We start from the raw sequence: 131,746 nt of genomic DNA, 5'->3' as shown, positions 1-131,746 counted from the left end.
ACTGGAACCAGAACTTGTGACTTCTTGTAGGCCACGTTTATTTCTTGACATTTCTCCAGTTTTTACATTTAGGGCATGTCATGGGTTAGAGGGGGACTGGGCTATGAGTGAGCTCACAGGAAATCTTAGGTTTGAAACATGAAATTCATAAGGTGCTAGCTCTCTACATCATTAGTTTATGAACATTAAAGTTTAATTAACTTCTTTCTTACTTTGAAAGGATTTGATAGTCCAGGAGTCTGTTTTCCAGAGCTGGAATAAAACCAAAACCCCGTGGTCTATAATCTATTAGGAAATGTATTATTAGGAAGGGTCAAAGCCCCAAGCTTAAATCCAGGAAATTTCAGTTATTTGAACTACATTTCTTGTCTATAATAACCCAGTTCTTTGCAACCTTAAAAAAACACAGTGCTGGCCAAAGTATATATACTATATGCACAGAAACCATTTTACTAACTGTAAAATTTCAATATTGCACAAATACAAAAAAGTACAAGAGCTTCAAGTATAAATCAGGTTTCCCTGCCATGTTTTTGCAGGGATCATAGAATCATGCCTCTGGTAATCATCCTCTCGGTCCTGAGGACCAGGTAAAATCACACTCTAAACATCCATCAAAGCAAAGAGGCTTTAGTGCAGAGCTGCAGGCGCCTGCAGCACTTCACCGCATGTATGTTACTCTTTTACTTGAAAGACAGAAATGTGCCACCCGAGGGTTTCACAGCATGTGCCAGCATCAGACAGAGATCTGTGAGCTTTTATGCTTCTGGCGTGGCTCAAACTGGTTACAGAATAGCACCAAATATTAGAGATACTTAGTCAGAAGCCCAGGCGGATTGCATGGTTTGCATTTGGTAAAGCCAAGAAATCTGTACCACAACTGGGAGCAGAACACAGGTGCTTGTACAAGCAAATCCCTTTTGCTTGTATCACTAATGAAAGTTTGAAACTCATTGTCTTCTGGGATAGAAATGGCATGGCAGAGAAAAGCTTTGATGAGATTGAAACTATTTTTAAGCTGCTGAAATGAAGTTCATTTGTTTGGGAAATGCTGCTGAAATGCAAGTTTGGTTTAGCACAGGTTTAACAGCAGTCCTGAGGTTGACAGAAATAAACTGAAACTCTGTAAATGAACAGTTCATTGAAAAAAACCACTTGGTGTAAAAAATGCAAGTTCAATATAGAGATCTCAGAATGTAGCAAAATGTTTATCTGCTTGCGTTAATGAACATTATTTTGACTTCCGTATCAGTTGCAAGTCATGTTGGAGTGTTTCTGGCAAAGCTGCAGACCATGACTTTATAACAATTGAACTGGATGTAACAAAGCTCCAAGAAGCTGAACAGCAGTTATTCTGTGGCATATTTTGCAAGTGATAAAAATCCATTTAAATAACAGTTGCATGTTCATAATCATGATCATCGAAGGGGAGCTGCACATCCAGCATACCTTGGAGATGTCTCACCAGCGCACAAATAGGGATCTTAATCAACATCTCCAGAAAAAAAAACCTGTGGAGTCAGGTGCGAGGGTGAAGGTGGGGGCAGTTTAGTTGATGCCAAGAAGTAAAATGTCACTTTGATTCTTCATTTGCTATCATGGTTACAAAAAATAACCTAGGCAGCAGCAGCCCCCATTAGCACTTTGAAAAACGAGCTTTCGCTTGTTTGGGATTCAAGGTGAAAACTGCTTTTTGGATTTTTAAGTGGCAGGTTCTGCTCGCATTTCTGGGCTGCTTCACATTGTGGGGAGGTTCAGCTGGTTGCTCTCTGCTACCAGCATGTAGTTAAGTATTCTATTCTTCCCTTAGGATTTAAATACCGGGAGTGTAAATGATCCTTCTTGCAAGTTAAATAGCTTGACACCAGAACACCCCTTATTTTTTTGTCTTCCTATTTTGCTTTAACATCAGAAATGTTTAGAAATAAAATACATTGAATCATAGCTGTTTCAGGGATGCTCAAGCATAAACACACACTCACGCTGGTGAATAACAGCAGCAGCAGGGGAGGAAAGAGGAAATCTTATCCAGGAGGAGCTGGCACATGGCTGGTACTGTGTGTCTGTCAGGCCCTTCAGGGAGCAGATAGTTATCTACAGGAGCACACACTGCAAGGAAATAAAGGCTGCATAAGATCTTTCATGATCAAATCCCGTGGCTTCAGGAGCCCTCATACTGTCAGGGTGATAAATAGAGCTTGCTTATTACAGATTTTTACCTTGCAAAAAAAAGCAGCATCCACAGCAAAATCCCTGTGGAAAATGCCTCTGAAGCCTACTGTAAAACTGGGGGAAAGATGACTTTAACTGAGATGTTTTGGAGGGATATCCTGTACTTGAAAAATATTGTTGAGCAAGCATTGTAATCGAGTCAAGGCAAAGCAAGCTGATGCTGTGGCACCTTACACGGAGACATGGGCTAAGAAGGTATCTGTGAGAGAGCTCTTCCCAAGAGCTCTCCCAGTGATTGTACACAGAGAAGCAAGGTCTGACAAAGCTGGGCTTGGTTTAGGCTACCTTGGTGATCTACCAAAGAGCTTGGCATGCCAAATTACCAGGGAGAGAGAGTCCTTAGCTAGACCGTTTAATGAATCAAACCAGGACAGATGGAAAAATGCTGTTCACAGGAGGAAATGTCCATATGCCCTTCTGTATGCAAAGAGGTGAGTAGTAATGTTAGTGTTTCCCAGCAACATCAAAGTAGAATATTTCTTTTGCAAGGGCAGAAATAGCTCAAATTAGTCAAATGGTAATGATTCCATAAGCCATAGGAAAGTTTTGCGCTGTAAGTGCAGTCCATGCACCCTCCCATTTCCACTGCTGCATACAGAAAGGGGCTTCCAAATCTGATCTCACTCACCCAAATCTGATCTTACTCTCAAGAACAGTTAATTCCAGCCTTTCCATCTGTACAAGAGGCTCTAAAGGCGTGACAAAAAGTAGTTGCTAAGTATTTGATCTCTGCACCAGGGTGCTGCTAACAACTCCAGCGCCCTGCAGAGCAGCTGAGTCCAAAAGGAAACCCTTCTTGTGGGAATTGCAGCAAGTAGGTCGGTTGCTGTGGCTGTCACATTCCTTCAGAAGAAAAGACAGTACCCTGAGTGGGAAAAATAGAGCAAAGTGCCCTTCCTTCTCTACTGAGGAGGTGCACTCAATTATTGTTAGACTAGAAGGGCTCCGCTATGCCAGCTACATGCTTCCAAGTACCTGTAGCAAAACCTGTACCTTGTTTGTGTGAAGGATTCTTCCCTGCCTATATTTTATTTCTAAGGTTTCATTTGAAAATAGAGGATTGTACAGTAATTTCACGAATACAAGCCGCACCAATTTGACCAAAAGTTTGGTGGAAACCCGGAAGTGCGGCCAATATTCCGGGGCGGCTAATACATGAACAATATTCTAAAAGCTACCAACATGGAAGTGAGAGCCCGCGGCAGCCCCAAGCCAAGCTGGAGCCCGGCCGGCCCCGGCAGAGGTGGGAAAGCCTGGCAGAGGCGGGGCCAGCAGTGTGGGGGGCGGGCGGCAGAGCCTGAGCCAGCAGGGTGGGGCAGGGGGGCGGCAGAGCCCAGGCCAGCAGGGCGGGGGAGCCTGGGAGAACTGGGGCTAGCAGTGCAGGGGAGCATGGCAGAAGCAGGAAGGCCGGCGGGTGGGGCTGCCTGGCAGCGGGGGAAGCCCAGCAGAATCGGGGCCAGCAGCGTGGGGGAGCCCGGCGGTGCGGGGGCCTGCAGTGCCGGCCAGGGCGAGCGAACGCGGCGCGGCGCGGCCGGCGAGCCCGGTGGCGGCGGCGGCAGCCCGCCGGCAGGGCTAGCGAACGCGGCAGCGGGGCGGTGCTGACGGGAGAGGGGGGCCAGCAAGCCCGGCGGCGGCGGCAGCACCACCTGGCCAGCCCCGCCGAGCCGTGGCGCTGAGCTGGACCACCCGGCCCCGTTGGCAACCATGAGTGGGCCGAGCCTTCCTGGCCCCGCCCCGAGCCAGTAAAGCCCGCTATGCCGCGATCCTGTTACTAATTGGCCAATTTGTGAAAGCTGCGCACGGATTCTCGCGACGAACGAAAGTGCGGCTAATATTCGGGGTGCGGCTTATCTATTGACAAAGACAGCAACATTGTCGAGGCACCGGAAGTGCGGCTTATAATCCGTGCGGCTTGTATTCGTGAAACTACTGTAATTTATTTACAGAGAAGAAAGAAATCAACATGCAAAACTCATATTTCAAATTATTACTGATTTTACTGCCGAAAGTCAGCTGTTCAGACAGTTGAAAATAATTGTCTTTAACATGTGTTGGGAAGGAACTAAATATGTGTAGAGAGATGCATGTCCAGGCATTTTTCTTGAACAACCATTTCCTTTTCCCCTGCATTTCAATCTATTTCTACCTGTTGTCTTAAAAGCCCTGTGACTGGATTTTGAGTGAGATCATGAACCTCTTTCCGTTGAGCAGAGCTACAGGCCTTCTAAGGGAAGGTGCTTTTATGTACTTTCCCTTTGCACGGATTTTCCCATCTGTAAGGCAAGGATGACAGCTCTGACCTCATCTTTTGAGTTCTGCAGGCTGACAGACAGGAGCCAAATCACCTCCTAAGAAGAAATAGTAACGTGTTTACTTTATGATGTAATGCAAAGAGCTGTGGTTAGAGACTCAAATGAAGAGCTTTGTGGGCTCAAGTAAAGAGTGAGAAAGAGCTTTTATAGGGGAGGGGGAAAAAGAACGTTCAGTTCTTTCAACCTTCCTAACTTCTAATCCATGGCAACCTGCTGCTGAGGACAACTGAGGGAGATGCACTGAATCAGCACATCTCTCAGCTGCCTTGGACACTCACTCTCCTTGCCCACTCTTTGGGCTTTCCTGGCTGTTGCTGGGTCTGTATTTATACCATGCTCCTCAGATACTACAGTGGTGGCTGTGGTATAAATACTGCCAGACAGCTGTCTGTCACTCCTGCCATTGACAGGCCCCAGGATGGCACAGATTTTAGATAGCAATGGGTTTCTGTGGTGGGAGAATTTTGAGCTGCTTTCTGACACCTTGAATTCCTCCACCTTGGGACTCAATGCCTGCATGTACATTGAGGGAAGCTGGGATGAACTTGGGACAAACCTCTTCTGTTGCTGACAGCATTGTTTTGAGCTGTGCCATGATAGACACGACCTGTAAGGTTTGCTGCTCCCATAGCATTGAAGGAGAGTATAAATCTTAATGTGCCTGCCAATGTACTGTTAATTTTGGGCAGAACTGGCTCTCCTCCAAGTGGTACAGAGAACAGGTTTGAGGCAATCATGCTTCACACGCCTTTTGCAAACAGACATCTGAGCAGGGAAATCAGTCACAGTCATCCCTGGAGAATGGTCACAGGATTCTGGAGGGGTGATGGTGGCAGTGGTGGTGATGGTCAGGAGCTCTCTGAGCTCCTTTGTGGGGAGCATTAATCAGAAAGGTAAATGCTGTGTGCATGAATGAAGGCCCTTGCTATTTTGTGAGTAATCCTGAATATAATTTCAATATATTCATGTGAAATAAAGTGTAAAAGGAGTGGACAGAGAGTAGAGACAGCAATGACAGTTTATAATTTCTGAGGGGTATGAGCATCCTGATATTTTTGGAGGCAATACCTAAGGACTCATCAGTCACTACTGATTGCTCTGAACCCCTACCCTTCCACTTGGGACTGTGTTTCAACTGTTCAGCTAAGCCACAAAGGTGGCCTGTCACCTAAATTTAAAGACCAGATTTAAATTTCTGCAACTGGAGTTAGCACGTCTGAAGCCAAGGGAGTGGAAAAAATAGAATTTTCCTTCTTGGTGAGACTTTGTTTGACAGCTACAGAGTTGCCCAATATTTCTCATCACCTATTCAGGATAGTTCATTTGTTTTATGTTTTAATCAGGAGACAAACAGGATTTCAGGTAGATGTTTTGCTCTTTGTGTAGCTGTCATATCACAGCATCTCTGCCTCATCCCAGCTGGAACAGAAGATTAAGGATGCACACAGCAGACCAAAAAAATGTAACATGGCTGATGCTGTTCTTGGCCTTGCACCTAGCCTTCCAGGCTGCCTTGCTTTGGGCCATGGGAGGTGAGTGGAAAGAATGAGAGGCTCAGAGGGTCACATCCATGTCTTGGTGATCAGGAACTTCTGGTTTGCCTTTTTAAGGGTGAGCAGTCCTGTTTGAACCCTACCTTCCCACTGAAGACAGAATAAAAAATGCCTTTCAAGTCAAGCCACCATTAAGCCATTCATCAAAATCAAAGCCTCTGAGCATTTCTGTGGCACTAGGAAAAGAATAAAACCATGAGAGGAAGTAAAGGAGTGCAGAAGTTACGAGGGAGAAAACAGTCTTCCTATCACGTTCCTTTTTCCTACCTTTTTAACTTGATAACCCACAAGTTCACGGTATTTTAAGTGCTTTTGCCATTTACACTAAAGCAGCAGTGAAAGAGAAAAAATTGTTACCATAAGAAAAATGTAGGCAATGTCATACCTTTTATAAAACTAAGCATCAGGACAATATTTTGTTCCTAGTTACTTTAGAGTAGATAAAATACATCTAATTCTGAACTATTGGGTAGGAAGATTATGTGTATTGGATATATGCTTTGAGATATCACTGGGGAAAAAATCCTTTGAGATACCACATGGAGAAAGAGCCTTTAAATCACTGAAGCTTTCTGTGTTGAGGGGTGGAAATGATGCTCTGGACAAGTGTTTCCGTAATGCCAGCAGAGGAAAAACAGATGAGACTAGCCCCAGGCATGGAAGCAGCATAATAACACCCCTGGGGGGCTTGGGTGCTGAAAGCAATTTGTGAACTCTTGGGAAACATCAGAGCAAAGGAAAGCTCAGATGTTTTCTTCCAGTACAGGACATGCACAATCAAACTTGCAGGCAAATGGTCAGGGAGCCAGACAAGCTATCAAAAGAGTAATGACAGGGTAGACACGAACTAGAAGTAACAAAGAAGGAAAGATGGAAGAAAGAAACATCCTGGAGTGGAGAGGCAGATAATAAAAGGGAAAGCCCAGAGCCTCATTGCTGGTTGTAGTTGTAGTCATAGCAATTACTTTTTGAAGACTATATTTAAATAGCTTTCAATACATGTGGGTCATGGCATAAACAGCTGCTCCTCCTCAAAGCTAACGTCATTGAGGAGGAATAAAAAAGTGAATTTGTAAATGTGTCAGTCTGAGGAATCCTAATGCAACCTATGGGTTAAGAATATTTGATGAAGTTGCTCTTGGGTTTAAGTAGGGAATAGTATTACACTTTCAATAATGGTGGTAGGGAATATCTATTTTCATTAGAATGAGAATTAAAATCGTAATCTTTGGCGTAACTAAAATTATACAGCTCTTTAACCTTAACACTAAGTGTCTCTGGATCATATACAATCTGTGATAGAGAAACTGAGGTTCCATTGCAATTTGTAGCTCCCAAAATGATGTAGTATAACGAGGAAGTCCCTATGACACATTAATGTGTATGTGTACCCAGGAGGAGGGAAACACCAGCAGGCAGGAGCTGGAGAAAGCTGTCTGAGGAAGAAGCAGGTAAACCAGCCTACCTGTAAAGTGCCTGGGTGCTGGGCAGATGGTAAGCTAGTGGATATTTGGAACAGGAGAATTTGCTGGTTTTATAGTTTTGTGTCCAAGATGCACTGTGCTTTGGAAAACACAGGGACTATACACTGCTTGCACTGTTGGGAAGCAGGACAGGGATGGCACTCACTGAGCACAGTGCCCACCATTCTCCGTATCATGATGCAGAAGGGCCTGTTTGGGAGAACATCACTTTTCACAGAGGGAAGTGGACATCTTGCTTTTCTCAGTGCTAAAGCACTAATAGCTTATCCCTGCTGTTTTAGGGGCTGGACTAAGAGTATAAGGGATTTCAGAAATGTGAGACTCCATCAGAAGCAGAGTCAGGAGGCCACTGACAGCCGTGAAATGACAGAGACAAAGGTAGAAGACAAGAGGCGTATGATGGCAGGGGTCAAGCTGGGGAGACCTGCTCAGCGCTACTTATCCTGAGAATCGCCCGTGCTGGAGAATTTAATCCCAGGGGATGCAATGATGCACAGCAGCACCTCGTCCTTGTCTTCAAGGAGAAAGAAAGGCTTGGTGTCTTGAGGAGCTGGCTCTCTCTGCAGGTCTTTTCATGCCAGTAACTGTCAGATCTGTATGCCTATCCTCCTGGATGCCACAGCTGCTGGGCTCCCCAGAGATGTGGTCCATGTGGTATTTAGAGAGCAGTGCAGTGCCTTTCTTCAGAGCTTGGTCTGACAAGGCATAAGAGGAGTGGAGCAATGTCAGCCTCCAAGGCCTGTCTGCCCTGTGGCATTATTTCTGTTTGGATGAACTGATGTACAGAAGGGTAATATTAAATGTTGGCATATAAACAAGCATATAAAAATATTAGGGGAAAATTAAAGTCAGAACAGCCTGTGGAGATCATCCAGTCTGACTTCCATCCATAAGTCTGTTGCTCAATCTCTGTGCACCTATCAAGGGCATTTTCATGAGTTTTTAAAAACAACTTTTGTCAGTGCAGTAATTGCATCATAATTACCTCATTATGTAGCCATAAAAAGTGAGGATGATGATAAAAATTCAGAGGAAAAAGAAGACAAAATTACATCAGAGCTCTTAACTCTTAATCTTCCAGCATTAACATTGGAGTTAAACCACAACTATGAATCCCAAATGTTATCCACTGATATGTGTGGGTTAGCATCTGGTCTTTTGGTTAAGTATTTAAAATAAGTTACGTATTCAAAATTATTTGTGTGGTCAGAAAACATATGGCCTTACTAAATTATGTTTGGGTTTGCTGACCTAATTTCCAAAAAAGTGAAGATAATGTAGAAAAAATGCTAATTTTTGGTGACAATAGTAGAATTTCACAATTTCACAATTTCAGAATCTTGCCCCATGAATGATATGGTTATTTTCAGAAAGAGATGAGGGTCAAACAGCCTTTTATGACTGGAAATGTGAGACAATAGATAATCAGCACTGTAAGGAGGTTTTTCAGAAAGTTCTTTCTTTTGACAAAACCCTCCTAATTTGTATACAAGTAGATTCACATATCCTTTTCTGAGACTCGTGTCTGCTCTGTAGCACAAGCTTTGTTGATGATATAGCAGTTGTTTGAGGGGTTTTTATTATTCAAAGAAGTGTGGGATAATTTTTATGGTTAAAAAGACATACGTGTGGGATAGAAGGGTGTTGAGGAGTAGAGGGCTGCAACCCTGCTCCTCGTAGTCTCTCTTCCCTGCCCAACACCTCCATCCCAGGGAGTATTTTACTTTCTGAGAAAGCAGGTAGTTTGAGACATAAGTCAAAGCTTTGATACTTTGCTGTGTGGCAAGGAAAAACATAACCTTGGATTTGGGTAGCTGGCCATTTAAAAAAGCACCGTAGTAAACTCTGTGATGGTATCAGCAGGTAGCTCTTATTGATGTGTGACATAACTGGTTGTGGTTTCTTCCTGGACAGATATCTGCACCTAAAAATAAACGTGACACAGTTTGTGTTTTTAGCAAGATGGCACAAATACTTTTCAAATTACTCTGTTGACTAGAAAACAATTGCACTTCATCCTCTGATGAGTGCTGGCACCTGCTGCCTCCTGAAGTTTATTTGCGGCATGAATCATCAGCGGGGCCTTGAAGTGTCATCAGTCCATTTTAGGCTCTGCAGACCTGGAATGCACGAAGACCTGGCCTTTTATGGACTCCACCTGGAAACCCATCTTCTGCTGTAGCATTTGAATCTTTGTTTTGTTCCTTGTCTCGTGTCCCTCCTGTGGTAAGGGCCTGTAACCTGCATATCCAAATGATGGAGTTCATGCTGCTGGAGTGGGAGCTCCCTTTGGCTCCACCACTCCAAGTGCTGAGGACTTCAGTTTCCAGATTGTCATCTCACTGTGCAGAAGCCAAGCACCAATCTTGCCACCCGGTGGCCTGTAAAGGAAATTAATGGAATGCGATCATATCCGTAAACTATTAGAGCAGTGAAAAGGATATTTCTGTACAAAGACTTATTATAAGCTTTTCTCACAAAAAATGTGGTCAAAGCTGGTTTGTCCTGTTATTTTCAGAGAAAACTTGTATGTGTTACATTCTTTCCCAAACTGCTAGTGGCTTTATAGCCATAATATCTTTAATTATTTCTGCACACATTTCACCATATTCAGAAATTATTTACAACCTAGAGATATAAGGATCATACATGTCTCTACTCAGAGCTGCAGAAACTCAATACTTTAAATGCCCTTGGATACAAACAGTGGTCTACAGTGGGCACTAGTGTTATTATAGTAGCATTTACTAAGCTAGGGTGCCCTGCTGAATGCTGAGGGGCATGTTAAGAAATATACTGGCTCCTTAAAAAAGGAGGTGGAAGGTAAGTCATGATGTGGCATGGTTTCCCAGGGAGAAAAGCTCCATGAAGTCCATATCTCTGTGAGCCTGGCTGAGGTTGTTTGCGCTGGCAGTAAATTCAGAGTTTCCAGTGAGTGAAGAGCACACATGCAAGGCAACAGGGTGTCAAGGTGCCAAAGTTAACATCAGGTGAGCTGGCTCTGGAGTCAGCAGCAATGTAGGCACCACAGCCAAGCACTGTGCAGGAGGAAACTGCCTTGGCTGAATGCAAGCGGTCACAGTAGGATACAGTCCTTGCCCCTGCTGCACAGCAAGGTGTAGGAATGTGTGAGGATGGGGGACACATCATCCTGCACCGCCCTGCACGGAGTGGGCACGTTCTGGGTGTCCTAGTGTACCTCTTGCCATGCACACTGTCCCTGCGCCCAAAGCCAGAGCCTCTCAAATAGCTCTTGAGAGCTGCACAGCCACCCCCGCGCTCCTGCACTAAGACAAGACAGCTGCAACTGATCCCTCTTCCCCTTTGCCACCTACTTCAGCCAGGCACGGCTGGCAAGGGTTTAGCTTTCCTTAAAATTCCCAAATGTCTTCTGCCTTGAGTGAACATGACCCATGCAGAGCTTGATTAGATAGTCCACCGCCCACAGCATTTCAATATGATTGACTTAGACCCTGAGGGCTTCAAACCTGCTCTTCCTGACCTGGATTAGCGCTGCTAAAATATGGGCACAGCAGATGTCTCTTCTGTCCCACAGGTGCCAATCCGCCCCTTAGGTGCCCCTAAATGCATATCTCTTAATGCTGCTTAGCAGGGGACTCTGCAAGGTTCCTGCAGACACTGGCCCCATCCAGGAGAGTGCCAGGTGTTAGCTTGTTTAAAATGTGGTTGCATCATACAGTATTGCAATAATTCACCTGTAAGAGGCAAACATCTAAACTGAACATAAGCCATAAATTACAGCTGAGAAACAAGCAGGTTTTGGAGAAATCCACAACAACCTGAATTTTTCCGGGACTTTCCATGAGACTGCCAGATCAGCCTGAAAAAGTTCAAATAAAGCAAGTTCCCATCCTTACCCTGCAAAAGCAAAAGCAGCTCAACTTTGCCTCTTTCTAGGCAAAAGTAGTCAAGCATTTTGGGCAGAAGTAACTTCTAATCCCTCTGTGGGAAACCGTCCCATCCGTCTCTTTGTACCATTTGGAATGTTTTAAGACAACAAGCTCTGTAATTTAGGCCCAGCACAGCAGAAGAATAGTGATCACCTGATGAAGGCTACTGAAGCCTCACTGGGACCTTCTGAACAGAAACTCTTCATCTGCCTCTGCTCTGTGCCACTGCACAAGCAGACCACACCAAGGACCTAAGCACTGCCTTGTTCTGGGCTGCCTTCAAGTGCAGGAGGTGAATTTTATCAGGATGCCAGTAAAGTCAGCCACTTCTGTCTCAGGGCTCTGTGAATGTCTAATGAAGGTCAGAACATTCTCCCTGATGGTTATCTGTGCTGCTGTCAGATGTAACGAGAGATGTGTGAAAGCACAGGCTCTGTTCTGCTCAACAGGCTAAACTGAGATCAGGGAAGGTATTGTAGCAGATATTTCCTCCCATCTGGCAGCTCTGAGAGCTCACTCTATGGAGAGCTCACTTTCCATATGGAAAGGTCAAATGAACTTCGCACTTACTAAATTTTATTAGCCAATTTTTGACATCCTTCCTGATGGCTCTACCACATGGCTCGCTTGAGCTCTTCATCCTTCATTAACAGTGATAATGATGATCATTTTTACACTTAGCTCCCAGTCCCTTGACCATGTACATGCCTGAGGGCTGCTCAGCCTTGCACTGGCTCTGCTTTTGTGCAGACATGGTGCAATTACTTACCCTGCAAATTAAAACACTCCAAAATAATTTACTGCTTAGACAGCTCACCCTGCAAGAGTCTTTAGCACTAAACAAGACTGGGTAAAATAAACCCAAAGGGAAAGAGGTTTTCAAAGAGAAGACCAATAACTGTGCATTTGTACTGACCTAGCTGAAACTTGCCTTGGAAGCATTCTGCAGTCTGTCACCAAAATGTGCTGTATTTTGAAAGGGATACTTCGTACCTAGTGTATGATTTTAGCCAAAGCCCACAGCTGTACTGCAATGTTGCCATGGTGTGGTAGAATTTGTATTGTGTTCTGGTGTGTAGGTTGGTTTTCAGCATCAGGTCTCATGAAAACATTACCTGTGATTTAATAGAAGAATTTGACAATGACCACTGACTGCTCCAGACGAGTAAGTCTATCTACACTGTTTTCAAAAAATCAGATTCATTTTCAATTTTAAATATTTGGGATTGGCAACAAAGTTAACTTCTAATCAAGAGGCAGAAAGTTAACATGTACCTTGTCTAAGGTGTTGCTGTGATTATTGCCAGCATCACAAACTTTGGCTTGCTTTTTCCACACTTCCATGTTTTAAACCAATATTAATCAAAATTGAAGTAGCCCCCAACAGTCAGACTACATCAGCAACTAGCCTAACAACTGGTGAATCCTCTAGAAAACATCAACAATTCAGGGCTTTTATAGTGAATTTCTGAATTACATTTTTTTTTCTAATGCTCTGAACTTCACAAGTAACCTTTGAAGTACAGGGTTGTGCTGAAAATATCTGTTGATCTTTATACAGTGCCTCTATAAATAGCTAGTGCAGCTATTGCATCCCTGCCTCAACACTTAGGTGACAAAACCACATTAATGTGACCAAAAAAAATTGTCTGTGGACAGTATCTGGTTCTAAAGGCAAAAAAATTTAGTAAGTCTCACATATTATTATTCCTGTGTTCTCCTGAGATATACTTTGGTCCTGTCCAGCACAAAGGAGATAATGGGGATTCTTGCTATGGTACCCTAATTTAAAATTAGGCTGAGGAGACCTGCTAAAATGCTGTCTGATCAATACAAATCCAACACGATACAATGGGATGCTCTTTTGTCTAGAAACTTGGGTCAGGTAATGTCCAGGTGGGCGGACTTTTCTGGTGCCTGGTGGAAGTGCTGGAGCAGCCAGTGCTGCAGGTTATTCAACAGGTGGAACGAGCATTCAGTTGTGCTTTCATGCTGGTGTAAATCTGGAGATGTGCTGTAAAACCAACAGAACAGCTATTCTTTGGGTCAAAATGGGAGAAGGTTCACATTCAGGAGCACCTGATCAATGGAAAGTACCCAGATATGAACTCAGGACATGGTTTTATTTCTCTAGTTTGCAAATACCAAGTATCAGATAAACTTTTTTGTTAAAAGGAAGTTGTGTTTTTCTTCTGTAAATGATACTCATTTGCAGGGAAACACTCTGCACAAAAAGAACAGCAAGGTTATACAATTGCAGAAAACTTTGGACTTGATGAGCCTTGTGGGTTCCTTCCAACTCAGAATTTTCCATGAATATGTGAATCAAAGCATTATAAGGGATACTGATGGCTCTGCTGACTTTCCTGATTGCTAGTGGAGGAGGTGAATGGTGTCCTCCCAAGATAAAGTCACAGTTTTTGGCTTCAGTCACAGGTCATATCATCCTCTGACAAGCACAATAGAAAAAGCTATTTCTTGAACTTAGAGTTGTATCCTTTTTGAGATATTCTTTAAACACAGGTGCATTTTTAATATGTTCTTATGGAGTATTTTTCTCACTACTTCTAGTACTTAACTTTATAAACATGACATCTGAAAATAACATCTGGGCAGAACGTGATAAAGGACAAGCATGTCCTCTTGCAGCAGCATACTGTGACAGTGCTGAATATTCAGCTCCCCAACCATTTCCTGAGTAACCAAGCTTGTGGACCAAACTACTTTGTTAAAAACAAGAATGTCATTATTTTCTTCCACACTGGTACCCAGAGAGCTCTCTGTGAAAGCCCAGTGTGATTCGTCTTCAGCAGGCATTAATGTATGTGGGGGCAGAAAGGTTTTGTACATGTGTTTCTGCCTTGTCTGCTTGACTTTTGTGCCAGCTGCACAACCGTGTGCTGTGGAGTGGCAAAGCTGCCTAACAGACGAAGGCAGCTGCCAGGAGAGCTGCTGCTGATCTCCCAGCTGCTTCTCCCGTAACCTTGGATGACCATAGTTTCTGGGTAAGGGGAGAGAACATGAACCTGTGGGTTGGGATCTGATAAATCGTGCCTTTCCCCCAAACATATGTGATTAGTTCTATCACGATGGCCTAAATCATGTAACTTGAGAGCCTAGCCATGTACAGTAGAGACCAGCTTTGGTCTGCTCAGCTCAGTCTATGGGCTGTACTCTCTCCACCACTGCACAGCTCTTCTCAGGTTGCCATCATATCTCTGTAACTGCTTTTGGCTGTATCTGAGCACTAAAACAACTGGACAGCCACAACAGGATACACGTTGAGTAAAGCTTTATTGTCAAGTGATGCTGGATTTTTGCCCAACCACTTTAAGTGCCCATCCACTTCAGCATATTCGCAGGAGGAGGTATGGGGGTTTCAGCTGAGAGAGTGATTTGTCCAAAAAGATTAACATGTGCTTCCTTTTATCAGCCAGGGTTAAAAAATCATTATGCTGTGTTCTCTGCTTGCTTTATGTATTCAATTCATGTGACTTACATCATGGAAAGTTAAGTGGCTTGAACTGCTGGTGCACCAGAACAAGACCTTAATGGACTCCTCTTTTTCCAGCATAGAGTGGAACATGCCCTAGTTGAATGCATTTGAACCAGGGCTCCGGAGTTCATTCAAGCTAAATATATCCCTGCAGTGCTGTCAAGGTATCAGGCACTAAGCTTATATATAACTACATTTTTTCTATACAAACCCACTCATGTGGTTTTATACCAATCAATATAACAGCCGAAAGCACAAAGTAGATTTCATTTGCTTTCCTTTTAACCACATAGGCTCAGCCAGATTACTGATCCTAGCTCAGACAGAGCTACACATCTGAGAAATCTTTTTATTGAGACCCCACCACATACATAATTATGTGTACAATATATGCCTTTATGCACCAAAGTGATTAATCTGAGATAAAAAACCAATTACTGTCTACTAATGAAAGACAAGCTGGGGCTTTAGGTGGGTTGAACTCTCCCTTTGCTGATTGTCCTTTAAGTTTTGGTGAAAAGCTATACTCTAGAAGCATTTTCTCCTTTCTGGGATTAGTCTTGGCAGGGTTAGGACATAGGAATGGAAATATGTAAAGTAAAGGGATAAAACTCAACTTAAGTTCTAGTTTTCCTGTCATCTAAAGTACAGCGTAGCAGGTGTGAAATAGCTCTTGTGGGGAAAAAAATCTAGGCTCTCTCTTTTTTAAAAATTATTTTTAATCTTTTTCCCTTCACAAATGCTTAAACAAACAAAATCTCTCTGACAAGGAGCACATCGTCAGGTTTGGCCCTTGAAGGGTCTTCACTGTTGCAGAAGGTGTGTTGTGATGACGAGGAAAAACTGCTCACATTAGGATATCCAAAGATGAGGTACCCCAACTTAACTGCTCTGCTTTTTCAGGTGAATAAATGGCTAGCACCCCAGCCAGCTACTTTAAAACTGTCTCAGGAATCTGTGTGCTACATGCTGACCTGCAGCCAGCAGCTAATACAGTTGTTACTCATGTCACTGGGTAGCAATCTTTTGTGCCATCTAGGTAGTAAAAGATAACAATTACTAGAGTGTGGCCAAATGCAATTTCCCACTGGTCACTTTAGTGACTGACAACTTCAGACCTGTCTGTTCATTTGGGTTAATTTCAGCAAATGGTTCAGAGAAAGAGTTGTTAAGTGTTCAAATTTTCTGAAACAGGGGTTTTGCTTTCTTTTTCCAAACTTGATGGACAGAGAGAAACCATTCAGAGACGGGAAGGGGAAGGTTTTCTTTCTTATTTCCCTCAGCCTTGAGAGTTATCCAAAGCAGAATATGACACATGCTCAGTTCCATGATCCCCTGGCCATGGTGTACTGGTGCAGGTGGAGGGATAAGAAGCCATCCAGCAACTGCAAGAGCCTCTAAGCAGGAGAGGCTTCTTTGGAGGAGGGACACGGCTCCATGGGGGTTGGTTTGGCCCTGGGCTCTGGGGCTGAGGGAAGAGGAGTGACCTCCAGAATCCCGCTGGGCTCTAGGGAGCCCATTGCCTCAGAGGGTTTGCACTCATTGCCGAGCAGCTACAGACTTTAGTAACAAAGTGGACAAATGCTTCAGTATTTTGGCAGAATTAACTTCACAGCAGCCAGTATTTGCCCAAAATTCTCCCTGCCTCTTTACCAGGATGATCAATTTATTAATGGAAAGCCTCCACAAAGGCAACCCTTGAGGACGAGGTTGGTGCATGCTGCAGAGAGGAGGATTCCCAGGAGGGTGTCAGGGGAATTGTGGTCAGTGTCTGCCCGGCCTGGGCATGTAAGTCACAGGGATTTCAGAGAGCTCATCGCTTCCTGGGAAGCACTCAACACCTCACAGGATCAGGCCTGCACACTCTGTGCAGAGCACCCTACTAAACCCCACACCCCTGGGTGCCGAGACACCATTTGTGTTCTCAATATGCTGTGGTAAAGGAAAGTAGCAGACACGGAGATAGAACCTCAGCCTCCTTGCAGAAAAGAGAATACACCATTTTTGTGTTCAAAGTATTCCTATTTTTTCTATTTTTCAAAATATTCCTATTTTTCACTGTTGATTAAAGGAATTGTGGGAAACACAGAAGGGGATAAGAAAATACCTAGCATAGCTATAGATAGATATTGTAAGTTTTGTATAACTATCGACAATATGCTATAGCATATCTATAGCTATGTTTTGATTGAGAGATACTATATGTTTTGAGGCCAAACTTGAAACTGCAGTTTAATGAAAATTGCATTAAGTTTCAGCATGGTAAGAACTGCTCAGCTGATGAAGGATATGTTCAGGTGCTTGCAGTCTTCTAGAGGATGTATTAATTCATTGCACAAGGTAAAAAAAAATAACCTAACAAATCCAGACTTGGTGTTGATACTGCTTTTTGGAGAAACTGTATTAAGATGAGAGAGATTTTTATATTGCAAATGAGAAAGTGCTTTTGCTCTGGTTAGATGCACAAAGACTCATTCTTAGAGTGCACATGCACCTCTGTTAAATGTATATATTTGACTACAAGCTCTTCCAGACAGTTTATCCTCTTGTTCTGTGGAGAAATGCAGTTTCTCTAAGTTAAAACTGTGGTAAAATTCCTGTAGAAACTCTTACTATTTATGATTCTGAGGCTAGTTATTAAGAGTTGACCTTTTATGTATTTTTGCAAAGTATAGGCATTGAAATTTGTATAACTTTCAATAACATATTCTGCAGAAAAATACATAAAACCAAATTTTATCCACCAAAAAGTATTTTGAAGGGTAAAATTACAGAATAATGCCTCACATAAATAACCTTTTCTTACCTCACTTGTCAGTTGAGTGTGGGGAGCTACTTACACATTTTTCATCTCTGTGAGATCTGGAAGGATCAAGGACAAAATAAAAATAAATAAATAATAAAGTAGACCAATTTAAATAAATCCCTTGCTCTAGTATTACTCAGCTTCTGCCAAGCTATCATTTTCCAGCCTTATAAAACCGTCATGTCATTAGTGTTTTGGGATGGTCTCCTTATAAACCTGACCTTTATAATGGATTTTACACATGGATTTAAAAATCTTATTCTTGCTTTGCTCTGCAGTTGCCTTATGTACTGACTCAAAGCTTTTGTCAGATGGAAACTGCTGGTTATATAACTCCTCATTACAGCTTCTCACCTGCAATTCTTTAATTTTAAAGCCAAGCCAGCAAGCAGAGAAGCACACACAAAAGCATGGATGTGACCTTAATTCCGGGCAGGCAGGCCACATGCGGATCATAATGGTGTTTATTGAGCTCCCCTATATATAGCCCCTCCATCCCAAGGGAGCTTCGCTCCGGGGGCTGCTCGGTGCCCTTGTCCCTGCCAGGCAGAGGGAGGGAGGCACTTTAGCTAGATTTTGCTGGGAGCCCAGTGAGAAATGCCTCGGGATGGGGCTGCATGCATCACGCCCTGCTCTGTGCCCAAACATAGTCCCCGTGGCAGGAGCTGGGCACAACCAGCTGGGATCACCTTCCACAGGGCCCTCCCGGCATTATTTATTGAACGTTGGGAGCAAATGAATCCCAATCCGACACTGGCTGCTCTCCAAAGCATGGCAATTTCATGTTACGGTCTCAGAGCAGATCTGCAACTGACGGCTCAAGCACGCTGTAGGAGCTCTTCTTTGTCAGCAAACTGTTGCCTGAGCTCAAAACCCTTCTGCAATGCAGTTGATTGCATAAAGCAACGGTATTATCCCATATAAAATCCAGACTGACTGCTTGCATTTTTAATTCTAAAGTAAGTGAGGAAAAAAAATTGTACTGGTTTATGTTTTCATGTGCTGGCCCCTGGCTAGTTAAAAACTGATTTTTAAAAGTATTAAAATAATAAAACTAGATTTAACAAAACCTAGTAGTAAAAATAAGAAATTAACAAACCATGAGAAAATTAAGAAAAATAAGTATAAATGAGTATAAATAAGATATATTTTTAAATATAACACAAAACATCATAAAAATATAATCCATTTACATTCACAGTACTTCAAGAGATAACTCCTTGTTTTCTCATGTCCAAATACCCTGAACTGTGAAGGCAGGTTTTGAGCCTGAACTTTTCAGCTGAAATCCACCTCTATAATCAGTTTTGTGTAATTTTAGTGAATGGTCATAAATCATCTCTCTTTCACCCCACCAACTTGGCTGATAACAACTCAAGGAAAGGTCATGGTTTCGGGTTTTTTGGCAATCATCTCCACAGTTCCAATAATCAGATACATCTGCAGTTCTCAGGTTACCCAATAATACTGTACAAAGAATAGGGTCACTGAGGAAAGTTCATTTCCAAAGCAGGCCCATGACTGGAGATTTGAACAGACCCAGCCACCTGGAGAGTTGCTCCTGTGGAAGAAGGACTTAGAGACACCTGGGGGAAAGAGCAGCAGAGTGGAAATCAGTCAGTATAACTTCAGTCCTTGGAGAAAAGTGGGCATTAACTTGCACTCTGTAGGCAAAGAGAAAGAAACATAAAGGACAGGTAAATAACAATGTGAGTTTGATGGAATTTGTTCTTGGTGAGTTGTTCTAAAATGGGGCAACAGGCTTTGCACAGAGAGCAGAAATGGTGTTTGCCTTTCACAGGGAGTGATTCTCTTCTGTTAGCCAGGTAGGAAAGAACTTTGCTGGTGAAATTGTGTGGTGAGAAAAGACTGTTTGGATTGTGTTTGAAGGCAAATTACAAATACTGCATGATTTGTGTAGTAGTGAACATGTGGGGCTCAACACCATTGTGTTTGTTCAGTATTTTCATCAGCGCCTGGAGGAAGAATGGAAAACGTGCTCAGAATAGGGCCCAAGCCAAAGGACACAATCATGCCAACATGAAAAAAATGGATGTTACCCAGGGAGGGATGAGCAGTTGCAAAATTATTCCTTCTCTCTTCTCACTGAGGGGGAGGCTCCACCTGGTATCTTGTAGTCACCAATTCTCATGGCACCTAGAGATGGGCTAAAGGACAACTGAGGAGCACTGGTGAGAGATGCAGCTGGTATGTCCCACGGGTAAAGTGAACCTAGGTCTAGTGAAAGCTGGAGATTGAAGGAGATTGGTCACCCTTAGTTATGAAAGAAAACCTCTAGTATAGAGTGGGAATCATCTTCTTCCTCTATCTGTGGCAGAAATAATGGATTTCCAGCAAGGAGAAGCCAGATAGACCTGAGGTACATGAACATATGGACAATCAGGTGCCAGGGAATTGGCCTGTGGAAGCCATGAATCGTCTGCAAGCAGAAGTTTGTCAGTGCAGGCTGGACAGGCACCTGCCAGCATGTCTGTGAAAGCAATAAAATGTTTATAATTAGTCTTATTCAACAGATTCCTGCAGTTTTCATTTGCTATTACTGTCTACATGTAATAGCCACCAGAATATTCTCTTGTATCACTGACGTTGTAGACACAGTTTAATCTGACATGCATGAAATTCAGCAAGTATTTGATTTATTTTGTCTGAGTAGCAGACATCCCATATAAATACACAAACACATATTTAGACTGTATTTGCAGCACAACTGGAAAGTAGGGCCGAAATCTAAACTCGTTCTGGGATTATGTTCCTGCCTGTTTGCTTTGGCATGAGATTTTGGGGTCTGGAAGAGAAGGATGGGTAGCAAGGGGGAGGATCTGTTTTAAAAGCATATGTATCTTCTGCAGCCCTTGTAAGGCATCCATCAGGAGCTGCTTATAGCAAGGGCCAGAGGGAGCTGTGGGGAGGGCAGGGGTTGTTGTTTCACCAGCACTTCAGCCACTGCTGCTCACAGGGGTTCAGTTACACAGGAATGCACTGCAGAGTGTAAGGCAGTGGCCAGAACTTGATCCTATCTCATCCTAGGAGGAAAAGTGGCCTCACATTTGGGGTGCCATGCCAAGGTTTTTGAATCCTGCAAGCTCAAGCATTCAGGTTAGAGTCTTGAAATCCACCCAGCTCTGGAGTTTCTTTTGAAAGGTCTGACTCTCACTGAGAGGGAGAGATCTGCCAGGAAGGAGTGCACATTTGGTTTACATTTGCAGGTTGAGTGTTAAGAAGAGCCTCTCAATCTCTTCAACAGGCTCAGGATGGAAAAGGAAAGAAAAATCCCCTTGACTAGCATAGTCTCTGTGAGAGAAAGGATTGAGCCATCCAGGTGTTGGTTTTCATTTAGTTCTTGCTTTTTCAGTCAGACCTTTGCTACATGCCATGAGAAACACAATTTTAGTGCAAGCTACAAAAATCTCATTTTATTTCTGCTTGGTTTTGTTAGAAAGCTTCCATACCAACACACGTGTGTAGGTATTGTATTTCCTTTCAGGATATCTGGTAGCACTTGGAGATGTATAATGTGTGCTGGGCTTCACTGTTTGTTGCTAAGGCACAGATCCACCTCTTCTATTCCAAACTGATGTTTACTCCCTCCTTCTTGGACACTAGTCCTGAGAGAAAATCATGGTGCTGTTTTCAGTTTTTCCTTCTCCTTAACATACACACACAGAGAGAGAGAGAGAGAGAGAGAGAGAGAGAGAAATCCATCTACATTCCAGTAATGTATTTTTTTTGCTTTGATTTCAAAGATTACCACAGAGCTCACTTTGATAATGTACAATGTTACCACAAAACTACTGAAAAAAACATTCAATTCAATACTACTCAAGAGAATAATCAACCAAAAATTAAAGCTTCTCCCTATGACTCTATCATTCTTCATCTCTCTCTGAACCTATAGTGAGCATCTTTTGCTGTATGCATGGAATTCAGCAGAATCCTTGTGCTGTTTCCTTATTTTTCGTGTAAGACATCACTTTCCATGCAAGAAGCATAACTTCTTCTGCAGACCATCTTATTTACTGGAACAGTGTTTGTCTTCCTCATGAAAATAATATTTTTATTTTTCTTCTGTATGAGTCTGATTTTTATAACTCCTTTGTGATGACTTAACACTGTAAGAACTAAAATATGAAAAGTTGTATTAACGTTTCCTAAGGTTAAATTAACATATTAATATTTTACCTTTCCCTAGTCACAGAAAGCTCAACTAAATACTTCCCCTCTGGTTGTTCACTTTCCTGTCTGTCTCAGTTAAAGGGAAAAAGAACCCTATGCTTTCTTCTGTATGGTCTCCTATGTGACTGTACAGTTACAGTCTCCCTAACCTCACCCTTCATCTCTTGATTCTGCTTTTAAGTGTCTCTTCTCAAACACCTTTTAAATCCCATTTCCCTGTTACTTCCATGAGTAATGTATTTTGTGGTGCAGAGCTAATTCAGCCTTTCTGTATTTTCCACATCACCTTTACCCATCTGAGCTAACCTCTATGAGCAAAGGACAGAATGTGTTTACCAGAAAGCATCTAAAAGTAGAGTACCAGGTATGTTACAAAAGGCATCAAACATACAGGTTTTCTGTGATTGTGAGGACAGCTCCAGTAACACTTCATGATCCATTTAGATGCAGAAATATTAGACTTCGGTACCTTTAGTGAGTGAGAGAGATTTAAAGGTGGAAACCACAAGAGAGTAATTGATGCTAATGCATGCCTCAGCTGAGTATTGCTAGAATTATAAGGATGACATATTAGTTACTTATGTCTCACATCATTAACCAAATCACATTGATCTAATTAACAATCAGTGGAGATGTCATGCCAGCACACAGCAAGAAATTGCTGTTTGTAAGAAGATGTGATGGAGCAGTTTTCCCATGTACTTTTGACTGTGACCAAACAGGTCTATCACTTTGCTTGCTGCAGAGTTTTTCTGGTGACTGTAATAGATACAGAAAAAAGCTCCAAATCATCTACACCTTTGCAACGCTGTTGAAGCACTCTGGTCCCTTGTGAGGCAGTGCCATGGGAGCAGTCCTGGGGAGTCAGCTCCAGGTTCAAGCTGTGCACCCAAGCTTTGGATGTGATGCATGGAGGCTATTAGACACCTCCAAAACAGGATTTACAAAAGCTGACACTATGGCAGCTAGGAGGAAAGGCTGGGGAGAAGGCATTAAGCCTAAACCCCATGGAATTTTACGCTTTGCTCAGGGCCAGACTCGCAGCAAAAGCATCTCTGAGGAGCTGGCACCACATCAGAACAGAAATTTCTGATACAAGAAAAAGAGAGGGGGAAATCCTTCTCACTTCCCCCACTCTTCTAATGCCATACAGTGATTTGAGCACTTAAGCTGGGTGTCAAAGACTCACTTTTTACAAATGACATTCGGATTTGCGTGGCTCTGTACCTTGTAGCAATGTCTTAGTGCCACGGGAAATACCGTAATCTTACAGCCTAAGGCATGCAGGCCTCCAGGACTAGCCATGACTGAAAGTGGAGAAGAACAGGTGTGGATTTTATGTATGTATTTTTATCACCAGGGGCATAAATTTCCTATGCCGGAGACATCGAGTATGTTATAAACATACATGTGTGAGTGCTCCATTGTGGTTTCTGCCTCAGTTGTGAGAGTCATTGCCTGGGTTTGTAAGATTTAGTAGATTAAGTTCAGGATACCACCAAAGGAAAAGAGCAGAAAAAAACATCTTGGGACCATAGCTAGAAACTAGACTGTGAAAATAGATAAATAGTCAAGTTTCGATGCTCATTTTGGTGGGGATCTTGTCTGGCCATCTTGGCAGGAATACATGAACAACTATTGCTCAAAAAACATCATCACTTTTAATTGTGCGGGTTTGGGCAGCAAAGACGTGATTCATTGTGTGGTCTTAATGCAGGAAAACCAAACAGTAGAGGTGGGAGCAAAGTGTGAGAGACTGACACCCAAGACCCTGGTTTGGGGATCAGTGTGGGGGCACTGAGAACTTGGGGTGGAGACCTTGCTTGCGAGGAGGCATCTGGTGGAAGGCAGAGGCAGAGCAGAGGACCAGGCTGCTACAGCTGCCAGCAGTCACCCAAGTACAATGAATGACCAGGGTTTAAAACACATTCCTCGGCATCCCAGGCACTTGGAACGGACTGTATTTGAGGATCTACTCTCAGCCCAGCATCAATTAAAACTAAGATCTCTCTTAATAATGTGCTAAAATATTGTCTTTCTCTAGTTATGTCATGATTTTATTGTGGCTGCTTGAGACAGAGGGGCAAGCCTGTAATACATGTGGATGGGACACAAATCCCAGTGAAGCTGTTCAGGGATGAGGATGCCATTTAGCACAGCTCTGTGGAGAACTGCAGTCGCTCTGTGTACCAGGAGAGTTGAAGCTACATAAAGCTGGGCTAAGATTTAGGCTGAGGGAGCCTGGTACTCATAAAAACTGGTGCCCAGTTTCTCATTAACAGCACACTGGAGGCAGGACGGACTCAGTAAGGATGGAAATCAGTTATCCCTGCTGCCTGGGAAAAGCCTCACTGCATGTCACCTGACTTGCTCCAAACCCTCCAGGTCTGGAGTATGCGTCTTTCTGTTAAAATGTCACATGGTGGTTCAGTAATATTTTCCATCCTGTCAATCTACATGTATCTATGTAAAGTACTAAAAACTGGAGCCACCTCACTTACTTTCCTCCAGACAGCAGAGACCCTTATCTGAAACAGGCTATGAACCTGCCCTTGCTGCAGGGAGCTTCACAAGACTCTGCTTGGGTTCAGTAAAGAAGGCAGTTAATTTTTCCTGGAGGCAGCTGGAAGAGTGCAACCCCATGGGAAGGATGGCAGTAGAGCAGCCTGGCTACAGGGTGGGATGAGGAACTGGGAACACTGGGGAAACCCTTGTTTTGAAATGGACAGTGCTGGGAAGACTTCTGGGATGGCATCAACTTTGCATCTTGGCTCCTCTATTCCTGTGGCATCCCTGTCAGAGCTGCACACCATGCCACTGCATGCAGCTGTATGGTCCTGGATCCTAGGAATCACTTTAGGGATTTCCACAACTCTCCCACACTTCAGTTCAAGTGTTACCAGCCCAGTGCCAGCTTGCTCACCTCAGTGATCAAAAACTGTAAATTTGGAATGTTGTTTTTTAAGCTGTGAATTTAGGACATTATCTGCATTGTATACCTGAGGGCTGCTCCTCAACATGTCTCACTTTCCTTTGTTTCTCCTCCCCAGTGTTTAACTAGCTTGCCTTTTCAAAACTTCCATGGTGTTGGACTGATTTTTGGTTTGCCATCTTGGTGATCACTCAGTAAAGCTCTCGGCCACCAAAGGTCAGGCATGCCATAGAAATGCCTATTAATAGGTCTCAGGTGCTGGTTGTGTCTAAACCGGCATTTCTAGGAAAGAGAAAGATTTCTTGGGAGACTGGTGGCTCTCTGGACCATTGTAAAGGTGCAGGGCCAGGCTGCCATCCATAGGGCGACCCTATGCCACCACACTTCCTTCAAATGGGGACACAGGATGCAAGGGGATGACTCAGGGAAGAAAGTAGCTGTTCAGCGCTGCTACGTGTAGAACGAGTAGAACGAGGGTGCACTTGCTGCTGGCACGCTGCGTGCCCAGCCAGTGCCCTGGAAGGTGTCTCCTGCAGCCGGGGCCGCCGGCTCCCTGGGGAGCCGGGTAGTGGCAGCGTTTTTGTAGGCATGGGCAGCTCTCCCCTTCCAAGGGGTGTCCGGGCGCCTTTATTCCGGCAAACACAGATGTTTAAAATAGGATTTCGTTCAGCCGGCCTAAGTGACGCCGCCGCCCAAGTGAAGACCATCTCGGAAAACCCGTAGGACCTGGGATGTGCAGGGCCAGCTCCCCCGCAGTGGCCGCGCTGCCTGCCCTGTGCCGCGGAGCTCCGCGAGGGGAGCTAAGCCCGGCCCGACCCCTCCGCCCCGCGGCGGCGATGGCCGCCCGGGCCAGGAGCTAGCGCGCCGGGCGGAGGAGGGGACGGGAGGGGACAGGAGGGGAGGGCAGGGAGGGGAGGGCAGGGCGTGGGCGGCCGCTGCCCCCCCGTCCCCCCGGCACGTGCCTGCCCGCCCCCGCGGGCCACTGCCGCGCCCCGACGGCCCCGGCATGGACGCGCCCGGCCAGCGGCCCGCCAGCCCCCGAGCCGGCCCGGAGGGCGCGGCGGCAGAACGGGACCCGAGCCCGCGCCCGAACCCGAACCCCGACCCGGAGGCGCCCATTCAGGAGGAGAAGGAGTCGGCGTACGTGGAGATCCGCGGCTCGCCGCGGGGGCCGGAGGAAAGCTGCCAGAAGCCCGAGCTGGCCCCGGCCGGCGGCGCGGAGGGAGCGGCCGGTCCCACACCGGATAGCGGAGCCGGTGGGACCGGGGATGGCGACTCGGCGAGCGGTGGACCCCTGGGGAAGGAAGCAGGGCCAGCATCCTTGGACCACGGGCGGGATCGCCCTCCTTCCCCGGCAGCGGCGGAATGCGGCGCCGACACCGGCCCCGGCTCCGTGGAAGCGGCGGGGAGCGGCAGGACGCCGGAGGCGGGGGGCTGTCCGGAGTCCTCCTCCTCCTCCTGCCCCTCGCCCGTGACCAAGGCCGACGACTTTCCCGCGATGAGCGACCCGGTGTCGACGGAGGGCAAAACATCATCGTCCTCCTTCGGCTACGAAAGCGAAGTGGAGGATGAGGTCGCGGGGCGCAAGGCGACTCCCCCCGGCGCCCCCCCGGGCACCCCTCCCGGTGGCGGCCGCGACGAGGCGCACTATATCAGCACGCAGGAGATCCAGCTCAGCGAGGTGGACCACGACATGGACTTCGACGCGGGGCTGGCCGCCCGCTGGGACTTCGAGGATAACAACGTGATCTACTCCTTCGTTGACTACGCCTCCTTCGGAAGCGACGAGACCCCGGGGGACACGCTGACGGAGGAGGAGGAGAATAGCTGCTACCTTAGCACGACCACCAGCGACCCCAACAACCAGACGGACAGCATCGACAACACCAGCAGCACCGAGATCGTCAGCCTTACCTCCGAACACGACACCCCCGGCGGGGACAAGCGCGCCAGCTCGGGGGAAAGCCGGTCCAAGCAGCCCGGCCGCCCCGGCGGGAGCCCGGGCGCCCAGCTTCTCCTATCAATCAAAGCCGCTTCCCGGGCTATAAATGAGTCTAGCAACGTGCACGGAAAGCAAAACACTGTTTACGCTGCCAAGCATGAAGGCGACATGAGTCTCCGTGTCGCCGCGGCTCCAGACCGCAGTGCGAGTTTAAAACAGGATGCGGTCCGCGACCACGCGAAAAAGTTCATCGCGGTGCCCGCGCGGCTGCAGACGCGGTGCGGGGCCGCCAGGGCGGGCGAACACTCCAGCGGCGCCTCCAGCGCCGTCAGCGAGCTGGACGATGCCGACAAAGAGGTGCGAAACCTTACGGCCAGGGCTTTCCGCAGCCTGGCGTACCCCTATTTCGACACCTTGCGCCCCGGCTCCCGCGCCTCCTCCGCCTCGCTGTCCGACAATGCCCTGGGCATCAACCGCTGGTCCACCTACCTGGACCTCAAGTGCGGCAGTCTGGGGCCGAGAGCCGAGCCCAGCCTGCTGCGCTCCGGCCGCTCGCAGACCAAAGCCCTTGAGTTCGTGGTCAGCAAGCTCGACGGGGAGATCGCCCACGTCGAAACGCCGCGGCGGCTGCGGGCGGGCTCCCGGGTGGTGACCCTGCTGGACCTCGGCGATGCCGCCGAGGCCGGGGAGCCGCCGGCGGTGGAGGGCGGCGGGAAGGGGTCCAGCAAGAAGTCCAGGTTCGCCTCCAGCCTTCTCAAAAACGTCATCTCCAAGAAGATGCAGCTGGAGCACGAGTTCAAGATGGAGCGGGGCGAGATCACCGACACTTCCTACACCGGGCCGGGCACGGGCCGGGAGCCGGAACCCACCGGCGGCAGCGCCAGCCGGGAGCGGCAGCGAGAGGACGGCGTGCAGCGGCAGAACTCCCGGCACTCGGAGGGCGGCTCGGACTGCGCCGCGGCGCCGGCGGAGGATGCGGGCGAGGGCGGCGGGGGCCGATCTCCGGCCTCCAAGGCGTCGACGCCCCGCGAGGGGAACCGCAGCCTGGACCGGGCGCTCTCGGAGGAGCTGTGCGAGGTGAAACGCAGCGCCTCGGAGGCCATCAAGGCCACCTTCCTCCGCAGCCAGAACAGCGCCTTCAGGTCCTGGAAGGAGCGGGAGGCGGAAAGGAAGGAGGAGAGGGCCCCCGTCGGTAAGCTGAAACTCTCTCCCAAGCACGACTGGCGAGCCGACCTGGGTGAGATCTCTGCCGGCAAGTCCACCAAGATGTCCCGGCTGTTCGTCCCCGCCATTCAGCACACTCCTCGGGAGAAGGAACCTGGCAAGAGGGCGACCAAGTGCTCCGCCGCGGCCGCCGCCGTCTCCTCGCCCGCCGCCGCCGCCTCGCCCCCCGCCGCCAAACCCAAAGCCCCCGAGATCAAGATCAGCCTGGGCAGCGTGCAGCAGCCCCGGGACGCCGCTTTCAGCATCGCCCAGCTGCTGACGCCGCAGATCGCAGGCCGACCGCTGGAGGAGGGCAGGGGACAGCCCCCCAAGCCTCTCAAGGCTGGGGACAGCTCCGACAAAGTGCCGCAGTTCCTGGTGCGCGACGTGAGGGACAGCAAGTACAGAGCCCAGGGGATCCTCCATCAGGTGCGCGACGTGCGGAAGCTCATCAAAAGCTCCTACAGCGCTGACTCGGGAGATAACAGCAGCGACAAGGGCAGCGGCGCCTCCGAGCAAGGCGGGCCGGAGCAGAAGCCCCGGCAGCAGCTGGTCATCGCCGGTGTCCCCCGGTCGCTCTCCCCCGTGGTCATCACCTGCCAGGCTGTCGGCCACACCGGCACCAAGCCCACCGAGGCGGGGGCCAAGGCGCCGGGCAAAGTGCCCGCCTGCCCCCCGGAGGGCACCGTCCTGGTACACCGCACCTCGGGCAGGCTGCCAGTGGCCACCATCGCCCCGAACAAGAGCGATGCTCGCCAGCCGGCTGTGCTCAAGATCGTCTCCAAATCCTCCGCTCCCTGGAGACACCAGCCCCCACTGCCGCCCGCCGAGAGGGGCCGGGGACCGGAGGAGGACCCGCGGGAGGAGAGCAAGGCAGCGCCGGTGCAGAACGCGCTGGAGAAGCTGACGGCGGCGGTGCGGAGCATGGAGGAGCTCTACAGCTTCAACAAGCGCGAGTGGAAGCGCAAGAGCGACCCTCTGCCCATCACCGACAGCCACGTCCTCTCCCTCATCGCCAGCCAGGAGCGGGGCGCCGGGTCCCGACCCGCCGCCGCTGCCGCTCCGCCCCCGCCGCCGCCGGCCGACAAGGCGGAGGAGCCGTCGGGCAAGGGGCCGAGCGGCGAGCGGCTGCCCCGCCGCCCGTCTAACAGCGCCGCCGACAAGGTCTCGGCCAAGGCGGCCGCCTTCGAGAGCCTGGCCCGGCAGCGGCAGCGCGGCCCGCCCGCTCCCCGGGTCGAGCCTGCCGCCGCCCCCCGCGCCCTCCTCACGCTCCGCGGGACGGGCGGAGCCGCAGCCCCCGCGCCGCCCAAGCCCCCCCCCGAGGGCGACCTGCGGGGCCCGGCAGCGCCGCGCTCCCCTCGGCTGCCCGCGGGCGGCGGCGATGCGGAGCGCGGCCCCGACTGCGGGAACTATCTGTCCCTGCCGCTGAAGGCGGCCACCGAACCCGGCTCCCCCCCGTCCCCGGGGACCACGGCGGCGGGCGGCGGCGTCCGCCCCAGCGCGGTGTCGGCGTCAGCGGCGGCGGCCGCGCTGTGCAGCCTGCAGCCCTTCGGCACGGCCAAGCCCCCCGGCAACCCCAGGCCGCCGCCTGGTCCCCCGCCCGCCGAGGAGCCTCCCGCCGCCGCCCCGCCGCCCGCCGAGGGCCCGCCTGCCGCCGTGTACCGCCCGCCGCTGCCCTTCGCCGCCCTGCCCGGCGCCGCCCCGCCGCTGCTCTGCTTCTCGCCCTCCGTGCCCGCCGCGGCCACAACGGCCGAGCCCTTCCCGCAGACGCAGCGCAAGGTGCTGCTGGACGTGAGCACCGGGCAGTACTACCTGGTGGACACGCCGGTGCAGCAGCCCCTCAAGCGGCGCCTCTTCGATCCCGAGACCGGGCAGTACGTGGAGGTGCCAGTGCCGCAGCAGCCGGCCGTCGCTCCCGTCCCGCTGCCGCTCTCGCCCCTCACCCTCAATGCCGGTGCCTACGGCGCCACGTACATGCTCTACCCCGGGCTCCTGCCTGCCGCCACCGTGCTGCCCGCCGGCGCCCTGCAGCGCCCGCTGTCCCACTCGGGCAGCGATGCCAGCGCCCCGGCAGAGCCTGGCAGCCCCGCCGCGCCAGAGGCAGCTTTTGCCGAGAGCCCCTACTACGTGGCTACCAGCAAGGGCCCGCCGCCGCCGCGGCACGGGGCAGCCGAGGCCAAGCCGGTCATCAGCATCACAGCGCCGGCCACCGGCCCTCGGATCGTCGCGCCGCCCTCCTTCGACGGCACCACCATGCGCTTTGTGGTGGAGCACCGGTGAAGAGCGCGGTGAGTGTGTGCTGCCCGTCGGGCACGGCAGTCACCGGTGACGGGTCAGGGCACAACGGGTTAATGGCCAAATGATAGCAGTGCCACAGCTTCTCTTAAGGGGAAAGAGGGTCCGCAGAGGAGCCCTCACCAGAGCGTAAAATACAGAAAGGTTAGGCACACTCTTTGGTGCAGTCACTCTTCCTTGGAGCTTCTCTTTTTTTGCCAGTTTCAGAGAAGCACACCATAGCTGCTCTTCACAGCTATGTATTTGTGCAGCCCCTTGGCTGGGGCACCTCCCATTGCTCCCGGGGATGGCAGTGTGGTTGGGCATCTCTAGATCTATCATCTGGACCCATCTTGCAAGCCATGAAAGAACCCCTTCACCCTGGCATCACATCCTTCTCTTGTCTCACCTCTCACCTCTTCCTCCTGAGGGAAGATGAGCACTTCTCTCTTTCTCCTGAACCTGTTTCTCCCCAAATTCAAGAAGAGTGGGAGAGGGGTCTGATGGAAGCAAACCCATATTTTGGGTCCTTCTTATTTGTGGGTTGAGGAAGCAGGATGCATGGAGCAGTCCCAGGTGTGCTGTCCTGGAACCATGGGGCTGCTGGCAGGGCTAGAGGTGCCCACAGCTGCCTGTGCTGCAGGAGGGCTCCCCGGGGCACTGCTGCACAGCACAGTTTTACACAGCAACTCTGAGCTTGGAGTGCCAGAGTCCTGACAGTGTCCAGCTACCTGGGCTGTAACCCAGCACCAGCCTCCAAATTCAGGGATGGACATGTAGGGGCCCTGAGTACCTGTATAGGAGCAAGGAGGAGGGCACAGGACTTGGCTTACAGCATGCACTGGAACCAGCATGGTGCAGTATGTCCTGTGCAAGAAAACCAAGGAACCATGACATTTCATTTAAAAGACCAGAAATATTACCGAAGTGCCTTCAGGATTGGTGTCACTGCTCCTTCTGCCTCTTGCATTAGAATGCATGGCTCATCTTTATCACGTGCAGTATTAGGCAGAGCTGACAAATCTTCTGTGGCTTACCAAGAACTCATAGAGTTGGTTTTTTGGTGTATATGAAAACGCAAAGAAAAAGAGTGGAAGACTGGCAACAGTCAGAAGTTTGTCACCAGTTTGCACTCAGCTTTGTCCAGTTTCATGCATGAGGTTAAATTTTATCTTCCAGTTCTTGGGTTATTTATTTTGCTTTAATATATGTTTTTAGTTTGCATCATCTACTACATGGTAGATTATTTGTTGAATGAAACCTTATTGATGTGATTCATACACTTACTTCTCTGCTTGTAATTATTTCATCTTGAAAGTCCTATTCTTTTATCCTGGTTGTGGATGAAATTGTTTTCATTGGCCCTTATGGGTCACTCAGGACGGGCAACATGCCAGTTCAACTTGAGCTCTGCTGTGCTACTTGAGTTCATCTTGCCGGTAAAGTCAGAGAACCTAGATGAAATGGCAAAAAGTAGTCCATTATTTTCCATTTCTGGAGGCTGAATTGGGACTGCTAGCAGAAGGAATTTGTTAGATTTCATATTAGAGACTTGGCGTGTTTGAAAAGGTGGGGTATATAGTAGATGCATTTGTAACAGTAGCTATTTAAATGGAAACCTCCAGCTTTTCTTGTGTGACTCTTTAAAAGTGAAAAACATCATATTTCCTGGTGTGCCCTGCTCCTCAGTTCCCAGAGGGTTATCCTGTTATCATGTATTTAGTTTGCTTTCAGTGCCTGGTGAGGCAGGTGCTGCTCTCACCAAATTACTCTTTCTCACTGGTGAAGTTGAAACAGAAGCTCTGCTTTGTTGTGTAGTGTCAGAGCTCTACCACTGAAAAACTGTGTGAAAGCTGCCCCAAAAGCTGGTGATGCAAAAACGTGCACACTCAGTAGAGAAGGTCATTCAGCAGTGTGCAGACTTTGCTTTAATTTTACCATCCTTCCAATCTTTGATCATGCCAAGGCACTTGTTGTCTAATTCAGAGGGTGCCTCCTCTGGGCTGTCTCCGACCTGCTGAGGGAGGTGTCCTGCTGCTGGACAATGGATGCACCTTTTTTCCTTGACCTATTCTGACAGTTCTTAACTGCATGCTGCAGGATGTGTTTAACTTGTCATTAGACATCGGTTATTCTTTTGGTTATTTGGTATTATTATCTCTCAGTGGAAAATTAGGTATATGCCAGAGAGGAATCACATTTGTAGCCTTCTTCTCCCTGTTATTTTCATTCACCTACTAAACTTTCATGCCCCTATGGATGATTTTTTTCTCATTTTCTCTCTTTTATTATCTGCTTTGTCTTTTGTTTTCCATTATTTTCCTCTATCTCTTGTCATTCCATTCCTAATGAAAAGCATTTGTTTGCTCTGCGTGGTGTTTTTCCCCGAACAAGAACAACAGTATAATTTCATGTGAATCTAAGGGTGAATGGTTGTTAACTTTTTAAATTCCAATTAGTTGCTTTCACACCACACCAGGATTTTTTGATTGCAGCAATGCTGTGGAGATCCTAAAATGAATTTTAAACCAGCCAGATTTTATCCTTTGAGTGTGAGAGTTGAATAAAGTACTATCCTTTCAGGTGCCTTTTTTCACTAGGCAAAACGAGTTGAATGAATGTTCTTTTTCTCCACTCCTGAATTCCTTTTTGCCCTGTACATATTATCTTCTCTTCTTTGCTCTATTTTTTTCACATCTTCGTTCACAAACTGTATCACGGTGTTAGGGAGTGCTCCATCTTGGTCTCTGTCATCTGTGGGAGGTCAGTGTGACTTAAGGTTTTGGCAATGGTGTGATGCCCGTGGTGGATTAACACCAAATCCTCTGCACATCCACTGCTCTTCCAGCACTTCCCTTTGTATCTGGGGCTCTTTTCTGCATAATCATTGGGATAAAACGGATCCCTTCAATCTGTGTTCTGACAAAATCCAAACTGCCATTTCTGAACTATTCTTAGGTTTTTGATATGCAGAAAATAGTGGGAAATATGTGCATATTTCTGAGTGGTATCATAAGGTTGCTTCTCTCCCTCCTCTTCTTCACTCACAGTAAATGGGGAGCTTTAGCAACATCGTCCTTGCCTGCTGCACTTCTTCCTTGATGCTAATTTTCAGTTCAAATAAACTTGCATCCAGGCCTAGACAGAAGCGACCTGTAGAGAGTGAACTGCCTTACAGGAGCTCATTCCCAGCATGAGTGAGTGAAAATGTGTTTTTAACTTTTGTATCTATTCCCACATTTTACCCTCTGGAATTGCTGCAATTTGTGTTAGGCAAATAAATGGGAAAAGAACAGGTAGCAAAGTAGAAAGCAATTGTAGTAAATTGCAATGCCAATATTAGAAGGGTATTTTTCATTGTTCTGTTTAAACCATTAGCATAAACACCTTATAGGTACAGGAATATATATGATTATATACTTATTAGTTGTGTTTTCTTCCTAACTGCTATCATATAATGTATACCCGCTTTTAAAAATTAATTTTGTGTGGAGAGCATATAAAAACTATTTTTAGAGGCTCATAAATTGATACTTTAAAACTTTGTTTTAGCTGTTCTCTGTTCAGCAGGATGTATATTCTACACTACCAAGTCAAGAAGTCAACTTACAGTGTAATATGCAGTACACAGGGTTTACTTATGCTGATGCCTTTGCTGAGAATTTAGTAAAGAATTTATCCAGTTTTAGTGGGAAATGCTGGAATATTCCAAGAACCAACAGGCTCTAACATTTGATCTAGTAAATCAGTCTACAAATGGAAATAAGCGTGACCTTGTGTTCAAAACTGTGGCTACTTAGGAGACATTTCAATACTGCTGAGCCTTGGTAAATAAAAGTTCATGGTGGCCTTAATGACTCCTCCTGCCCAGGATGATTTCCTGACCCGGTATTTAAGTGTTAACTCCACAAACCTTAGAGCACATGGATATGGGTTGTTTCCCTTTTCCTGATGCATTCCATGCTGGATGCTGTGTTGGTAAGGAAAGTGCCCAGGTCTTTAACTGAGCAGATGAATCGCTTTAAATCCCACATAGGTCACACCGCCCTCTTTCCACCTGTGGCCATGGGGCTCCCCAGGACTGGTCTCCTGGGAGCTGTGAGGCTGTAAGGCACACCGTGTTCCACACCTTGAGCAGCAAGGATGGGTTCTGCTCAAAAAACCCAACAATTGACTCCATTAAAAAGTAGGATGTCCTTGTCTGATTGTTGGCACTAACTAAGGAAATGAGGAGCAAGAATAGTGTGATGACAAAGGAGGTGTTTATGCACTTCTCTAGAGGAGTAAAGATTGTTCAGATTGCTGTGGCAGCTCTCTAACAATCTATATTAATTATGCTTTTCTGGTTTTGTTTGTTTGTTTTTTTCCACAGGATAAAGAAGAAGAATTATGCTTCTTTAATTTGAAATAGACTTGGTAACTCTTCAGCATTAATCCTAAAAACTGTTTCTACAGTTTTCTCAATTTTTTTTCTTCATCATACAAAACAAACATGTAAGTTTCTTGTTTTCTCCTAAATGCCACCCTGTTTTGGAGTATGCCTACATTTAATTATGTGAGCAACACTAAATGACTGCATTATTTTGTGCAAAGTTCTTTTTGTTCTGAAGCTGATCTGCAAGCTTTAGGCATTGCCTCTGTTCTGGTAGCTAATGGTAGCGATGCTGTTTGTAAGATGCAGGGTGTGAATGCAGCAGTGTTTCAGTGTGGATCACCACATAGCTTCATTCGGGTCCCTGGAATGTGTTGTGATGAGCCCTGCAGCTCTTCAAAAGTAAAATAAAGCCCTCAGCTCTCTCCTATTGCAGTAAATGAGGGTCTTCCAGATAGGTTTTAGCCACAATTTGCAATCAGATGGTTTTTTGTACTTTCTACTTCCCACTTGGAATTGCAAATGAAGAGAGCTGTAGTTAGAAATGAATTTAGTGTTTGTTTTTTGGCATGGTTCAAAACAAACTGTGGAAATGTCAGAAAACACATTTGATTGCTTTCATTTTTTGTATGCTCCTCTGTACTGTGTTGAATATCACAAATTGCCTTAATTATGACAGTGTTTAAATACTGGGAAACCAGAAATTGAATGTAATATCTTAAAATCCTGGTTCTAAAGGAGAGAACAGCATTTATTTTTCTTTAAGACTGCAGTCTATTCTTCCTTAAATTGCAACCTCATTGAAAACATCATCCTAGTCACTGCTCTGTGAGAGGAATTTTTAAATGTTACAGCCTCAGTACTATGTAGTTGTTTCTTTAGCTGTTTGACAGGTTTATCTGAGAGCTACAATTACAACTTGCTAAGAAAATATTTACCTTTCAAACAAGAAAATATACAGTAAGATTACTGACAGTGCAGTGATGTTCAACTCTGCTCAAACTGATTGTTTTGTTACCAGCAACTAGTTTGTCTCAGCAAAAGAGAATTGTTATTGTAACAGTAAAACTAAAATTCAGTAGTCTGTTCCCTGCCCAAAATTTTGGTTAAGTTAAGCATTTTGGGAAGCAAATAAATGTAAGAGCAAACCTAAATTACAAAACATAAAGCTTTCTTGAGGTAACAGATTAGAATTTTAAAGTCTAAATGCAAACCCCAGAATTCTTTATTTAAGCATTTGTCCACAGGCAGGATTTTCCTCCACCTGTTCTGGAGGTTTCCTGCAGCTAAGGAAGTTTTGGTGTTTGCAGTTTTTAGAACAAGCCCTGGGTTTTCATTTTCCTGAGTAACTCACAAGGTACAGAAAACTCAGGTAGAACTGTCTTTAACTTTACGTGTGAGATTGTATTTCAATGCAATTTATTTGTTTACAGGCACAAATTGTAATTGCCCTCAGGATGAAATGCACTACAAGTGTGCAGACAGCAGGTGATTTCTCATGTATCTTCTCACTCATTTTCGTCATTGTGGAAATCCAGTGAATATTCTAACCCTTTTTAAAGAGTTTGGTTTGCCTAGCTAGAGCACATAGCATGTAAGGCTAATCCCCGTGCTCTTCAACTGTACAGTCTGCATTACAAGCTTTAACTTCCCACTGGGATTCAGGCTGACTGCCTCATAAAGGAGATGAATGCTTCTCCACCTTTTTCATGACTGATGAGTCCGTAGGTGTTGTGATTAGAGTATTGGTGTTAAACAGAACAGTACTTGGGACTGCAGGACAGTGCAGGTACCAGAGTAGATGGTTTCCTGTGACACACACGTGTGCAGGACATTCAGTATAATACTAGCATCCCTGTTCCAAAATGTTCCTGTCCTACGTTTTCCTATATCGGTGCTCGGAGCAGAGTTTCACATTGCAGTTTACGAGATATAGGTTTGCACACACAGCCTCAGGTTTACAGTTTCACCCGGTGTACTTGAAAGGAAAAAAATGCATAGAAAACAAGTGCCCAGGATTTCAACATGTATTTGTTGGAGGAAAATTTTGCAGGGGTTTTTTTCACTGCCTATGGAGATGAAAGCAATGAAATGAGGGAATATCAACAGCTATTTATTTTCTCAGGGGAGATTACTTCAGTGGAATGTGTCAATCTTAATGTCAAACAGTGTTTACTTGATTTTGTCTATTACTAAAAAGACTTCTTGTTTGCATCAAGGGGTCAGTTTTGCAAGGTGCTTCACTTCGCAAACCCAGCAAAGCCTTCACATGCATATCCAACTTCAGATAACTGAGCAGATTCCTGGGGACTAGTGGAAGGATTTTTTCGTTCATCCATCTATGCAAAGCTTTGCTGAACTCATCCCAGAGTGCTGAGTGCCTTGCAGACCTGAGCACCAGGTTCTTCACTTTACAGAACCCAGGCTCTGGGCTTGAGTCAAGCCGGACCCAGCAGATAAGGCCACAAAAGGTCATCAGAATAAAACTCTGGTAATATGGTGCTCCTCCATGTATACCCAGTGGTGAATTTCTCCAGTGGATGGGGTGATGTGTAGCCACATATCTTGGATTAGAGTCAAGCCCTCCATGTCAGGGCTCACAAGCTGCTAGTATTACATGTTTCACGGTGCAGTCATAGTATGTTATCGCTGAAATTCACCCCCTGTGCAAAGCAGGGCAAAATCCTGTGCAGCACTCAAGTTCCCTCCCAGTCCTGCTGTCAGGGTTTGAGGGCTGCACCAGCCAACTGTCCATGCATTTTAGGTCAGGATCCAATTAAAAGTTTGAGTGGGACTGGAGTGATGGTCCAACCAGAATGTTGTTCTGGTCTTTTGCAACAGGGGTGGTTTCACTCCGTATCAAATTTAGCCCTTTGTGTATCAATTGGTGAATGATTTGAAATGTATTTATGGGTTGTGTGGGGTGTTTTTCCCCCTTGTCTGTATTCAATGCTACCTTTATTCTTTAGTGTTGATGGCCAAAGTGTCATTCCTTATGCTTATATACTGCCATTAACTTGTGGCTATCTGAGAACACATACTTCAAAAATGCTTGTGCTTTTTTTTCCCACTTATTTCTTTTTTTTTTAATTTCTTCTTTCCCTCCTCCCCCCACCCCTTTTTTCTCTCATTTTTAAAGGGGTGGGTTAGTTACCAGTGTAAAGATATTTAAAAGTGCAAATGTGAAGTAAGGATAATGATTGTTAAGAGGATGTGGGTGGTATGTCTGATGAGAGGGGTGGGCTGTAAGGCAAAGGGGAAAATGCCGTGAATGCATTGTGTTGATGATTGCTGCCTGTGGAGGAATAATTAAGAAACAGGAGATGTTTAACTGGAGAGAAATGGACTCTTTGAGCTGCTCTCAATGGAGACAACACTGTGGCAAGTGTGTAGCTGAAACCCGAAGTGGTCCCACTGCAGGGTGACATGGGCATGGGATTGAAGGACGGCGGAGTCACTCTGGGAATTGCACAGTGGGAACACTTCAGTGCATCACAGCCACGTGAGAACAGACTGTCTGAAACTGCCAAGTACCAAAGTTTGTAACTGAATGAGTTGGCATTTGTATTATGTTGGGTGGGGTTTGTTTTGTTGTTTATTTTTGGTTTTTTTTTTCTTGAATGTTATGATAAATAAAATGTATTTTTCAGTAAAAGACACACTGCAAGTAAACCTGCAGTCCTGCTTGGTTGTATATTTGCAAAGTTACCTTGGCTATTGTGCAGAACAAGTGAAAACAGAGGCATTACTTGGTTCAACATGTGAACAGCAACAGAAAGGATTTCACCAGAGAGCAGATCAAAAATTCTGCACTCAGAGTCTCCCTGAGTTTGTCCCAGCATTGAAAGTCTCTTTCTGACCTGATCTCTCTTTATTCTTTCCTCTTAGGACAAAGGGAAGTTGGCATTGCTTTTTTTTTTTACTCAAGTATAATTTAAGAAAGAACTCCCCAGTTTCAGTGAACTAGCTTTGACTGGTGTATGGGTTTGGGGATCCAAAGAACTGCATCTTTGTTGTAATGTATTCAGAGAGAGCAATTGGTGGTGTGAATAACTTTTTTCTGCTCACTTTCTATGTTATTTTCATTGCCTAATATCACAATACGCGCAAAGATAAGCTGAATTTATTAGTGGATAGCTTGACTGCTTGAACTATTACTGGGAAAAATCTTTTGCTGCTTTAGGGTGCTCCTTCTATCTTCATGGAGAAAGAGAAGTTTTCTGTTGTTAAGTCCAAGTATTTAAAAAAACACGAGTCAAACACCAAAAAATTCCAAAATACACTTGAAAACTAAATTTTTACTTTTGCAGTTTATAAAAACACCTTTGCTTTTCAGTTTTCAGTATGTAAGGGGCACATTAAAATGGGCATTCCTTTTAAGCATGTGCCTGAGATACTTAAAGGAAAACTGATCCTACCTCATTATTTATCTACAAGCAGTACAGTATGAAGACATCCACTGTGAATGTGCTTATCATTCCGAGACACCACTACATGACCTTCCCACCTTGCTGGAAGCTTAAGTTCACTGGCAAAATAGTGCTCTGGTGTTTGTGACTTTCTCCCTTCCTCTCTTTCCAGATTCGTTAGAATTTGTACCTTAGCACTGACTCCACAGTAGTTATGATTGGTGGCTTCACTGCTAATGTCTAGGCAGTGATTCCCATACAGAGACACATGTGGCAGCCCCAGAAGACTTCAGATTGGAATGAGAGCAGATGTTGAAAGGAAGAATGGGGAAGAGGGAGGAATGAACTAGGAAGAGCGCAGCCACACCAGCTTAGCTGAACAAGAACAGGTGGGTTACCAGGAGATAAAGGGTGACCAAAACAAACACAAAATAATAGTGGGTGTGTAGAGCTGAGAGAAGGGCCTTGGATCCCTTTGTTAAAATCAGAGAAGTCAGAAATTGCAAAGGGACCTGGGGTTGTGAACCGGAAAATTTGGGAACTCTACTTTTCCTGAAGGAGAGCTCCTGGACCTTGATTTCAGTGGAACTGTGTTAAGATCTTCAAAGCACTGCTGGTTTCTCACAAGAGATGGCAAATTTAAGCTAAAACCTCTACAAAAGAGAGGTCAAAAGCAAATAAACTGAGAGACATGAACTTTAACCTTCCCCTAAGAGGCCCTGTCTTGCAACCAGTGTTTGTCCAGTCACAAAGTACCTCACACCACTTACATCCACTGAAATTAAAGTATGGATTTCTTACAATACCTTAAATAAACTTAAAGGTGGAATATGTCTGGGATTTTCAAGGATTGTTGGAGAAAATCTTGTAAGTTTCTACACAGTCATTAAAATATGACTGGTAGGAATGACGAGACCAAGACAGTAAAAGTGCAACTCTATTGTCAAAAGGAGTAGGAACAAAGTAAAATGAGAAGCAGGTAATTCCCTGATGTCAGATCTAAACAAGCTGTGCAAACATAGAACATAACACTAAAAACAAACCTTTAAAAATTACCTATTTTAGAATTGCTGACCCCTGGGTTTGTTTGCATATTGAGAATATGTAATCTGCCTGCCAAACCCAAACTGTATCTCTATATATATGAATATTTTTTAAAGAATAGATGAAAAGTAATCTTGAAAAATTAGCACTCCTGGAAACCTGAAGAGGAAAGTTTCCAAGTCTTCATTGCAAGTGAGCTGCTTTTTGGACTTAGCTGGATTATCATTGCACTGTTTCTTCTGTGGCTTCCAATTAGAAAAGATGGAGAATTTGTCTGCTTCTCTAAACTTCATGTATGAATTATTGTTTAATTGCTATCACTGCTGATTACTTAAAAGTACATGTAATACCATTATTAAATACACATTTTACATATTGATTAAGCCCCACTGATCTGATAAACACTTTGAACATTTGCTTTGTTTGTAACTCTGTTTTTTTCTTTTCAAATGCAGGCTCGAGCAATTAATTTCACCTTATTTTTAGAAGTTTGTTACTTTTGTTGTTTCTGTAGCTATGGAGCCCAAGTAAGGAAGCCATGGCCTTCCTTTACCCAGCTGCTGGACTAAACCTCTCCTGGAATCCCCATTATGTCCAGCTGTTGGGGTCAGATAGCTTCAGAAGCATCTGCTGCCATGCCAGGGGGTATCCATGAAGAAATATATCACTTCTGAAGGACCAATGTGGATCTCAGGGGTTCTGTTTAAGTGTAAAAGCTGTGGGAGCTCCACAATTTCCCTTTACAGGCTGGTTCTTCAATTTGATAAAATTGAGAAGGGGTAAGCCTTGCAGTGGGATTGCTGGTATCAGATAAAGGTCTTACAGATATAAATTGCATTATCTAGAACCTTTTTATTCTGATTTTGGATTGTAAATTGATCAGCAAGCCTGGCAGAGTGGGGCTGAGGTGTCATCTGTTGATACCTTGACTCCACGTAAAATAGTCATGGCAGCTATTTCATTGTCCACCTTCTATATTTAGAGTGTCAGGTCACTGCAGGAGGAGACTGCCTCTTGCTATGTGAGTAAGTAGCTCTGCTCTTATTTCTGCTCTTATTTCTGTTTTGTGTTACACAAAGAGCAAATAGTAATAACAAATGCAAAAGCTTGCCTTCAGTTTGTTCCTGAAGCAGTAGTGAAAGTATCAGAGCATCAACAACACAGAGGGTGCAGACTGTGAGTGGATGTTGGGGGCAGTACTGACACTCAGGAAGAGTGCCTGGGTCTTACCTCTGCTCTAGGTGGAGAGTTTGGGCAAGCACATCCAGCCTGTGGTGCATCCAGCTGGAGATCTCCTGATCAGAGAGGGAGCCCAGGACAAGTGAGTACCAACTTAAATTATTGCTTCATATTGTCAAGGTAAAATGGTAAAATGGTTCCTCTTACCCCCATCAACAGCATTCCTTCCCCAATGAGAGGCTTTCCCTACCCAGAAAGTAACAGACAATAAGACTGGAAACAACTGTATTTTTACCTGTTTTATTTAGGCTTTGACTAGAAATGTGTCAGCATTTTCAGGAAAGACAACAAGCAGACTATATCATCCCGCTGACAGTTTGATTTTTGCAGATTTCTGCACTCTTGTTTTTTTACAACACCAAAGAACTTGGATTTTTTTCATAATCTTGTAAAAAAATTTTCATGAGAATTTATGAGGTTTTCCTGCCCACTTTTGAGTTTGGGTTTTTTAAAAATAAACCATTTTTCTTGGCTTTTTATTTTACTTTTTTTGTGAACAGCACTTGCCCACCTTGTCCTGTAAAAATTAAATCAGATGGACCAGAGATCAGCTGAGCTGCAATGGGGTACATTTTTTTTTTATGCAATGCTGATGTAAAGGTAAAACTTTTTTTTTTTTTAACAGATCCTATGAAGACACTGCTTGAGGTGCATAAGTAATTTTAATCAGAGGACTCATCTGAGTAGTGATTTTTTTTTTCACTGAAATAAAAGCCTAACTTACCTAGAAGAAAATGTTCTGGCTTGGCACAGGCTTTGCTAGACTGTGCATCCAAAATCTATTTCTTTCAAGATCCTTTTCTTCTTTGTAGTTCAGAGTTGCCTTAGTGGGTGCTCATTTTTTGAAATGCATCTGCTTTGATTGCACACAGGGAGACAAATTTTTAGGAGGCAAGCTTGATGAGCAGCCAGTGTTGGCTTAACTCTGCTCCTGCTTCTCGTAGCTACAGAAATTATACCATTGATTTCAATGAGAACAGAATTAAGGCAACTGTAAGTCCTTCTGGAAACATAACCCCACACTGTTAATCAATTGTATTTATCTACAGCAGTTAATAAAAAACCTCCAAAAGATAAATAATAATAATCGAGTTCTGCCTGCTTAAAAAAAACCCACAAAATCCTTTAAAATCATGTAAAATAAAACCTGGTGTTTCGTAAACAGGCAATACTGAGTAGGCAGGAATTCATGGTCCTATCTGGATGTTAATTGTACTTGAATATTTGAATGGGGATTGGTCATAGGCCTAAAACACCTAAATATTTTAAAACACATTTATAAATAATCATTCTTTATACATCATAATTGTTCTTCCTGAATGTCAAAAACACAGACATCTGTATTCCCCAAAGAAGGAAAAATGAAGGATTACTTTTGCTTTTGGCACAAAAAAGTATAAATGAAGAACAAGCACCACCCTTAAGGGAGTGCATGGAATGCCACCAAATTGGTCCTTATTTGCCTTCGGGTTTTTTTTTTTACAAAAGTTTTAAATATAGGTTAATATGTAAACACTGTGCACGCACTGAGAGTTTGATCCCGGCCCATTGAAATCAATGGCAAATTTCCCATTAACTGCAGCAGTGCAAGGTCAACCTCCATGCTGCTAAGGTACATGCAGGCCTAAGTCATCGAGGGATTCAGGAAAGCAGGAGCTCAGGTCCTGCTCTCAAAACCAGCCGCCAGCAGAGTCAGACTTTGCGCCGATCACCCTCTTGCACATGTTGGAGTTTTCCTGGTGGAGAGGGTATTCGTTCCCTGCCAAGGTGGCTGCTCTCCCCCTCTTGGCAGTGTAGCGCCTGCCAGAGGGCAGGCTCTCATACTTGGTCATCTGAGTCCTGCAAAGACACAGCACCGGGCTCTGGCATTAGGAGGTTTATGCAGAGCTTGCACCTTGTTACAAACACCTTGCATACAGATGAGGTGGCACTTCCACAGCGAGCAGATATCATTATCAGATGTTTTAGTAGCTGCAGAATAGCAGACACTGATTTCTTAGGATTTCCTGAACATTCTCAAGGTCTTTGATTCCTCTCAGGTTTTTAACCATCTTTTGGATGAAAAAAATCTGAATGGAAATCTGGCACAGGCTCTGCAAATGTTATCTTCCTTAGGTCTTAGCAAAAAGGGATTAAGAAAGAGTAGTAAACCTAATACACTCAATTTAATTACTATTCTTTGACTACTGAAGATTGTCTTTTTAACCTTATTGCACAGTTGTTTAGTTTTCAGGAAAACTGGTGCCTTAGTAAACGATGATAGAATACAATGGCTGCAAGACTTTAACAGAACAGGTACTTCTGTTGACACTAGTAAATAGCAGATGATGAAGAAAACTTTCCACTTCAGCTCATTTATGCCTTTGCACTTCCTCTCTCAACAGTGTAATAGAAAACTTTGGCTGGCAAAGCCTGAGGTCATCATCAGAACTCATTGCACACGAGGGCACTAGTGTCCCACCACTTGCAAAATCAAATTTAAAAATTGGACTGAAGTGCACAATCAGAGCTGATAATTCGTTATATTCAAAATGATTATTTCTGAGACTCAGGGGTGAGGGACAGCGAATGGGTTAGCAGAGAGGTCTGTGTGTAACAGCCTGTACTGCACCTGATTGTGTTAGGTTGGAATTTGGCCTCAATAGTTAATCTCTTGCATCTGAAAAAACCAAAAGTTCTAGCAGCTGGCTGGAAGGACACCTCAGAACGTGTGTGCTCTTAGTTCTTACCTGAATGGAGAGTCCACTCTGTCCATCTGCATACAGACCAAAAATGGGTACTGTGAAAACTGCACCGTGGAGATGAAGTCCAAAGATGTTTCTGTTTCCAAAGTGGTTTCCATACCAGTTTTTACAAAGAAGGAATCGACCTCGGTGTTACCAGCTATAAACATGGCTACCCTACAAAAAAAAATCAGGCATTACAATTATTTCAAAACACATTAAAAAAGAAGAAATTTAATTACAAAGAGTCCTACCATATGTACATAAAAACTGCTCTCAAAGGAGCCTGTTCTTCATGTAAAGGTATATAAATTCACATGAGACCAGTGGGAACCGGTATTATCCAGATGGGAAGGAGAAGAGAAGTACAAACATTCTCCCATGCACATAACTATTTAATTCTATTTATTTAATTGCTTAATTCTAACTCATCTGCAAGGTCTTTTATATTCAAATTCATCTCATTGGTAACCATGGCTCAGAAGCCTGAGCTGTCTAAAGCTACAGCGTGTGCTGGGAGTATCTCACCGGTTCCTGACGTTGGTTTTGGATTCCCGGTACCATAGGCTGAACTCCATCCCTCCGGAGATGTCGATGGCCAGTCCACCCATGAACTCTGCACTGGCCGTGGGCCCAGACTGCAGCTGGACTTCCTAGAGCCATGGGAAAGCACAGGTTACTGACTGCAGACCTCAGAGGTTTCCTTTTTCCCTTTGGTACTGCACTCACCCCACTTGGCATTTGGCAGGAACAAAAAAGAATAGAGGGATTTTCTGAAAGGATGGACAAACTTCCTGATGCGCTTCCCTCCCTCAAAAATGGGATGAAGCTACAGCAAGGCACCTTGCATCCTTCCCCTCTCCCCTGAGTGCCAGCTGACATAATTTCTGCATGGAGTGACACTGCAGGGAATATCATATCTCCAAGAGCTACCACACAAGCCCCATGGAGGCTGTGACGGCAGTCCAGCTAAATCAGATTAAACTCCTTGCTGGAAGCCTAGCACAAGTGCAGTGCAGTGTGACTTCAGCATCCGTGAGCAGACCTGGACTGGCAGTAAGTCGCTGCCACTTGTGTAGTGGCCACAAACCCATCATATGACAGGAATTATGTCTGCAGTGGTTGGGTGACTTAACCTATCAGTTAAAGCACCTTAATTTGCATTTAATACATTTTCTATCAAATATCAAATGTGCTCATGGCTTCATGAAACCTGTAAGGCTGGACTGGAAACACATCCCTAAGTCCATTTTGGAAGTGATAATATAGCTCAGGTTCATGGCAGTTCATTACTTTTAAGGTTTGACCCACAGCCAAGATTTTAAGGTTCACCCAGCTTGGCAATCTATTTCTCTTTACATAGTTGTCCTGCTTCCCTAAGAACTACTGGATTAATTCACCATTTTAAAAGAAACATTAATTTGGGAAAAGGTTGTTTTGATCATGTGCCTCACATACAGGACACCTCCAGTCTCACAGATAGTTTTCTCCTTCCTCCCAGGTTTGTGTGACTGTGGTATTCTCAGCACCTTTAATGTTTCAGGCCTTTATAGGACACGTGGGAATGTGAATTTCCTGTCCCTTTTTTTAAGGTCCAGGCACCCTAGAAGTCTCTATTCTCTTCTTAGCTATTCAGTAGTCCAGTGACTCCAACTAATGCTGTCCCAAGATTTAAGAAAGAAGCAAGCAGAGTCAGTCTAGTTTCCTGATCCTCACAGCAAGGAGCAACATCGGGGAAGGTTTTCGTTTGGAACATTAAAATTATCCAGCTGTAATGGAAGACTCAGATAATTATGGTAGCTGTACATGGTTACTTCACCTTTTAGGGTAAGTTAACTATCCTTGAAATTATTTCCTTGACAGAATCAGCTTGGCAGAGCCATCTTGGCAGTCAGTTGCTGCTAAAGTGGGCTTGAGATTTAAAGAATGCAGTGGGCTGGCTGTGGCTTATAATTCCAGCGTGACCCCAGCAAGTGTGATCATATGATGCTCTGATTTCTTATTTTCACCCTAGTTAAAATAATAGATTGAAATTGTGGTCTTTCTGAAATCAAAGGGAGTTTTATACTGACTGCAATGGGGTATAAAATACTCCTTAGTTGGTCTGTTTAGGTGTGGACATAAAGCTTGTTTTACTTTTTTTACTTTGCTTTTAATTGGGACTAGATTGGTGGGTAGCTGCTAATGAGTGAGGAGGTAACAGTATACGTGCTGGCAGAGATATGTACACACAAGCAGAGGAGCAGATATTTTTAGATGCATTGTCAAATTGTACCCAAGAATATTAAAGTGGGCTGGGTTTACAAAGGCTACACGGTATTCAAGCCTTAAATGCTACCTAGAATTAAGCGGTATTTGTCACTGAAACCAGCAGAGAAGCTAAGGAGCACTTGTCTTGTGTTTTACTAGCTCATCTAGTTCCTTATTTATAGCTCAGTCCTGTCCCTCGTCTCATGTGCAAATCCAATCCAGGCTGATGGGAGGTGTAAATCACAGGGACCCAGCCTCCTCAGGAGAAGTATTTTCCTTTCATTTCCTATTTTAAGCTTTGTGTCTCATTTGCAGTGGAAAATGTGATCCAAAAGATCAGAATCAATCATTTGTTACAATTTAAAATGCTTAAATGTGCCATGTTTCAATTTAAAAAGTGTCTTTATGTACTTCACTGAAATGCAACTTTACTGCAATGCAATGCAGAGATGGCTACAACAAGCACTTCTCTGGGAACTGGCTACCTTCCACTGGGGTCTAGCTTTCAAGTGGCTTCTCTGACCTGTTACAGTATTTAATTTCTCTGGGCTTCTGGCAGGTGTGTTGCCTAGGAGAACTATTAACACTGCTGAACTTTAATGCAGGTGACTTACGTGTCTCAAAAACAGTTTTATGAGAACTGTTTATTTTATAGCAGGAATATAATTTCTGGTTATTCTTAGCCCTCAAACAACATTGTGGCCATGCTGATGTGCTGCTGAGTTGGAGTGTAACTACAAGACCATTCTTAGAAGGATGGGCTGTGCTTAAAAGGCAGCTAAGCCTGAAGGTGTGTTCAACAGCTTTAATCCATTCCTGCCCTTGTGCAGTGTGGAGGTAAGACACTGCTGCCAAGGCTTCCAAACATGCAGTGACTGACTGAAAACACTGCACCCCGATCTTGTTAAAAATGGCACATAGTCCCAGCCCTGGCTGCCCCAGACTTTTGAGCAGTTCTCCAAAGAAAAGGAGTGGAGAATTTGCTGGCGGACAGAGCACTAGGGGTGCCCTGCCAGCAGATTCAGCTGGAGTATGTCTGGAGCTTGATGCATGCACAGCAGTTGGAAATATTTAGTTCTCTAAATGCTCCCTATGCTCAGGACTAGACATGATTATCTTTCTCACCTCTGCGGTCTGTTTGTTAAATAGGTCACGGTAAAGTTTTTGCCCATAATCTGCATGTGAACTGTAAAGCACTGCTGGAATGAGCTTTAGCCAGCCAGTTTGGCCACTACTTGGAAAGCCCTCTGGACTTAAAACACCATTACAAGGAGCTGAGCTGGGTTCTTGATGGGGAAACCTGTCATGTGCAGAGGTGTTTCTGTGTAATTTTGAGCAGAGTGGATTGTCTCATCATCTACTTTTGGCATTTTCTTTTGCCAAGAATTAAAAAGGAAAAGCTAAAAGTAAAGTTTGAGACTACAGGTGTTTCATGAACTAAGTAAAGCTGTTAAATCCACAGGTTCTATGGAGATCCCTGCTTGGGAAGAAAAAAGATATCACACAGAGTACTGACCCTGCACTTTGAGAGAGATGTCTACATTCTTAGCCCTCCAAGAACATATTATGTAGCCAGTTATATTTATATGTGAATCTGTTTAAGCACAAAATTAGCGAATCATTTGGGGTGACAGTTGCATAAAAATGGTGTAGTCCTCATTTTAATTTCTTGTTTTGCCTAGAAATAAACAGCTGAAATTTGGACTTCTTAGCATTGTTCTTTGAAGAATAGTTATCTGATTCATTCACCAGGTCCCTGGACAACTTGTGAAGAGGAAAACTTAGGTAGTCACATGGGACAATACTGTAACAAGAAACTGTGGGTGGGGAGGTCATAGCTGAGAGCAATATGAGTTTTCAACAGGAAACTCAGTTGGATTTGCTTTTGTTAACTTTCAGTTTTATTTTCTAGAATATCTCTTCTCACCTTTGTTTTAGGTTGCTTTTCATGCAATTTCATTCTGGTTTTTAATACCCATGACTTTTCTATTACTCTCCTCATAAGGGTAGCCTGTGTAACACTGGTCAGGTTTACCAGCACTGAAAATAAAGAAAATAAGGTGTCCTACAATAGCAGTGTGGGGGAGGAACCATCTATGCTTAAGAGACAGAAAAAGAAGCAAAAAGTGTGCTGTTAGTACCTGTAAGAAATCTGTGAGGAGGACAAGTCCTTTCACCACATTCATGGCATCTCCAGTTGCTGAGAGCATTTTAGACATTAAATCACCATACCCTTGGAAAAATGTCACTGGTCTGAGCTGGAAATCAAACAGAATGGCTGACATGCCAGCAAAGGAGTCCAGGTTTTCCTCGCCTTCATCAGGAGTTGCAGCTATTATGGACTCCAGACCCTGAGCTTCAATCACCACCTACAAAGGAACAGTGATAGAGAATCAGTTAAAAAATCCTGCCTGACTCAGACTATTAACAACACCACGTATTTTCTTAATGTCTAAGAGCCTAATTCTAATTTATGTCATTGTAGTGGAAAAGGTATGAGGTTAAGACTTCATAGAACTATGTAGAGCACCTAGAAAAATGGAAAATAAAGTAATCTCATGCCATGTTTTTGCCCTTTAGGTGCTGGGCAGGATTTACCCACTTGCAGCTCACAATCCTGACACTAGTTTTCTTTCAAACACATTTTCCTTTATTCATCTGACTATTTTTCATGGACAGCTGGAAGGAAAAGCCAGAGATGTCCCCTGTGCAATTTTTGTCCTGCATAAATTTAGGAGAACTATAATACTGAAGGTTATTGCCAATATTAAGAAAAGTCTGAAACACAGACATTTAAATCTCTTTGATTTGTACATTCGATCTACTCCTTGAATTTCCATTCTGTGACATACCTGAACTGGGACCTGATTTTACAGACTCACAAAGCTTTCATTGATTACATCAGATAAACAGCATAGGCTTTACACAGACATAGACCTTGAAGCATGATGCAGAGCAAAACACTTGTTGTTTTGTTTATGGCAAACACATGCCACATTGTGGGGTTTTTCCCTGTTACTAGTTTTCTCCTGTTACTGGCTTGCTCTCTGCCCATTGGCAAACCTTGTGGTCTTAAGCATTAGATGAATTGACTCAGAAGCTGTAAGAAAAGGACCACATACTGGCTTAGTTATTATGTACAGTGTGGCAGTTACCTGGATGGCATGAAGTTCAGTGTTTCTGTCGAAAACATGGATGTTCACGTTACTTCTCCGTAAAATGCCAGAGCCAGAGTAGAGGATGTCAAGGCTGTATGTGGATGACACATCGGGACCACCTTAATTTAAAAAGAAAGAAGGTACCTGTGACTAAACTAGTGGATTAATTAAATTTTGGGGAATACAAAGAGTGTTCAAAGGCAGTTTCGTGGTTACATACGTATGATATATCCAGTGTAGGCAGAGGAAGAGCCCATCTTGGAGAAGCGATCATAGTTATGGGCACGCATGTCCTTCAGAACTTTCCTAACTGTTTTGCTGTAGTATTTCAAAACAAACAAACAAAAATACTGAGAGACAAAAATATTACAGTATCAAATGTAGAAAGATCAAATTTGAGAGAGGGTGAATTTTCCAGTAGGAAAGAGGGTCTCCAAAACCCTTACCTCTTCCCACTAAAAATCTGCCCTAACCCATAGGCTCTCTTTCAATTTCAGGTACTCCCTGCAGTCATAGGAAGAAAGGCAAGCAAAGGCCTTGCTTGAAAACTAATGGTTTTGAGAAGAAAATATATACTTATTCTTTTCATTCTCACACTGTGATGTTTAAGATTTTTCCACATCACTGGTTCTTAAAATATAAAAGCAAGGGACCCACTGAGAGAATTAAGATCAACAGATTACATTTGTCATAGTAATGCAAATCAGATGCCTAATTATTTTTGTACCTGTGAAAATGTGAATAGCTATTAAAAGAATTACAGTAATTTCACGAATACAAGCCGCAGCAATTTGACAAAAATTTGGGTGGAAACCCGGAAGTGCGGCTAATAGTCGGGGGCGGCTAATATGTGAATAATTTTCTGACATTTACAACCCCAGACGTGCCAGTCAGGGCACCGAGCCAAGCACCTGCCAGTAAAAGCCGGCATTCCGCGATTGTTACAGTGTTACTGTGTTGCCCTGGCTCCCTGCAGGCAGCACGGGGGGCGGGGAGAGAGGCGGGAGAGCTCTCCCCTCCTCTGCCGCAGCTCAGGGGAGGGGGGGGGGGCGCCGCCATTGCCGCTGTTCGGGGAGCCGACGGGGGGGGGGGCGGGGGGCGCCGCCGTTGCCGCGGCCCGGAGAGCCGACGGGGGGGGGGCACTGCCGTTGCCGCGGCCCGGGGAGCCGACGGGAGCCCTGCGCAGCCATTGCCGCGGCCCGGGGAGGAGGCGGGGTGGTTTGTCTGCGCCCGCCGCCGGCGCCACGGGCGCGGGAAAGCTCCGTCCCCGCCCGCCGCCGCTGCCGTAGGAGCAGGGGAAGCTCCGTCCCTGCCTGCCACCGCGGGGCAGCGCCGACCCGGGGTGACCGAGCCCAGTGGCAGCGGCGGCCGGCCCCGAGTGGCAGCACCGGGCTGGGCCACCTGGCCCCGTCAGCGGCCCCTAGCGGGCTGAGCCTGCACAGCCTTAGCTCAGCCAGTAAACCCCGCCCTCCCGCGGTTCTGTTACTAATTGCACGCGGGTCCTCGCTGCGAACGACAGAGCGGCTTATATTCGGGTGCGGCTTATCTATGGACAAAAACCGAAATATTTGCCAACACCCAGAGATGCGGCTTATACTCAGTGCGGCTTGTATTCGTGAATTTACTGTACATTGAAATTAATGGATTTATTCTGAAATAACAATACAAGGGACATAAAAATAAGGTATCCTTTGATACTCTCCTTAAAGTTCAGTAACTCATGAGAACCTTGTGTTTTTTGTAAGAAAGGGCTGTATTTATAAACACTGAAATTAATGTACCTTGCAGGCATTTCAAAGTGAAGTATATCTTGGATCATGGAGAGCATGTACTTGTTCATTTCCATAGGCAGTTCCCCAATAGAGAGCAAGATGTTTTTCACTTCCATATAGGATGGGTTACTGTTTAAGATGATGGCAGCTGCTGTGGTTCTCACTGTCTTCTCATGGACTCTGCGAGTCTGGTGGTATATCCTGTTCATTGTTTCCTTCACCTGGTCAGGAAACACATTATTCACTCAATGCTAATGCAGATGACTAGGCAAAGTACAGGTTGGAATCTTGTTTATAATATCAGCTTAAGTTAGCTCCATAGCTAAGGCTAATACATAAGGATATATTTTCAGCATCATGTTTTTCATGGTCCTTTTGGAATGTTGAGACATGTATAGCTCAGTGACCACAAGGACAAGTGGGACATCTGTTATGTTCTCTCAGCCACAGACCAAATACAGCCTCACACACTGGTTTTTAAATCGGGAGTGTAAATAAGTAGCAGCACTAAGAACAAATGTAGCAGCGGTAAGACAGGGATTTTCTTGACTATTAAGGAAATATGCACTTTAAAAAATCAAGAACATTTTAATTTTCTAGATAGTCCCTGTAGTGGCCCAGTGTCCCTGAGAAGATTGTAACACATCTTTGTTACAGGGGAGTCTGTGGAAAGCCATGCAGCCCCACTGACAGAATGGCCTCCAGCATGCTGATTGCAGAGCAGCACCTGACAGCCTCAGTCCTGGTGGACAGGATTGAAAGGTATGAAACGGAATGCAAGGTAATGCAGCAGAGGCAGGACCTCTTGTCCCACTATTTTGTATGTCTTTTCCTACTCTTGGAGGCTACAGGATAAAATGCAGCTATTTTACCCTTCTCTTCCTTTGTGCATTCTTCGTGACTACGTGAAAGCACAAGCAAGAGCAGGGGTTGCACAGGTGCCCAAGTGCTCCCTCTGGTGAGCAGAGCCCTGTTTTCCCCGCAGACTGCATGCCTCCTTTGATGGCTGTGTGTGACCCTGGAGCCAAGGGCTGACTAGCATGTGTTCACCAGTCCATTCCTTGCCTTCAGCATGTTGACTGCACCACACAGCTTGGTGGCATCAACAAACTTACTGAGACTGTACTCAACCTCACTATCCATGTTGCCGATGACAAGAAATGAACTCTGTTAATTTATCCTTTAATACAGCCTCCTGCACCTCTTTTCTGGGCTAGTGTATTTTCTTACCTCTTTGGTAAGAAAAGAAGGATCATATCTCTGCAAGGCAGTTGCAGCAAGGCTGCTGATGGGCCCTTCTCCTGACTCAGCATATTTCAGAAGCAGCGGAATTGCTTCAGGAAGGAGCGCGTTCTTTAGTGCCAGCAGGTACATCCGCACATTGTCATCTTTCGTGGCCTTCTCCAGTCTATTCAGAATCAACCTTTTGGCTTCTGCAACAGCCTAAGAAAATCAACAGCACATTAAACGGTCATCATAAACCTCCCTTTTTCCCCTTGCAGAAGTAGAAAGGGCAGGGATGGGTTCTGGCACGTTTTTGGTGCACAGGGTTACCACAGGTGTCATTTATATGTTGATGGCTTCCTTCAAGCGTAACCATAGTGACTGCAGCCAGAGGGACACCTGGACACCTGATCCAAAGTTTTGCCAGCTGCTCCTGCCCTGATTCAGGGACTTCACAGGTCTTCCTTGTGGGGCTAACAAGTCCCCACAAAAAAAGGCAAGGGAAGTGTTCTTCAGCGCCTCATAACATAATGTTCCAAAACTGCTTGGCAATTAACAAGGGAAATTAGAAGGGCCTGTTCAGGTGTTCTGTATCTTTTCAGGGCTGTGCTGCAGTGCTGAACAACACAGACCAGCAGCCTTGTTTGATCATTGTCATCCTCTAAACTACTCAGCATCTACTCAGCTCATGCTCAGAGTAAAAGTCTTCCTCTTTTTATGCATGTTTGGGGCACAGCTGAGTACTTAAATTAATGAATTTTCTTCACAGAAGAGAAAAAAACATAAGGTAATCGCAAATAATAAACAGATCCTGAGTTTGTCAGCGTTTCTCTGAGGATATGATAAGCTTTTGAACAAGGCAGCACAAGTACTGCTTCTGCTGACAGATTCAGCCACAGAAATGGGAAGAGATGAGATTGAGGCCTACATCTGACAAACTAGAAGTCATTATTAAAAAAAAATAAAATCCTCTGTCAAACATAGGAGTTCATGGGCTTATTTTAAGTGGGAGAATCTGCTTCCCATGTCTGCCATGCTCTTCCAGTAACATCACCAGGGACTGGTCACATGTGTTGCAGACCAGAATTTGGGCAGCAGCGACCATCAGATACTCACTGGCAGCTTGCAGCCTCCTCTGTCACACAGTTTTCTCACAAGCGCTCCCATGACAAGGACAAGAGTTTCTCTGATATCTTCATTGGCAACATCCCCCTTGAACTTCTCCTGCCATGCAAAAGCAAAACTGTTTAGCGTCTCAGTGTAAACATGACAAGCCACACTCTGCTGTGCGTTCAATAGGCTCCCTCATTTTCTGTGAACATTAATGCAATGCAAGAGTGGTGATTATCATGATGGTCTGGGCTCAGACTCAGCACAGCACAGCTCTATCATTACATATATATTACATATAATAACTCAGTGCTGTTTTCACTTTGAGTTACATTCAGTGTCTCAAGTAGATTTATTTGTGGGGGAAAAAATGGATTTACAGTTCTGGCTACAGAACTTTCATAAGGCAACAATCAAACAATCCTCAAATTATTTTCCTAACATTCAGTATTATGTTTATGTTTTCCAAGTACTGGATTTTGGTAATATTTTACAAAGTAAATAGACTTTCAGTCTGGACCTACGAATATTTGCTGTTTGCAGGCTCTATGTTAATGGCACACTTATAGGAAACTCTGGAAGGCATAAAGAAAGGAAAATTAGAAACAGCAACAGTTGTTTCTTCTTCTCTTCCCTTTGACTGGGACGAGGAATAAGAGTTGTATTTGTTTTGTCCTTGGACTTACAGTTAATAATTTCAGGAGTGTTTCACTGGGGTGAGAGGCAAATCCACAGGCATATAGGAACCGTTCCTGCAGGATAAAAGTGCTTGCATCCTTAAAATCAAGAAACTCCAGTATGGCCTCCAGTGATTCTGGTGTCTGAGCTGAGGTTACAGCATCCACTACCTGTGGGCTACAAGGAAGTGGAAATTAAATGAACATATCATTGCAATGAGCCAATCAATACTGAAAAGACTTGGCTGCATATTGAGAGAAAGAAGCTAATGTACTGAAATAACTCTTCATTGCAAGCAAGAGAATCTTTTACTTTTGTTGGAAAAAGTGTCCCTGAACTCTCACCTCAAAATGGCACACAAACTCATATCCATGGATAATATGGAAAATAGGAGACCAAAAAAAGTATTGGAAAACCCAACTATCACAAGTGTATTAAAGTTTACAGGACAAGGTTGTAAATATAAAGAAGTGCTTTACTACTGCATGCACAATGGCACATAGAGAAAAGGGTTCTAGAGTGACCCTCACATTTATCTCTACTGCTAACTGCTACAATTTATTTGAAAGATTCTGACCATATGACTCAGAAATGCTTTTCAGCTCTCAAGTCTTGGTGTACATGCTGTTCACAAACAAACTCAAATATTAGGATAATTCCCAGGCATTAATCTTTCCCTTCCTTGCTGTATTTCCTATTGAAGGAAACAAATGGGAAGTCAGAACAAGTTATAGGGTGTTTTGGAACAGGTATTTGGTCTGAGAACCTTTAGCTAAACTACAAAGCCTGTTGGCCGTGCACTGTAGATAAAACCCTGGTGACTGAAGGGTGTGCTGAAAATGTATTATATTACAAGAACAAACATAACTTTAAAAAAAAATCCTTTTCCTGTAGACAGTAGTGAACACTGGGTTTGCATTGCTAGGACATCACCAGTAGAACTCAATCTCTTTGTATGAAATTTGTCCTGAATTTTTCAGTAACTTAAACATTTTTAAAGCTTATTCATGGTAACTTACAGAAATTCTTTATTTTCACTTTTAATAATTTTCAGTATCTCCTCTTTCGTAGCTTTTCTGATGTTCTGAATGAAAGACAAAAAGCTTTTTGCTGCTTCAGGTTTGGAAAGTCTGTCAGGATGTAAATGTTCTCTTATGCTCTGCCAGTGCTCAGAAAGCTGCAAGATAATAAATATTATGTCAAATCTCTCAGACTGTGGTTTCAGTTCTCAAAATCAGACTAAATAAATGCAGATATGTAGGCCAGCTGTTGCTCAAATTAGCTGAAATCCAACAGATGGATGATCCTTTAGCTCAGTATTAGTTAATTTATTATAATCCCAGCACAAATATCTTTGAAACCTTTCTATAGCTGTCTCTCTTCCAACTCTTTAGTATTTTCCTGATGTTGTACATTACCTTAAATGCAATCTCTTTTGGAACAATACAACTTATTTATACTGTAACTGGAATAAAGTGAATTCTCTTATCTTGCAAATTTACTGTGCTTTCTGGTGAATGTGGTGTTTGCCTTATGTTCCCATTTTTTCCTAAGTAGAATTTTTTTTAAAAGGGAGATGCACAATTCCCCATTCACCAATTAATCATATTTTCTGAGAAGATGGCAGTTTTGGGTTAGTATAGAACAGGATTAAATGTCCAAGAAGTTATTTCCATTTTTTATACATAAACTTGCATACAAAGGGATTTGTAGCTATTGCACAAAATGAAAGGTAAGATGGTATTAGAACAGTAACTGGCAGTTGCTGTATTTATTCCCACACCACATTTTTCACCTGAACATACCAACATGGTAGCAAAGCACCCCTATTTGTCTTTCCACATACACTCCCATAAGAACCTGGTGCAGGTAATTTGACCTTTCCTCTCTCCCTCGCCTTTGCCTCTGTTATCTCAAATTATCAAGAACATTCCTTGTTGAAAACTCAGCTGTTCTTTGCAGCAGTTTTACTGCAGTTTTCCTGAGTGGGAAATAACAGTAGCACCCATTTGACCTTTACTAAAATACTTCCCCTCTGTGGATTTTGTATTGGGCAATAGCACTTGAACCTGCTGGCAATTAGAAATATCATTCAGCAGTACAGAGTGCAACTTCTATCGACTGTAACAAACAATAATTAGGCAACAATGATTGAGACATAGGATATTTCCTGAGGATTAATGACCAGCTGGGAGGAGCTCATGTTCTGAGGCACAGATGGGTCTTTTAACTTCAACTGGTGATTAGTGCTTAGCATCAAGGTCAGTATTGCTATTATTAACTGAAATTGGATAAACATATGGGGCACTTTTTATTCCCCTTCTTGAAGTTGCACCACAGTCCAGCAAAAAACCCTCTAATCTCATTACTCCTGTATTTTCTCCTGCTCTTAGTCAGTTTAGCCCATATCCTAGAGACAAACAAGGTGGGAGATGCAAACTGGAGCCATCTCAAGCAAAAGAAAGTAGAGACCAAGCCTTCTTCTTTGGGGGGTGCTCAGACTGTTCAACAGCTACAAAGAGCAGCTGCCATCCCCTGCAGCGACCACAGCATTAAAAACATTGTTCACAGTTGACTTTTATGAAGGCCTTCATTCTCCTGATGTAAATGTCAGGCAGTTTGGATTTAATAACCCAAACATTCGGGCACAAGATGCACACACTTCCACATGGCAACTCAGCACGGACCCAGGCCTGTGTTTCTCTGACAGAGAGATCAGACAGAGGTCTTGTGGGTAGTCTAGGAAAACTCCAGCAAAACCGAGAGGTTCTAAACCGAGCAGGAGTTGATTTTGAATGTCAGTGCCTGACAGCTGTTTACCAACATACAAAGCGTGCCTGTAAAGACAGAACAAAGCCACCTCACGTTCAGAAGGGGCAAGAATCCTTTCCCATAGGAACCATGAGCATAAAAGAGTGTAAGATGCATGAGCTCTTCTGAAAACACCATGCTTTATGTTGTCTAAACACAAAAATCTAGACCTGATTTTAAGTGCAAATATTTTCCATAACATCAGAGAAGCTAGTGCTGCTGTCTGGGAAATGAGGATAGTAATGGTTATTTTACCAAATTCATAAAGATGGAGATAAAACCTGTTACAACTTAAAAAAGGTCTTTGAGAATGTAAAACTCTAAGACAGCATGTCAGCAGGGCATTAATGTATACTATGATATATAAGTACCATATGCTATGTTGCTGCTTTGGATACAGTGTTCTGTTTATAGAGGCCATCCTTTCATAGCAGTTACTGAAAAATACAGTGAGAAAGCAGAACATCATTCTCCTCGTGCCATTAGGTTTATAATGACATAGCTCAGTCCCCAGGCAGTGCTCTGGAATTATACCCTGTGTTTGTTATCTTGGTCTGGAAATTGTAACTATTATGACAAACTCAGTCCCAAGTGACAAATTGGTCAGCACAAACCCCGATGAACAGAGTCAGGGAAAAACCACCTGTCTCTACTCTGTTTAGGATGCCTCGATATTCCCTGTTCAGAACTGCCCCAGCACACATGCAGCATCATTTCTGTATTACCCGAATACATGGTTTTGGTCTTCTCTCTGGCTCAACAGACATTAGACAAGATAAATTATTACAGTGTAATGCTACTTCCAAATAACTAGCATAAGTTCCAATACAGGAACATATTTCTGCTCATAAGGAGTATCTCTGGAGGACTAAAATTATGTGTGCTGAATAGAAGCTATATCTTGCTTATCAACACCAGAGAATAATGATCCTTAAATTAATGTTCCCATTAATTCCTTAATGTAATAGCATTAATACTATTTGCTAACGGTTCACTGTAGTAATTTATTTAGTTTACTATGTACATCATTAGTAAAACAAAAGCTGATGCATTTACAGTGCCATGCTTTTAGCCTTCAGATGTCTTAAATATAAAAAAAAAAGGCATTTTTTTTCCCAGGGAAAAATGACAACATTATTGGACTTCCCAAGAATATTAAAGCTTCATTTTATACTTGAAAATACCAATAAACTCCTTTAAACAAAAGACTTCCTTGGGGTCAGGTAGTAAGAAGAGGTTAAATATACTACCAAAAATGCTTAGCCTGCTTGAGGAACGGCTAATGAACTCGAATTCCTAGGCACAGTTCAGGTCCTCTATGACAGAACTGTATACAAACACCAGCCAGCCATCTTAAAGTTAATTTTCTCCCCAGAGGAAATAAGCTTCTAGCAGCTCAAGGATGGCAAAGGTGAGATAAAACAACAGGATGCTGTATTTTCTAGTGATCTGGAGAAATATTGCAGTCTTTAAAAGAGAGCAAAAAGGTTGGTACTTTTAGTGGTAGATGCTTACGACACTCTAATGGGGTGAGCACCATTGCAACACTTCTGTACTCCGTACCCCAGGGTGTATTTTATATTGATATGTTGGACCTGTCCTAGTTCTGCTTAGACAAAAAATTTGCTTTCACCCTTGTCCTACTCAGCTAAGCAACCTGATGTCCAATGAACCTGTGGTTACTTACTGAAGGGCACTTTTTGCATTCGGATTTCACTGGCTCTGCTTCCAGGGGCATGGCAACATAATTGGGGTCCAAGGTCTTGATCACACCAGCGACTTGCTTTGCAGCGATCAGTCCCATCCCAGCTTGGACTGACTTCAGTTCCAGCCTCTGCCTATACATCCACACAGTGAGGACACCATTAGAGCTCAGCCATCAGCGCAGAGATGCAGAAATCACACCAAAAGGAAACAAAAAACCCCTCCACAGATAAAAAAATATAGAATATAGACTTATTGAAGTCTTATTTTAAAATGTTCAGAACATGGCAAGTCTGTGGGGGGTTTTAAGGTAACAGAAATATCTGATACCAGCAGAACCACTGCTAGAATTATATGCAATAAAATACCTGTATGAGAGACTTTCTAAAACACAGATTTATAACACTTGATAAACAATCCTCAGTATTCACGTACATTCTGAAATGTTTCATATATTTGTTCTTAAAAGATCTGGAAAGTGAGATCTTTGAAAGTACTTTTTCTTTTAAATATCTACGATTACTGAGATGCCTCAATCATTTATCTTGTATGAGTATCTCCACACTTTCGATGCTTTGGAGTCTGGAGTCTAACCCAGATCTAGGTTTCACTGTTGTTTCCTTTCTATGCAGTAGATTTTATTTCTATACTTCCAAACGCTCACATTCTAGAAATGGAAACTCATCAGAAGTATTTCTTGAGAAATGAGAAGACAGAACACCTATATCACTAATGGGTAGATTAAAAGGGTTGGGCCAATTCCTGCTGTTTTCAGTTAACTTCTTATGAATGCCATTATTTATTATTTGTGGTGTGGTAGAATTTAATCAAAGTTGGACCTGGTACCTGGCACAGTTGGACCTGTATATGGATAAAAAAGAGACCTAAATCCTTACCTGGAAAGTTCATAGTCTTAGATCTAGAGTCTATAAGACCTACACATGGAACCTTGGCTTGAACCACTAGTCTTGCTACCATCAGTGACAGTCGAATTGCCCAACTTACTTTGAAACTATTTTGGCACCTGTTTTTCGTCGGTAATTCAGAACGAAAACGAAATTTTCTTCTGCCTTAATGGATTTAATGAAACTGTCTTCCAGCACATAAACTGTAGCAGATGTGCCTTTTGTACCAACATCCAAGATCTGAAAATAATTTTAAAATAAAACAGAAATAGGGCTATTCAACAAACAACAAAATAGGAAAAGAGCTCGCAGTTCCAAATGAGGGCAAGACTTGTAATGAAGTAGAGCCATTTGAGGAAGGTTCATATAGGCTTGTCATCTCAAATTAAGCCTATGAATCAGGTTTTCAATAATTCCCTCTGCAGTAAGAAGCCACTCTTCACCATATGCTTCAAATTCAGTATGTACCAAGGTAAAAGACAGTAGGAGCAGGCCAGGAAGTTATGGAGCAGGCTGCAACTGAGAAAACACCCAGTACAACATTTAAAGATATGCTTTAAATAAGACAAGAATGTTTTCCAGAGAAATGTCTTGCAAATGAGATTGTCAAGTTCACACTCAGATCAAACAAGGTAGCTGGCTGCGGTTCTTGTTTTGTAAACAAGATGATGCCTTTGCAATAAGAGTGAAAATTGGGAAGCCAGTCATAGTGTTAAGGTGGTTTATTAAGAGAGTGCATGCTGTCTTTGTACTTCTCTGAGCTGGGAAAGGTCAGTTTCTGATGCAGAGAATCCCCTGCCTTCAGCAGGTGTCCAGCCTGCCCTCAGCAGTCACTATTTAGAAAGACATTTACCAACAGTGGAGGACCATTAGGGTTGTAGTATGGCTTCAGTTATCTCTATGGCACATCTCGTCTATTACACCTGTGCATTAGGGAAGCCTTTTAACCTTCCAGGCAAGCCTGACCAGGCTCCATTCAGGAGTCAGCATCTTGCCTGGCATTTACAGCAGATGGGAAAAAGGTTACTGTTATCACTATGACTGTGCCTGTATGAGCTGAGCCAAAGGGGTTTACACCACAGGAGAATCCATTCCCTGTTCTCTCCATAGGAACTACATATGACATTTGGGCTAGTAAAACTACAAAACTTACATATAGAATTTGTTTTCTCTAATGCAAGAGGGACTTCTGAGAAGATGAGTAGTGGCTGCTAAGAATATATTTTAAATAGGAAGAATAGATGTTATTTTGTTAAAGAAATCATACCCGGTTGTGGCTGGTAAATTTTTTCTTTTCTGTTTCACAGGAGTCTAGGTCTTTTATTTTAGTCACTTGATCTTGCCGCACGTGGTAAGTAGTATTGCATTTCCCAGAAATGTCCACCTTGGAAAAGAGAGATTAGGACAATCTCTTTAATTTATCTTTGGGACCCCGCAACATATTCCAAAGATGAAGCACTTTCTCCACAGTTGGAATCCTGTACCTGAAATGCTGCACTGCTTGGGTTTATTTAATAGTTTTGAGGATGACAGTGGTTCTAACTATCTGCTTTGGATTGGCAGGGGTACTACTCATTAGATGGCTGTGAAGGAAAGTAACAACGGTTGTTTAAATGCAGCTCACATTATACTCACAAATTTGAGTTAAATTCAAGCTTTGTTCAAGGGGATAGATTTAGAAATTTAAGAATGGAAAGCAACTTAAATGGATGCAGCTAAACCAGTGCTAACTTTATGTGGGTACTCGGATTTAGAATGGAACTCCACTGAACTGAATTTAGGAATCAATCAACTTTAAACAGCAGTATAATCACTAGTGACCTGGTTTAAGGTAGTTTATTACCAAATTGTGCTAAATTTATAAAGGCATTTAAAATCAAATGGATTGCACTACTTCTTTATGTTAATTGCAGCAATTTGACTTGTGTCACCAAATATTCAGAAGACTGTCTTTACGTCCCTAATCTCATATGTGATCAAAGGGCTGATTGCTATCACAGTTCACTCCTTCTGAAGTCAGCAGGAGCCACAGGTCTGCCTTTCAGAGCACATCAGGCTCTGCCTGCTCCTCAGGTGATGATAATCTTGCCTGATAGAGCACCATACCTCAGCGGAAGAGCCAGAGTGCAGCTGGAGCTGGAAAAGGCTAGCCAGACCTCTCTTAATGTTCTGAGTAAAACCAGGTTCATTTTGAAACGAGTAGAATGTTTTGACCTGTAGGAATAACAAAAAAAAAGGTATATAAAAAGCATTCAAAAGTGTATAAAAAAATCTGGTTAAATGATAAAGGCATAGTGAGGATCCACTCTAGAAAAACTCCCTTTATGTTTTTCTCATTACGAAGTTGAATTTTGAACTGTTGCCCTTATTTAAGAAGAATGCAGAGGCTGCAGGGCCTGACAATAAGAGTACAAACACGTTTTGGCCTTCAGCTGAACCTAAGTGCAGTTTCACTGTCTTCCTGGAATTACAGAGAATTTAGATGGGAAATGGGAAACTCTTTATAATTTCACAGGCAACTCATCTTTCTGCATAATCCTCAAGTAATTGCTCTCCATGGGGGAATAATATCTGTTGCACTTTAATCAGGGGTTCCAAAACTCAGGATGAATCATAGATAAATCACAGATAGAATAACTTCAATGACGTGTCAAACATATCACAACCTTTGCACTTCATGGGCCAACTGTAGTGCTTGAGCTTTTCCTCCGGTAACAAGACTTTGCACCTCCACTTTGCATTGAAGGTGCTTTAAAAGTGCTCCTTTTTCTGGAACTGCAAGTACAATCAGTATGTTATCTCAGGGCAACCCTGAAAGGTGAAATTACTGTGCCAGGGATGAAAGCGTCACACCACAAAAAAATCAGAAAAGGAGTGGATAGACTCTACTACCTGAGAAAAAGTCCAAGTTTTTAGTACTACATCTTAGCCTCAGCATGTGATAGTGTGCAATGTATGAGGAGCAGATACATTCTGATTTCTGTTTTGTGTTCTTCTGGTACCTCTGCTCTCATGTAGGGATGTGTACAGTTTGCAGCCAGTGCTGTCCTGTTTCTTTTTATGTTGTGTAAAACTGATGACAAGGCTGAGTCTGAAAGTTACTGAGCAGGTCTGATAGCAGCTGCAATTCAGCAGGCTGAGCTGGTGACCAGAGTATGTGCTCAGTGCCTATTTACAGCAGGAGGTAAAGATCCTGCTGGGATAGAGTGTCACAGACCTCACTCTGCTCTGCAGAAGGGAAAAGGGAGTGTGACCTTCCTTTCTCACAGCCCCTCTGCCCATGTTCCACCTGCTGAGCATTGCTCGGGCTGCAGAGGGGAAAATGGGGCTCTTGGCTTAATGACACAAGCAATGGTAGGATGAAGGGACAGGAGGCAGGAGCAGCCATGGCTCGAGCCTCACCACCCCCTGGCCAGAAGAGTAGGCTGAATACAAGAGGACACAAGCAGCTCTTTAGGGAAAAAGAGAGTGGGATGGATGTACTTGAATCCCCTTCTCAGAGAAATGGGGACTCTCAGACCTACAAATGGACATGGGTGTTCCTGTGCAGGGACAGTGCTTTGGTGTTCTCCCAGGGCAGGATATAAAACCCAGGCACATGTTGAGACACACTTGCTCTCTGATCCTTCTCTTCTGATTTTTGGAGACAGTCTCCCAGTGGGGAAAAAAACATGTAAGGCTGTAGCTTTTTCAGCAGCAAGATCATTAACTTGAGACCATTGAAACTGCAGGCGACACAGAGTAAATAAGAAAATCAAAGAGCTGGGAAAAGCAGTTCTGGTAAAATACCTGATAAGGGTTTAAAGTGATTAACACTGTTCCTTACAGACTCAGTAGAACATCCCTCATGACAAATTCTATCTCCTTTTCTGCATTCAGATCTTCAACAAAATCCTGCCCTCACTGAAGTCAATAGCACAAATCCTACATAGCAACTGTGCATATATCCACATGTGTACCTATATCTTTGTGGACAATCTGCTCTATACTTCCCCAGTATGTGGTGGACTCAACACAAAATAGGCTTGGGCTAGAAGGTAAATCACAGTCTGTTCTAAACTACCATATTTCACACAGAATGATGGGACAAATGGCTTATTAAAAACACTGAGTGAATAGTGAACTGGTAAATTCTTCAAGTCTGTTACAAAAGATTTGTATCATGTTTCTTTAGGGACTGAATTTTAAAAGACAGGGTCTTACTTTTCCACGGACTAGCTCAATCACTATGGGCCTCTGTAAAGCCTCCAGATACTCCTTCCCGATGATCTTCTCTGTGCTTTTTCCTTTGAAGATGTTTTTAGCAGCTGGACGTTCATTCACATTTTCAACCTGAACATCTTTCATCTAGCAAAGTAAAAGAAAAAATTAATGTAGAGAGCAGTGTAGAATTGGCCTGGAGTAGGCTAATTGGACTAAATCACATAATAAATGTTCTTCATTTCTGCATTTCTGGTTCTGATCATTAATCTTCCATGATTACTATGTCAAAGTTTACAAAAGGAGCCAGTGGTCTCCACTGGGGAAATAAGTGCCAGAAAATCTACCATAAAGCTAAATACCAAACCCAGTTTCTATTTAGAAAATGTCATGATTTGTAGCTTCAGACAACATATTGCCCCTCAGGTAAGGGCTTGCACACCAGTTGTTTGAAGTTATAGGTGTTGTATGAAGCAATTTCTAAATACAGGAGATATTCTGAAGTTCTGGCTTATGATGTTAGATAGATACTTGTGAAATCTTATTCCATAGGAATCAGATCATCAAAGCAGCTGGGTTTAGTTGATGAGACTAGAGAATAAAAGGTTTAGCATATGTTCTGAAAGTGAGTTGTCTGAAATTAGATTAGCAGCTAGATAAATGCAGAAAAGATTATGTATGTTTCCATTTGTCTGATGGCAATAATTACCGTAATTTTGATCAGCTGGTCATCATCATTGTCAGGATTTCTCCATAAGAGGTTGACATCCACACCAGAAGAAATCCGATATCCTGCACTTTTCTGCAGTGATGCTTTCACCTGATCAACATAGACTTCAGCTGAGTAAGCAAACTTATATAGCTTGTCATTATTTAGGCTTGGCCCAGTAGTGTGTCCTGTTTGGAAAGCAAAAACAAACAGCATTTTAGAACTAACTCACATAATCACCATTTTCTCTAAGAAACACCTTTAGAAAAACTAAAAATTTAATTTCAAACAAAAGATTAATGGGACTGATCCTGCTACTCTTGATTACAGAGGCTGTCCCACTGAAGCAGCTGGGTTTTCTGTGATTAAGCTGACACTGATCATACATATTTAATATAACAATGGTGACAAAATAATTTGTTCTAGTCCTTTAAGACTCTCAGATTCTTTTCTTCAGCTATGTTAGCTATAAAATTAATCCAAAATTATTTGCAACTCAAAATACTGTTATTAATCATGCAATTTGTGTGCTTAGCAATGTGAAATGCACTATTGCGACTTGTTGGAGCCAGCTAAAATAATTCTCTGCATCTCTTGCATGTGTATTGGGAATCTTTCCAATAAGAGTCTTGCCCAAGGGTGACATGAATGTAATGAAAACATTAAGAATGTATTTTTTAAATTAAATAATTAAGATCTTGTTCTTCCAACTAAATAATTGTCCCCATAGCTGTATCTCTGCTGTTAATTTATATATTTTAAGGGGAAGGGAAGGGAAGGGAAGGGAAGGGAAGGGAAGGGAAGGGAAGGGAAGGGAAGGGAAGGGAAGGGAAGGGAAGGGAAGGGAAGGGAAGGGAAGGGAAGGGAAGGGAAGGGAAGGGAAGGGAAGGGAAGGGAAGGGAAGGGAAGGGAAGGGAAGGGAAGGGAAGGGAAGGGAAGGGAAGGGAAGGGAAGGGAAGGGAAGGGAAGCCGGCTGTACACTAAGTGCTCTTAACATTCTCAAAGCAAACACACACAGAGTGACTTTAGGTGCTATCTGTAAGTAGCACAGCACCAGCCTCACACACCCAAATACTGCACCACTGAATGCACTGGGAATTTCTTCATGGAGTTCAGGAGGTACAGAGCAGAAACAACAAGCTCACAACAGAGTTAATCTAAGAAACACAAAGTGCTATCCGCAGGGCCATGCATCTCAGTTTTATGACAAGTACAGGGAAGGGTGGGGGAAAGAACAAAAATCTCTCACAACATCTCAGAAAAATTCTTAAGTATGCTGTAATGGAATCAGTGTCTTCACTGTAGAGATTCATCAGGCTACCCTTATTTATGCTGTATCCCTCTGTTTTATCTGACTCAAATAAATTTCAAATCACTGCATTGATAGAAAGGAAAGTCAGTCACTTTAACATTTAAAGCTCATTTAGGTGGGTGCACAGGGTAGTTCCATCATGGTTGGATGGATGCATTCTGCAGTTCTTAAAGAGTCCAAAACCCCTGCTTCATTAAGATTTTGCTCACATTCTTCCTCTGTTCACTCAGATACCATGGCAGTGGATTACGGTCAGCTTCAAAGAACCTTTCCCTGAGCAAAATGGACACTCCACCAAATTTAGTCTGCAAGTTGTGTAAACTAGCAAAGTTACAGAATTAAATGGACTTATACTGGTGATGTGGTGCAGCAAGTCTGGTGATCCCAGTGTCTGCAGCCTGTTCACACATGAGAGGCCAAAACTGTAACTATTGATTTTTCTTCCAGGGAGGCTAAAGGATTCATGTTGGCACAAAGTGGCTTGTCTGGTTTTGCATGTCTTGTGCGTCTGTTTCAAAACAAAGTCACCAAGAGGCATACAACCCTTCCTGCAGGTTTACTGTGAATTTCCTAGCCAATTTCCTTCCCCAGTTCCCTGCTTTGAAGCTACCTTACCCTTGAGAGCAGAGGGTGCTCAGTGCCTGCTGAGAGGTGGCTATGCCTTTCAGAGACACCTCTGGTTCCCTGCAGTCCCTTGGAACCAGTTGCTTCCTGGTTCAAAATTTCTGATTCCTTCATTTGCAGCAGAAACTGCAGTGCAAAGGACTTAGTGTTGGCTGAGATTTTAGGAATACCACCCACTAAGTGCATTCTAAATACAGTCCCATCTAAAGAAAAAAAGTAGGGGAATAGCACATCCAAGAGAAATTATCTGGGTGCTCAGAGACAAGTGTCTTATTAGTTAAGGTGCATGTTGTGGTTTTGCTCCCTCCCTATTTTCAGTTAAAAGCACCTTTCATCTACCCTCTTTCTTTCCCCATAACTGAACACATACATGGTTTTATTCTCCTTCTGTAAGAGTTCCTTCCCTCTTCCTTCCTTTTAGCATTTACTTGTCCCCACATACAAAAGAGCTGTTCCATCCTAAAGGAAACAGATGACCAAATGACGCAGCAGCTTCTTGCAAGTGCCATAAAAGAAACAGATAATTGCAAAGTATTTCTGGGAGCTGGAAGAACATGCAATTTTGAAAGCTTTCACAATTTCACACATAGAAAACACTGCAGGAGCAGGGCAGAAGAGAGTTTTAGTTGCCAGACTGGAAAAGGGTAGGCCAACAGTGGATCATGACAAGACAAGCAGCAGGGATGAGGCAGTATTGAAAGCAGTCCCAAAGAGTTAGTACTTTTCCCTGTGGAAATGGGGAAGCCAAGAGAGACAACTGAATAGTGTGGTGAGGCTGAGAGGCAAGGAGGATCTTGACAGACGAGAGACAGATACAGGGCCACTGACCAGAACCAGTGTTCAAAAAAGCACAACTAAATTTTCATGCCAACTTCCATGAAGAAAACACCAGTACTATTTTAAAAGGAATATTCCAACACCTTTTTGATAGAAACTTTTCTTAATAGGAAGCTCTCCTTTTAGAAGCTCCTTCCTTTGTATTCAGCACAGCACTGTGCCTGTGCAGCCATTGACATTTCAGCTGATGGCAAGTGTCCCACTGCCTGAGAAGGGAGGAGAGATGGACACACCGAGTGCCATCAGCCCAGCCATGCTCTCTGGGGGTCAGAAGTGCTCCTTCCAAGGTGGAGTGCATAACACATAGTTTGACTAGTAATGTTAAGTGTCTGTCATTAAGGGTAACATGCCAAGTCTATAATTAAATCATGATACTGTATAATACAGAAGGTTACACTGCAGGAGTAGAGACAGCTGTCAAGTCCTGTGCCTTTTATTAATACACATGGCATGCACAGCATGTGTGTCTCTAACTACTTGCTAGCTCTACCTTCATAAATCATATTTGCCACTGTCTCTGATAGCAGATAGCTTTAAAAAGCAAACCCCATCCACTTATTTGAAAACATTTTTCAAGTGGAGCTGCAATTGGAAAGTTTTATGTGTGCTGACCGACCTGCATTGAACAGAATAATGTTTCAATATTTCCAAAAGGCAGCATGGCCTCATGAAAAGGCAAAACACTAATCCTAATCTCAGCTCTCACACTGAGGCCCTAAGTGGCCTTTGGGCCAGCAATTTAGCTCTCAATCTCTCTGCACAAGGGAGAGAGGAAATTTGGCAGAGCTGAAGGGAAGACTAATTAAAGACAAAATGCTTCCTCTGTATCCTGAGGATGTGACAAGCAAATATTACTTCACATCAATAAGCTTTGCTTAATTGATGTTAATGGGAAGCTGGGAAGATCAGACACCACCATGTGGCATACTGATACCTAGCTATAAACGTGGCAGTCTCATGAAATAAATTCACAGGTAAAGGCACTGCCTGCAAATTTCTCTCCTTTAAAATTCTTGTCATGAGGGTGTATACAGGCAGGGAGGAAGGAAGGTTGCTGCTCTGTGCTTACACAGTGTCCTGGATTCCCTGCAAGAAGCAGGAGGCGGCACCCATGAGAGCAACTCTACCCAGGATGCTTAACCCAGGATGATGTGTCCTCCCTGCTTCTCATATGATGAAGACATCCTCACTAAACCAAAAACTCAGCTTATATTAGAAGGTTGCTGTCCCTCTGAATTTAATGTGAAGTTGTACATGAGGGGTCACTACTACACCTTTCCTTGCTTCATACATTGGCACTGCTGAAGCGGACAGTCTCCAAGATTTCATACCCTTGACTTTGTCAGGACACCTGAGTAAAGCTCTGCTCACAGGGTTTCTGCAGACATCCAGATTTTCAAGACTTACTACAAAGCAAGGTTCTCATGAAATTAACAGGATGCTTCTTACTGACTTCAGTAGTAGCTGAGTCAACTGCTCAGAAGCTGAAACCTGGAGAGCCCTGAGCACTTCCTGGCTCTGCTCCACCAGAGCACTCTGTGTGTTTAACTTCTGAGCGTGTGAAAAGTCCCTTTGAAGTCGGTGCCCCCGCAGTATGTCCTGATTAAGCAAGGTCAAGATCCCTGATCTCCTGTTCACACCACTAGCCTTGTGCACTTGAAAACATCATCTCCTCCATCACCTCTGCTGAGAGGAATGCCACAAGCACTTAAACCTAACTACTAAACACATCTTGTATTACTCAGGCATGTCTGAGTAAAGCTGATAATTTTTGAGGCAAAACAGATTTGCATACACTTGCTGGTTATGCCTCTGCTGAGGCAGAAGCTGAACCAAGCCCAGTACAGACCTACCTTTCACAGAGGCTGAGTAGGTGGAAATGATGCAAAGGAACAGCACCGTAAGAAGAATCATGCTGGACTCTGCCGAGCTCCTGACTGCAGCATCAAGTGTAAGAACCTCCAACAACTGAGCTGAGAGTGGAGCTTGCAGAGAGAGCCACAGGCTTGGCCACACTGTTTATCTAGATGTAGTAAAGGTCAGATTCCAAATTCCACACTCAGGTACTAAGTTCATGAAAGGACTTCCAGTTAATCATTAAGAACTAAGGTAACTGGTGGTTTCTACCCCATTTTATCGATCACCTCAGCTTTCATTTTTGAATACTGAGCCCAAACAGACCCATTTCTGAGCAGCAGAGCCCACCTCCAGTGCTGGAAAAACCAGGAGATCCTGCCACCACTCCTCTCTCTGAACGAAAGGGCAATCAGGTGTATTGCTGCCAGAGGCCAGATCCTGACCACTGTCTACACTGTCTTGCACCATCTGTCATCATCTCTGCGAGCAACCACAAAAGCAGAGGTTTCTTAAGGGTCTTCCTGGAGGAAGTACATGGGATTTATCAGTGTCATCCAAAAACCTGATCCTACTTCAATACAGTCTTAGATGTGATGTTAGTGCCTGCTGCATTGCACCATAATAAATCTATGTTTTTTCTTTCAGCAGCCCCAGCCCCCATCTTACACCATTGCAGTGGCAGAGGTTAGAGCGTGAAAGATGAGATAGAACAAGACATTTTGTCCCATCTCAGTGAAGGGTACCTGCTTGGCAAGGTCTGCGAGCAAGGCAAAAGAAAGCCCTTTCCCCTTTACTTGTGCTTACTTCACCATCTCCCTTTAAAAGGCCCTGGCTGACTAACCCATGTGCTTCCCTCTGACAGCAAATCCCGGGCCCTCTCACACTAACCTCATGGCCACAGAGCTGGTTAAAGGATGTCCTTCAGCTGTCCCTCAGGTGTCACTGGGGCAGCAGGCCAACCCTCCATGTTTCTTTGCACATTCTGGCACACAGCCTGCAAGGCTGCATGCCTCTCTCCCAGCACACAAGGCCTTCCCAGCTCTGTGAGGAGGCATGATCTGCTCCTGCCAGTAAAGGAAACACAAAAGTGAGCCACCACCACAGTCTTCCACTCCACTTCCACAGACTGGTTTTTTTGTGACTGTGATCTATCAACTTCCCAACCTAGCAAGTGCCACCTAGGCTGTGTTTAGATGCTCCCAAAGGGCCACTTCTGCCACCACATCCTCTGTAAGGGATGGTAAAGTGCCTTCACCTTGAGTGGTGTAAATGCCCCCTCTGTTTTCTTGTGGTAAAAGAGAAGTGAGACACTGTGGATGTCAATCATTGCCCAGCAGTGGGAAACAACAGGCCCATGCCACTGCTTCTCCCCCACGCTCATCTGCACCTTGTGGAAGTTCCCCCTGGACCTCCTCCTGTATTTTGTTTATGTGTGTGCACACATGGGAGGGAGGAGATTAGGAAATCCCAGGGGTCTGCTATTGCTTCTTCCCCATTTGTGGTTGGTTATGCTACTTTCTCAGCACAGGTTGTGACATGCTCCCAAATTCAAGGGGCTGAGGCAGAGGACTCCTTTTGCTATACCTAGTAAACAAGGAGCTTGCCAGGCTTTCTGTGCTGTTTTGAAAAAAATAAGGACACTATCTTGGTGCAAAACCAACTCCATCTAGAGAAGACCAGAGATATGGATCCTGCTTTAGAAAAACAACATTGACATTTCACTCAGAAGGAGGAGGTGATGTTGGTCTGAAATCTGAAAAAGAGTAATTATCCTCCTTCTATGCTCTTGAGACACAGGAAATTTATTTCTTCCTTAAAATAAAATATACATATTTTAAAAGCCTCTGTTAGAATATCCCTGGCCAGATCATCTGCTGATGTAAATCCACATCTCTGTTTGGACACCACTGTAGCAATGCCAATTACAGAACTAAGGATGTAATTGCTATGCAAAGAAATTTTGTACATACATTTCCATGTGCACACACACTTGTACATCTGTAGGCATATCTATAACACAGAGTTGGAGTGCTCTTCAGACATCTTAGAAACAGGAGGCCTGAGCCTCACCTAGTTATGGCCAGAGTGAATCAGCAGTGACTTCCATTCAGTTGGATTACACCAGTGAAACCAGCACTGTGCCCACCAAAGTCCACACCACGTACAGGTTGTGGGATCAGCCCCTCATGGATGTTTCACGCCATGCTGGCATACAGACTGGGGTCAAAGTATTCCTCCTGCTGCATATTTTACAGAGTCCAAACTATAGGGCTCATATCTTTATACAGCCTAATAAAACTAATGAGATTTCCTCCCATGTTCTGAGGTCAACCAAATGTTTCTTCCTGCCTTCTTGTCTCAAGCAACAGCACAAAGATTTTGCTTTTCAACTCAAACCTTCAGGTGTGAGCACCAAAGTACCCAAGCGCATCTCTGCCCTTCAGTTGGTGCCTGTGTGCTCCCAGCTCCCAGGTTCTGGGTTAATAAGACCCCCTGTTTCTGCCACAGGGGGTCAGAGATGCCCATCCAAGCCACTGGCCAAAGCCAGTTTGGACCCTAAGCGCTCCTCAAGAGCGCTGCAGTTAGACCCAGAGCACAGAGAGTAATGTCATTGTCCACACTTGAGCCTCCCCTGAGCATCTTTTTTCATCTTCATAGTCTGCCTCTTGAGCTGCAGCTTTAAGCTGTATTTACTTCTTTCTGTTGCTGGGGGGAGGGTGACTCACCATTGGGAACAGCATCTTGAAAAAGTCACGTTAAGGCCCTATCAAAATAATGAAATTTAGATAGACAGATCTTTCTCAATATTTGCAGATCTTTCTCAGTTCTTCATTTCACTTTGTCACCACTTGGCAGACTTCAGAAAACATTGCATTACCTTGTGTCAGTGTCTGAGGACATGGAACTGGATGAGCAACACTGACGCTTTGCAGAGTGCGCTGTGAGAAAAACAAACTGCGTAAGCAGCTTCTTCATTCTAGGAAAAAGCATATCTGAGTATTATGTGACTTTGTCAGATGTCTTTTGCTTTTTTTTAAAAAAATGGGCTTCTGTTAGTAACTCATCTGCTGCCTTTCAGTGGCCAAAAAACACCAAAGGATTTTCCACAAGGAGCATTTGGACTTGTGTGATGCTGGCGTGTCAAGCTAGATATTAATAGTAACACGAGTGAGGTTTTAAATAGACCCCAGCAAATGCAAATCTAGCTATTTTTAAAGTAATGCACTGAATAGGAATCACAAATTATATCAAATACTGCAGCAAATATTAAATTCCAACAGCAGTTGAAAGGTCAGTGTCTCACTATGGTGACACCACACAGTTTTGTGAGTGCAACACAGCTGTAGTGAACCTGAAACCAGCACTAAAACTGTACGAGTGTGTATATCTGGCACCGCTGAAACCTGAGATAAACACTGATGCATATGAAAAGGGGATTATGGCAGCGCACGCTCGTGTGTTTGCTAACTTTGTGCGCCTCGTTAACCGGGGGCAAACAGACACCTACATACCCGGACTGCCCACAGAATATAATCCCAGTCTCCAGAATCCACTCCTGTAATAGGGCAGCGTTCTTTTGCCGCCAGATAACTTCACGAAAGAATGCTGCCCTTCGCTGGGCATTGACACCGGAGTTTAAAAAGCTAATTGTCGGTGGCCTTTAAAAATAGGAAGCACTAAGGCGCGTACCTCTCTTGTGGGGGGGGAGGCAGGACCTCTGCAGCTACAAATCTGCCCTGAGGAATGCCACCAGTTAAAAATACTTCGCTGCCCCCTGCGTGAACTCAGCGGTGCCATCAGAACCATGGGATAAAAATAAGATTTTCTCTTCCTTTTCGCTACCCTTTATCCCCAGAGAGCCCCCAAAGCCACGGCCGGGGTGGCGGGGGATGGGCGGGCCCTGACACCACCCGCCGCTGGGGGGCGCCCTGCCCGGCGCAGTCACGTGACCGCCGCCCGGCTCCCCCCGCGCGCCTGCGCATGGCGCGGCTCCGCCCCTTCCCACGCCGGGCACGCGCGCGGGGCGGCTCGCGGGTACGTTGCGGCCCCTCGGGGGGGGGGAACATGGCGGCACCCAGGGACCCTCGGCGCGGCTCCGCACCGCGCCCGGCCCCGCCAGTCGTGAGGGGCTTATGGCGTGTCCGTCAATAGATACACGTGTGCTTGAGTGTGTATAAATATGTGTCTGCGCGCCTATAAACACGCGGGCAGGTGTGCGCGCAGGGCTCGGTGTGTTACCGCCCTCAGATGGGGAAATCGGGATGTGCCAGCCAAACCTGCGCTGATTTTCTGGTGTCCCTGTGTTTCCTGTCTGCTGCCACGGCGGGAAGCCGGGGGTTGCTACTCCCTGCCTGTTGTACATGCAGTGTTCTCCGATGAAGTTGTCCTTGGGGAATTGTGGGGGTGTCGAGCCCAGAGGAGCCGCTAGTGCGGGAAAATCGTGCTTGTCATTGGAAAGGAGTGGTCGTGATTGTTATTGATTTGAACCGAGAGTGTTTTGCTCAGTAACAATTGTTCATCCTTTTACTTGTGTTTGTCTACTGACAGTCGCTGGTGTCTTTTACTGTTCCGTGTCTTCTGTTTTCAGGAGAAATAAAAATTAATTCTGAAGTAGTACAGCTTGTTCACACTTCTTTTTTTTTTTTCCCCAAATGGCTTTAGTGTCTTTAAAATTACATTTCGCTAATAAGCTGCTGTAGTTACATTGCAAGATACGTCTTTAATTTTTTGTGTTTATGTACACATATTGCGAATGCTTTTTTTTCTATTACATTTGATTCAGTATGATTCCCTGATTTTATGCTGTTGTTATTTTGTAAAGTTTTTAATTAGGAACTATTTACTACCTGCAGATCTAGCAGGCAGAATTTTAGACTATCAGAATACAGGCTATAATCTTTCTAGAATGTTCTATGTTACTATTTGCAGAGGCTTAAAACAAACAAGGCCTCTTATTCTTTATTCAGGCTTATAGTAGGTGTTGAATGGCATTTGTTCTAGTTGAGCATCTTGTTAATGACACTCATATCACTTTGTTTCCTAGAGAATTGGTGAGCAGAAAACTTGTTTTTAATGAAATATCCTGGACGGGCTGAGAAAAAAGTCAAAAAACCCAGGCAAAAGCTAATGTCGTCTGAAACACCCACAGACAGTCCAGAGGTGCCAGTGGAAAATGCCCTGTTCCCTGAAGTTCCTGATGTGGAAGGAAAGGCGAAGTCAAATGACAATCCAGCAGAGAGACTGGAAGCAGGCTCTGGCAAGGAAGAATGCCTTGAGTCCATGTCCAAGAGGCAAAGGAAGAAGCTGTTGAAGCAGAAGCAGTGGGAAGAACAGAAAGATCTACGTAGGTATGGTTTGCAAAGGAGCTTCCCATGGTTCACATGTAATATTTAGTGCTAATCATAACGACCTGTCAGCAGAATTTGCTTCATCAAATCAAGGCAGTTGAACCAGTTTTCTCCCACACCAGATTTAGAGCAGTAGCCCCAGGCTACTTCGTCTGCACTTGAAGAGGCTGTCAAGGTAAGCATCCCCTCCTCATACTGGAATTGTTCCTTGGCTTCAGGAGGATGTCAGGAGGGATTCAAATGTGCATTCAAATTTTTTTCCTTTGTCAGAAGGAAGACGCAATGTGTGGCCTTGTCCCTTTCTGAATGGCCTACGCCTCTTACCCTGATGCTGTCAGACTTGAGAATCTTTAAAAGGACACTGAATAAAAGCAGCTACATTTGACACATGAAGTGCTGTGCTACAAGTTACACTGACTTATATACAGCTTCTGTTTTGTTGTGTTGAGAGAAAGTGTATCTGCAAATGCATTGATGGTAGTTTATTCTTATCCCACTGATTGCTGGGTGCTCTTTCCCAAGACAGTGGTTGTTGCTGTCTCTGAAATTTGATCTCCCAAGTGCCTACTCCTATCAGGAGGATGGAACAATTTCTTCAGAAGCCTTTTAAAAAACTGTTCAGTGAAACAGCATGGAAATTACCTTCCTCATTCTGATCTTGATACTATGATTTTCTCATTCTTTTTAGTTAGTTCTGTTACTGGACTTGACTCAGAGCACCTTTAAATCTGTGAGACTCCCAGTATTGAGTTAATGGAATATGTGTCAGGTGTTTGTCTTTGTAGGTGTTTACAGAGCTTCACAAAGATGGGAGGGATGTTTTGTGCTGGTGTCAGTGTAGCACAAATGCAGGCAACAGACTGAGTTTAAACTTGGCAGCACTTTTTGAGGGCTGATTTGTTTGTTTACTTAGGCAGAAACGAAAAGAAAAACGCCAGAAGAGAAAACTAGAGCGTCAGTCAAAATTGGATTCCAATAGTGAGGGGAATGCCAGAAAGTGCATGCGCAGGGAAGTTGTTCCTAGCACACTTCGCCTCATTGTGGACTGCAGCTTTGATGACCTGATGGTGTTAAAGGTAAAAAGAACTTCCGATTAACTAGGTATATTTAATCTTCTTATATAGACTGTATGTTCTCAGGATTTTCCAATGGGTTAAAGACCAAGTATTGTCACGGTGATTAAACCTGTTTGACCCTCAGGTTAATTTTGTATGTTAATCAAATCCCTGTGATTTTTTTTTTTTTTTTTCCTGGAATAGTGTATATCAAGCACATACATAGAGGTGGCTAAGTACACCTGTGTGAAAGATGTGTGTGTCTCCTTGTCAGCATAATCCCCTCACAGTGGGTGTTTGTTCTCTCAGGATATGATACCCACACTCTCTGAGTAGTCACTTTTGCCAGTTTTTTCCTTTTTCTCTCTTTAACTTCTGACTGGCTCATGATAAAGCATTTTGTGATGGTCTGTATGAAGGACTAAATAAAAACAAATTGTCTTGTGTACAGGATGTTAAGAAGCTTCACAAGCAGATTCAGAGATGCTATGCAGAAAACCGTAAGGCATTTCATCCTGTGCAGGTATGTTTGAACAAACTAAACGCTCACTGTTGCCAAGTACCAAACGTGTGAACTGTAGTAGGAAAATATTTAAGCTGCCTTTTTCATAAGAAAATTACTTCTGTTGTAACACCCACATATTATAAAGATACCCCTGTATGTGGAACAGTATGTGCATGCAGATGAAAAGTGCCAGATCCAGGTATGCCGCTAAGAGGCACTGTTGATACTCTTGGTTTTAACTGTGGCAGATTTTTTAAAAAGTCACTCTAAGTCCGAATTTGTCTTTTAAATGTATCACTAACTATATGAATGGTCCTAATACTACTTCTGTCTAAAAAATATTAAGAGTTTTAGCTAACAGTTAAGGTAGAGAGAGGAAACAGAATGTGGCAAATTGACATTTCTGTGTTTTGTACCTCTTGTTTGTTCTGTTTGAAGTTTTACTTGACCAGCCATGGGGGACAGTTGAAGACCAACATGAATGAAAATGACAAAGGATGGGTGAATTGGAAGGTGAATAATTGAGTATTTCTGAAAAAAGTTAAAGTATTGATTGTAATTGTTAAATATAGTTAGTTGTGAAGAACATGATTTTTTTCCACATGAGTTTTTCTAATACATGTAAGCAGTAGCATATTTGAAAAAGTGTAGCTTTTTGTTCTTTTTAATTGCTTTAACTTAAGTAAGCCAAAGACTGCTTCTCTTGAATCTAGATTTGATTTTTGGTTGAAAAACAACACACAGATCCATTTTCACTTATTTTTATTGCAAAAATTCCGTTCTTTATAGGCTAAACAGAACTCCTTGATTCAGGCAGTTCCAGCAGTTGTCTGTCTTGACAGTGCCCTTTTATCCATGTCCAAAATAAGACTTGCCAGTCGGGATATGATTCTCTTGTGTGTACCTTCACTTCCATCACATTGCCTCTCAGCACTGAAGTGGTCTGGAGAGAAGGAACTTCTCTTATGGTCAAACTCATGTTGGTTTTCCTTGGGACTCCCTGTGTTAAGCCACTATTCCAACAACTTCAAAGGAAGAGCACTTAGAAGAAATAAAAAGCAGTCCTGTTTCCAGCAGTTCTTGTGCAATAGCTGCTTCATGAGAGCTTAGCATAAGTTTGTCTTACCGAACAACTAATGGTAACTAAGCGTTTGCTTCTGGGTTCACTTTTTTAAATCGACTTGAAAATTGCTTGGCTCCATAGAAGAAATGTGGCAATGTTTGAAAGGAATCACAAGAACTTAAGGATTTGTAAAATTCTTTTGGGGTTTCAGAAAATTTCCCGATCTTTACAAATCGGTGCTCTAGGGACTGGATTGTTTACACAGAAAATTAATCTGCACTGTTCTATGTATTTGAATGTGAAGGAAAAATGTGGAATGAAATCCAACACATACTGTTGGATTTATTTTGCCAGTCCCATCTTGGGTCTGTAGAGCTTGGCCAGCAATTAATCAGTTGAATATAATTTCTTTTTTCAAGGATATCCAAATTAGAACAGAGCACTTTAGTGAGCTAATAAAGAAAGAAGACCTAGTATATCTTACCTCAGATTCCCCAGATGTTCTCAGAGAGCTTGATGAGAAGAAAGCCTATGTTATTGGAGGACTGGTGGATCACAATCACCACAAGGTAAACTGTGGGTCTGTTTCTTCGCAGCTTTTTTTGGCACCTTATTTGACATCATTGCTGTCTATGTGTAAACTGATATAATTAATAATGAGAACTTCTTCATAAAAGAATTCTAAAAAATGTTGAAAAAAAGTCAAAAACACTTGTGGTGGTAGCAGTGGCTTGTGTTCCAGAGTTTTCTTATCCTTTACTCTTCCTCTTAAAAAATACCAAGTGACTACAACATGAATAAGTTTGTACTTTAACCTAAGCTCACCTTTAAAACAGGCTGTGGCTGATGGTTTTAGAGCTGCAGCTGCGTGAATAGATTTCTTTACAATCGTTTTGACCACAGGTCACTGTGTGACATATATAGAAAATAGGTAAGTTTTCCAGAGGTAGTAGCCCTTGAGGCAGGTGCTGTCCAATAGGGGTAAGTTTCTTTTTGTAACCAACTTCTTCAGCAACATCATGGCAGCACAGGGAAAACTCTTGCCAGAAAATTATACTTGTAGTAAATCTGTATGGGGTAATCTGAAACAGTAATTCTCAATCCATTTGTTTTGGTATCTTTTCCCCAGGGAATTACTTACAAAAAAGCTGTAGAGCAGGGAATTGGTCATGCACAGCTCCCACTTGGAAACTTTGTCAAAATGAACAGCCGCAAAGTGTTAGCTGTCAATCATGGTAAGTTCAAAATCATAAAATAATTTCATTATTTTAGAATATAGCTGTGATAGTCACAGTTTGAACCCTCTGCACTGTAGTGCAGATACCTAAACTTTGTTTTATTATGTTGATATTTCTTGAATTTAGTTGCCTTCAGAATTGCCCTGACCTTTAAATATTACAGTTATGGTTAATGTAAATTATGGTGTCTTAGCCATCTAGAAGGGCATGTTGTATCCCGTTGGCTTGTCTGGGGATTACTTCTGGCTTTCTTACCATCCTGGTCTTGTTTCCAGGCTTACTGTGTAAGTGAGTAAAATGTTGGAATCTATCCAACATTGTATTTTATTGTAGTGTGCATTTTATGCAAAGGGAGGATGTATGTTTGTGATGTTGTCACCTCTTTGGACAGCTTTGTTCAGCAGTAACTGCCTTGGTACCTGTACACTTTCCTCAGTTGGTATGAGGAGTACTCCAACTCCTGAACTTTAGTAACTGCATTTTTACCTGATTTCTTGGTTCTGATTCAAGTATTCAATTGCTTAACCAAGCCTTGAATCCTGCTCCTTTGAAACTTTCAGCTTTATTATTAGATTGTCTTTCAATGTCATTAAACAAAAATGCATACAAGATGGAGCCTACTCAGACCTTCATGGAAATTTTTGACATTTTATTGTGCCCCATTGCACATTCTTTAGCTTATCTTACCTTGCTCTATTTCAAGTTTATTTTTTTTATGTAACACATTGCTCAGTGATATTTTCTGAAAGTGCTATATTAATGAGACTCCATTTGGATGATAATAACGATTATTTAAGCATGGAGGAGAATATAGTATGGCACAGGACTTAAAAATTACGAAACCCTATGTATTTGTAAGACTTTACATGTTTCTAAAATTGGATCTTTCACTGTTGCTTTATATAGAAAGGAAGAGCTAATTGTAGGAGGGGTCAAAATCTTTGTTAAAGTTCATCCACAGCAGGATTCCTGTCAAACATGTGAAAGCATTGGTGCCTGTGCAGAAGGCACTGGTGAGACTGAAGTATTTGTCTCAGTCCCTGAGAGAAATACTTTCATGCAGCTGGAGACTCGGGGTGTGCATGGCTTCAGGCTGCAGTAGTAGCAGAATTGCTGTGTCTGTTCCTGCCTGCATTTCATCAGCTCTGCCACAAGGTGCCACAAGAGAATGCACATAAATCTCTGTAGAGATGGATTTGGGGGTGTATTGCTACCAGCAATTCACTTACCTCCCTGTAAAAGAGCTAATGGGCTTTTCTGATATTGCAGTATTTGAGATCATCCTTGCATACCTGGAGAAGAGAGACTGGAAGGAGGCCTTTTTCAGTGTCCTGCCACAGAGGAAAGGGGCTGTTCCTTTGGGAGAAGCCAATGATTCATCCAAACATGCTCTGTCTGGAAAAGAAGATGAAGACAATGACTCGGACAGCAACTAGACTTCAGAATCGGATGATGGAAAGATGAGACATGCAGTTTGTGGAATAAAACTGGGACATGAAGTAGTTTTACTTCAAAGAACATCTGCAGCCCTTATAGAGCTGAATTGTCTCAGTGCTTGGTAGTCCCAGAGCTGTTTCTCTGCATGAAGGGTTAAGTAAAATACAGGTTTTTACTCTGAAACTTCAATATAATAGCTTTTTTTAAAAAAAAATAATGGCAAATGCAGCATTTATTTTTCCCAGGGAAGTTGTTTAATTTAATTTTTTTAATATTATTTTTATACATACCAAGTTGGGTGTAAATGCCAAGAGCAGCAGTAATTACTGTTTTAATGTATGCATTCCTGTCTCCATTTCTGTTCAAGAGTTTTTTCTTTAAAGCAGTGAATGGCAAGTGTTCCTTTGGCTCCAAAACATCTACCACTAGTGCCTGCTGCAAAGTGTGCATCAACACTCAAAACTAAAATTCTGATTTTCCTGAGCATTTCAACAGACAATCACAAGCAACTGAACTGGCTGGCTTATGTATTGTTTTTAGTTAGCTGGGGTCAGTAGGTGAAGTATGTGGGTTAAGCCAGTGCTTTATACTTGAGCTTAAGAGGGATGGGTGTTAGCACAGGTGCAAATCATGTGCCTTGGTTGGCACATGGTGCACACTGAGGTGACTCAATTACTTTTGATTTTTTTCTTCATATTCTCAGCAAATTTTATCACACAGCCTTAGAACACCACCAGGAGAGAGGAACTCTTCCTTACAGATCACTCAGATTCAGCATTCCTGTGTAATTACATTATCCTGTATGTATTGTATTGTCCGTCAAATACTTTTCCTTTAAAAAAAAGTCACAGTCTTAGTCCTGACTGGATGTTCTGATTCATCAACTGACTTTAGTGCTTTGGCAAAGTAGTGAAGTGGACATCTTGGAAAGTGAGGCTTTTCTTCAGCCCTGTGAGCCTGCCCATTCCTTTCTTCTCCAGGGAGGAGCCAGGTAGCTGCAGTGCCTGAATAAGTGCAGTTCTCACACAGGTTTCTTGTGCCTGAAGAGCATGAGGGTATGGCATCCCAAGTGTTCCTCTCTGCTAAGCTGCAGTCAGAGGGCTGATTCAAGTATGGCTTGCCTTGTGGCTGGTTTTTTCCTCCCTTTGTTATGCTTTCAAGTGGAGACTGCAAGTGGGATCCCTGTGGGTCCCTATGGTCTGTATAGGCTTGGCAATCAATTGGTTATGACTTACACACTTAGTGCACTTCTCTACACTTTCTAAAAGGCCAACAGAAAAGTTTCTTCTGTGTTAAAAGGATGCATTGCGGTTTGTTGGTGAAGTTCCACAGGGCTTTACTTAGGCTTTACAAAACCGTGTTTGCTTTGTTGCAGAAACTAGATCAGCCTTTTCATAAAAGCATTGCTGGTTTTATTTCTGTAACAAAAAAGGCAGCATAAATCCAGCATGTATTAGACTCATTCTCTAACTGAAAGGTGTAAAATTGGTAGGAATTACACCTTAACAGCTGCTGTTCTGCATGTTAATGCATGTAGCACCTATTAAACCTGACCTAAGACTCCTCAGTCTGTCCAAGGTCTCCTTAAGATAATTTCATACATGTGCCTCATTTACTTAGGCTTGGAGCAGATGGCTTGGACATACTGTGGACTTTTAGAGACATGCTGAAAGAGTTCCAAAGCATCTTACACAATTTTTGTGCAACTTAAACCACAGCCTTACAGTCCAAAGAATCTTACAGAATTGTTGTGCAACTTAAACCACGGCCTTACAACTTTACAAGTGAAATTAGATACACACACCCACACACATGCAGGTGTTTTTCAATTCAGCTGTTTAAATCTGAAGCTTACCTGTCTGTGGAGAAATAGAAGGAAAATATAGTCTGGTGTGTTGCTGTTCAAAGGCTGCTCCTGCCAGCTGCACAATGTCACAACAGCTCAGTGACTGCTGCCTGTTCATACACAGTGCTTGTCTCACCCCTGGTCTTCCTGTCTGCCATCACAAGAAGTGTGGCCAGCAGCTCAAGGGAGGTGATCTTCCTGCTCTGCTCTGATGAGAGCCCACCTGGATTGCTGTGTCCAGAGCTGGGGCTCAAGACATATGAAGCCCATGGACCTGCTTGAGTAAGTCCAGAGGAGGCCATGAAGATGCTCAGAGTGCTGGAGCACCTCTCCTGTGCAGGCTGGGAGAGCTGGGGCTGTTCAGCCCAGAAGCAAAGGCTCTGGGGAGACTTTACAGCAACTTCCAGTATCTGAAGGGGGCCTACAGGAAAGCTGTAGAGGGATTTTTTTACAAGGACAGATAGTGATAGGACAAGGGGAAGGGGCTTTTAACTGACAGAGGGTGGGTTTAGATTAGATATAAGGAAGAAATTCTTCACTGTGAGGATGAGGACTTTTATTTGTTTTTCATTTTGGATTTACATATCATATACAAGTTATAGCTCTGTTTCGCACTCTGGTGTTCTAGTTTGTGGCATGCTACTAAGGAAAGCACATTTATTCTTAATTTTTAAGCTACAGACCTGGCTGTTGTTCTCAATATTTTCAAGGTGGTGAATTGCGTATTTCAGGCATGGCCCACTAATGCATTACACTGGAAGCAGAGATAAATGACTGTACTCTTTAGTAACAAGAAACAACAAGGAATTTGTTTCTGATTACAGAAATATTTGCATGCAGTGCTGTAGGGCACTTCTTAAAGAAAGATCTTTCTTTGAACCAGCTTTAGCTGCACAAAATTAATGAAACTGTAGGAAAACACACTGGAAAGTTCTCTGCTTCACCCTGCTGTCCTCAGGAAAGATCAGCTCTGACATGCTTATCCAACCAAGACTTAGAGACCTCCAATGTGATTTTGTTCCCAGGCCACCACAATGTTGAAGAACAGAACATTAGAAAGACAATCTGCACAGAAGCCCTAGAAGAACAGGATCCCTGTGTTTCACCACCAGGCGTCATTGCTGTGCTTAGGAAAGCTCTGACTTTCATCATTAAGCTTTGTAAAGTTTCAGGTACTGCCAGAACTATTGCTCTGCAATGCTGGGCAGCAGAATACATCCAAGAGATCTTTAAACCTGTGTGTAAACCGTTAAAAAGGCAATAAAGATGGTATGGCTCAAGGGACCTGAAAAGAAAGAAACAGAAAATAGGAAGGGGATATGACAGAAAGTCAAACCTTCTGGCTGAAATGGGGAAGCTTGCTTTTAGTTGCATACAGTGTGGAGATCACAGCAAGATGCCATAATCCTGTTGTTTTGTTCCCTTCCTACTGAGCCTCGATCCTCTTCGTTCAGATTTCTGAAGTAAGGGACCCCAGCAGTGTTCATCTGCATCCATATTGTAAAAATTTCCCAAACACAAGCCCCATCTCAGAGGCTTTTGGTCATGAAATTGACAATGATGGTGGATCTTGCAGTGCACACTGGCAGGCTGCACGTGGGATCCACACTGATGATTATTCCAAAATCCCGTGTGCATGACAAGGCACATGTGCTCAGGGCAGTCTTGGGGCAATGCGATTGCCTGCAGGAGTGCAGGATGTGGCATTCCTAAAATCCTTAGAGCTTGAGGATAAGCTCAGGGAAGTTTGAAGAGTTTCAGTGTTTCTTTGATTTAAACAGAACTTTTTATTCCTCAGGCTGGGCTGTAATCACACTGAAGATCACAGGTTCACTGCACTGTTATTGGTATTGGTTCATTTTATTGTAAAGTGTCTATTTATTCTGCAGGAGGGTTTTAAAATAAGCTATCAGTAAGCACACATTCTTCTTGTCATAAGTTGTTCTGAAAAGCAGAGATGGACTTCAGTGTGATTTCCAAATCTAAAGCTGAATAAACTTTGGCCCATCTTTGAAATGTGTACCTTAATTGTCTCTCTTCCAAGATGGTGGCTTTGTTAGCTGGAGCAACAGCATCTACTATTGACAATCCCAAAGCCAAATAATCAAATGTTTGATTCATATTCATTCCCTTTTGCTGCATTTTTACTTCAAGTAGTGTAAGATGTGCTTTTTAATTTCTTGTTTGCCTTGTTTGGCTGTGATATTTTCAGAGACCTAAAAGGAAGAAAAGGCATTACAGTAATTTCACGACTATAAGGTGCACCCTTTTGACTAAAATTTTCCCCCAAACCCGGAAGTGCGCCTTATAGTCCGGTGCGCCTTATCTGGTGTACAAAGTTGCGACATTTGCCAACCTGGAAGTGCGAGCCGCAATGGGGGGCAGTGCCGCGGGAGCGCCGAGTCACGAGGGGGGCCGTCACTGGCCAGCCCCCTCCGCACAGGCTGGGCGTCACCGGCCAGCCCCCTGCTAGCCCTCTCTACGCGGGCTGGGCGTCACCAGCCAGCCCCCTTCTAGCCCCCTGCGCGCGGGCTGGGCAGTGCCAGCCAGCCTTAGGCCAGCAGCAGCCGCACAGGGAGAGAGGGACCGGCCAGCCCCCAGTGAGCAGCAGTCGCACAGGGAGAGAGGGAGCGGCCAGCCCCCAGCCAGCCCCTGCAGCGTGGGCTGGGTGGTGCTGGCCAGGCGCCGGCCAGGCTCCAACCAGGCACTGGCCAGCCCCGCCCAGCAGCAGTCACACAGGGTGAGAGAGAGCGGCCAGGCACCGGCCAGCCCCCGGCCAGCCCCCACCTCATGGGCTCGGCGGCGCCAGCCAGCCTTAGGCCAGCAGCAGTCGCACAGGGAGAGAGGGAGCAGGCAGCCCCTGGCCAGCAGGAACCGCACAGGGAGAGAGGGAGCAGGCAGCGCCGCACTGCCCCGAGCCTCAAATGGTCCTGAGCTGCGGCGGCTCCAAGCCGCCCTGAACCACAGCAACCCCAAGGTGTGAGCCGGGGCCGCCCTGAGCCCCACCTTGCCAGCCGGGGGCGGACGGGAGTGCCGGGCCCCGCGCACGGGGAGGGCACTTGGGGCTGCGTTAAAAGGCTTTACTAATCTGTGAAAAATGTTTACAAATTGAGCACATGCCAGTAAACTCCACGATTGCGGGATTCCGTTACTAATTAGTTACTTTGCTGCACACTTCACGGATCTTCGGTATGCCTTATAGTCCGGTGCGCCTTATATGATCTACAAAGTTGCAAAATTTGCTGACTCGCGGGGGGTGCGCCATATAGTCCGATGCGCCTTATGGTCATGAAATGACTGTATTTTAAAAAAGGAGTGTTGATACTTGATTGAGTACTCTCCTTGGACTTTATTTTCCCCTTTAAATTCTTCTAATACTTGCTCTAAACCCACAAGCTAATTTGCACCTTGCACCTTTAGCTTTTCTTCAGCTTACTAAAATGAATAAGGCATTGTCCCGTGAACAGTTGATTTATTTCCTGTGTGTTTTGGAAAGGTGTTTATTTCTGGATGTCTTTGTTCATATTCTCACAAAACTGGATGTCATCCCGTATGTGCTTAATTCAGTGCTACTGTCGGGTCATGCACATTTGTACAATCTTCTGTTATGATCCCTAAGCTTTTTGAAGGGCATAACCTGCCCTGCCAGCTAGTTCTGCTCAATCTCTGTACTTCAATAATAATAAGTACTTGCAGGGTTTTGTATTTTGTATACCTAATATTTTGGACATCCTTAAATGTGCAGGTGGAAAAATACAAAGGAGTTGGAGCAGTCGCAGCTTCAAATACCATGTAGGGTGAAACTTCAGAAATGTTGGGTTTTTTTCCTATCTTCTACTAACAGGTGTGTCCCAGAGCTTTTGTGTTACCAAGTTCTTGAGAAGTGACTTGTAAGAGGGTAACTTGGAAATTGCTATCACACAGTGGGAAGAAATGCTGGATTTTCAATTTAAAAACCCTCCAGAAGTTTTATTTGTCTTAACACCTAAGACATTGTCTGAAAGAAAGAAACCTTGGTAAGCTTAAAAGCCAACATAGTAGATAAGGAAGAAGTAACCTATTTTTAAAAATGTGAAAGCTTTAGCTAAAGCTAGTATGGATTTTATTATTTATAGGATAGAATGTATAGTTGTGAAATCTGTGATACATAACTGCCATTAAAAAGGTTTTTTTTTATCTCTAATGAGTTAGGTCACTTGTAGTCTCCTGTTAAATAGAGCCAGGTTCAGTGCAAAACTAATTTTCTACTAAAAGAAAGGTTTTTCAGAAAGCACTAGCTCTCTTCACCTGGAATCAACGTCATGCACTGCTTCAGGCAAGCAAGCAATGCAAGGCTGCTCTGTCCTGGCAGGAGTAGAAGTGGGAAGCAGACTGTGCTGCTTGTGAAGTGGCAATAAAGAACCACTTTCCTCTACAAGTATCTTGTAGTCAGAAACTGCAGCTATGGCTACAATCTGCTGAGTATGGTCCATGTTCCATAACATTTGCCCAAGTTAAAGTCCCCAAGTGAAGATAACCCGGAGTTACAAGAATAGGCCTTTGCCCACTGCTTCTAACTTCTTTTGTGTGCAAGCTCACCACCCACGAACACCTCCAGTATGTTCTTTGTCTTCAGCCTCTGATACACATTCCGCCAGAATCTGTTGAGTTTAATAAATCACTGGAGAGGGGATATTACTGCCTCATGTTCAGCCGTATAAAGTGAGATAAAAAAATGATAAAGGAATTATGTATCATATATCCATAGATACAGGCTAACCTGAGTTGGAAGGGACTGGATCAAAGCTCAACTTTTGGCCCTGTACAGGGCAGTCCAAAGAGCCCCACTCTGTGCCAGAGAGCATTGTCTAAACCCTTCCTGAACTTTGTCAGGCTGTTGCTGTGACCACTGTCTTGGGGAGCCTGTTCCAGTGCCCAACCACCCTTGGGTGAAAAACCTTTTCCTAATATTCAGCTTAAACCTCCCCTGACACAACTCCATGCCATCCCATTGGATCATGTCACTGGTCACCAGAAAGAAAATATTTTAATTGTACAACATGTAGATAAACATATAGACAAATTCTCTTCATAGTGAACTACCCAAAAAGTGGAGAGATCTAGGGATCAGCTAAGTATTTTCTGGCAAAGGATTGAGCCGAGGGCCTGTGCAAGCAAGTTGTAAAGGGGCGGCACTGTGGTTTCCCTGCGTGCCAGGGCCACTGTATGCCCCAAGCTGGAGCCTCACCCTTATTTATCTTTAGGAATTGAGCAGAACAAGGCAAATAAAGCAGCTTCTCCAACATAGTTTTGCAAGTCTGCTTGTGCTTCACTGGAACCCTGTGCAGTCTCTTTTGTTGTCACCTTTTGTCTAAAGACCATGACACCTATCCCTGCACAGGCTGCAGACATAATCCACTGTCTGATTCAGTGTTCTCAGTTGGAGAAAAAAAGTCATGGCCTTGATAGTCATATAGCTAAAGATAAGAGGAAATTTTAGAGGGATATGAGGACACGAGGGATACGAGAAATAAGCCAGTAAGGAAAAGGGAGGGAAACTTTAGAAGAATCATAGAACAGTTAAGGTTGGAAAAGACCTCTAAAATCATCAAGTACAAAAGAAGGGAGGGAAGGAGAAAGATAAACATCAAGGAATAGAGTGGACTAGAAATACTTAAATCTGATGCAAATTATTTTAGGCAGTCCAAATCACTAGGTTGTACCTCCTGAAAGGACAAGGGAGCTTTGGCTGGAACTCAGAACAAAAAAGGAGAGTTTATGGCCTTTGGAAGAAAGGGCTGAGAGCTCAGGAGGATTACAAGGACGTTATGAGGTTTTGCAGGGAGAAAATTAGAAGAGCTAAAGCCTAACTAGAACTTAACTGGGTTACTGCCGTTAAAGACAATAAAAAATGTTTATATAAATATATTAACAGGAGCAGGGTGCCATCATGTGTCATGGTGACTCGGGAAGACAAACACCATCACTCCAAATGTCCACGCCTTCCTCCCTCTTCCCCCATTTTATATACTGAGCATGATGTCATGTGGTCTGGGATAGCCCTTTGTTCAGTTTGGGTCACCTATCCAGGCTGTGTCTCCTCCCAACCTCCCATGCACTCCCAATTTCCTCACCAGTATGGCCATATGAAACACAGAAAAGGTCTTGGCTCTGTAAACCATGCTTAGCAATAATAAAAACATCCCTACATTATCAGCCCTGTATTCAGCACAAATCCAAAACCCAGTCCCAAACCAGCCACTGTGAAGAAAGCTAACTCTGCACCAGTCAAAAGCATCACAGAAGTTCAACAAGGCCCAGTGCCAAGTCCTGCCCTTGATAACAACAACCCCAGGCAGCGCTACAGGAAAAGCTGCCTGGAGGTAAAGGACCTGGGGGTCCTGGTTGACAGCAGCTGAACATGAGCCAGCATGTGCTCAGGTGGCCAAAAAGGCCAATGTCATCCTGGCTTGGATCAGAAATAGTGCAGCCACACCATTTTGACTAAAATTTTGCTCCCAAACCAGAAGTGCAGCTTACATTCAGGAGCGGCTTATATATGAACAAATTTTGAAAATTTCCCAACCCGGAAGTCCAAGCCAGCAGCAACCCCAAACCAAGCCAGAGCCCGCCCGGCCCCGGGCAGCGGGGCAGTGGCGACACAGCAGCAGCGCTGCCTGGCCAAGGGGGCGCGGCGACGGCACCGGCTGGGCGAGCCCCTCTCCCGCTTCCCAGCGGCACTGGCCAGGGACGCCCCTCTCCCTCTTCCTGGCAGCAGCGGCGAGCAGGGCCGGGGCCGCTCCCTGGCGGCTGCCCCAAGCAGGGCTGAGCCAGTAAACTCCACAATCCTGCGATTCTGTTACTAATTGGCAACTTTGTGAAAGTTGCACGCAGATTCTTGCTGTGAACGAAAGTGAGGCTAATAATCCGGCGCGGCTTATATATGGACAAAGAACGAAATGTTGCCAACACCCGGACCTGCGGCTTATAATCAGGTGCGGCTTGTAAGCGTGAAATTACTGTAATTACAGTCATGCAGGTAAACATGAGAGCGTGCTTTACTTAGTAATTACTAGTCAGGTTATAAGCAGCATTTTATCTCTTTTTCATTTTTTTCTGAAGGAAAAATCTTGATTTCAGAATGTTGGACATAATTTTAAAAAAGATGGGGCTTGAAGTCCCTAGGAAAGCCATACAGTGCTGACTTCCACCCAAGAGGTGGGAAAGCAAGTGTGTGGCCATGTCAGCAGTGGTGGGGGCTGTGCTTGTGGCATGTCAGGCACTCACAAAACAAGCAGGGTGTTGCATGCGGTAAGAAATATTCTGTTGCAGCACTTCCGACTTACTGATTATTGTTTTTTCCCATCAGCATGACTGGCACATTGTCCTTGGACACAGTGAAGTGAAAGCCATTCCAACAGATTAATGAGTAACTAGACTGCAAAACTAAGAAGTCAGGAGCAGATATAGCCACAACCAGTCAGTGTATGTTTCTTAAGCAGCTTGCTCAATCCCATGTTTTAATGGATGACCTGGGCTCTTATAAGTGTCACCAAAGTTCATCAGCAAAGCCTGCATGTTCTTACTGTGTCTCTGCTGCTGTGAATTCAAGAGCCACTCTCTCTGTTTCTCTTTGCACCTCTAGTGCCACTGAGAGTAGTGAGCTTGGAGCACAGCTTCCAGGGAGGTAGAAAAAGGGAAACAGCTTCCAGCAGAGCTGTTGCTTTTGTCCCATGATGTTGAGGGCAATCACAGGTGGGCTGCAAGAAAGGGCAGGGAAGAGCATGAGAAAGGAGTCAGGAAGACAGAAGCTCTGAAAGAATGAGCATTCATCAGATGAGCAGTTCACTCTCATTCTAGCACTTTTTCTGATTAAGGGGTGGGACCTGAGCTGGGAGGCTTGGCTAAAAGACCAGAGCAGTCCACTTGCGGGACTGCTTCACACAACCAGCTTCCAGTGTGCTGGAGAGGACTTGGGGTACCAGCAACCCAGCTGCTCTGGGAGTGACTGAGCTCTTGGGGCAAGAAGTCAGCAGTGGCAAGATTTGAAACAGACACACCGGTCAACATGAGCACAGCAGGCAAAGTAAGAAACAGTTTGTATTAGGAAAGTTTCTTTGCTGCAGTTGAGTAATGCATTTTTAAATGTGAATTCTTTGCAGGGACAGTGTAAATCCTGGTGGTGTAGCACAGATTAGAGTTTAGGATGAAGCTGGTACAGAAGAACTGCCTTTATTTGCAGGCTGGTGTAGTTTCCTAGGAAATGGCTGTTAAGTCTTCAAGGCAATAGTTTATTTGAGGCAAGATAAGGTAACAGCACCAGAATAAGAACAACATCCCGTCTGGGTGTTTTTAATCACTTAAAATATGATAGAATATACTAAGTGTTTAGATCAATGCATTTATCTGCTCTACCAGTTTCCATTCTGAGATCCTATAGTAACTGAAACTATTTTTAGTTTATTTATAATTCTATCAGCTTGTTTTCTAAAAAGAAGATATAGCTAATATTGTGTTAAATTTATATAGCTAATATTATGTTAAATTTCAGGGTGAATTGTGCTGGCATTAGGACAGTCATTAAATTTGAATATGTATATAACAAGACTCAAACTTTAATTACAGTTATTTCACGAATACAAGCCGCACCATTTTGACTAAAATTTGGCTCCCACACCAGAAATGTGGCTAATACTCAGGAGCGGCTAATATGTGAATAATTTTCTGACATTTCCACCCTCAGAAGTGGAAACCGAGTGCCGAGTCGAGCAACTTGCCAGTAAAAGCCGGCATTTCGCGATTGTTACAAATTGTTACTCTGTTGCGCCGCGGGTGGAGCCTGGCTCCCTGCAGGCAGCATGGGGGGCGGGGAGAGAGGCGGGAGAGCTCTCTCCTTCCCTCCTCTGCCGCAGCCCGGGGGAGAGACGGGGGGGGCCCCGTGCTGCCTTCCCTGCGGCCCGTGGGGTAAGCGGGGGGCTCTTGTCCCTGCCCGCTGTGGCAGGAGCAGGCAGGCTCTGTCCCCGCCCGCCGCCGCCGCCGTGGGAGCGGGGGGGGCTCCGTCCCTGCCTGCCACCACGGGGCAGCGCCGGGCCGGGGTGACCGAGCCCAGTGGCAGTGGCGGCCGGCCCTGAGCGGCCCCGCCGAGCGGCAGTGCCGAGCTGGGCCACCTGACCCCGTCAGCAGCCCCTAGCGGGCTGAGCCTGCACAGCCTTAGCTGAGCCAGTAAACCCTGCCCTGCCACAGTTCTGTTACTATTTGGCAACTTTGTTGCACGCGGGTCCTTTGTTGCACGCGAATGACAGAGCAGCTTATACTCAGGTGCGGCTTATTTATGGACAAAGAACGAAATGTTTGCCAACACCCAGAGATGTGGCTTATAGTCCGTGCGGCTTGTATCCATGAAATTACTGTAATGAAGACCAGAAGTAAATTTCACATGCAATGCAGTACTGAGATGGGATTGCAGTGAGTGGTTACATCTTTACTAGAAATTAGATGACAAGAGAGTTGGAGGTTGATACCAATACATGTTCCTTCTTGCACTGCTGGCAAGATGCTAACAGACACCTAGGGACCTGCAAGAGAGATTAAGGGACAAGAAACTAGAAATGGAAAACAAATGAAAGTATGTACCTTGCTAGAGTGTGCCTTAAGATAGTACCAGGATCATTTGTTGTTACTGCCAGCTGTCTTCAGTATTCTAAAACCAGAAGAGAAAGGGAAAAAAATTGTTCTTTAACTCTGAGTTACTGGAAGTGCAAAATTAATTGTAGGTTAGATGTAGTAAGTTCACCAAGTTCAGTTCTCTACCCAGCATTGGATGGAGCACAGTAAATGAAGGATTGTGATGTAGATTAACTGCTTTGATTTCATCGTGTTTATCTTGGATTAACACGAGAGTTACAGTGCAATTTATGTAACCAAGCAGAATAGTCCTTGTGTCCTGTACAAGAGTGTGTTCTTACAACTGTCCTCCCCCTCTGGTAGAACACAGGAGCAGACAAAAAATGGTTATGCCAGTGCTTGTCTTAGCAGACGAAGTGGTGATGGTGTGCTATTGCTGCATATGTGGGATCCTGTTGCAATCTGTAAAAGCTCACAGGGACTAAACAGCTAGAATAATATATAGTTAACTAATGTCTAGTTATAGAAGAGATTTGTTTACTCTCCACACTTTTGGCCACCTTTGTTCTTAGAAACACTATGTGTGCTTTGCATGTGCACGTCATGAAATCATCACTGTCCTATGTGGGATACAACATAAATGCATAAACTGCCTTTTTTTTTTTTTAAAGTAAGTTTCCTGGAAAATGGTGCCCTTTAAAATGTGACCTTTGACCACACTTGTAAATTTTTTGTTAATCACACTTGCATCTGAACAGTAAATTTAAATGTAGTGCAAATATTTCTTGAGGCAGTTATTTTCAAAGCATTGTGCCCATCCCACTTCTGTTTCTAGCTGCTGAAAATCTGAAATTTTATTTCATATGTTTGGTATTTCCTAGTAATTATTTTCTTTGTTAGCAGTTTTGAGTTTGTGGATAATCAGACATTATTTCTACTTCAAAAGTTTTGATACTAAAAATTTATTTGTTTGTTTGTTGTTTTCCCCTGTGAATTTCACAGCACACTGGTATTAAGTTGTCCTAATCACACAGGATAAATATGCTTCACACATAAGTTAAACTTCTTGCATCCTGGATTTGATTCCCCTCCATTTCCTTCTCAAGATAATGCCAACCAAACACTTGCAGCCAGTAGACTTAACAGAATGACTGAGGACTTTAGAGTGTGTCACCCAGGAAAATCATATTTCAGGGACTAGGGTTGTTTAAAGACCTAGGTCTTTATAAGGATCTTTATAAACACCTCCAAGGAAGAATAGCAATTATGGGGACAGAGAGGTCCCACTGTTTTTGAATACATTAGGATTGAGCTTGCAGGAAGGAAACCTGTTTGAGAGCCTGGCATGAGCTGTGGACAATGCTCTTTTCTGAGGACATTTATCTCCCAGTGGCAGATGGTCAGAGGAGCCCTAAGGCCTGTCTTTACCAGGACAAAGCCTGAAGAGTAACGGACAAATTTCCGTCTAAGAGATGAAAAAAAAACCTGTCTTGGATAATTGGGTAGTAAATCCACCTGAGTTAAATATCCCTTCTGAGGAGGGTATCTAGCATGGAAATTACTGCACTTGAAAGGACTGTTCAAGATCATCTCTGTGTAGTGCTACATCAGTTTGCGCAGGTGTCCTTTCAGCAATCACCCCATGGCTGAACTTGGGCTCTACTAGAATGTTATAAACCTGTACTAGGCTCTGAATTCCACTTTTAGTGATTTTGTCAGTTCCAAACACAGACAGTTCTAGGCAACACAGACTTTATCACAGCCTGGTAAGTGACATCATTTAGTGTGCCATCTTCAAGAAGATACAAATACAGACAAGTAATCTAAGACAGCAAAAGAAATTGACCAAGGAAGTTCACAAAGCAGCAATGACAATAGGTAAGGTATCCCATTACCTAGGAGACCATTACACATGCAGCTGAAAACCTGATGTGATAGAAATAGCAAAGTCAGACATGATCTTGGTGGGGGGAAAATAGGCTTACACTGACCTTTAGTGTTGACTTTTTTGTTTTGTTTGGTTTTTTCCCCTGTAGTTTCCATCTCTTCTCCACAATTATGAGCAAGAATTTCATACGCAGAAACAGAAGAATCTGTCTGTATGCTGACTTGAATATGCAAGTGCCATTCCCCTTTTTTTGCTCTGTTTGCAGGTTATTAAATGCAAGGCAGCTGTGCTGTGGGAATTCAATAAACCATTCAGTATTGAGGAAGTGGAAGTTGCCCCCCCAAAAGAACATGAAGTTCGCATAAAGGTACTAAAAATAAAATTTAAAATAATTCCTATGACTTGCATTCTATCTTGCTTTTAATAGTTTTATAAATCTTTAAGACCCAGACAGAAAACATTCTACTAGAAAGTAGTTACTAATTGGTGAGCTCCTATAGAACATGTTTAAAGTCCTTAATTTTATGATGAGGTTCTTTTTTAAAGTAAAAAGTTCTTCAGGGTTGTATTTTTTGTTTACTGACATCTGTTTTTCTAATAGGCTGAAAAAAACTACAGTACAAGGCAAAATTCAGAATTTCCTGTAGTGTGGAGCAACAAAATTTCTTTTACCTTGAATCTATGCTTGGAAATAGCTCATTAGGCCTGAGAGCTTCCTTTTTTACTCAGATATTTGCCTTAGTGGAATTCAGCAGCAGCCTTAATTTTTGAGCAGTTTCAAGCGTTACACACGTGACAAAAACCCTCTCATGGAGTTGACAAATCCATTTGTCAGAAGTTGTGAATATACCTGAATATTTCAATAGAAATAGTGTTGTTCTAGCTGCAAGAAAAGGCAAAATGTCACATAAAACACTATGTAGCTTAATTTTTTTTAATGTATCATATACAAATATTTTAAATATATACACAGTACAATAATTATTATGTAATGATCTAGAACATAAAATCATTGTATAATACATCATTTATATAAAATATCTATTATATATTGTCATATAATCTAAATATAATAAGCATTAAATATTTCTATTCCTAATAAAAACAGAATATTTCTGTTTATAAATAATATGTAATATTTATATAATATTACACACTTTTCTTTTTAAGTATTTCTATATAAATATTCAGAATAATTTAATTTACTCTATTCTCCCTATATAATTGTAGAATTGCTAGAACATTGATTTTCTAGAGAAAATTCATCAAACTCCCTATAGAGCTCAGTACTGCATAGCAAACATCCACAGAGGAGCTCTGCTCTGTAAATTAAAGACTAAATACCATGAAAATCTTAAATCAGACAACTAAATTTGTTTTATCTGTAGATTTATTGTGTGCAAATTGGATTTTGGAGAGAAGCAAGCGACTTGTCCAAACATAGAGTATCATTTCACTTCTGCGTATGACCTGACATAGTTAAATGCAGAAATATTCTTGTCTTTCTGTGAATCAGATTATGGCCTCTGGGATCTGCCGCTCCGATGACCATGTGATAACTGGTGCACTGGTTGAGCCTCTTCCAATAATTCTTGGGCATGAAGCAGCTGGTGTTGTGGAGAGTGTTGGGCAGGAAGTGACTTCAGTCAAACCAGGTATGAAACAGCACTGAAAACAAACCTTGTGCTGAGTTTACAGACTCCTCCTTAAGTCAAAGATTATTACATCCATGAGTATTTTACTGCACGGGAAAATATTCCAATTTCAACTTTTTCAAGGATACCTCAAAGGATATAAATATGCTCTTTATGCCTTTCTGTGTCCCCAATATTGATTTTCTACTCAATTTCTTTTGCTTTTAACAAAACATCTGCAGCTTGTTTTCCACCTACATAGCACTCTTCCTGTCATGGGACTAAGAACGTAGAGTCTTTGCTGCTGTTCATGTGAAATCAGGCATTAGCTGCAGGTTCTCTGAACACAGTTTATACAGCTCACCCTTCTCAAGAATAAGGCAAAGCAAAGCACTAGATGACAAACATGCCAAAGCACCTTTCAATTCTCGCAGCAGCTAAATAATCCATTGACTTCAGTTGACCAGAACTTAGGTCTTACTTCACTTTAGAAGCATCAGGGCACAACTGGGATGCTCATCCTGCTGCAGGCTTTGCATGTGGGCAGCACCAGTGCAGGTGAGGCAGCATTGCTTCCTGAGGGCAAGATTGCTCTGAGAACACTCATCTGGACCAGCTGCTCCTCTCCCTACATTCTCCTTGAACCACAGTGCATAAATAGTCAGTGAACGATGATAATTTTCAGCCAATTGATGCAAGATGAGATGAAATTTCTCTACACTTTGATAGGACCGAAAAAATTCTAACAAAGGCTAAATTATTAAGAGAAAATATGCATGACAAATAAAATCTACACAGAAGCACTCAATTTCCAGGCAGTTTGTTACGATACCTGAGTAGCCCACTTTTAACACCTCTGTACTTCCAGTGTTTTTGTCCATACTGACAAGTATGAAGTCTGTCCAAAGGAGATTGGTATGTATAACAAAAAAATTTATTAGAGATTTCTGCTTTAACTCCAAACAAATATGCATATTGCAAATTTCAGTGACAACTCTAGCTGCTTTTTCTCTTATGTCTGGGTTCATAAATCTCTTTGTTGTCTTATTCTAGCTGCCCCATGTTTCCAGGTGAGCTGAAATAGCAGGCCTGAACACATACATTCACAAAATCACGTTTCTCAGATGTTGCTTAATTTGCACCTCCAAGTTCTGAAAAAAAGGCTTCAACTTGTGCAATGTTTCTTTAGCAAAATGGTTATTGAGCCCATATCACAGTTTTAAGTTATCTCAGGGTCAAGGTACTGGGGACATTTAATGTTCTGTAGGTTTTGGTTTTGGTTTTTTTTTGGTGGAAATCAAAAATTTCCCTTGACTTTCAATGTGTGAAGGATTAGCCACATTTTAAAACTGACGAATCATAAACTGATATGTATTAGGAAATACCTGTTTTAAGATTATTAGGTATTTACCATATATCATTGCTGTGGAAATTGCATAGGAGTAAAAAATTGCACTGGGAAACTATGTGCTACTTTGTTAATTACATAATTATGCTAGAGAATTAGAGATGCTGGTTTAGATTTTGTGTGCCACTGCTTCTCAGACAAGTATTTTACCCACTTTTACTCAACACAACAGTAATAGGACTGCTATATAGCAAAGATGCTCAAAAGGACTGGCAAATTAATTCTTAATTCCCCATTCTTTCTATCCATGGTTAACAGACCTGTTATCTTGGCACTCCAATCTGCTGTCATAGTGGATGCCAATTTTTATCTCAGTTTCTTCACCGAAAGAAGGTGTATTACCACCTTCTTTTTACACAGAAGATGCAATAAACTGCTGAGTAAGTACTTCAGAAGTGTCGGTAACATGGTTTTATGACATAGGTCTGACTCAGTGCTGTGGAAAGCCACCAGAAATTTTGCATATCAAAACTAGTTATCATAAATTTGCCCTAATTATGTCTTTTATATAAAACACAGCAGAAGGAATTAAAACAATTGTGCATTTCTAATGCCTATTTGCCCGGGATTAAATACACTTGCTCCATATTTTTACCTGCATACTTCTTGTTTCCCTTTTTAAATCCTCTGTCATTACTGTTTTATTTCTAGGAGACAAGGTTGTTCCACTCTTTCTTCCACAGTGCGGAGAGTGCAAGAGCTGCTTAAACACCAAGGGTAACCTGTGCATTAAAACTGAGTGAGTTTTCCTGGATTACTTACAACCCTAATTTAATCTGACTTTATCCAAAACTAATTACAAACAACAAATTTCACTTGCCATTATTTCTGGTCATCTTTCAAACAGCTTTGGTTTGAAACGTGGATTAATGGCTGATGGCACCACCAGATTCACCTGTAAAGGAAAAGCAATTCACCATTTTCTTGGTACAAGTACCTTCACTGAATACACAGTAGTGCATGAATCTGCTGTGGCCAAAATTGATTCCACTGCTCCTCTGGAAAAAGTTTGTCTAATTGGCTGTGGATTTTCAACTGGTTACGGGGCTGCTCTGCAGACTGCCAAGGTAAATATTGTGGTGGGTGTTTATGACATTTTATGGTGTCTGTGCAAGATTGTGTATCCTGCAGTGGGTTATCAGCATGGCAGCCAGGAGGTATAGACTCTGTTTAGTCTGGTATGGTAAGAAGATATTAGTTCTTTGCCTACTTCAGAAATCAGAAATCTTCAGTTCAAAATTCAGTAAAATTACTTATCTAGAATGTTTTCCCTCATAGCTTTATCACCCCTAGAAAAATATTACAACTATTTCAATTTTATTGTAACTGAACTCTAGGAATACATAGAAGCCTATATAGGCAACACTCATAATTGTAACAATATAGGAATGTGAGTTTTAGAGCTGGCACTGTCTCCAGTTGAGTGACACTACAGATCTTAACACCACTGGAATATAAAAAAGAGGTGTGTCTAAGCCTGAAGCTGAGACATACAATGGCCTCAGAATTGTATTTCAAGGACAATTACCATTAGTCACATGTAGCATTATAACAGCAGAGCTGGCTACTGCACTAGCAGGTATGCATGTGCAATTCCTTCTCAGCAGGCAATCTCTAAATAGTGAGAAGTGGCTTAAATGAAATCATGTTGATAATGAGGAAATGCATGGTGCTTTCCCTAGCCTATAACAATATCCATGTTTATGTGATTGTTATTATAGGTGGAACCAGGCTCCACCTGTGCCGTTTTCGGCCTCGGAGGAGTTGGCCTCTCTGTTGTCATGGGCTGCAAGGCAGCTGGAGCTGCCCGCATCATTGCCGTGGACATCAACAAGGACAAGTTTGCCAAGGCCAAGGAGCTGGGAGCCACTGACTGCATCAACCCTAAAGATTTCAATAAACCCATCCATGAAGTGGTGATGGAAATGACCGGCGGGGGTGTGGACTACTCCTTTGAGGTCATCGGCCGTACAGATACCATGGTATGCAACCAAAATATGGGTAACACGAGGCCTTAACTTGCTAGCACTCCCTTCACCAGACCACCAAGCACCAAGGAGGAGGAGCTGGGAGCCACTGGCAGAGTGCTAAGCTAACTTCACACCTGATAAGTCCAACTGTTGACCACTCAGATGCAGGGACAGAAGCACACTCAAAAATTTAGGAAAGAGAACTTCAATGTAGTGCCCTGGTCAAGCCAGGGTGGCTACACTCCAAATAGACCATTATCTGCTCTCCAGAAGTGGCTTATCACTAATAATTTAGACAAAATGAGAGAGAAGAGCAAAGCTAGGATATACTTAAGCAGTGAGAGCAGATACAATGGTGTGAGCAGATACAATGGACAATTTTTTAATGTGGTTTCCAGTTACCAAAAATGAATTGCAAGCAGAGCCCTGAGAGGACAAGATGGAGTCTAAACTTCTGTGCCACAAGGACAAAGCTTGCCTGACTCTGGGTGTCCCTCTGTTTCTAATGCAGACTGCAGCCTTGGCCTGTTGCCATAATAACTATGGAGTCAGTGTGATTGTGGGAGTGCCCCCTGCAGCACAAAAGATCACTTTTGATCCCATGCTCCTCTTCACTGGTCGCAGCTGGAAAGGCTCTGTCTTTGGAGGTAAGGACTTGGAAAGATGTGATTTAATTGGCTTGGGAAACTTGTAAATCATCTTGAATGAAACAGGATATGTCAAATTAATTGTTTAGGCTGTCTTATTGGAAGTAGTATTGATGGCCATTTTGCTGACAAAGGAGTTGAAAGGTAATTAATTATGGGAACTGCTAGTGAAAGGCAAGAGAAGGAAGAAAAAAAACAGAAAGGGAGGGAGGGAGGGATGGGGAAGAAAGGGAAGAGAAGAAGAGGCAGAGAAAGAAAGACATAAAAAGACAGAAAATGTAGAAAAAGTGGGAGGAAAGAAGAGGGAAAAATGAGAAAAAAGTAGAGAAGCAAAAGAAAAGAAATATGAAATAAAATGAGGGGGAGGGGAGGGAGGAGGATGGATAAAAATAAAGAGGAGTAAAAAAATAAGAAGAGAGATAAGAGGAGATAAAGGATAGAAGATAAAGGGGAGAAAATAGAAAATCATAAAGAGGGAGGGGGACAGAAGGAGGGGAGAAAAAGAGCAAGTGCGAAAAAGGGAATGAGAACAATAGAAAGAGAGGGAGAGACAGCAGGAGAGATGGAGAGTCAGGACTGTAAAGGACTTCAGGACTTATACTCAGCTGAGTTCCACAGAGGTCAGACCCCAGCTTAGCCCCTGGCCAGCTGCCAACAGTACCTTCCCATTCTTTCTCTTTTTGGAGCTCTCTCAGCAGTCCCACACTCAGCATGTCCTAGCTCACTCAACACAAACAGAAAACTTGTTTCCAACAACCGGTTTTCTCACTCATAACCAGTTCCTCTCATGTACTCAAGAGACAACTGAATAAAATAGAAGAGACAAATCAGGTTCTTCTAGAAGGGCATCCTACTATTTATGACAGCTTTATCTAGTGGTGCTTGTAAGTAAAGAGACATATCCACCCACTCCCCAGTTTTGAGCAGACAATCAAGTTTCAACTTACCAACATGGATGTCAACACTCTGCCTTTTGTATGAAATGTGATTAAGCTGAAACATTATTTAATGTGGGGGAAAGTTTGGATTCTGTAGAGACTGACATTTGTACTGGTGTTCTGCTGAATTTGTTATATGTGGAATAGCTGCACTTTGTGACATGGGCACTTTGTTCCCATGTTTCCTGCTGGCACCCTGTGTTACAAAGATAAAGCCATGCTACCACATTTCATTGTATTACTCTGCTATAGAAAGTTTGTCTAAAAATTTAAGCTGCCCTAGGTTTTATGTATTTTCAGAAGCATTTAATTTCATTATGCATTTTCTGTGGGGATTTTTTTCAGGCTGGAAGAGTAAAGATGCAGTTCCCAAACTGGTTGCTGACTTCATGAATAAAAAGTTTGTTCTGGACCCATTAATAACCCATACACTACCTTGGACAAAGATCAATGAAGGATTTGATCTTCTAAGGACAGGAAAGAGGTAAACATTGTTTCATTGTAAAGGTTCTGTATAAATAACCTAAAGGAGATGTATGGTAAGACAAAGTCTGACTTCACGGTAGAGCATGGGGAAGGCAGACCAGCATGCCCTCTTAATTCCTCCCAGTGTGTTCCCATGGGTTGCAGCTGCAGTAACAAAGCCAGCAAACCTTCACCTTTTGACATGCAGTGGGCCCTTGCAGAGGAGCTTTCCTTGCAGAGGAACTTTCAGATTCTAGTTTGAGCAGAGACACTGGGTAGCAGAGGGAGAAAAGACTACACAATTGAGGAAGTCCCTTCCCAGTACCCATTGGAACACACAACCAAGGGAGTATGGGAGTGCCAAGCTGCAGAGTGCCAAGGGTTAGCTACATTTTATTCCAAGAAACATTTCAGGATGAAGAGCAAGAACACAGAAGTAGCCTATTCCTCTTTTGAGGAACAGAGTCCCTGTCCAATTGGTCCTAAAGTCACTGTGTACTTTACCTTGAACTTCAGAGCTTTTAAAACAGGAAAGTACTTGGTGTATATGTATACATTGCAAACTCAGAATTTAGCTCTTGTGCTTTCCTCAAATATTGTGAAAGTTCAGCTCAGACTGTTTTCATAGGGTGTTGAAATTGGAAATATTTTTTGACGGAGACATTTGACAAGATTCACCATGGGAATTGGAAATTGTTCTTGGGAGAAGTAGGAAATACCTTTGTATGTGTGGAGACTACCCTTTTTGAAAGTCTAGATCTTGATAACTTACAGAGTCTGGAGAATTACATTCATGTTATCTTTTCATTGTCATTTGCTAGCAGTTGTTTTAGATTTTACTTGCTCTGAATACAGAAAGCAAGTAACAGAAGAATTTCAGCCCCTGAGGTTTGTTCTCAGGTTCGAACGATGCAGCACACACTTAGTTTTTTGATTGTCTTTATTTTACATCAGCTATAAATGTTAGTTTTAGTTTTTAGTATAACAAATGGGAAAGTGGTGAGGACAGAGATGCCAGCAGCTTTGGTAAGATACTGATAGTCAGCCTGAAAATGGAGGCACGTTGCAGCTGATAATTTTTATGGAGTCTGCTTCAGTGTATCAGAGCAGAATAAACTGTACCAGTTACCCTGTAATTGGAAAGATGTGTCTAGGCCCCTCTCTGAGGAATTTCTCAGGCTGTAGCTGCTAATTAATTACCAGGATCCCTGAGCTTCATCAGTGAAGGCTTTGCAGTCTTCTGTGAATTTTGTTCTCTACATCTGCAGCAAAGTTTGCACATCTGCTCTGTCATTTTGCTGCAAGCTGGGGCAGGGGCAGGCTGGGAGGGAGTACCTATTTGACAGCAATAGCACAGATGATCAGAGAAAACATCAGTGTTCTGCTGATGTCAGCCCAGGGGATTTTCTAGTCACTAACTTATTATTTTATATTGCAGCATCCGCAGTGTCCTGACATTTTAGGATTCCTAGATGTTAAGCAGCAGATGGCTCAGCACCAGTATGAACTTCACCATCCTCCAATACAACTTATATAAATGCAAACCAAGACCTTCCTGAAAGATCTACCACTCCCTTGAATAAAAGGATCAAGCTCAAACCCCACATTTCAAGCACAGAATTTATAAATTAAACCATCTCTATCCTTCTATCTCTTTCTCCTCATTCTTGTTTTAAATCCTTTCTATTGTGATGCAATTTTTTTAAATAGCCAGTAATGAATTATAGGACTTACTTGTATCACAGGTGCTATAAAAAGTTTTGATTTTTAAAAGTTACTTATCATATGCAATCTTTTAATAAAATAAAAAGGAATGAACTGTTTCTTTGGGCTTTTATAACACTGCAAGCTTAAGAAATTTGTACATGCAGTTTAGCATAGTAAAAGTCTAGGTTGGAACTGTGTATCCATCCTGAATGACCGTATCATTCCAGTGCCTAATAAGCAAGGAATGATATAGCAGAAATTAAAATTTATGGTGACTATGTGTTTGAATTAATAATTTAAGCAAATCATAGACTTAGGTACTGGAGAATGTCTCACCACTCAGTATTTTACCAGATTAACACTCCCAAACATTTTATGCAAAACTAGTGTGTTGTTGTTCTGTGTGGTGGTTTGTATTTGGTCTTTGGGTGGTTTTTTTTTTACCTTTATGCCTCTTTCTTGGGGTTACTTTAGTTGTTGATCAGTGTTTTAGGTTTTAAACCTTTAGCCAATTTATACAAGTGACTCTGATGTTTGGGAAGCAGTGTGAAGGAATACAGATGTGCACCAAGTATAGGTTTTTGTTTCCATTATACAAAGGGGAGGCTTCTTCATTTCTTAAGTATGAATACAGAATAAATGGGAAGAAACAGGTGACTGGTAACAGTTTGCAACAACTCAAACATAAAGCATCTTACTGTTTTCTGAAACTGCAATGTGGAAGTAGGAACAAAGGCTATTTCTATCTCGGCAAATATGGTCAGTATTAACATATCTTTAGTATGGACTAATCAGAGCTGGAAGGCACTCAAACACGTGGCAGCTGGGTAGAACAGCCTGTGAAGCAAAGGGACTGTGCTACTGATGACTTACATGCTTGTGTCAGCAAAAAGAGTCTTTGAGTGCCCCAGTTAGTTTAATGATTTGAGTATCAAGAGATTACAGTTTAACAGAAGATCGTTATACGTGTCTATAAACTAAACTTACACAACAATTGAGAGCTGAACTTCAGTCCTCAGTGTAGAAGAGCTAAAGTACAACAAACCTCACTTCTATCCTCTTCAGGACGACAAAAAGCCCATTTTTGCAGTTATCATCTGCTAAGCATAGGAAATGCCAGCTGTTAGTATCTTAAGTAGGATAGTTGCTGGAGTCCAAAATAATAAACCCATTGAATCATTTTATTAGGGATATTTTATAAGGCAGCCATTTAGATCTGTCTTCACATGGAGGAATTAAGTGTATTCTGACCAGGAAACAAGAAGTTCATAGTTTCCTAGAGTACTTTGCCCTGCAGACCCTCAGCTGAAAATTAATTTAGTTGTGTGATTGTATAGCTTGGACAGAAGGTTTCTGATGGCCCTTCCTAATGCCTCTCTGGCTCTGAAGTACTCCAGGGGGGTCCAGGAGCTCTGTACAGCTCCTGCACAGCTCTGTGTAAGCGTCCATTTAGGAGCTTTCCTGGGAGTGAGTGGAGACCACATGCACTATGAGAGCACCAACTGTCCACTAGCACATGATGACCCCACAAAAAATCAACAAAGACATGAAAAATCCAGTGATTTCTCAAGAAACAAACTATCTACCAAAGCACAAAAGGTGTTTCCTCAGACCCTGAACTATGGTAGTGTTTAACTGAACATCACTTGGCTTTGCCTACAACTGAGTACCCCCATGTTTCTGCTCTCCCACCACATCCCACCCACCCAGACGCTCCCCCAGAAAATGGCACACGCTCCAGAGTGCAGCTCTATTTTAACATGCTTTTAAGATCATGCTTCCTGACAGTGCATCAAAGCCAAATGATCATTCCCACAAAATGTAATTCCCTCCAATTCTTCCAGGTTATCAGATGGACACCACAGATCCCAGCAATAAAAACAACTATGCTACACAGATACACGAGAGACAACAAGTCCATGTTTTGTTCAGGGGTTATCACATCTTTGGACAAGGGAAAAAAAATTGCTCTGGACAAGTGAATTTTTTTTTCTCTAAGAAGATACATAAATCATACTAGAAGCCATGACAGATTTATTTCTTTTTTAATGCAACACATTCGCTAGGTTGAATACTTTACTTTAAAACTTCATTTTAAAACTCTTTATTCCTGGGAAATTATTGTTCATGGTCTGATTGAGGCAACCAGAGATGTGCAAACAAATATATGTAAAAGTAGACATTTCTTGGGGAAAGCTGCTAAACATCCCTGTTTACCTGGAATACAGATAGAAATGATCCACAAGTGCATGTCTGCTCTAAAGCCAGCTGCCTACCTCCAAGACAGGAGCAGGTCATCACCTAGAGGCTGAGTTGACCAGCAGGGCTGGGGAACTGAATGCCAAGCAGTACTTCCATGTGACTGGGACCACTGCCAAACCACATGGCTGCCATGCCCTGTGCAAGAGCTCAGACAGCTGCTAGGGCAGGACAGAGCAGTCGGGCTGCATCACAGAAGCTGGAGATAGAGTTGGCAGGCCAAGCCCCCAGCTCTCAAGTTGTCTGAATCCAAGTCCTGCAGGTGCTACCGACCTTCCCCCTCAGCCCATGAAACAGCGTTGGGACATTGAATAGCAAGCACCAACACAAACCTCAGCGGGCAGTCAGCTGAACACATAAACGTGGGGCTGATGTCTTTGCTAACACAGCAGCAGTTTCCAAACACACACTGTGCTCGTCTCAGGCTGGTCCTGCAACAAGCTGCTGCTCATCCTGTCTCCCCTATACATCACCTTGTCCAATGCCTCAGCAGAGGACAGCTCTGGGGGAACCTGAAGAACCCAGGGGATGTGAACCCACAAACCAGGTAACACAGGAGCGATGTGTCCTTGGGGAAAAAAACCTTTATTGACAGACCCTCCCCTTATTGCTCTAGTGAAAATAGCAACATTAACACAGACAGTAAATCTTCAACCTAGTAGGGGATGTGGATTTGTCCATCATACCACATTTTCACTGCCATTTGGGTTTTTTTTAAATTTTAACCTCTTTGCAAAAATCTTAGTGTGAACGGCCAACAGGTCCAATGCTCCAAATTGGCAAAAAGGGGACGCTAAAGAAGCCCCAGCCGTGCCAAAAAATCTCCTTCCTCTACACTTGCCGGAAGTAATTGGAGGGGAAAAAAAACAACTCTGTCCTCTCTGAGCCTTCAAGGTGGGGAGAGCAAGGAATAGCCCAAGGGCAGAGTAACTGATAAAAGCCTCCCTGGAGGACTTCTGTCCCCATCCCTCTCCCTGTCGCTATCCAGCTCCTCCCCTCAGCACTCCCCGAGCTCCTCAGCAGCCGGCACCCGACACAGATTAACCAGAGCTCTCCAGCGACGGTGCCGCACCGGGACTGCTCCCGCTCCTCGCCTCGGGGATTCTGCAACGCGCGGGGACAGCAGATTCCCTCCAGCCTGCGGCAGCGACAGACACAGCTCTGCCAACACCACATGGCCACTGCGGGAAAAGTAAGGACATCGCATTTCCCCTCCTGCTTCCCGAGGTGCCCTGCTCTTGGCAAAATGCGCTGCAAAAGGTTCAGTCTGCACACCACTCTGCACGCCCTGTTTCCTCCGGCCTTACCTCCCACTCTTGCAAACCTCTGACAATTTCCCCAGATTCTGCTTTCGGACAACTGCACGCGTCCGTACCTGCACTAGGTAGCGCATTCCCCCTCTGTCCTGCCCAGCTGCTCAGGAGACAAAATACGGAGTTGTGCTGCTCTGCAGAACACTCTCCTGCTCAATCCCACTCTGTGCTCCTGCTCTGCCAGGAAAAGTAGCTCTTCAGTGGTGCCCTCTTCAGCCACTGCTCTCCTGCACTCAGCCTTGTCCATGGCAATGCCCTTTTCAAGCTGCAGGCTCCATTCTGCTGATGTCAAACTGCTTTCAGTTGGTCTGGGAACAGTTTGAGTGATGTCTCACATAAATAATCCTTTTGGCAAGGAGAGAACTTATCCATTGCCAGACAGACTGGGACTGTTTTGTAACCTCTTTTTAGGTACATTCAGCCCCCTGAAACTAAAAGTTCTGTCCTGCTTGCCTTAAGTTGCAGAAGTGCTCATGTTGCTGTCACATCTACCCTATGACACCAGATGAATCAGTCACTTCATTTTACATTTCACACTTCACGTGAAACCAGTGTTTACTGAACATTGTTTGGCTTCGCATACAGCTGAGTACTCCAATGTTACTGCTTTTCCACCACATCCCATCCAACTAGCAACCTCCAGAAAACAGCACAGGATTGTTGTGTAGCTCTACAAGTGTGTCCTGCAGTGTGCAGAGATATAAGTTGAGCAGCTCTGGCTTTCATGAGTGTAAGACAACTTTTGTCAAAGATGACCTTTTCCTTGCAATGTATTCCTCTTGGTTGCTTCCAGGTTATCCGGTGCAGGGCTGCTGTTGCCTGGGCCCCAGGCAAGCCACTCTCTGTTGAGGAGGTGGAAGTTGCACCTCCAAAGGCAGGGGAAGTCCGAATCAAGGTAAAAACACATTTTAATAATATTTTCTACCTTATGGGAGTTGCTCTTCTTGTGGACGTACCTTGGATGTAATCAAGTGATCTGTGTCCACTCGTGGGCCTTAACTGTCCAGAGACATTCTGTGGAAAATCCTTCTACAAACTGAGATAAACAGAGGCTGGACTGTATCTAGAAATCACCATTTACAGTAATTTCATGATTACAAGCCGCACCTGATTATAAGCCGCAGCTCTGTGTGTTGGTAACTTTTAGGTCTTTGTCCATATATAAACTGCACCTGATTATAAGCCGCACTATTGTTCGCAGCGAGGACCCACATGCAACAAAGTTGCCAATTAGTAAGAGAATCGCGGGATCGCAGGGTTTACTGGCTTGGCTTGGGGCCGGGCGGGCTCGGGCCTCTAGGGGATGCCGATGGGGCCAGGTAGCCCAGCTCGGCGCTGTCACTCGGGGCTGGCCACTGCTGCCGCTGGGCTCGCTCGCCCCGACCCGGCGCTGCCCGGCGGTGGCAGGCGGGGACGGAGACCGCCCGCTCCCGCAGCAGCGGCAGCAGGCGAGGATGGGGCCCCTTGGCTCCCGCGGCGCCGGTGGGTGTCAGGGACGAAGCCCTCCCGCTCCCATGGTGGCAGGAGGGGACAGAGCCTCCCTGCTTCCATGGTGGCAGGTGGGGATGGTGCCCACCAGCTCCCGCAACGCCAGTGGGAGGTGGGCGCGGAGCCCCCCTGTCTTCCCCCCAGGCCTTGGGACCAGCACGGAGCCCCCCGCCTCCACCTGCCATGCAACAGAGTAACCAATTTGTAACAATTGCGCAATCCTGGGTTTTATTGGCAGGTGCTCGGCTCGGCACCCTGGCTGGCACTTCCGGGGTTCGAAATTTCCAAACTTTTTTCATATGTTAGCCGCTCCTGAGTGTAAGCTGCATTTCTGGGGTGGGAGCAAAATTTTAGTCAAAATGGTGTGGCTTATAATCATGAAATTACTGTAATCTTTTCTCTCCACACAGATGGTGGCCACAGGCATCTGTCACTCAGATGATCACGTTTTGAAAGGTGCCCTGCCTAACATAGAATTCCCAGTTATACCAGGCCACGAAGGAGCTGGGATTGTGGAAAGCATTGGAGAAGGAGTGACCTCTGTGAAACCAGGTAACCAACACACATTCAAAAACACACTCTAGATACACGCCTCAAAGCTCTGCCAAGAACTCAGAAACTTCCTCCTGCTCCTGAAGCAGTGGTTTTAAAAATGCACTGGACTCTCATGTTCTACTTTCCCAGTCTGCTCCTCATAGTGGGGCCTAGACCATTCATCCTCACAGGGAAAGCAGAGGGTTCATGGCTGGTTTCAGCCGGAAAACTCAGGAGAGGCAATTCAAAAGGCAATGCCCTCAGGGCTTGTGGAGCGAAAGGCACCTAACACAGATCCACTTTGCTGCAGGAGACAAAGTCATCCCCCTTGCCCTCCCACAGTGTGGCGAATGCAGCTTCTGCAGGAATCCTGAATCCAACTACTGCCAGAAGTTCCAGTGAGTTTCCTTTGCCATCCCCTACACCTACATTGGATTGACTATATGACAAGTCTGACACCCCTATCAGTGCTTTAGGCAATCAAATATAAATGTTTGTACCACCCCACAGTTTCTCTGGACCTCAAAACCTGCTGCCAGACAAGACCAGCAGATTCACTTGCAAAGGGAAACAGATCAACCACTTCCTGTGGGTCAGCACCTTTGCAGAATACTCTGTGGTCCCAGAGTATGCCGTTGCCAAGATAGATGCTGCGGCACCTCTGGACAAAGTCTGCTTGTTTGGCTGTGGGTTTTCCACAGGCTATGGGGCTGCCATCAACACAGCCAAGGTTGGTACTCAGGAATGTCTAACACCCCAAGGCCACCCTCACAACCTCTTAAATCCTGGGCAAAAGAAACCTCCCTCTCTTGCTCTTCCTCCTCCTCTTGCTGCTGGAGACTCACAGGGTCGTGTCTGTGCAGGTGAAAGCAGGCTCCACCTGTGCCGTCTTCGGCCTCGGAGGAGTTGGCCTCTCTGTTGTCATGGGCTGCAAGGCAGCTGGAGCTGCCCGCATCATTGCCGTGGACATCAACAAGGACAAGTTTGCCAAGGCCAGGGAGCTGGGAGCCACTGACTGCATCAACCCTCGAGACTTCAAGAAGCCCATCCAGGAGGTGATCACTGAGATGACTGGGCAGGGCGTGGACTACTCCTTTGAGGCCATCGGGCATGTGGACACCATGGTAGGTGGCACTTCAGCACCTGTCCTCCCTCCCAGATCATCACAGGCTCCTCTCAGGCCAAAATTCACCCCTGTGGAAAGTTTCTTGTCTGCTACCTGCACTGCTGGATGCAGAAAGGCAGTCAGTTGGCTTGGGAATAAAACAGAGTACAAATTTTAAAAGAGGCCACAAGCTCTCCAGGTCTGCTTCACAAGGGGGGATGTGTGTTTTTTCAGATTACCATGGAGGAGCAGGAGATTGCACAAAAAGAGCATTCCCCTGACCAACTCAGCAGGGCTTTCCCTAATTCTCCTACCTGTCCCCTCAGATTGCTGCCTTGGCTTCCTGCAATATGAACACTGGCGTCTGTGTCATGATTGGGGTAACGGATTCAGAGATTTCCATCAATCCCACGCTTCTGCTGACTGGCCGCACCTGGAAGGGGACAATGTTTGGAGGTATAAGACTTAAGAATACAGTCTAAATATTTCAGCTTTTCCTTTCATGGTAGTAAAAGATTGTTTTCAAGTAGAAGACACCTGAAGAGGAGCACTGCATTGTCTGTATTGAACTTTAGCATTACAAATGCAAAGAATCATCGCTACTTGTTTCACGCAGTAAACCACTCATCCTAAAGAGCAGAAAATCTCTCACAAGGATGAGAGTGGCATCAGCACTGGTCACTCAAGCCTGACCTGCACAGTAACACTACCTCAGCAAAACAGCCTTCCTCCCATTATTCATGCAGCTGCTTTCTCCTATTTCTAGGCTGGAAGCCAAGAGACTCCATCCCCAAATTAATTTCCAGCTATTTGGAGAAGAAATTCAATTCAGACTTGCTGATCACACACACGCTGCCATTCGCTAAAGTGAACGAGGGATTTGAATTGTTACGTGCAGGAAAAAGGTGAGACCCTGACCAGCAGGACTGAGGTACAACAAACCCACACAACTCCTCCTAAAATTCCAACAGGCAGGGCACACAACCCTATCTCCACAAAGAGCACCTGAGCCTTTTAAGGAAGCAGAGCTTCACAGCTGAGGGATGGCAACCTCTGCCATAGCCCAGAGGGAAGAGCCCGTGCTCAGCACAGGGAACCCTCCTGCCCATGGTTCAGCTCAGCACAGATCAGGTGGCCTTATCCCCTGAGGGGATCCCCTCAGCAGGGATTTGAAGGCTGCCCCACTGCTGCAGGTCTCGTGCAGCTCAGTCAGGCAGAGGCTGGATGACAAAGAAGTGGCCGGTCCTCAGGCACACCTGCCTGCCACTCTGCCTGCTCCTGAGCTGCAGCAAACCCTTCCTTCCCTTCCACTTTTCAGTATCCGCAGTATCCTGCTCTTCTGAAGGACTCAACCAGGGAAGCTGAGCAGAGGGACCTGCACACAGATACTCCTGGGCTTTCCTGCACTTTCCTGCACTTTTCTCAAGCAGCACCTCACCTTTGGGGCACAAGGAGAGGACAATGAGGATCTCACCTGTGCTGCTGTCACTGCTGTCCTGTGCTGAACAAGATCCAGAAGGATGTCTCTCCAAAGGAATTGCTTTTACTAATAAAGGTTTTTAAACAAACTTGTCCAACACAGTGCACTCAATCAACAGAGAGTCCAGGGCTCTGGGACAATTGGTTGATGGATCAGAAACACAGCTCATGATTTCCTTGACCTATCTGTAACAACGAATTATACTGTTTGTAATAGGCAGATCCATCAAGTCAATGCATGGCTCTGAGGCTTGTGTACGCAAAAAAATATTGGGTTTTTTTGACTCCGGGGTGATCTATTCAACACCTGGTCTACTGACCTCAGACAGGATGAGCCTTTCTCAGAGGGGAAAAAGAGTTCTAGCTCAGGAGTTAGCAGGGCTCTTTGACAGAGCTTTAAACTAGTGTGGGAAGGGGAATGGGAAAATACCCGGCTGGCCAGTGATGAACAGTGGGAATGTGTCCCAAAACAGGAGGACAGAAGCACTACTGGGATACCTCAATCTGCTTCACAAGTGTTGGCTACAAAGTACCACATGTGGAAATATTTCTATACTAATAAATGAAGCTTGAGGAACAACCAGTGATGACCTGGAAGCTTTTGTCTGGTGCCAGAGACTTGATATCTTTGGCATAAATGAAACTGGTGGGACAAGTCCTGTGACTGGAGTGCCCTGTTGGATGGTTACAGGCTCTTCAGGAGAGAAAGGCAGGGAAGCAGAGGGTGGGTGGCACTGTGTGTAATAGAGGATTGGAACGTATGGACCTGTAATGGCACAGTTAAGAGCCTCTGGGTGAGGATCAAGGGGCAAACAAATAATGTGGATGTCACTATGGGTGTCTACTATAGACCTATCTCTTTGCTCCGTATTATTCTCTCCCAATTTTTCCTCCTTTGGTTCATATTTGTCCTCTTTAGATCCTGATCTTAGTCTGGAGGCTTTTCTCCTGATCCAGTTTTTATCTTGGAATAACTCTGAAAAATGTACAGACTGTAATGGGGAAGAGACATCACATGTGCCTTTATTGTCCCATCACATACAGCTGTGGGTGCTAGAGGTGCTATACCTAGCCTATCTGAAATCATATAGTAAAATTCCTCTTTACACTGCAGAGTGAAGGTCTGTAGGATGTACTAGGATCACAGCTAGTCTGACAAAGCAATTTGTTCGGAGCACAAAAAAAAAAAAAAAGCAAGGCTATGATCCTAAAGGATCTCCCCGAAGTTGAAATATTCTATCATTCTATGATAGCATGAAATCAAAATCAGCAATTGCTGTAAGAGTTCTGTTCTCTATTTTAATTCTTTTCCCTCAGCCATTCTCCTTCCACAGGGTGAAGAGAATCACTTTAGCATTTCAACAGACCTTTATCAGTTTGGGTTTTTTTAAATCTCTGCTATGCACAATATATCAGGGTGGATCTAACTCCTTCTTTCCTTACCTCATTTGCCTCATTTTACTATGGTTTTGTATTAGGTAGACAATATTTCTGTTCTCATGGAAATTAACTGTATCAGGGCATCTTCAAAAATACTGAATTACCAATACTGCTAACAAACACAAAGCCATACCTACTAGGATATGATCTAGTTTGTCCCTCACAGTAGAATGCAAAAATTGTCTCTGAAACAGGTGCCCAGTTACACTGTGGACAGAAATGTAATGCTGGGTCATAAATAAAGACACTAATATTGGGCTCTGACCTTTAATTAAAAATTATTGAAGCCTGCTGCAGGCAGCAGAAAAGATAAGATTTGTACTTAGCCCTCATTAGTGCATTTCAGCAGCTATTCCACAGAGATCAAATATTCTTCCCTCTTTCCACCTCTTTGATACAGGCAGCAAAGAACCAGAATGTAAACAGGGGGACAGCAAACTCACTCCCAAGGTGAAGACAAACACCTTGAGGTCTGTGCCTGTGTGGACCTCACTGATCAGCTGTTAAAACTTATAAAATACATTACTATATACAGCAAGCAGGATAGCACATATCGTAGACTACAGATACACAGGACGTGCCATTAAAAAGTTAATCATTACATCCATGCCTGCTGACATACAAGTTTGATCTCTATTACCTGGATAAGAAGAAAACAACAACAACCTCCTGTCTGTAATATACACTACAAGCTGCACAGCAACAGGATCTCAGTATCAACTCCCTGCAATGATTACATACATTTCAAATGTTTTGCAGAGGCGCCTCCTCCCCATGGCAAGTGCAAGTGCACTTAACAAGTGCAAGCAGGGCAGACAGCAATTCTCAAACTTATGTTGTCTTCACATCAGTGGTGGGTTTGCAAGCTTGGGAGACGAGAGCATCACATGGATGTTTTAAGGAAAAACAACAGTACACATTTCAAAGATCTTTTTAGAACCATAGTCTAGGTTACACAGGCTACTAGGTTACACTCAACAGCAGACACTAGACATGTCTTAAGAGCTATGAAATGCCAGCACAAGTAGCACATTTATGTCCTTATGTGTGAGATGAAATCATAAGCTGTATATATGGAATGCTATTTAGGAAGTAGGTGAATGATTTCATTCTCTGTTACAGGACTTTCAAAATTTGTTGGTTTCAACTTCAAACACTGCCAACCATATGGGATATCAGCCATACAGCAATTGTCCTCTGGAATTGCTTTCCAGCTCTTGTGCAATGCAGAAAACAGAATAGGAATCCAAGCCAACTACTCTGTCTCAGGAGTTCTGTAAAGTGGGTCTGCCTGAACAGCCTACAGAGTATTTTTGGTTATGGCTGAGCACTAAGTCAGCCCACTGTCAGGCTGAAGTGAGGATTGCAGGGCATGGGAAAGTACATGAAAATCTTGGAGAAGAACTGTATCTTTGCTCCACGATAACTGGTGGCCGACCTGATAGGATAGCAGGCATGAAAGAGAGTAGGTTTAGCTATTAAGAGAGTAGGTTTAGCTATTAGGAAGAAATTCCTTACTGTGAGAGTGCTGAGGCACTGGAACAGGCTGCAGAGACGTTGTGGATGCCCCATCCCTGTCAGCATTTGAGGACACTTGGATGTGGCTATGAGCAATTTCGCCTAGTGAGAGGTGTTCCTGCCCATGGCAGGGGCTTGGAACAAATGATCTTTGAGGTCCCTTCTAACCCAAGCCATTCTGTGATCTTGTGAAGGACATGTGACTCAACTGCAGAACTGAGTGTGCCAAGCTTGAGTCCACAGAGTAATGCCCTCCTGATTCATTAATGCTACATTGTTTTCTGATCATGGCTAATCCTTTTGGCTAATTCAAATGTCAACAGATGTCTTTTGATTTTAAAAAAAATTACATATATATATATGTATGTATTCGTAATCTTTCTCAATAGCCAGAGTGTTAACTTCTCCTCATTACAGCATTCTAAATAGCTAGTGATCCAAAGAGGGGGTTTATGTCATTAGTGGCTGTCGTCTATGAAATTTTCCCAGTCCTTAGGTTTGCAAGTGTCCTTTCAGCCACATGGAATTCTTTTCTAACTGGGAGTTACATCACACTCTGGATGCTCGTCTTATCCTGACCCTCCAACAAGGTCTCAAATCTCATCCAATCTCTGCAAATACATCACCTTGTCCAATGCCTCAGCAGAAAACAGCTCTGGGAGGACCTGAAAAGCCTGGGGAGAGTGAACCCATTCACAAACCTGGTTACACCGGAGTGAAGCAAATGTGTCCTTGGAGACAAAAATCCTCTTCTCGCACATTCTCCCCTTACTGTTGGGGTGAAAATAGAAGCAATAACACAGATAGTAAAGCTTCAACTCAGGAGGATGTGTGTTTTTGTCCACATTTTCACTGCCACGTGTGTAAGCGTCGCTCTGAAGATTGCCTGATCTGCCTCACAATCATCATCAGAGACTGAGACGCTGAGACCCTTGAGACCCCTGGACCCCATCTCTCACTTTGGGCAGGAGTTCTGGTCTGGCCAAGGTGGATGCTTGCCAAGGGTCTGTGTAGAGGTGTGTGTGCTGTACTGTCACGGTACAATGGACTCGGGCAGGTACGGGGCTAGAACAGTCGTACTGTCTGCACCTGATTCTTGAAGCCATGGTCCTCTGAACACAATGGTCCATAAATCTCCCCACCTTTTGGCCAGCGGCCCCTTGCCTTGCAATGGACTATAAAGTTATTACTGTCTGAAGAGACCTTTGAGACTTCTTTCTCCCCACGGATGAAAGACATCGCCGGATGATCCGAGGATGTCCCATCTGTTGGTAGTTATTCCCACTATTCTCTGTCTTTGTCTCTGTCTCTGTCTCTCTCTCTCTCTGTCCCCCTGTCTCTGTCTCTCTTTCTCTCTCTCTCTCCCTCTCTTCATCACCTTCTTATCTCTCTCCTTCTCACCATTACCCCATGTAATACCCCATGTAAGAGTCAGTCCGAAGATTGCCTGATTCTGCCTCACAATCATCATCAGTGACTGAGACCCCCACCACTTGCTCTGGGCAGGAGCCGCTAAGTCTCGCCAAAGTGGACGCTCTAATGGACTGGGTTTGGTTGTGTGCTGAACTGTCATGGTGCGCTGCGCCCTAGCAAGGTGCAGGTTGAACTGTACTTTCTGCAGCCGAACAACAGGCCTCACTCACAACGGTCCATAAATCTCCCCACCTTTTGGCCAGCGGCCCCTCGCCTGGAAAATGACTATAAAATTATCACTCTCAGAAGAGACCTTCGAGACTTTTTTCTCCCCACGGATGGAAGACATCGCTGGATGATCTGAAGACGTCCCATCTGTTGGTAGATATCCGCCCCCTATTCTCTCTGTCCCTCTGTCTCCGTCCTTCTGTCTCTGCCCCTCTGTCTCTGTCCCTCTGTCTCTTTCTCTTTCTCTGTCTCTCTCTGTATCTCTCTCCCTCCCTACTTCATCATCTTTTTATCTCTCTCCTTCTCACCATTACCATAAAACTGAATTGTTGGCCCTCAATAAATTGCTTTGCTGCTTGCTGCTGAACAAAACCTTAGTCTCTTGCTGTTATGCTTTGCACCCCGCGGTCGAATGAACCATCATGACCCCTGCTCAGGTTGTGCAGACCATGACATTAATTGGCATAGTCAGACAGGTTTTCTGACAGACAGAAGTGTTGCTGGTTGTGTGTAGTCTGTAACAGGGGAAGGATGTCTTGCTCCAGCCGCACCTAGCTGGCCACCTCGAAAGGGGTGAGCTTGTCTAGAAAGCAAGGGGGGCATTTCAGATTTCCCACATGTTGTAACCTTGTACTCAGATGCTTTAAGAATGGTATGTCCCTGTAACCCTGTAACCCCTGTAAAACCTATGGACTGACCCTCTGCAATGGGATGGGCAAGAAGCCAATATTCCCCTCCCCTTTCCTGACCATTGAAATACCCCCAGACCTTGAAGATCTTTCTCTTTCTCCCTTCGGAAGTCATGCAGAAATAAACTGAGGAAAACCCTGGGAAAAGCCTCTATGTATCTCATCCTGCCCTACATGATAGCACCCCAAGCTAGCTCTGCAGAGTACAGTAATTTCATGACCATAAGGTGCACCAGACTATAAGGCGCACCCCTTGGGAGTCGGCAAGCTTCGCAACTTTGTAGAACATATAAGGCACACTGGACTATAAGGTGCACTTTTTTTTTGCAGCGAGGATCCATGCCGCGCACAACAAAGTAATGAAATAGTAACGGAATCATGCGATCACGGGGTTTACTGGCTTGGTTCGGGGTCAGGCAGGCTCGGCACCACTAGGGGCTGCCGCTGGTGTTGCTGGAAGCCTGTTCCGCCCCGCGTTGCTGGGCAACTCTGCTGTGCCGCAGCACCAGGAGCCCATGCCCTGCCCCTCTGCTGAGCGCCTGCGCCGCGCCGTGGTGCCGGGAGCCCGTGCCCTGCCCCTGTGCCGAGCACCCATGCCATGCCGTGGCACCAGGCACTGTGCTGCGCCAGGATACCAGAAGCCCGTTCCTCCCCGCGTTGCCGGGCAACTCTGCTGCACAGTGGTGCCGAGCGCCTGTGCTGCACCGGGATTCTGGAAGCTCGTTCTGCCCCGTGTTGCCGGGCTCGCTGCTCCTGCCCCACCCCCGTGGCTTGGCTCATGGTTCGCACTTTTTTTTTGAAGCGAGGAGCTGCGCCGCGTGCAAAAAAGTAACAAATTACTGACAGGTGCTCCATTTGCAAACATTTTTCACAGATTGGCATAGCTTTTAAACGCAGCCCCAGGTACTCTCCTCGTGCCGCAGGCCCCGGCACCAGCTGGCGCGGCTCGCGGCGACCACTGCGCAGCCGCAGGTCCTGGCTTCCCCTGCCCGGCGGCTGCAGATGCCGCAGGCCCAGGCACTCCCGCCCGGCCACCAGCTGGCACAACTCGGCTTGCGGCTCGGCCGCCATGGCCACTGGCGGCTCCTCATTCCCCCCGGGCCAGGGACGGGGCCGGCGGCAGCTCCCTCCCTCCCTGCGTGGCTCCTGCCAGCCATGGCTGCCCGCTCCTGCCCCCCCTCGCGACTTGGCACTCCCGTGGCACCACCCCCCATTGTGGCTCGCACTTCTGGGTAGGCAAATTTCTGAACTTTGTAGATCAGATAAGGCGCACCGGACTATAAGGCGCACTTCTGGGTTTGGGGGAAAATTTTAGTCAAAAGGGTGTGCCTTATAGTTGTGAAATTACTGTACATAGGGAGCAGGGCTAGACACAGGGTGTTTTATCAGTTGGCGACCAACGTGGTTTTTTTCATTAAAATCCACGTGAGAGGCTGTGAACCCTACAGGGTTCAGAAAGTCAAACGTTCGCAGCTACCCTGAAGGCAAAAGACTGCTTTTATAGTAGTTTCAGCTTACAGGGATGAGATCGAGACCCCATCAAGCCCAAGGTGGGCGATCTCAGAACAGAGACTTCAGCGCACAGTTTTCACAGCCCCAGGCACTTGCTAGAGAATCGTAAGTATAAAAATTCCCTCCATGGGGGAGGGTACGGGTGTTTGTGTAACAGTGGTGTGCCAAGGGAGGAGCTCGTTTGCAGACGGCAGCCAGCCCAGGGTTGAACCTGTGCAGAGCTCAGGAGGCGCGCAGTGGAGGGACCGAGGCCGTTCTGCCATGCGGGAAGTATAGCACGCCAGAATCGGTTTCAAAAAACAGCGGCACCGCCCTGTGGCCAGCGGAGTCTCCGTGGAAGGGGTGGGGGGGTAGGCCCAGCCGGCAGCTTTTGTTCCCTCCTCCTTGCAATGCATGGGAAATACAAACAATAACCGCATTTTTCTGTGTTTAACTGTGCACTGTGGGGGAGATATTAGAGTAGATTGCTTTGGGAAAAGATCAAAATGGGCCCACAGCAATCTAGTTTTAAAAAAAGTGTGGCTTCTCAGATTAGAGAACTTTTGAATTCTGCAGATGTTAACATCTCTAACAGAAAATTAGTACATTTGCAAAGTGGCTGTCTGTGGAAAAATCAGACCTTAATTTGGAAGATATGAATTTGGTTCTATTTTGGAATGAAATTGGAGATTTATTAACATTAAAAGTGGAAAATGGAGATGAAAAAGCCTCTATATTCCTCCCAATATTTTTGCAAAATAGGAAACTTTTACTTCAAACAGAAAACAACAGACAGCCACAGCAAAACACCTCGGATTCCTTTTCCCTTTCTTTAAAATTCACTCACCTGGGGCTGGAGGAAACTTCGGAACCCAAAAAACCTCCCCAGTATCCAGGATGTGAGGATTTTTCAAAAATGGTCAGCAGTTCTTTGCTCTATTCCTCTTTACCTACTGTGTTTCCTTCAGAGCAGAGTTCTGAACCCGCTCCCCCTCAGGGCACTGGCCACATGGCTGATCCTGAGGGGCCTGGGGGCAAAGTCACACATGGCTCCGACCACATGGCCCCCATTTCTTCATCTCATAATCCCTTTTTCCCTCTGGGACCACCCCTAAATCCATTCCTACCCCCATCCTGTAATCTGGGTTTCCATGGTTACCTCTCCCCGGCTCAGGTTACACATTCCTTTCCTCCAAGCTATCAGGGCCGAAGGGTGTGGGGGGGAGGGCCCCTTGTAGGACCTTCCTGTGGGACAGGGCTGAGCTCACAACCCACTCGGGACAATGCCTCTGCAGAGGAAAAGGATAAACAAATTACAGAGCTCGAAGCGGGGGTAATGCCCAGCCCTGAAATTTTAAATCTGGTAACCAATCAGATCCCGTCTGTGACACCTGTAGTCTATCTGGGTAGGAGAAATGGAAAAAAGACTTATCAACCATTATCCTATCAAGATAAAAAGGAAATTTGTAAGGTTCAAAGAGAATTTGGCAGAAACAGTGAAATATTTAAAGGATTTTTAAAAGCTACATCTAGTTCAAATGAGATGGTACCCAATGATATTAAGGATTTGTTCAGGTGTCTGTTAACTCCCTCAGAGTATGATCTGTGGGAAAGCATGTGGAAAAGATCTTTAAGAGTGCTTTTGCAGGAACTTCAACAAAGCCCAAATAGTGCAAAAGATGAGGATAATAATGATATTACACACGAACATCTCACAGGTGAAGGAGATTACCATTGTCCTGAAAAACAAACACGGGTATTAACCAAGTTTGTTTTGGATAAGATCTGCCTGGTAGCAGAAAAAGCCTTCAATCAATTGCCTACTGTTGAAGTTAAAGGTAGTTATGTTAATATTAAACAGTTTCCTTCAGAAAATTTCTTGCAGTTTCTGGACCGTCTTCATGTGCAGATGGAAAGACAGGTACCAGATCCAGTGGTGCAGGCTGAGTTAATTAAGGAGATGGCTCAGAGGAATGCTAATGAAGCCTGTCACAGGGTCATACTTATTCTTCCCCTCAAGCCAGCACCTAGTCTAGCACAGATGATAGAAGCCTGCACCAGAAAAGCAGAACTGTTCAGTGCACCAGAGAGGAACCCAGGACCAGCACAACCAAAGTCTGCAGCAGTTGTAACACCAAGACCAAGGAAGCAACCGGTACTACCACAACAGCTGCAGCACATCACCTGCTTCCAGTGCAAGAAGACAGGACACTATGCTAGGGATTGTCCAAACAACCAGAAACAGAAGAAGACCAACAAACAAAAAAACTAGGTACACAGCACGTACCTGCCATAAATATCATAATGCACAAAGATATAAATACAGCGGGTTCCACACTGGCGAAAGCCTCTCTCTTCAAAACAAAGGGGAAGGATGGGACAAATGGTGTGGGGATTAAAAATAACATAAATGTTAAATATTCAATTAACAAGGGTTGGAAGTCTTTTGGTCGTCTCAACCTTAAGACTACAAAAGGTTTTTATTTTATGTCAACAGAGTGGACAGTTATTACAGTGCACCTGTCTAGCACTTCACTGGACGTGACGTTGTTGCATTTGGAACTACGCTGTGAGTATTTTGTTATGGGGGACACAGCACATACACCCTTGGAGATGGAGTTACAGTAATTTCACGAATAGAAGCCGCACTGAGTATAAGCCGCATCTCTGGGTGTTGGCAAATATTTCGTTCTTTGTCCATAAATAAGCCGCACCTGAGTATAAGCCGCTCTGTCGTTCGCAGCGAGGACCTGTGTGCAACAGAGTTAACAAATAGTAAAAGAACCGCAGCAGGGCGAGGTTTACTGGCTCAGCTCGGGCTGTGCAGGCTCGGCCCGCTCGGGGCTGCCGACGGGGCCAGGTGGCCCAGCTCGGCGCTGCCGCTCAGCGGGGCCGCTCAGGGCTGGCCGCCGCTGCCACTGGGCTCAGTCACCATGGCCCGGCGCTGCCCCGTGGTGGCAGGCAGGGACGGAGCCCCCCTCCGCTCCCATGGCGGCAGTGACGGGCAGGGCTGGAGCACCCCGCTTCCACCCCAAGCCGCGGCAATGGCGGCACGGGGCTCCCCTATCTCTCCCCCGGGCTGCGTCAGAGGAGGGAAGGAGAGAGCTCTCCCTCCTCTCTCCCCACCCCCTGTGCTGCCTGAAGGGAGCCAGGCTCCACCCGTGGCACAACAGAGTAACAATTTTTAACAATCGCGAAATGCTGGCTTTGCAGCTGCTCGGCTCGGCACCCTGGCTGGCACTTCTGAGGTTGTAAATGTCAGAAAATTATTCACATATTAGCCGCTCCTGAGCATTAGCCACATTTCCGGTTTGGGAGCAAAATCTTAGTCAAAATGGTGCGGCTTGTATTCGTGAAATTACTGTACTTCCCATATTCAAGAAGGAAAACCTCTCCGGTTTCATTCTCTTAGCACACTGCCCTCAACCACCTTATTACCTGGACAAGGGGCAAATCCTTGCCCAGGCCATTCCTGTTCCAAAGGAAATCACAGCAGAAGGAAAATCACCTGAAATCTATTGGGCAGAAGTGGTGGGTGAGGAAAAACCCTCTCTGGCATGAAACCTGACCCATGGTTCAGACCATCTCCATGTGGAGGGGGTACTGGACACAAGGGAAGATGTGCTGATCATACCCGAAAGAATGTGGCCATCATAATGGGAATTGCAACCCATAGTAGGCAAAATCCAAGGTTTAGGAGGAATCAAATTGGCAAAATATCAAAAAGCATAGTGCAAATTGAGGGTCCAGATAGAAAAATAGCTAGTGTCCATCCATTTGTTACAGACTATAAGTGCCCCCTGTGGGGAAGAAATACCATGTCTCAGTGGAGGATGAAAATAGTAATCCCAAAACTCCCCAGGATTTTTAAAGGTGGCCACTGATGAGCGCCCTGCCCACAAATTGACATGGTTAGATGATTCCCCAAGATGGACAGTTCAGTGGTCAATGAGTAAAGAAAAACTCCAGGCACTGTGGGAGTTTGTAGCAGAGCAATTGGCAAAAGGACACATAGAAGAAAGTACAAGCCCTTGGAATTCCCCGGTATTCGTAATTAAGAAACCAGGGAAAGATAAATGGAGGTTGTTACATGATCTCCGGGAAATAAACAAAATTATAGCAGACATGGGATCACTTCAACCAGGGATGCCCTCTCCAACGATGCTTCCTCAAAATTGGAAATTAGTAGTTTTAGATATTAAAGACTGCTTCTTTCAAATTCCTTTACACCCAGAAGATGCTCCATGGGTTGCCTTCTCTGTTCCTACTATCAACAGAGAAGCCCCAATGAAGCACTACCACTGGAAGGTGCTCCCGCAAGGGATGAAGTGTAGTCCTTTCATATGCCAGTGGTACGTGGCCTCATTGCTGTCTCCAGTGCGTGCTCAGAGAAAGGAAGCTATCATCCTACATTATGTAGATGACTTGCTTGTGTGTGCCCCCGATGACTCTATACTCCAACACACGCTTGACCTAGTGGTTAAGGTTTTAACCTCTGCTGTATTGCAATTGCAGGATGATAAGGTCCAAAGGATGCCACCTTGGAAGTACCTGGGCTTGGAAATCACTGCAAGGACCATTGTTCCTCAGAAATTTGACATTAATTGTAATCCAAAGACCTTAGCAGATCTCCATTCCTTGTGTGGGTCTTTGAATTGGGTTAGGCCCTGGTTAGGCCTCACTAATGAGGACCTAGAGCCCCTTTTCAATTTATTGAAGGGGGAGAGGGAGTTGGATTCTCCCAGGGAATTGACCCCACAGGCAAAAGCTGCAATCAAAAAGGTACAGAAAGCTCTAGCAGAGAGGCAGGTTCATTGCTACATGTCTGAACTGCCTTTCAAATTCATAATTCTGGGAAAACTACCACACTTACACGGTTTGATATTCCAGTGGATCGAGGGGCAGAGAGATTTGCTCTTAATCATAGAGTGGGTCTTTCTCTCCCACCAGAGATCCAAGACCATCACAAAGCCACAAGAACTCATAGCTCAGCTGATTCGTAAGGCAAGGATGAGACTGTATGAGCTGGCAGGTTGTGACTTTACATGTATCCACCTTCCAGTCAAACTCTCTGAGGAGGGAAGGAACTCTCCTGAGAGGCTGACAAAGGAGATGTTCGAGCATTTGCTCCAGAACAATGCCAGTCTCCAATTGTCTCTGGACAGCTACAGTGGACAAATATCAGTCTATGCCCCATCTCACAAGCTGTTCAATGAGGAATTCCACCTCATTCCTCGTGAGAAGAGGTATCGGAGACCACTCAAAGCTCTCACAGTATTCACAGATGCTTCTGGGGCTTCCCACAAGTCGGTGATGACTTGGAGAAATCCTCAGACTCAGCATTGGGAAGCTGATGTTGAGTTTGTGGAGGGATCGCCTCAGGTAGCTGAACTGGCTGCAGTGGTGAGAGCATTTGAGAAGTTCTCAGAGCCAATCAACTTGGTAACCTACTCAGCCTATGTGGCGGGGGTAGTGTCCAGGGCGGAGCAGGCAGTGCTCAAAGAAGTCGACAATGAGCAACTTTTTAGGTTGCTGTCAAAACTAATCTATCTAATTTCTCATAGAGAACATCCCTTCTATGTGATGCATGTGAGGTCACACACCGATTTGCCAGGTGAGATTGCAGAAGGGAATCATCAGGCAGACTCCCTTGCCACCCCAGCAGAACAAGCACACCTCCCTGACATCTTCCAACAGGCAAAGCTGAGCCACCAGCAATACCATCAGAATGTGCCAGGTCTGATCTGTCAGTTCAAGCTAACACGGAGTCAGGCTCGAGCCATTGTGGCCACCTGTCCCAGCTGCCAGCTCAAGGCCATGCCATCGCTAGGTGCAGGGGTTAACCCCCGAGGCCTTGGCAGCTGTGAGGTGTGGCAGACAGACATCACATACATTCCCAGTTTTGATCGCCTCAAATACGTTCATGTAAGCATTGACACATATTCAGGTGTGGTTTATGCCTCTGCCCATGCAGGAGAAAGAACTGTGCATGCCAAACAACACCTAGTGCAAGCCTTTTCAGTATTTGGGGTCCCTAAGGAAATCAACACAGATAATGGCCCAACGTATGTGTCCAAGGAGTTCCTGGAATTTGTCTAGCAGTGAGGAGTGGAACATAAGACTGGCATCCCCCACTCCCCCACAGGCCAAGCTGTGATTGAGCGTGCACACCAGACGCTCAAGCAGGTTCTGGCTAGACAGAGCAATTCAACTGTGTGGATGTCTCCACAGCAAAAGCTCTGTAAAGCCCTGTTCACTATCAATTTTCTGAACTGTTCATTTGAAAACATGAATCCTCCTGTGGTTTGTCATTTTAACAGTGGTAGACAGTTCAAGTTGTTTCAACATCCACCAGTTTTGATTAGGGATCCAGAAACATAGGAAACCAAAGGTCCCTATGAGCTTGTTACCTGGGACATAGTTATGCGTGCCTATCCACTCCCTCAGGCCCTCGATGGATTCTGCAGAAATGGGTGAAGCCTTTTGTCCCCAAACAGCCAGCTCCAGCTGACGCGGACGAGAAGCAAGTCACAGTTGCTTCAAAAAGAAGACACCGCTGGAAAGAGGAAAGAGAACCTACATAGAAGACTACCTTCCAGCAGATTCAGAGACTTATAACGTTTAAAAAAATGTTTGTCTTCTTTTTAAAGAATACCTTCCTTCCACTCAACCCCGTGATGAACCCCATCCAAGTTGTCATCCTGTTAACATTGAACAGTCAGGCAGCTGCATGGATCATCCCTCAACCGCGTCAAAACGTCTGGGTGACCCTGGCAAAGACACTCCAACAGGAAAACATATGCCTGTCCTCGGCAGCAGCAGAAAATCCTGTGTCCACTTGCCTGGTAGGAGTTCCCTTGAGGGCTGGAGAATATTCAGCCAGTTTTGAATTAGAGATGCTAAATGAACTTCCCGAGTCACACACAATTTCAGTATACAAAACTAATAGGCAGCAAACAGAAAAGAATCCTATAGAGGATCTGCTGCCAAGTTTGCCAAAAGCAACTCAGGAACCTCAGGAATTAGAGTTGTTAGGTTCCTATCCAACACAATACTGCATTCATCTTGCAATCTACCCAAAACCTTCTGACACCAAAGAATTCCACAACATAAAGCAATATGGAGAGGAATTCATGGCCAAAAGGTGGTGCAATGTTCTGAGTCATATTGCAGCAGACACCCCATTTCTAACAAGTCCCAAGAGCCTCCCTAAGGTGTTGTTCTTAGTTTGTGGAGATCGGGCATGGGAAGAGATTCCCTCTCGGCTTTTGGGAGGACCATGTACCATAGGGCGGTTGTCCCTGTTGGCACCCAACGAAACCTTAATTAATGATTAGACTCATAAAAACAAATCAGTGGATAAAATAAAAAAAAAAAGTGCAGACAATTTGGACAAAGATTGTGACTGAAATTTTTCATTGGGCCAAATCCAAAAGAATTGCTGTATCCCTCTTTCTTCCATGGGTTGCAGCAGCCAAGGCTCTGGGTGAATTGGGCCACCTAGAGTGTTGGGTAGTCAAACAGGCAAATTTGACATCCGCTGCCATCAGCTCCCTCCTAGAAGACGAGCAAATCACCAGGCAGGCCACACTCCAAAACTGAGCTGCCATAGATTTTCTCCTGCTGCTGCATGGACATGAGTGCCAGCAATTTGAAGGACTTTGCTGCATGAACCTGACCTCAAAAAGCTCCTAACATCCATGCTACCCTCCGAGACATGAACAGCTTCATCGGACAAGTAAAGCAAGAATCTGAAGATTGGTTCAATGAACTATTCAAGGGCTGGGGATTCACTGGGTGGTAGACTTCTATAGTTAAAACTATTTTGTTATTCTTTGTTATTCTTTTCCTTGTAATAATGGCATTTGGAATCCTTCGTCACTTAGTTCTCAAGGCCATTAGTGGTCTCATGCCTTCTGTTTCAGTGGTAAATCACATAGAGATGAAAACCCTGAAACAATCTAATTCTCCTACTAACTCCAAGTGGTGGGAAAGATCATAATTTGAATCCAGAATAACCTAATATCCTTCTGTCCTCTTTTAAACAAAAAAACGGTGAGATGTTGTAACCTTGTACTCAGATGCTTTAAGAATGGTATGTCCCTGTAACCCTGTAACCCCTGTAAAATCTATGGACTGACCCTCTGCAATGGGATCGGCAAGAAGCCAAGATTCCCCTCGCCTTTCCCGACCATGGAAATCCCCCCAGACCTTGAAGATCTTTCTCTTTCCCCCTTCGGAAGCCATGCAGTAATAAACTGAGGAAAACCCTGGGAAAAACCTCTGTGTATCTTATCCTGTTCTACATGATAACACCCCAAACTAGCTCTGCAGAGTACATAGGGAGCAGGGCTAGACACAGGGTGTTTTATCACCCGCAGACTGCACACACCTAGGTGAACAAAGCATCCCTACACTCATTTGAGGGCTCTGTCTGCAGAAATTCACAAAAGACCTCTTGGTGCAAACAGCATGACTGTGTCATCCTCCCTCTCTATTCTTGTTTGAATGTAATATTACCCCTCTTGCTAAATCTTAGTGGGGAGGGTACTACACAGGTTGTGTATGAATGTTAGTGTTTGTGTTGTTTATTGACCTTCCTTGAAGACAGGAAGGTGATGCACTAGCCATTCCACTCAGGATGAGGGTTTGGTAGTGCCAGTTTTTTGTGAATTTTGGCCTTCCGTGAAGTCAGGAAGGGTGTTGTGCAAGCTATTCGACTCAGGGTGAGCGTTTAGCTGTGTTTGTATTGTCTTTTGCCCTTCCTTGAAGTTGGGAAGGGTGCTGCACTAACTATTCCACTCAGGGTGAGGGTTTAAGTTGTGCAAGTTTTTCCTGTTGTTATGTGTGTTGTATTGACTTTGCTTTGAAGAAAAAGTGCTTCCTGCCTAACTTGTATGTGTGTAATTTCTGCTTCTTTTCTTTCTCTCCGGGAAGTAAGGGGCTTAACACAGTGAAGGCTGTGTGTGTGATTTAAGTTACTAGTTTCTCTATAGTAGTTCTACTTTTCTAATTCATAAAATGAGTGAAAATCATAGTACGGAAGATAAAGCTGCATTTTATGCTTTGCTAGCTAAATACAATTCCAAACCATCTAAAGTGGGGGAAGAATGGGCACACAACAACTGGTTCAATTTAGAAAATGTGATAGATAGGATAAACTCTTTACAACATGATACAAAACTTAAACTGGGCAGGAATAAAACCATCGTTTGCTCAGTTATGGGGACCTGTCTTACAGCTACTGTAGAAACCTGCCTTAAGCAAAAAAGTCAGGAACAAACAGTTACTGACTCCTTACAAAATCTAGTGGAAATTTTACAAAAACAATTAGATGAAGAAAGGAATAAGAATCATGTTTTAAGGGATGAATTTAATATTTTAAAAGCCTCCCTAAGACAAGAACATACCCAAACATTAAAACACACTGACTCACCAATAGAAACCGAGAAGAAATTACAGTAATTTCACGAATATAAGCCACACAATTTTGACTAAAATTTTGGTCCCAACCCGGAAGTGCGGCTTATAATCAGATGCAGCCAATATATGAACAAAGTTCAGAAATTTGGCGACCCGGAAATATGAGCCTGCCACCCCGGAGGGGCAGCACGGAGTGACGGCAGGCATAACCTGCCACCAGGGAGGCGGCACGGAGCGGTGGCAGGCATAACCCGACCCCGGAGGGGCAATGCGGGGCGACAGCAGGCAATGCCCCAGCCCTGGGGAGGCCGACCCCAAGCTGGGTCCGCCTGGCCCCGAGCCAGTAAACCCCAGTAAATCACGATCCTGCGATTCTGTTACTAATTGGCAACTTTGTGAAAGTTGCACTCAGATCCTCACTGCAAAAGAAAGTGCGGCTAATAATCTGGTGCGGCTTATATATGGACAAAGAACAAAATGTCGACACCCGGAAGTGCGGCTTATAATCAGTGCGGCTTATAATCATTAAATTACTGTAATCAAATAAATCCTCAAAAAGAACTAACTTTGATGAGAAATTGTGGGGAACATTGCTACCCTAGCTTGAAACCCGCAATTAAAACAGAATTGAATTTTATCAATGATGAAGATTTTGACTGACAAGTAACCACTAAAGAAATCCTGTTCACTGCTACTGAATTGCCAGAACAAGTGACTAGTGGGTACTGGGGACATGCAGTTTTCTTAACAATGGGACACCAACGTAACTCATGGTCCCTAACTCAGTTTATTGGGCAGGGGTGTTCTATCCCTTGGAAAGGAAAGACCCTGTAGCTTTAATTGGTACCCCCAACCAACTCCTACAAAACTTTCACAAAACTGCCTGCTTGCAAATTATACTTGAAATAAAATTCACTGCTGGCTATGCAATTACCTGTAAATGTGAAACAATGCCCTCTTCCCTCTGGTGCCAAAGAAGGGATCAAACCAGTTATACAGGATTTGCAAGACCAAGAAACAATAATTAATACTCATTTTCCTTTCAACTCTCCTATATGGTCATTCCCAAAACCCAAACCTGTCAATGTGGCTGTTTATCAATTTATTAATGGTTTTCCTGTGGGAGGAGGCGAAATAGAAGTAGTGGGGGATACTGAACAAAAAATAATCTCCCATTTGGAAAACCTTAATTTGAAAATTACCCCAGAAAAAACTCAAAAACCTTCTCAGAAACTGAAGGCATTGAAGAAAACCACCAGTGGGACCCTCCCTACTGATGGGATGGCCCAGAGCTCCTCAGTAAGGAAGTGGTATGACCAGATAGAGCATTACTGTAACACCCTCTCAGTGACAGAAGGAGCTATAAAAAATCTGACAATTCAAGAAACTGAGAGCTTGGCTAGTAGCCAAAACGAACATGCCTCAGTAATCACAGTAGCCTCTCCTTTCTCCCCCAAACAAACAGCAAATTCTTGGTTAAAGAAAAGAATGATAAGAGATGGGGAGCTAATTCTAGTTTGGAGTTTGCTGATTACTGTTTGGGGTGTTTTCCAACTTGAGGTACAGATTGCCTCTCTTGTTTGCATCTACACTGACTCTTGTGCTGTGTGGGAGCTGGGAAAGAGCCGGGAGAGAGCCGACAGAGAGCGGGGACACAGTCCTGACAGAGTGGGCAGAAAGCAGAGGCAGGCAACCGGCAGACAGCGGGCATACAGCCCCAACAGAGCGGGCAGAAAGCAGAGGTAGGCAGTTGGCAGACAGCGGGGATACAGCCCCGACAGAGCAGGCAGAAAGCAGAGGCAGACGCCCGCAGACAGTGGGGACACAGCCGGGACCAGCTGGGAGCTCTAGCCGTGGGGAGGGAGCCAGACTGCTCGTGGGGAGGGACTGCTTGCCAGCGGCTGGGATCTGGTGTGGTCCATGTTGAACTCAGTCTTGCCGTTAACAACCACCCTCAGTAATGCCTTCACCCATGGGTAGGCAAGAAGCTTTTCTCTGATTGGTTTATTGTGGTCAGAAACACGGGTCCCGGCTTCCCTCGAGATTGTTTGGGCGTGGAGATTTAGACAAATCCCGCATTTCTGACCACGATAAACCAATCAGAGAAAAACTTCTTGCCTGCGTGGGGGATGAAGGCGTTACTGAGGGTGAGTGTTACTGGCGAGCGTGAACTCGGCATGGCTACACAGAGGAGACTAGCTTACAACGCACATTTTAAATTAAAAGCAATCAACCATGCAAAACAACATGGAAATAGACATGCAGCTAGGGAATTTTTTGGGGGAGTTTTTTCCCCTTCACTCTTCTCAAACCTGGTACGACAGCCCTGGTGGTGCCATCTCGCTTCACTGCTCCAGTGGCTGCAATGCCTGTGGGGACAACCAGGTCCCTTGGTATAATGAAATGCCCTTTGTTATGTAATCCTGGTAATTAGGTGCTTACAGACGCTGAGTGCAATACTCGTTAGCACGTCTTCTGTTGAGTAAACGAAAAGCAGTTCCCAGGAGACTACAGAGACAGACCAATACCAGAGGACATGCTGAGAAGGGCGACCACACCAGATGCCCAGCCGCAGACGAGCAGCCCTGAACCAAGGCAATCCTGAACCACAGGCAGTCCGGGTCCCTCCCTGCGGCTGCAGGTCCCGGCTGTGTCCCAGCTCCCCACCTCGGCTGCAGTTCCCGGCAGGTCTCAGCACCCATGTGGCGGTCGCGCCTCCCGCGGGTCCCGGTTTGGCTCGCAGCTCGCACTTCCGGGGTGGCAAATGTCACAACTTTGTCCATCAGATAAGGCGCACCAGAGTATAAGGCGCACTTCCCAGTTCGAGGAAAAATTTTAGTCAAAAGGATGCGCCTTATAGTCGTGAAATTACTGTATGTCTCAATCACAAGTGATGCTTTGGCAGGCTCACTGGCAGGCGCTGTGCCAAGAGGCAGTAAATGTTCAGAGAGGGCAGGGTGATCCCCTGTGCGGTGCTACGCTAAACCGCTTTATGGGAACAGGAAACTTTGCTACACCCGAGGCTCAGGCAATACTAGGGCCTGATCTAATAAAAGAAACCATGCGTACGGGAAGGTTAGAACTGATTGTGGTGCACCATCATATATGAGTGTAAAGCAAGGGAATCAGGAGTCTTTTTCCGCATTTGTTGACCGCGTTTCTGCTGCAATTGAAAGAGCTGGTGTTCCCATGTACATGCAAGGGGCACTCTTGCGGGAATGCATTATGCAAAATTGCAATCCTCGGTCAAAAGCAATTCTTGTTACTCTCCCTGGTGATTGAGGTGTAGTGGAATACTTAGATCACATGAGTAAGATCCCTCAGGGAATGCAGGCCATGCTGGTAGAGGCTGTTAAGGACTTAACAGAAACTATCAAGGGGGGGCAGTCTCAAGCTCAGACCTTTGCCGCTGCTGCATTGCAACAACTACGTGCGAGTAGGGGCCAAGGGGCTACCAAGCTGAAGGTGCAGCTGAAGTGCTTCCGGTGTGGCAAACCAGGACATACGAGGAAGGCGTGCTGAGCAGGACAAGTGTGGTGCCAGAAGTGCCAGGCAGATAACCACTCTATGGACACTTGCCGAAAAAAGTCAGGAAATGAACGTCGGAGTGCGAGGGGCCCCGGTTCATGGCACCAACAGAGGCCCAGGTATGTCCGGTTTCCCCCTCTTCCCTGCCAGCAGCTTACGCCCCGCCACAAGAGGCAGCCTCAGCTTGGACCTAGCAGCCACAGTAGACGTTGTGCTCAAGGACAATAAACCCATTAAAATCCCTACTGGAGTTCAGGGGCCTCTTGGACTGAATGGACAATCATACGAGGCTCTGGTATTAGGACGCTCTTCAGTAGCCTTGAAAGGACTAATAGTAGTGCCGGGAGTGATAGATGCTGACTCCCATGAGGAGATTATGATTGTCGCTTTTACACATTTCCCCCCACTGAGCATTCCTACCGGAAGTCATATAGCTCAACTGGTTCCAGTGCCACAGCTGGTGCAGGAGGCTAGCAGACCGCTACAAAGGACGGGAGGAATTGGCTCAACTGGTGGACTGGTCTTGCTTACCCTCTCCATGGAGCAGCGCCCTCTAGTGATGGCTCTTCTTCAGCAGAGACAGGATAGCATCTGTCTCCGGGTACTTCTGGACACTGGTGCAGATGTGACCATCATCTCCAGGTACCACTGGTCACCACAGTGACCTCTTCAGGGATGGGCAGAGTCCGTGGAAGGAGTGGGAGGTGTAAGACCAGTGCAAAGGAATGTTGAACTGGTGCATGTTACCATTGAAGGCAAGTCTGCATCCACGCTGGTAATGGTAATGGACCTCCCCACAGGGGTGCAAGCCCTAATTGGGAGAGACATGCTGTCTCAAATGCGCCTCCGACTGACCACGGGTAGTGGCCCTTTTTGATTGCGGCCGCTACTGGGGCTTTCCCAATCCAATTAACATGGTTAACAGACACACCTGTATGGATTGAGCAGTGGCTGCTAAAAAAAGGAAAGCCTCCGCCAAGCACACGCCTTGGTCCAGGAACAATTACAGCAAGGACCTGTACGGCCTTCCACGAGCCTATGGAATACTCCCATTTTCGTCATAAAGAAAAAGTCTGGCAAATACTGACTGCTTCATGACCTTCGTGCCATGAACAACCAAATGCAACCGATGGAGGCATTGCAGCCAGGATTGCCTAACCCGGCCATGATTCCTCAGGGGTGGTTTATTTTGATTGTTGACCTTAAGGACTGTTTTTTCATGATTACGTTGCATCCAGAGGACACTCGACGGTTTGCCTTTACCCTGCCTAGCTGTGGGGGAGAGGCCTTGGTGTATTTCCAATGTGGAGGATGCAATAGGAGGGTGGTTGCTCTGCAATTGGGTTTGTATTACCCCTTGTGCTTATCCTGTCGATGGCAAAGACAGAGGGAGTCTGGCAGAGGGATGCTCAAAGGCTGACTCAAACTAGGTCTCTGAGAGAGGCACTCCTGTTGTTTGAGAATCGTGAGGCCTGGCTAAGATTGAAAGTTAAGTGGGAGATACTGCAGTGTATTAAGTATATTACCTTTTATAAGAATACCAAAATCATTGCCTTCCTCTGTGAAAGAAAGAGCCCTGTTCGCCATAGTGCTCGGGAGTGGGAAGTGTTTGCCCAGAATGAACCCTGGCTGACCAACATCCTTTTTGGTATCAATCAATTACATATTAGAGAATGAGGGCTGATCTTGACCCTAGGGGTTGCCCTTTTCACCCAGGCAGCCGCCACTTGGGCTCCAGCACAGCCAAAGGAAAACATCTGGGTCACTCTAGCTAACAAAACAGATCAGGAGACAATATGCTTGTCCCTG

The 131,746-nt window shown here is 44.6% G+C and overlaps 5 protein-coding genes and 1 long non-coding RNA gene across 10 annotated transcripts; 4 read left to right on the top strand and 2 right to left on the bottom strand.

The window, feature by feature from the left end:
• The first annotated feature begins 25,926 nt into the window (after nucleotides 1–25,926).
• On the top strand, nucleotides 25,927–34,758 carry C5H4orf54 (chromosome 5 C4orf54 homolog). The gene is made up of 2 exons (XM_033060015.1): nucleotides 25,927–30,353; nucleotides 34,712–34,758. Exon 1 carries the CDS (start codon nucleotides 25,927–25,929, stop codon nucleotides 30,343–30,345), a length of 4,419 nt encoding a protein of 1,472 aa, XP_032915906.1. The 3' UTR covers nucleotides 30,346–30,353; nucleotides 34,712–34,758.
• Nucleotides 34,759–42,039: 7,281 nt separating this feature from the next.
• LOC116996690 (microsomal triglyceride transfer protein) lies at nucleotides 42,040–69,352 on the bottom strand. The gene is made up of 18 exons (XM_033060617.1): nucleotides 69,274–69,352; nucleotides 64,648–64,835; nucleotides 63,942–64,085; nucleotides 61,845–61,952; nucleotides 61,006–61,122; nucleotides 59,839–59,978; nucleotides 58,817–58,967; nucleotides 55,338–55,495; nucleotides 54,327–54,495; nucleotides 53,647–53,754; nucleotides 52,537–52,749; nucleotides 51,316–51,527; nucleotides 49,755–49,852; nucleotides 49,532–49,653; nucleotides 48,518–48,745; nucleotides 44,655–44,779; nucleotides 44,133–44,303; nucleotides 42,040–43,242 (listed from the first exon to the last, which is right to left on the bottom strand). Exons 1-18 carry the CDS (start codon nucleotides 69,332–69,334, stop codon nucleotides 43,074–43,076), a joined length of 2,682 nt encoding a protein of 893 aa, XP_032916508.1. The 5' UTR covers nucleotides 69,335–69,352; the 3' UTR covers nucleotides 42,040–43,073.
• Nucleotides 69,353–73,300: 3,948 nt separating this feature from the next.
• TRMT10A (tRNA methyltransferase 10A) lies at nucleotides 73,301–80,278 on the top strand. 3 transcript variants are annotated; one of them, XM_033059381.2, is made up of 8 exons: nucleotides 73,301–73,312; nucleotides 74,322–74,625; nucleotides 75,539–75,701; nucleotides 76,132–76,203; nucleotides 76,624–76,698; nucleotides 77,668–77,817; nucleotides 78,378–78,483; nucleotides 79,756–80,278. In XM_033059381.2, the coding sequence occupies exons 2-8, from the start codon at nucleotides 74,351–74,353 to the stop codon at nucleotides 79,920–79,922; spliced, it is 1,008 nt and encodes a 335-aa protein (XP_032915272.1). In that variant the 5' UTR covers nucleotides 73,301–73,312; nucleotides 74,322–74,350; the 3' UTR covers nucleotides 79,923–80,278. The 3 variants fall into 3 exon arrangements, with proteins under 3 accessions (XP_032915272.1, XP_032915271.1, XP_032915270.1); XM_033059380.2 differs by lacking the exon at nucleotides 73,301–73,312 and adding an exon at nucleotides 73,326–73,445; XM_033059379.2 differs by lacking the exon at nucleotides 73,301–73,312 and adding an exon at nucleotides 73,326–73,489.
• Nucleotides 79,797–106,367, bottom strand: LOC116996195. 3 transcript variants are annotated; one of them, XR_004417901.1, is made up of 6 exons: nucleotides 105,664–106,367; nucleotides 93,933–94,143; nucleotides 93,364–93,549; nucleotides 91,382–91,448; nucleotides 89,335–89,508; nucleotides 82,309–83,985 (listed from the first exon to the last, which is right to left on the bottom strand). It is a non-coding gene; the product is annotated as an uncharacterized LOC116996195 (long non-coding RNA). The 3 variants fall into 3 exon arrangements; XR_004417902.1 differs by having other exon boundaries at nucleotides 93,933–94,110; XR_004417903.1 differs by lacking the exons at nucleotides 82,309–83,985; nucleotides 89,335–89,508 and adding an exon at nucleotides 79,797–79,881 and having other exon boundaries at nucleotides 105,664–106,366.
• Nucleotides 89,517–101,843, top strand: LOC116996191 (alcohol dehydrogenase 1). Its single transcript, XM_033059376.1, has 9 exons — nucleotides 89,517–89,834; nucleotides 93,526–93,627; nucleotides 94,777–94,915; nucleotides 96,954–97,041; nucleotides 97,150–97,369; nucleotides 98,024–98,284; nucleotides 98,784–98,919; nucleotides 100,203–100,341; nucleotides 101,761–101,843. The coding sequence occupies exons 1-9, from the start codon at nucleotides 89,817–89,819 to the stop codon at nucleotides 101,783–101,785; spliced, it is 1,128 nt and encodes a 375-aa protein (XP_032915267.1). The 5' UTR covers nucleotides 89,517–89,816; the 3' UTR covers nucleotides 101,786–101,843.
• On the top strand, nucleotides 105,103–110,775 carry LOC116996192 (alcohol dehydrogenase 1-like). The gene is made up of 9 exons (XM_033059377.2): nucleotides 105,103–105,480; nucleotides 106,395–106,496; nucleotides 107,500–107,641; nucleotides 107,934–108,021; nucleotides 108,134–108,353; nucleotides 108,487–108,747; nucleotides 109,055–109,184; nucleotides 109,495–109,633; nucleotides 110,047–110,775. Exons 1-9 carry the CDS (start codon nucleotides 105,463–105,465, stop codon nucleotides 110,069–110,071), a joined length of 1,125 nt encoding a protein of 374 aa, XP_032915268.1. The 5' UTR covers nucleotides 105,103–105,462; the 3' UTR covers nucleotides 110,072–110,775.
• The last annotated feature ends 20,971 nt before the right edge of the window (nucleotides 110,776–131,746 follow it).

This window comes from Catharus ustulatus, chromosome 5 (genome assembly GCF_009819885.2).
Source record: "Catharus ustulatus isolate bCatUst1 chromosome 5, bCatUst1.pri.v2, whole genome shotgun sequence".
Taxonomy (NCBI): Eukaryota; Metazoa; Chordata; class Aves; order Passeriformes; family Turdidae; genus Catharus; species Catharus ustulatus.
The sequence above is the reverse complement of the archived record's forward strand: the minus strand, read 5'-3'. Positions and strand labels throughout refer to the sequence as shown.

Bases quoted from the DNA above. Each gene is read 5' to 3' on its own strand.
- TRMT10A (XM_033059381.2), top strand. From the start codon at position 74,351: ATGAAATATCCTGGACGGGCTGAGAAAAAAGTCAAAAAACCCAGGCAA. The intron at 76,204-76,623 runs GTATGTTTGAAC...TTCTGTTTGAAG, and splicing joins AGGCATTTCATCCTGTGCAG to TTTTACTTGACCAGCCATGG. The intron at 78,484-79,755 runs GTAAGTTCAAAA...CTGATATTGCAG, and splicing joins AGTGTTAGCTGTCAATCATG to TATTTGAGATCATCCTTGCA.
- LOC116996690 (XM_033060617.1), bottom strand. From the start codon at position 69,334: ATGATTCTTCTTACGGTGCTGTTCCTTTGCATCATTTCCACCTACTCA. The intron at 61,953-63,941 runs GTAAGACCCTGT...TTATTCCTACAG, and splicing joins TTGAGCTAGTCCGTGGAAAA to GTCAAAACATTCTACTCGTT. The intron at 48,746-49,531 runs GTAACTGCCACA...GTTCCTTTGTAG, and splicing joins CTGAACTTCATGCCATCCAG to GTGGTGATTGAAGCTCAGGG.
- C5H4orf54 (XM_033060015.1), top strand. From the start codon at position 25,927: ATGGACGCGCCCGGCCAGCGGCCCGCCAGCCCCCGAGCCGGCCCGGAG.
- LOC116996192 (XM_033059377.2), top strand. The intron at 106,497-107,499 runs GTAAAAACACAT...CTCTCCACACAG, and splicing joins CAGGGGAAGTCCGAATCAAG to ATGGTGGCCACAGGCATCTG. The intron at 108,022-108,133 runs GTGAGTTTCCTT...ACCACCCCACAG, and splicing joins AACTACTGCCAGAAGTTCCA to TTTCTCTGGACCTCAAAACC.
- LOC116996191 (XM_033059376.1), top strand. The intron at 97,042-97,149 runs GTGAGTTTTCCT...TCTTTCAAACAG, and splicing joins AACCTGTGCATTAAAACTGA to CTTTGGTTTGAAACGTGGAT. The intron at 97,370-98,023 runs GTAAATATTGTG...TTGTTATTATAG, and splicing joins CTGCTCTGCAGACTGCCAAG to GTGGAACCAGGCTCCACCTG.